Source organism: Acanthopagrus latus, chromosome 4, assembly GCF_904848185.1.
Source record: "Acanthopagrus latus isolate v.2019 chromosome 4, fAcaLat1.1, whole genome shotgun sequence".
NCBI lineage: Eukaryota > Metazoa > Chordata > Actinopteri > Spariformes > Sparidae > Acanthopagrus > Acanthopagrus latus.
Window position 1 is genome coordinate 25,479,294 of NC_051042.1, and position 124,387 is coordinate 25,603,680.

Below are 124,387 nucleotides of genomic sequence, written 5' to 3' on the forward strand. Positions count from 1 at the left end.
AGGGTAGCTAGCTGATATGTCCTGCGCTACCCTACCATATCCTGTCCTATACTGTCCACTGATACACATATTCATAGAATTAGTCCAGCAAAACAACAAACACAGTTTTATAAATTATAAGACCACCTGGACAGACAAGCTTGGTGGAGGAACAGCTGAGGGAGACGAACAACCGGCAAATGAGTTCAATCTGTTTTTCAACAGGTTTGACTCCAGCTCCCCCACCGCTAGCAGCCTCCCTGCTGCTCCTCTACGCAACAACTTAAGGATTTTTATTTTGTAAACAAAACAATAATAACTTAAATTCAGCAACAACTTGTCTCAGCGTCAGTTATGCACAGCGTCAGTTATGCACGGCGTGAGTAAACTATTTACCCGTCTGGGTGGACATACCTTCCCGGCCAAAAGGTTGTTTCCTACTTAGAACATTTGTGCCAATTACAACAGCGACACTTGATAACATAAATGACATTGTGAACAATATTATGGCTCCTACAGATTTTGTTTTGTGTAATTGAACATCAAGTACAGACTTATAGAGACATGTACATGTTGGCAAGAGAAGACAGATGGACTGAAGGAGGAGTAAAGGAATGCATCTATGTCAAACTGGAATGACTGTCTTTGAGGAAGCGATCTAAAACATTGCTTATCACCTGCCTACCTGCTGCAAGGACACGTCCACACAGAGTCTGAAGCCTGAAACTCCGCTCCAGATTTAGATGGGAGGGGCCCATTTGGATAGGAAGTGAAACATCATCAAGATAGCGGCAAACAAGTCCAGTTGCCTGTGATAAAGCACGCTGGATGTGCAGTAGAGTTTTAGTTACAGATACGGTTTCAGCATTAGCCTGTAAATGATCAAAACAGTTAGTATGCTGCGCTCCATCTCAAGGATCCACATTTTTGTCTTTTTTGCCTTTCTTCTTGTCCTTTTGGGGTAAGCCTTTTCACTTGTACTTCACCACTGCATCTCATTTTTAAGGAGGGGAAAGATAAAAACTATTAAACTATTTTTTAAACAAAATTTGAATTTCAGTAGTTCTAAAAGACTTTTTAAAATGACTTTACAACTAGGCAGGGCAAAGTTTATTTGTACATCACAATTCAGACACAAGGCAACTCACAGTGCTTCACAGGGGCATAAAGATTACATTAAAAGAATAGAAAATGTACAATACATTAAATACAAGTAGGACAAGAAGTATCTTCAAGATGACACATTTTTTGATTTAAACATATAGTTGAAATATTGTGCTTCATTTTCCATCCATCCATCCATCATCTGTACACATTATATGTACGCCGCTTAATCCTCTGCAGGGTCGCGGGGTGCTTCATTTTCATGACTTATATTTTGGTCTGCTTTTTTCTCCTTATTTACTGAGTTACAATTTCAGCTGCACTGAACCAAAAAGTAAGTTCTCTTGTGAGAACAGTAAATAACAGCCAGGCCATGTAAAAGTAGTGTGAGCTGTTGACATGGTGTATGAGGACACACAGATTTGTTAAAGTGAACTCTCTCAGCTTCAGGTTGACAATGTCTATCCATCTTTTATTGGGTCTGCGCTCACATTCGCTTTTAGCTTCTGGTATCAATAAAATGTAAAATGTAAAACCTTTAACAGCAGCGTAGACCAAACCATTCATGCTTAGTGTCCTTGTTGGATTTATGTGATCAAGTCTTTCAATAGAAAACCTCAGATTAAATGACTAAAATAAACTTTAGGAAGGCACTGATAGATTTACACATCTCACCAACAAATATGAAAACTGACCTCTACACAGACATCATTCTACACAATGGGGCTCAAACATTCAGCTTTAGGAACAAGAAGAACCGGATAGGTGTGGTAACTAAAGTCACATGTCAGGTATTTTCCGTCTACATCAGCTTTTGGCTGTGCAGGATGAGCGAGGCGGATCAATTTAGCTCTCTCCATCCTGGGTGTTCGTTGGTTTTGCTTTGTGTAATTGAACAACAAGCATTTGATACGTGGTAACAGTGTTACCACACCATTTTTCTGCCCCTCAGGGTAGATGTAGATAAAAATCATGCAATCATATCACACTGCAATATTCATATCAACAACTACATGTCTTCCTCTGCTCCTCTCTTATGTGGGGTTCCTTAAAGGGTCAATACTGGGTCCAATCTTGTCATTGTTATGCAACTTTTCGAACGATCAGCCTGTGACATTTCTTACTAGTTGTACTTCTTGTTTTAACCTCATAACAATCTTACTAATAGGATGTCTCAAGATTTCCGCCATCTAAATTCTGATAAAGCTCAGGTCATTGTGATCAGTCCTAATTGTTATAGTCAGGAGGACATAACAGCCTTCCATTTTGATGGAAAAGTGTCTTGTAATAGAGTGAATGGTATCTCTGTCTCAGCCACTCCACCCCCATCACTTGTTTCTGCACTACGTCACTTCAGTGAGAGGGCAGGATCACAGCATTACACACGTTTACTTTAAGTTTTCCACACATGAATGTTCTTATGACATGATGAGTTTTGTTTGTAGTTAGCACCTAATCATGTCTGACAAATTGTAACAGACCTGGGATTTGTATATACGACAGTGGTGTTGCACCAATTCCAAATTCTACATAATTCAAACAACATGGCAAAAAGTAACACCTAACTCATCACAATTCAAGCTAAAGGAAAAGCATTGTGAGACAAAATAAAACATGATAACGCTAATCTGATTTTGGACAAAAACTTCCACAGAGAGAACCCTCAGGAGCTTTAATCATTGTATGTCATGTCCCACCAGGGAAAACAAAACAAACAGACAGACAATAGACATAGAAGCCACATGCCAATGTTAAACAATGTTGAAGCTGTTGACACGGTGTATGAGGACACCAAGCAGGTGTCTCATTTGTTTAAGTGAACTCTCTAAGCTTCAGGTTGACAATACCATCTTTTAATGACTCTGCAGTCACATTCGCTTTTAGCTTCAGGTATCAGTCTCTCAAAGGACAAACACAAAAATGTCCTCAATGAGGTCTTGCACATATTTTTTGCTAAGTTTGTGTTTGTACCATGCGTTCTGTATTTGTTGAGTTCTAAACATTTCATGTGGCAGGTTATGCTACGTACTTGTTACTAAACAAATTTACATTAAATAAATAAATTAGTAAAGGTGGTTAACGTATCGGTCTTTAATTTTTTTAAACACATTTACGTATTTTTATCATGTATTTATGTTTTCTGGATGGTAATTTACGCTGTATGCACTTTTACTGGCTGTTCTCTGGTTAACTTGTACCTGTATGTCTTCACAGGGGGGTCTATATTTACTTAGGGTATGACGTCTCCACTCTCAGGTAAGTCTGCTGTAAGACTTAAAGTACATATCAATTCAAATACACGCAACAGAGCATGAAACTCACTTGTCACACATTGACACAGCTGCTGACTTTAGTCAGTATTAAGCTACTTTTCTAATTAAATGCATTCTCTGAAGTTACTCATTAATCCTGTCACTCATGTCACTAATCCCGTGTCAAACTACATGTTAAAATAATTTTGAGATAATTTAGAACTGGGGGAAGGAGATCAGAATCAGCTCAAGGTTCAAACAAGGTTTTAATCTTGTACAAGAGGAGCATTCACAGAGCAACACGCAGGTCTGTTACAAAGTAAAGACTCAGTATGTGAAGACAAAAGCATGGTATTTATCCCTCTCTGTGGGTGTGTTTTTCACTACAATAGTTCCTAATTTATGACCTGCACTTAAAGGGATACTTCAGAGAGAAGGAAGTGATAAGCTCCAGTGGTTACTCAATACCAGACATAATTAATAAAACGGACTAAAACAAGGTCACAAGTTACAGGTCATGTTAAACAGCTACATTGAACATTCCTGTGTAAGACCTCAGTTCACATCTTTGTTTGAAATACAAAATTTCCATCACACTACACACCTTTATTTATTTTCCATTTTAACATGTGAATCTTGTCATGTTATTAACGAATGTTGTGTTTCCTTTTTAAGCTTGTGCCAGCCATGTAAGGAAGGCTCAGAGCCAGATGTGAAGGACATAATGACAAAGGTTATGGATGACATAGTGGGGCCACCAGATTGCGAGGAGAAGGGCAGCTGGAAGATCGGAGACCTCACAATGCAAAATGGGTGAGAGTGCTAACAGAGAGAAACAGCTGGGCCAAATACACCTCCAGTTTACATTTGCAGTGACTCAGGTTCACATCTTTGCCCTGTAAAGGGATCATCTACAGGGTCATAAAAGTAAAAGATCACAAATACAGTATGAAGTGGAGAAAGCATTTGTTTTGGGAGCCTTACTTGTTTCCTGTGTCACAAGTGACACCCATAGTGCTTCTAATATAATCCTCCCTTCTTTAGAACAGTACATTTCATCTGATGAGAAACAAAAAAAACAAGTAGCTCTATATAGAAGAGAACTGGGCATAAACAAGCAATATTTATTGAATAATTAATAAGTAACTAGTGGAATAGAAAGGTGCAATTATTAGTCCTAATACATTTAGCATTTTCGCACTTATGGTTCCCTTGTCTCAAAGAGTTTGGGTTTTTTCAATGTGTCTTTGGTTAAATGTATGAAATGAGGTCTGTAGTTACCACAGGCTTGAGATATTAACATGTTTTGTTCTACAACATAAAATACACAATTTGACATTCAACAATTCAAATATAGGGCGCTTATGTGTCTTGGAAAGAGGCATTTGGTAACAAGTGGCTAAATGAGACGACAGAAGCTGTCAGAGACATCAAACACTGAACAGGGAGACTCATCTTCTCACTGGTCCATCTTTACAGGCTGACTTTAGTTGCAAGCTATTCTAATTCTAACAATCATTTTATTCTAATCAGTCTGGAAAAAATGTGTATGTATTTGTGTAGTAAGATGCTTAGTGGTGGTGGTATTTAAATCATAAGATGTTGTCTGTTTATTGCCTTACATCAGCTTTTGTACTGCTAACAATTTAATTTAAAATCACAAAAGTGGTCTTCATCTGTGAAGATTATCTTGCTGTGTGAGTATCATACACTTGTGTTTGTCACAGAGATTATTTTCAACCAAAATAATAGAAAGTCCAATTAAAAAATTCCAATACACTGATAGTCAAAGGAACAAGGGCAATGCTGTATTATGGTTCATTCTATCACTGGTTGTTCAAATTTTGACACAAAGAGTTCCATTTTTCCTGCAAATGAATATCATTTAGTCAGTCTCCTTAATTTCTAATAATGGGTATTGGCCCTTTAATAGCCATATTGGTTGACCCAAAATTTTCACAGTGTGGTTTTGGTACTTTGGTACCAATGTTTTGGTACAGATGTGAATAATTTTTCCAAACCCGATTGAACCTTTACTGAGAGACAAAAAAAAAAGAAAAGAACACAGAGAGCATGTCACAGAACGAAGAAGCTATGCACTGCCTGTCCCAGTTATCGTTAGCAAGACAGACAGATTACAGAAAGATTCACCAGCACTGCAAGCTAGCACACATGAATGTCCATCCATTCATTGTCTGTAACCACTTTATCCCTTTTCATGGGGTCGCAGGGTTTTTTTTGTTTTTTTTTTGCTGGAGCCAATCCCAGCTGTCTCTGGGCGAGGGCAGGGTACTCCCTGGACAAGTCGCCAGCTCATCGCAGGGCCAGCCAGCAACTTCCGATCGCTAGCCGACCTGTTCTACCCGCTGAGCTACAGCCACCCACACATGAATGTAATAGTTTCTAAATAGTTAAGTTTACCTGACTGCTGTTCATGCAATTCACTCTCAGATTCTCAAGTTATGCTCAATTTTCTTATCTTTGAGTTGTATACATTGACACGAGGGGGAGGGAGGCCCTTAACTCAGGTGGACCCTACCCAACTTCTGTAGTGTGCGTACCGTACAGGGCTGAGTGGCCGGTAGTTCAGGAACACAGCACACAGCAGGTCTGACATGACACGGCTCCATGAGATGACGATGCTTTCCTCCACCGTCTGGTCGTCTGGTTTCATATTATGGGTCATCTATGTTAAGTGTTTTACTTCAGCCCATTAATTTTCGGTATCTCTTGTACTTTACACTGTGTATTTCCTTTTTCACTGAACTAAGTTAAATTTGATTAGATCTTTTCTCTTTTTTCCAGGGTGAAATATGCTCAGCCAAGCACACAGCAAGGGTAAGTTATTAAAAACCATATACTGAATTATTCTGCTGGGAATAATCATGTGTTTTAAAGAAACAATAATGTTCAAATCATCTTCTGTAATAAGTTTGTGTCTGTGTACAACTGTGACGTCACTTTTGGTGAAACCTTTATAGCTTTTATAGACATTTTTGCATAAATTTTAGTGACCCTAAAGCCCAGGTGCAAATATTGTGTGTGTATTAAAATGGATGTCTGAAATGGACAATACATTTTATGGGAATATAAATGTTCATGTAATATCTGTCACATTATAATAGCTACCATAAGGCCACGATAACTTTCTGATTGATCGGGTAAAGACAATTTTGTTGTTTGACAGACAAATCACTCCACTTACACCGTCTGCAACCTAAAGACTGTAATCTTTGACGTTAACTACATAATGGCGACCTGCCTTATCATATATGACAATAATTACATGTAGGTTGTGAGCACAAATAAGCAAATCTGGCCCTCTGTTTCAGTGAACTGTGGCTAGGTGCCACAGCTAACTGAATGTTGCACATATGGAGCCAAACTAGAGGAAAGAAAAGATTTAATCACATAAAATGTTTTAATCCACAATTTCTTTGTACTCCACAGACGCACTGACGTGAACTCAGTGACAAACTGGAACGTTCCTCTGGTTTGGGAGGGAACCTTTGATCCAGTGGTTATCGATGCAATCTATAAGAAAATGGACCCAAGAATTGCTGTGGTGGTGTTTGCTGTTGGCAAGTAGGTGCACAGGATTTTTTACACATGATACTGTGGGAAGTGAGGTTCAACTTGACCCACTGCTCCAAGCTGAAATCTTCATCCTACAGCCGTAAATCTACTTCACATGAATGCATCTTATCTTCTTGCATTGTATTTTTCTCCTGTTTTGTCTTTTCTTGGCCTAAATTAATTTCTTATCCTTCTGGTTTGCTTTTTCCTACCCGAACAGATACACACGCTTCCTGGAGGCCTTCCTGCAGACAGGGGAGAAGTACTTTATGGTTGGCTTCAGAGTCACTTACTACATCTTCACAGACCATAAAGAAGAAGTCCCTAAAGTGAGTTATACTTTCCCTGTGTAAATTATTGTCCTTGAAATGATTGTCCTTGAACATACACCATCTAACAATACATGCCACAATATAATTTTACTTCATAATACTTTATAATAACAAAACACTTCACAGAAGACATCTGGCTTGGCAGGAAAATAATAGATGTAACTGATGACATTAATGTCTCAGTCACAGTAGCTTTGTCAGTAAGCCAAGGTGTGTAAATAAAAGGCCAGACAGGAAATGGCACACCTCACGCAGCATTACTAAAGTTGTGTCGTGTGCAATATATGAGATTTGAGATAGGAGGAAACACATTATGAAGTTGAGGGAGAGATTAAATGAGACTTCAAAACCCAATGATTTTATGCGGGCAGAGAAGACGGGAGGGGATGGTGTGCCATGATTTTGTCTTTATTTAAATGTAAATGTACTTCACTCTTTCGATAAAACAGTTACAGTGTGTGTTTGGCTTCCTTCATCTCAGTAGTGAAGGGCTCTGTGGAGCAGCATCTCAGGAAACATTTGAGGAGGCTAGGAGGGAAGGAAGTGTTTCAGACAAAATTTTGACCATTTAAACGCAGTATTTTGTTGGGTTTTGTTGTTGATCATCAAATTAACAATGGTTGAAGATTTCACTTGTAATTAATCCATTAAAGTTTTTATATGACCTGTCAGATTGATCTTGCTGAGGGGCGGAAGATCTCATTAGTCGATATCCCCAGTGCCACCCGCTGGCAGGACGTAGTACTGGGCAGGATGAAATGGGCAACCATCACCATTGACAAGCAGGTAAGAAGTGAAAGGTGCAGATGCTTTAGGATCATCACTGCTTGGTCTTTACTAGCTTTTCTTTACATAGAAAAAACAGATGACAAAAATGAGTCAACAGCTCTGTCATCTTATTTCTTGTTAATATCGTGTAATCACAAATGTCATCTGTGATATTTGCAGATCCGTAGCGAAGCAGACTATCTATTTATGATGGACGTCGACAGTGTCTTCTACAACCGATTCGGAGCCGAGTCTCTCAGTCAACTGACAGGTGTTCTCCACCGTATTTTCTACAAGGTTTCACTCTCTTCCATACAGTATATTCATTTCAAGTTAATAAAACATGATGTAATGACGTGATTTTAACTTCTTTCACCTTATTTTATGCTGCTTGATGATTGATTGTCGACTGATTCCTCTATTAAGCCATGTGTTGTGCATTTTTTTGTTTAGTCTCAATCTGATCAGTCACTACATCTGTAAGTCTGTATTTTGATTCATTTCCCACCATTTTTTTCCTCAGAATTATGATAGGGATCAGTTTACGTATGAGCGCCGAAACCTGTCCAGGGCCTACATCCCTTTCGGTGAAGGAGACTATTATTACACTGCTGCTGTGTGGGGCGGATACCTGGAGGACATGTACAAGCTGGTCAAGTAAGAGCAGCCAATAAGAGGACCAATATTCAGTTGAATGAGATTGTGAGATGCTCTTTGACTTTAATTACATCACACATAACAACTGTGTCTCATCTCAGAGTTTCTCCCTCTTTTATTTTACAAGATACTGTTACATGCAGTCGGAGGAGGACGCCAAGAACAACATTGAAGCTGTGTGGCAGGAAGAGAGTCACCTTAACAAGTACAGTGTGACATTTCATTCCCTTGTTTTTTTAGGATGTTCAAGATGTGTTATAGAGTATAAATATCTTATCTGCCCCCCCGGCTCTCTCTCTCTGTCATAAAGGTACTTTTTGTACAACAAGCCAACCAAGGTGCTGTCTCCAGAGTACTTGTGGTCAGACTATGATCAGGTACAACCGGACATTAAAGTCGTCAGGATCTCCCAGTTGGTCAAGGACTATGCAGAAGTGCGGCCCAACGGTGGACAGTAATGTCAAGATGATCATATTCTGGCCATGAAAACTACATAAACTAAAAAAACTGGGATAGCTGGTGTCCATAAAAGGTTATTTACACTTTGTGTCATCTGTGTATTTTTCTTCTGTAAGGTGCAGAACACAGAACAAGGATTTGTATCATGAACTCTGTAGATTTATTTTCCTGCTTTTCAAAGGTGTATAGATTCTCATGTTGCCCCCCAGTGATATTGTAGTGCACCTGCATCATCTGGATTCCCTAGGATTTATGGCTGTCTCCAATTTCATTGCCTGGTTCTCTTCTCCGTATTTTTTAAGCCTTGTGTATACTGTATTATCTGTTAATGACCAGAAATGTAATCCCACTGTACACTGATTTTAACTTAACTGAATTTAACTTCTTGTTTTTATAAAGAAACTGTATTAAAAAAGAAAAAAGTTGTTGAATAATAAAGTTTACTCTAACCTTAATCATGACTAATTACTTGACTGCACGTGCAAGTATGCAATTTAAGAATATCACTATAATATTATGTGAAGATGGGTGTTTGTTTGTTAAATATACATATAATTTAGCCTTAGGAGTAAATTATTCAGCCAAAGTGATTAAAACATTGACCGACATCTCAACACAAACTTTTTATTCAAGAACCTGAAATACGTTTGAACAGTTTATACAAGTTCAAAATTCGAGGCTGGTAGATTTTAATCATATATATGATTTCAAATCTGACACTTGAAAAGTGTGACATGCGGGCAACCTTTAATTCACTAAAATTTAATTTAGTGAATGCATTTAGTGAATGTAATATTAAATCAAAATAATAATATACCAAAATAGTAATTAAATGAATTATAAAGTTTTCATCTGGGGAGAAGTTGGATTTGGTAAAGATGAGTATAATATCAACCCTTGTTTTTTCAAGTATTTCTGAATGACATTTCTGTGAATAGAACCAAAAGGCAGTAGAACGGAAACAATCTGTGAAAACATGTTCAATAATTTCTCCCTCACAATCACAAAAAGCACATCTGTTGTTTGTGTCAGGGAAAAAACAACAAATGCTGTCAAGACATGACTTGTTCTTACCTTTTTTTTCCAGCCCAAACGGCCACCTAACGTTGCGCTGCGTGATTACAACTGTGTCGTAAAGTGCCAATGTTAAGGTTGGAAATTTGACCAGTCGTCCTCTGAGCTAACAGTATGACCCTGTCTACACAAGGGTGTTATGTTCAACAATTTTAGGTGTCTGTCTGTAATATACACAGTGTATTATAGTTATATAATTATAACAGCCAAGGTTGAGGTTTAATAGGAAAAACAATAACACACAGCAAACAGTGTGCATTAAAACAAATAAGAAGACATCAAAAACCGAAACAATGCAACAACTAGAAAACAGAAAAATAAGCTAAAATAGAATAGGTTCAAAGAAAACAGGACAATAGTTACAGAACAAGATATTGTTCAAAGCCTTAAAACGTCCTTCAAAGAAAGGTAGCTGTCAAACACAAAGGTCTTCAGCCTTGATTTCAAAGAGGAGAGAGTTGGAGCGGACCTGCGGTTTTCTGGGAGTTTGCTCCAGACATGTGCTGCATGATAACTGAACTCTGCAAATAATGAATACTGTTGTTCCTCATGCGAATAATTATTGTAAAAATCAGACTGATGAGCAGTAAGGAATGTGTGTCAGAGATACTGAGAGCTCAACTGAACATGGTTAAAAAAGTTTTATCTACTCAGCTGATAAGCTCATGGAATCACAGCAGAACTCACACTGACTCTTTAATAAGAAGATTGCAGTGAACATCAAAACAGTAATGACTGTAACTGCCCAGTAGATGGCGCACTCTTTCTTTACACTTGAAATATGCTTTCAGTTTGCATATAGGAGGCCTTCTGATGATGTATTCCACTCAGTAGATCCACTGGGCTGGTAAGTCTGTTAGTCTTTACACTCCAAGTCCAACTTTAATTAATGTTTAGGATGCATATTTGCAAACTGCTCACATTTTATGCATTCCTCAAATAAGAAAACTGCCAATGTAAATTGACCTTAGTGGGCAATTTAACTTGTTTTTACAAACCTTTTTAACCTTATCGTTTTCAGGGCTGTAGACAGGATTGTTGAAATACCGAGGTGATGTGTCGTAGTCCTGCTAGGCTCCCCACAAGAATAATTTACAGCATGAGCATGAATCTATGCAGTTTATTGTATTTTCAGAGTCCATCATTCCATCATTTAATTAAATTATAACTTGTAAATAGATGAACTGGCACAATTTACAGTCCGTTATTCAAATGTCTGCTGGAAGAGAATAGAGCCTCCATCTCAGTCTCACAAGACAACATGGTTAGAATATCTGTGTCAACTAGAGACACTGTCACTGTATCCTGAGATAATGCCTTTTGGGGTATATTTAGATGAATTACCATGACAAATTCACCTAAAAATGTAAAATCTCTGTAAGTATTCTGTGAACAAAAATCCCTCATGTTACAGTACAGTCCAAAATTACAGAAACATACAAATGCAACAAAAAAGGATGAGATGATACACAATAAACATGGCACACACTAAGTCAAGACATTTCAGAACATTCAAGGCGATAACATACTTATTGAACTCATTTTCACGTTCAACAGCAAGACATCTTGAAGGCCTTTGGCATTGCTTGGCACAACTGTGGACTGTAACTGAATTTTGCCATCTCCTGCTACAGTCTAATTGTCAGCCATGTGCCATATATTCATAAAACAAATATGGCTTCGAGTCCAGGAGGTTATATTTTGAGTAAACAACATGAACGTTGCTGCACTGCCTCATCACAGTAAAGTATGGACAGATAAGCTTGAGTAATGTCATCCACGTTGTCCGGTGACATAACTTTACAAGCCTATTTTTACATTTTTTCTAAACTAACAAAACAATGTTACAGTGCACAGAGCAACAGAGACATAGTTCATCTAGGAATTGAAGTGATTGAATATTGTCCAAACACAATTTGAACATCCTAATAGACTGAGACATGGACACAACTGCACCGCTGTGGGAACATGAGAGGGAGATCAAATACATCCCCAGGTGGTGGCCCAACACTACACTGCTGAAACTTGATCGGGGAAAGTGGGAGGTTTGGAAAAAGGAACACAATGCAGGTTTAATTGCATCAAGTCAAATCTTCAGATTTATTCATAGACTTATTTTAAAGTAGATTTGTATAGCATGCATGATATAGTACTAATGGACATGGGGACTTCAGCCAGGCCATGGTGTTCATCCAGTTGTCTGCTCTCTGCTCTGCCTTACAGACAAATACACACAAAGTGAGAAACATTCACTCCCACACAGAGATCTGGGTCCTGTGTTTCGTGGTTATCAGCCCTTTCATGGCAAACTGAAGCTGTCATAAAATATTAACTGACTGATGGAGGGTGAGGCTCATGTAAATCGAGTATCTTCCCTTATATGCATACACGCCATTCAAGCACATTTAAACAGGTGCACAGGAAGAGCTAGAGACCAAATTGCCCCATTATAAGACTCATTTGCCTTCAAATGTTTTGTTCAAAGTTTGTTATTTGTATGAACACTTCCTGTTCTTTGCAGCTCTCATCCCACCTTTAGATGGAGAATATTTCTAGCCTTACTGCATCAGTTTGCAATATTAAATCAGCCTGGTTCCTTTTTTAATCAAGAAGGGGTCCTGGCAGAACGTACCTGCTTGCTGGATGTGTGGAGAATGAGGCAGGGAGGCGTCAAAGCTTGAGTAGCATTGACAATACATTTGTTATGTAACCAGTACATTTTGGCTTGTGGCTTTCTCAGTAACACAGAACATTTAAATAGGGTGGCGCACCTCTCTCCCATGCATCATCCGGGATTGTTGTTTGCTTTACTTGTATACATAATGGCAACATATTTTCACCATACAAAACAACAGGAGGTATATGGGGCGCCAGTTGTATAGTTGCACATGTTAAAACAAACAGCAAATCTAAATGTTAAATATTAAATCTAAATGTTAAATCTAAATGTAAATATAACATGTTAAATGTTACATTTAAATATAAATGGCAATGCTCAATGCTAAATGCTCAATGTTAAATCTAAATGTCGCAGGTGAAACTAAATACTTATAGTAATATGCAAATCTAGACTGCCTGTCACTTGAAGTACCAGAATAAGCAGGGAGGCTGCTAGAAGTGGGGGAGCTGGAGTTAAACCTGTTGAAAAACAGGTTCAACTCATTTGCCAGTTGTTCATTTCTCTCAGCTGTTCCTCCACTTTTCCAAGAAGCTGGTAATCTCTCTCATCCCACTCCCTACGTCCCTGCTGTCGTTGTTCTCCAGTTTGTACTCCAGTTTCCTCCTGTAGTTGTCCTTACTCTCCCTTGTGTTGTTCAGAACAAGCTTTTCTGTCCAAGTGGCCTCATAATTAATAACATTTTGTTTGTTTTGCTGGGCTCATTCTATGAATATGTGTGTCAATGGACAGGATAGGACAGGATATGGTAGGGTAGCATAGGACACATCAGCTAGCCACCCTTCCATAATCACAGGGGCCAACAATATATGACTGTACTCAGGGTGTTATTGAGATTGAACTCACCTTGGTTCAGTGACTGCCACATTTTAAATACAGTTTAAAACCAAGAGATTCAAGATTCAAAGTGTTTGTTGTCAAATGCACAGTAAAGAAACATGTTCTCAATAATGCAATGAAATTCTTCCTTTGTTTACCACAGAATGCCAGCTGTGGCTCTTTTTTCCCAGAATATATGTACATGCAGACGTTTTGCAATTCACAAGCTGCCAGACACAAGATGTGTCCAACTTCACTTTAAGGTCCATTCTAAGCGCATGTGTCCATCATACATGTGCATGTTGAATACTGGACCTGAAGTGGCAACTCAAATTGCTTTACAGGGGCATAACGATTAGATTAAAAAAAGAACGATACATTAAAAACAAGTAGGGCAAGAACTACATTCAAGATGATAAAGTTTTTGATTTAAGCACAAATTATTATTATTATTACTATTGTGCTTCATTTTCAGGATTTATATTTTGCTCTGCTTTGCTTGTCATCTTCTCCTTATTTACTGGGTTACAATGTCAGCTGCACTGAACCAGAAAGGGACTTAAATGTAAAACCTTTAACAGCAGCGTAGACCAAACCATTCATTCTTAAAGCATCCTTGTTGTATTTATGTAATCGAGTTTTTCAATAGTTCTTTCAATAGTCTTTTGAAACTTTGATTAAATTACCAAAATTAGCTTTGGGAAGGCACTGACATCTGCAGTCATATGACTCATGGAGGGTCCGATTCATAGACTGTGTGCCTCTTAATGGGTTCAGTGGTAAATTATTATGTCCTCCACCCAGTCAGTTGCTGGTTATCCCATGGCTTCAAAAGTACCTGCAATGTCTCAAATCATGTTGGTAGACCCTGCCTCTTGAAATGAGATTTTCAGTGAGCACAGTGAGGATTTACACATCTCACCAACAAATATGAAAACTGACCTCTACACAGACATCATTCTACACAAAGGGGCTCAAACTTTAGACTGCAGGAACAAGAACCTGACAGGTGTGGTTAAGAATGTCACACGTCTGGTATTTTTTACTGAATCCGGCTGGGCAGGATAAGCGATTTGGATCACTTCATCACTCTTCGTTGTGGATGTTTGTTGGTTTTGTTCACTGTTGCCAACTCCTCCTCCTAAAATTCGCTATGAGTCGTTTAATGACGAAGACCGCAGCGTGGGTCCTATCTCCTAATGCTCTGTTGCGTCACGTCTGTAGGTCTCTCTGTGTGTCTGGCTGTGAGTGTGTAACTGTCTCCTCCTTTTTCCTAGCTGTTTGTTTTACTGCATTCTATCCCTGACCACTGTCCTGTGAGGATGTATCTCGCTCTCTGATTTCCCTTTCAGATTTCTACGAGGGCAGCTACCTCAATGCACAAATGATCATTTCCATGCTTGTTCCTTTCCCTAGCTTCCTCATCCTCTACCTCCCTTTTGTTTAACACTTCTGGACAAAGGGTTGGTATGTGTGATCGAGTTATGTATTCTGGGAGAGGTACTTCAGTCGCTAAGAACATTGCACAGAAGTTATTTGGGGACGCATTACTTCTGTTGGTCCTTGGATGACACGAGCCATATTAAATAGAGTTTATGCAACATTAAAAGGGAGATTCAGGTTACATTTGGCTATCAATAATAATTCATTGTTATCAGGGATAATTATTAATTATGATGAATAATATGATCCAGTTTACATTAGATCACCTCGGGACACTGCCCTTGAAGAAGGGAAAACATAGCAAATTTACCAAATCAGTCTCATAAAAAGGCACTAAACTGTTTAGTGAGTGTTAGTGACTGTTTACTGGGTTCTTGACAGTGTAGAAGTCAGCAGCATTCACTATTGAACAATATTAAATGGTCAGCAAGAAAGTTCAAAAGTCTTTATTCAACACAAAGATGAAAGCACACAATCTATACAGGTCTGTGGTGTGTGTGTGTGTGTGTGTGTGTGTGTGTGTGTGTGTGTGTGTGTGTGTGTGTGTGTGTGTGTGTGTGTGTGTGTGTGTGTGCGTGCGTGTGTGCATGGCAAAACAAATGTGGTTGAGATATGCTCCAGGCTCAAGGAATGTGTGTGTGTGACGTGATGCCATGTTACAGAAGATAGTTAGTTGCATGCAGAGATTCTTGGTCTGTGTGAAGCATGATTCAACTAACGTCCAATTAGACGTCTAGGAAAGCAAACTACTAATGACTTTTTTTTGGGGGGGGGGGTTAATTGTTATTCTGAATATGCAAATAGAACACCCTGATTGCTATTTAACAAATTATTTGCACAACATCATATGAAAGTCACAATAATACCTAAACAGTGAACAAACACATAAGTTGAACCAGAGTTTGAAGTCCTGTGCTTAGCCGTGCTATGCTATGCTATCTAAGCCCAGTTCAGCGTTAACAGTCTTTGAAGAAAAAGTGCTGGTGGTTGCAAGAGAAGGTTGGGATTCCAGTGCTGAACAATGCTGTTCTTGCTGTGCAAGGTCTGATGAAATTCAGCAGAGTAGGAAACAGTTCAGAAACACCCAGTCAGTTGCTGGTTATCCCATGGCTTCAGAAGTACCTGCAATGTCTCAAATCATGTTCGTAGGCCCTAGTGCCTCAATGAGCACTAGGGCTGCCCAACAAATTGAATTTTCATCATCATCGCGATATCAACATGTGCAATAAACACATCGCAAAAGACTGCCTGACACGCGATGAATACGAAAAATAATTTTGTTTACATGCGCCATGCATTCTTGCAGCCAGCGACACCACGGAGCAATATGCATTGTGTGTGTGTGCATTTGCGCTCCCCACAATTAGTGATGGAGCTGCTATATGGACTTATTTTTGATTCAGGAGAGACAACATGTTGCAAACACAGGTAGCACCTGCAATACAAAGACCTATATCAATATATAAAGACCTACAGGGACAATTCAAAACTAACGTTAGCCTGTATAGTAGGGATGCTCCAATCAGGGTTTTTTGCCCCCGATCCGAGTCCGAGTCCTTTGACATTTGAGTATCTGCCGATACCGAGTCCCGATCCGATACTCTTATAATACATTTAAAAAAAAAGAAAAAGATCGAAGAAAACTATCCAAGGTGTCCCTTATTTATTATTATATTTTAATAAGTAACATACACAACACATCACACACAATTTTGCATGCAAGCAGTGCTTGAACATTCTCCGGTCAAAACAGAAAAAATACTCTTCACATTAGAACATAGTGCAACTCATCAAAGGTGCTTGCCAGGCTGCTGCTTCCTTCACGACGTGGGGACTTGCTCACTGGCTCTGCTGCCTCTGGCTCTTTGCTGGTGGTGGCCCTCCTCTCCTCCATCTTCTTTGCTACCTCCTCGATGAGGTGGTCTTTGGCATGCGCCAGGTGGGCTGACTTGGTGAAGAAACTAAAAATAGATAAATAGATAAATTACACACAATTCAAAACAACCTAAGAAAGACACACCACATAGCACAGCATAGGCAATTAAATTACAGATGGACTCAAATATATAAGTAAAAATCTAACAGTAAAACTCTACATTGAAAGGGAAATAAAGTATTGGCTTAATTCTAGTGTGTGGTGATGAATTTATAGTGATCACATGTTGCACAAAAGGTCCATTTTAATTTAACTGTACTTGCCCATCTTTGTATCTGGGGTCGAGTAGAGTTGCCATGTAGAAGAGTGGCTCTGTTTCCACATTTGCAAAGCGTTTCTCCACTGCCTCAAGGAGAGCCCTCTTCATTGTCCTGATTCCCTGGTCTTGCTCTTCCTCTCTCGAGAGAACACGTCTGAATGAATGAAGGGATGATGGTTTGTTTCAACTAACAAAAATGTTACAATTCAAAATGATAAATAAAAAATTACCTGTAATGGCAGGCAACACGTCAGCTGCAGATGCAGTCTCTCTGCTCACATCCCTGGTCAGCTCTTCAAAGGGAACAAGCACCTCTGCTGTCTTCGCCATCAGCTCCCACTGGTGAGCAGTCAGTGTCGCTGGTAGAGTGCGTTCAGCAGCATACACACTGAGAGCCCGTTTTTGTTCTAACAGACTCTGCAGCATGTAGAGGCTGCTATTCCATCTTGTCTGCACATAATAAATATAAGATATCATTAATCATGTGCTTTCATTCACTTTATTTTTGTGCAGAGAACTATTATGGCTGTGCAGTGGATATACTCTAGCTTGGCTATGGGGTTATTATTTATTAGTATTCAGCATTTTGGTCAACTGATGTAGTTTTTAAATGTGCCTTATAAATAAAGTTGACCATGACTATAACAAAGAAACAGTGTTGGCAAGACAGGTGCAGAGGTATTTATTTATTACTAAAAGTGCATGGAAATAAATAATAGAGGATTAAAAATAAATATACAAATGGAAAGAGGAATCTCACCTGCACATCTTGCTGCAGACGCTTGACACCCATGTTCAAGTCCACCTGGATATCTTCCAGACGGGAGTAGGCCAGAGGGGAGTGCTTGAAATGGCCGACTATCTTTCTTGCGTTTGCCAGTGTGTCTGTGACGCTGCGCTGGGATAGCAGTCCCTCGTGCACGACAAGTTGTAATGTGTGCGCCACACAGCCCAGACTCTGTACTCCCATGTCCAGCATGGCTCTCTTCATATTTGCGGCGTTATCACGCAAAATGACATGAACTCGTTTTTTTTCTATTCCCCAGTTGTTCAGCATCTTCTCAATCTCCTGCTGGATGCGCTCAGCTGTGTGGGAGCCTCGAAATTCATGCGCGTGCAAAGTCGCACGGCATAACACAAAGCTGGAGTTTATCCATTGAGCAGTGAGGCTTAGAAGGGACATGGGGCACACAGACGAGCTCCAGATATCTGTGGTGAATGCGACGTCAGGCACATCTTTCAGTAGGACAATTAACTTGTCGATAATTTTTTTCTGGAGCGCTGGTAGGGCCTTTTCCGTCATGTGGCGTCGAGACGGCATTTCGTACCTTGGCTCCATGTACTCCATAAGCATTCTAAAACCCGGGTCGTCTACCAGGGAGAGTGGCTGGTCACTCATTGCTATCATTTCAGCAATTTTTTGGGTTAACTTTCTCGACTTTTCGCTGTCATGGGGCAGTTTCTCCTTCCTCTTAAAAGCCTCTACCACTGTGAGCTGGTGGCTAGTTTTCGGCTTGATTGTTTGCATAAACTCCGCATGTTCGGCCGGGTGTTTGTTTTTTAAGTGCCGAATTAAGTTTGTGGTATTAAACGACGCTTTGTCCTTACCACCCCTCGATATTCCAACTTTGCAAATTTGACAGTTTGCGACTGCATCGTTCTCCTCACATACTTTAAAATACTTCCACACAGCAGACATGGTGCGCCACAACTCGCCACTCCGCTTCAAAACAAACTAGCATGCTGGTCTTCTGCACATGCGCATGCCGTAAACGGTGGTAGTAAATACTCATTTTATTTTTTATTTTTTTGAATCACCAATAGCCCATATATCAACAATCTAATACAAATAATGACTAAATAAATATATATAAAACCGATCTCTGATCGGGTCGTAACGTCCGAGTCCCGATCGAGTCTTCAGTTGCGTGATCGGCCCCGATTTCCGAGTCACGTGATCGGATCGGTACAACCCTACTGTATAGTAACTGTATAGTTAATAATATGCATACTAAGTATTTGTTTATTTATCGCAAGTTATATCGTCATCATAATATTGAACAGTGTTATCACACATCGCAGATTTTCCTCATATCGTGCAGGCCTAATGGTATAATGGTATATAATATCAGCAGCTGAAGCAGAAAGAAACTCACCAAGGTGTTCACCAGAATGTAGCTCAATGTGGTCTCTGGAGGGATTAAAGACTCCAACTGTAGTTGTGCCATTTTTAACTTCACTGAGTGAATGTGCCACAACGATGTCACACAGACAGATGTTTATTCACTAGTGTCAGTAGCTGACACCCATTTAATTTGCAATATAAATCGTTCCAATCTGTAGCTCTGATAAGAGATTCAGCTGTGAGAATACATATCAGTCCAGATGTTCCTAAATGCTTTCTGTTTAAGAACCATTGGATTATGGTATATTTATATAACTTGAATGGAACAGAGCCATTGTTAATGTTATTTATAACACCAGTTTCCAAATTTGATGAAATATCTGCTTTAAATAGACCTAGATTAATAACTGGTGGTCAGGGTGTCCCACAGCATCTTGGAGTGACATGAGAATCAATTAAAGTGTCAGGGATTAAGACCAGATGTGTGATATCACATAGCAAAGGTCATGCAGGACGTTATGGAAGGGTAGCTAGCTGATATGTCCTGCGCTACCCTACCATATCCTGTCCTATACTGTCCACTGATACACATATTCATAGAATTAGTCCAGCAAAACAACAAACACAGTTTTATAAATTATAAGACCACCTGGACAGACAAGCTTGGTGGAGGAACAGCTGAGGGAGACGAACAACCGGCAAATGAGTTCAATCTGTTTTTCAACAGGTTTGACTCCAGCTCCCCCACCGCTAGCAGCCTCCCTGCTGCTCCTCTACGCAACAACTTAAGGATTTTTATTTTGTAAACAAAACAATAATAACTTAAATTCAGCAACAACTTGTCTCAGCGTCAGTTATGCACAGCGTCAGTTATGCACGGCGTGAGTAAACTATTTACCCGTCTGGGTGGACATACCTTCCCGGCCAAAAGGTTGTTTCCTACTTAGAACATTTGTGCCAATTACAACAGCGACACTTGATAACATAAATGACATTGTGAACAATATTATGGCTCCTACAGATTTTGTTTTGTGTAATTGAACATCAAGTACAGACTTATAGAGACATGTACATGTTGGCAAGAGAAGACAGATGGACTGAAGGAGGAGTAAAGGAATGCATCTATGTCAAACTGGAATGACTGTCTTTGAGGAAGCGATCTAAAACATTGCTTATCACCTGCCTACCTGCTGCAAGGACACGTCCACACAGAGTCTGAAGCCTGAAACTCCGCTCCAGATTTAGATGGGAGGGGCCCATTTGGATAGGAAGTGAAACATCATCAAGATAGCGGCAAACAAGTCCAGTTGCCTGTGATAAAGTACGCTGGATGTGCAGTAGAGTTTTAGTTACAGATACGGTTTCAGCATTAGCCTGTAAATGATCAAAACAGTTAGTATGCTGCGCTCCATCTCAAGGATCCACATTTTTGTCTTTTTTGCCTTTCTTCTTGTCCTTTTGGGGTAAGCCTTTTCACTTGTACTTCACCACTGCATCTCATTTTTAAGGAGGGGAAAGATAAAAACTATTAAACTATTTTTTAAACAAAATTTGAATTTCAGTAGTTCTAAAAGACTTTTTAAAATGACTTTACAACTAGGCAGGGCAAAGTTTATTTGTACATCACAATTCAGACACAAGGCAACTCACAGTGCTTCACAGGGGCATAAAGATTACATTAAAAGAATAGAAAATGTACAATACATTAAATACAAGTAGGACAAGAAGTATCTTCAAGATGACACATTTTTTGATTTAAACATATAGTTGAAATATTGTGCTTCATTTTCCATCCATCCATCCATCATCTGTACACATTATATGTACGCCGCTTAATCCTCTGCAGGGTCGCGGGGTGCTTCATTTTCATGACTTATATTTTGGTCTGCTTTTTTCTCCTTATTTACTGAGTTACAATTTCAGCTGCACTGAACCAAAAAGTAAGTTCTCTTGTGAGAACAGTAAATAACAGCCAGGCCATGTAAAAGTAGTGTGAGCTGTTGACATGGTGTATGAGGACACACAGATTTGTTTAAGTGAACTCTCTCAGCTTCAGGTTGACAATGTCTATCCATCTTTTATTGGGTCTGCGCTCACATTCGCTTTTAGCTTCTGGTATCAATAAAATGTAAAATGTAAAACCTTTAACAGCAGCGTAGACCAAACCATTCATGCTTAGTGTCCTTGTTGGATTTATGTGATCAAGTCTTTCAATAGAAAACCTCAGATTAAATGACTAAAATAAACTTTAGGAAGGCACTGATAGATTTACACATCTCACCAACAAATATGAAAACTGACCTCTACACAGACATCATTCTACACAATGGGGCTCAAACATTCAGCTTTAGGAACAAGAAGAACCGGATAGGTGTGGTAACTAAAGTCACATGTCAGGTATTTTCCGTCTACATCAGCTTTTGGCTGTGCAGGATGAGCGAGGCGGATCAATTTAGCTCTCTCCATCCTGGGTGTTCGTTGGTTTTGCTTTGTGTAATTGAACAACAAGCATTTGATACGTGGTAACAGTGTTACCACACCATTTTTCTGCCCCTCAGGGTAGATGTAGATAAAAATCATGCAATCATATCACACTGCAATATTCATATCAACAACTACATGTCTTCCTCTGCTCCTCTCTTATGTGGGGTTCCTTAAAGGGTCAATACTGGGTCCAATCTTGTCATTGTTATGCAACTTTTCGAACGATCAGCCTGTGACATTTCTTACTAGTTGTACTTCTTGTTTTAACCTCATAACAATCTTACTAATAGGATGTCTCAAGATTTCCGCCATCTAAATTCTGATAAAGCTCAGGTCATTGTGATCAGTCCTAATTGTTATAGTCAGGAGGACATAACAGCCTTCCATTTTGATGGAAAAGTGTCTTGTAATAGAGTGAATGGTATCTCTGTCTCAGCCACTCCACCCCCATCACTTGTTTCTGCACTACGTCACTTCAGTGAGAGGGCAGGATCACAGCATTACACACGTTTACTTTAAGTTTTCCACACATAAATGTTCTTATGACATGATGAGTTTTGTTTGTAGTTAGCACCTAATCATGTCTGACAAATTGTAACAGACCTGGGATTTGTATATACGACAGTGGTGTTGCACCAATTCCAAATTCTACATAATTCAAACAACATGGCAAAAAGTAACACCTAACTCATCACAATTCAAGCTAAAGGAAAAGCATTGTGAGACAAAATAAAACATGATAACGCTAATCTGATTTTGGACAAAAACTTCCACAGAGAGAACCCTCAGAAAAATGTCCTCAATGAGGTCTTGCACATATTTTTTGCTAAGTTTGTGTTTGTACCATGCGTTCTGTATTTGTTGAGTTCTAAACATTTCATGTGGCAGGTTATGTTACGTACTTGTTACTAAACAAATTTACATTAAATAAATAAATTAGTAAAGGTGGTTAACGTATCGGTCTTTAATTTTTTTAAACACATTTACGTATTTTTATCATGTATTTATGTTTTCTGGATGGTAATTTACGCTGTATGCACTTTTACTGGCTGTTCTCTGGTTAACTTGTACCTGTATGTCTTCACAGGGGGGTCTATATTTACTTAGGGTATGACGTCTCCACTCTCAGGTAAGTCTGCTGTAAGACTTAAAGTACATATCAATTCAAATACACGCAACAGAGCATGAAACTCACTTGTCACACATTGACACAGCTGCTGACTTTAGTCAGTATTAAGCTACTTTTCTAATTAAATGCATTCTCTGAAGTTACTCATTAATCCTGTCACTCATGTCACTAATCCCGTGTCAAACTACATGTTAAAATAATTTTGAGATCATTTAGAACTGGGGGAAGGAGATCAGAATCAGCTCAAGGTTCAAACAAGGTTTTAATCTTGTACAAGAGGAGCATTCACAGAGCAACACGCAGGTCTGTTACAAAGTAAAGACTCAGTATGTGAAGACAAAAGCATGGTATTTATCCCTCTCTGTGGGTGTGTTTTTCACTACAATAGTTCCTAATTTATGACCTGCACTTAAAGGGATACTTCAGAGAGAAGGAAGTGATAAGCTCCAGTGGTTACTCAATACCAGACATAATTAATAAAACGGACTAAAACAAGGTCACAAGTTACAGGTCATGTTAAACAGCTACATTGAACATTCCTGTGTAAGACCTCAGTTCACATCTTTGTTTGAAATACAAAATTTCCATCACACTACACACCTTTATTTATTTTCCATTTTAACATGTGAATCTTGTCATGTTATTAACGAATGTTGTGTTTCCTTTTTAAGCTTGTGCCAGCCATGTAAGGAAGGCTCAGAGCCAGATGTGAAGGACATAATGACAAAGGTTATGGATGACATAGTGGGGCCACCAGATTGCGAGGAGAAGGGCAGCTGGAAGATCGGAGACCTCACAATGCAAAATGGGTGAGAGTGCTAACAGAGAGAAACAGCTGGGCCAAATACACCTCCAGTTTACATTTGCAGTGACTCAGGTTTACATCTTTGCCCTGTAAAGGGATCATCTACAGGGTCATAAAAGTAAAAGATCACAAATACAGTATGAAGTGGAGAAAGCATTTGTTTTGGGAGCCTTACTTGTTTCCTGTGTCACAAGTGACACCCATAGTGCTTCTAATATAATCCTCCCTTCTTTAGAACAGTACATTTCATCTGATGAGAAACAAAAAAAACAAGCAGCTCTATATAGAAGAGAACTGGGCATAAACAAGCAATATTTATTGAATAATTAATAAGTAACTAGTGGAATAGAAAGGTGCAATTATTAGTCCTAATACATTTAGCATTTTCGCACTTATGGTTCCCTTGTCTCAAAGAGTTTGGGTTTTTTCAATGTGTCTTTGGTTAAATGTATGAAATGAGGTCTGTAGTTACCACAGGCTTGAGATATTAACATGTTTTGTTCTACAACATAAAATACACAATTTGACATCCAACAATTCAAATATAGGGCGCTTATGTGTCTTGGAAAGAGGCATTTGGTAACAAGTGGCTAAATGAGACGACAGAAGCTGTCAGAGACATCAAACACTGAACAGGGAGACTCATCTTCTCACTGGTCCATCTTCACAGGCTGACTTTAGTTGCAAGCTATTCTAATTCTAACAATCATTTTATTCTAATCAGTCTGGAAAAAATGTGTATGTATTTGTGTAGTAAGATGCTTAGTGGTGGTGGTATTTAAATCATAAGATGTTGTCTGTTTATTGCCTTACATCAGCTTTTGTACTGCTAACAATTTAATTTAAAATCACAAAAGTGGTCTTCATCTGTGAAGATTATCTTGCTGTGTGAGTATCATACACTTGTGTTTGTCACAGAGATTATTTTCAACCAAAATAATAGAAAGTCCAATTAAAAAATTCCAATACACTGATAGTCAAAGGAACAAGGGCAATGCTGTATTATGGTTCATTCTATCACTGGTTGTTCAAATTTTGACACAAAGAGTTCCATTTTTCCTGCAAATGAATATCATTTAGTCAGTCTCCTTAATTTCTAATAATGGGTATTGGCCCTTTAATAGCCATATTGGTTGACCCAAAATTTTCACAGTGTGGTTTTGGTACTTTGGTACCAATGTTTTGGTACAGATGTGAATAATTTTTCCAAACCCGACTGAACCTTTACTGAGAGACAAAAAAAAAAGAAAAGAACACAGAGAGCATGTCACAGAACGAAGAAGCTATGCACTGCCTGTCCCAGTTATCGTTAGCAAGACAGACAGATTACAGAAAGATTCACCAGCACTGCAAGCTAGCACACATGAATGTCCATCCATTCATTGTCTGTAACCACTTTATCCCTTTTCATGGGGTCGCAGGGTTTTTTTTGGTTTTTTTTGCTGGAGCCAATCCCAGCTGTCTCTGGGCGAGGGCAGGGTACTCCCTGGACAAGTCGCCAGCTCATCGCAGGGCCAGCCAGCAACTTCCGATCGCTAGCCGACCTGTTCTACCCGCTGAGCTACAGCCACCCACACATGAATGTAATAGTTTCTAAATAGTTAAGTTTACCTGACTGCTGTTCATGCAATTCACTCTCAGATTCTCAAGTTATGCTCAATTTTCTTATCTTTGAGTTGTATACATTGACACGAGGGGGAGGGAGGCCCTTAACTCAGGTGGACCCTACCCAACTTCTGTAGTGTGCGTACCGTACAGGGCTGAGTGGCCGGTAGTTCAGGAACACAGCACACAGCAGGTCTGACATGACACGGCTCCATGAGATGACGATGCTTTCCTCCACCGTCTGGTCGTCTGGTTTCATATTATGGGTCATCTATGTTAAGTGTTTTACTTCAGCCCATTAATTTTCGGTATCTCTTGTACTTTACACTGTGTATTTCCTTTTTCACTGAACTAAGTTAAATTTGATTAGATCTTTTCTCTTTTTTCCAGGGTGAAATATGCTCAGCCAAGCACACAGCAAGGGTAAGTTATTAAAAACCATATACTGAATTATTCTGCTGGGAATAATCATGTGTTTTAAAGAAACAATAATGTTCAAATCATCTTCTGTAATAAGTTTGTGTCTGTGTACAACTGTGACGTCACTTTTGGTGAAACCTTTATAGCTTTTATAGACATTTTTGCATAAATTTTAGTGACCCTAAAGCCCAGGTGCAAATATTGTGTGTGTATTAAAATGGATGTCTGAAATGGACAATACATTTTATGGGAATATAAATGTTCATGTAATATCTGTCACATTATAATAGCTACCATAAGGCCACGATAACTTTCTGATTGATCGGGTAAAGACAATTTTGTTGTTTGACAGACAAATCACTCCACTTACACCGTCTGCAACCTAAAGACTGTAATCTTTGACGTTGACTACATAATGGCGACCTGCCTTATCATATATGACAATAATTACATGTAGGTTGTGAGCACAAATAAGCAAATCTGGCCCTCTGTTTCAGTGAACTGTGGCTAGGTGCCACAGCTAACTGAATGTTGCACATATGGAGCCAAACTAGAGGAAAGAAAAGATTTAATCACATAAAATGTTTTAATCCACAATTTCTTTGTACTCCACAGACGCACTGACGTGAACTCAGTGACAAACTGGAACGTTCCTCTGGTTTGGGAGGGAACCTTTGATCCAGTGGTTATCGATGCAATCTATAAGAAAATGGACCCAAGAATTGCTGTGGTGGTGTTTGCTGTTGGCAAGTAGGTGCACAGGATTTTTCACACATGATACTGTGGGAAGTGAGGTTCAACTTGACCCACTGCTCCAAGCTGAAATCTTCATCCTACAGCCGTAAATCTACTTCACATGAATGCATCTTATCTTCTTGCATTGTATTTTTCTCCTGTTTTGTCTTTTCTTGGCCTAAATTAATTTCTTATCCTTCTGGTTTGCTTTTTCCTACCCGAACAGATACACACGCTTCCTGGAGGCCTTCCTGCAGACAGGTGAGAAGTACTTTATGGTTGGCTTCAGAGTCACTTACTACATCTTCACAGACCATAAAGAAGAAGTCCCTAAAGTGAGTTATACTTTCCCTGTGTAAATTATTGTCCTTGAAATGATTGTCCTTGAACATACACCATCTAACAATACATGCCACAATATAATTTTACTTCATAATACTTTATAATAACAAAACACTTCACAGAAGACATCTGGCTTGGCAGGAAAATAATAGATGTAACTGATGACATTAATGTCTCAGTCACAGTAGCTTTGTCAGTAAGCCAAGGTGTGTAAATAAAAGGCCAGACAGGAAATGGCACACCTCACGCAGCATTACTAAAGTTGTGTCGTGTGCAATATATGAGATTTGAGATAGGAGGAAACACATTATGAAGTTGAGGGAGAGATTAAATGAGACTTCAAAACCCAATGATTTTATGCGGGCAGAGAAGACGGGAGGGGATGGTGTGCCATGATTTTGTCTTTATTTAAATGTAAATGTACTTCACTCTTTCGATAAAACAGTTACAGTGTGTGTTTGGCTTCCTTCATCTCAGTAGTGAAGGGCTCTGTGGAGCAGCATCTCAGGAAACATTTGAGGAGGCTAGGAGGGAAGGAAGTGTTTCAGACAAAATTTTGACCATTTAAACGCAGTATTTTGTTGGGTTTTGTTGTTGATCATCAAATTAACAATGGTTGAAGATTTCACTTGTAATTAATCCATTAAAGTTTTTATATGACCTGTCAGATTGATCTTGCTGAGGGGCGGAAGATCTCATTAGTCGATATCCCCAGTGCCACCCGCTGGCAGGACGTAGTACTGGGCAGGATGAAATGGGCAACCATCACCATTGACAAGCAGGTAAGAAGTGAAAGGTGCAGATGCTTTAGGATCATCACTGCTTGGTCTTTACTAGCTTTTCTTTACATAGAAAAAACAGATGACAAAAATGAGTCAACAGCTCTGTCATCTTATTTCTTGTTAATATCGTGTAATCACAAATGTCATCTGTGATATTTGCAGATCCGTAGCGAAGCAGACTATCTATTTATGATGGACGTCGACAGTGTCTTCTACAACCGATTCGGAGCCGAGTCTCTCAGTCAACTGACAGGTGTTCTCCACCGTATTTTCTACAAGGTTTCACTCTCTTCCATACAGTATATTCATTTCAAGTTAATAAAACATGATGTAATGACGTGATTTTAACTTCTTTCACCTTATTTTATGCTGCTTGATGATTGATTGTCGACTGATTCCTCTATAAAGCCATGTGTTGTGCATTTTTTTGTTTAGTCTCAATCTGATCAGTCACTACATCTGTAAGTCTGTATTTTGATTCATTTCCCACCATTTTTTTCCTCAGAATTATGATAGGGATCAGTTTACGTATGAGCGCCGAAACCTGTCCAGGGCCTACATCCCTTTCGGTGAAGGAGACTATTATTACACTGCTGCTGTGTGGGGCGGATACCTGGAGGACATGTACAAGCTGGTCAAGTAATCAAAACCAAATGACCTTTTCAGTTGTTTCTGTGCTATTTCTAGTATTAAGAGGACCAATATTCAGTTGAAAGAGATAATAAGATGCTCTGTGACTTTGGTTACATCACGCATAACAACTGTGTCTCATCTCAGAGTTTCTCCCTCTTTTATTTTACAAGATACTGTTACATGCAGTCGGAGGAGGACGCCAAGAACAACATTGAAGCTGTGTGGCAGGAAGAGAGTCACCTTAACAAGTACAGTGTGACATTTCATTCCCTTGTTTTTTTAGGATGTTCAAGATGTGTTATAGAGTATAAATATCTTATCTGCCCCCCCGGCTCTCTCTCTCTGTCATAAAGGTACTTTTTGTACAACAAGCCAACCAAGGTGCTGTCTCCAGAGTACTTGTGGTCAGACTATGATCAGGTACAACCGGACATTAAAGTCGTCAGGATCTCCCAGTTGGTCAAGGACTATGCAGAAGTGCGGCCCAACGGTGGACAGTGATGTCAAGATGATCATATTCTGGCCATGAAAACTACATAAACTAAAAAAACTGGGATAGCTGGTGTCCATAAAAGGTTATTTACACTTTGTATCATCTGTGTATTTTTCTTCTGTAAGGTGCAGAACACAGAACAAGGATTTGTATCATGAACTCTGTAGATTTATTTTCCTGCTTTTCAAAGGTGTATAGATTCTCATGTTGCCCCCCAGTGATATTGTAGTGCACCTGCATCATCTGGATTCCCTAGGATTTATGGCTGTCTCCAATTTCATTGCCTGGTTCTGACCAGAAATGTAATCCCACTGTACACTGATTTTAACTTAACTGAATTTAACTTCGTGTTTTTATAAAGAAACTGTATTAAAAAAGAAAAAAGTTGTTGAATAATAAAGTTTACTCTAACCTTAATCATGACTAATTACTTGACTGCATGTGCAAGTATGCATTTATCTGTGTGTGCCTTTAGTTTTATGGGGACTGTTCAGTGGATGTTTCTTGAAGATCAACATTATCAGCAGTATTAATGTGTCTAACTTAAAAACAAATGTTGAAAAATCTCATTTACTTACTGTAAGACACTAATAAACATTTCTAATAACATTTCCATAATGAACAACAGGCACTGTTTAACAGATACGAAACAATACAACACGGAGACAATATAATTTGGTATTAGAAAGAAGAGATTAAGATGGCATAATAGAATGATATCATTTTCTGGCTTTGGCACATTTGGATTTCATCAGTTTAAGAATATCACTATAATATTGTGTGAGGATGGGTGTTTGTTCGTTAAATATACATATAATTTAGCCTGAGGAGTAAAGAATTTAGTGATTAAAACATTGACCAATATGTGAACACATTCCACTCTCCCCTCAGCACAAGCAAACATCAACAAACAAAACAAAACACAATTTAGAACATGGAGGTCTGCTAATTAAAAGGAACACACTTCCTGCTTCTTTTTTTTCTTTTTTTTCAGATTTAAATTTTATATATGATTTCAAATCTGTAACTTGAAACGTGTGACATCAGGGCAGTCTTTCAAGCCGTTAGATTTTGTGAATGTAATATTAAATAACAATAATGAAATACTATAACCATAATTAAATCAGTGGTATACTTTTCATCTGGGGAGAAGCTGGATTTAGTAAAGACTGTAAAATATCAATCTGTGTTAGAGTGACATCTTTTTTCAAGTATTTCTGAATGACATTTCTGTGAATAGAACCAAAAGGCAGTAAAACAGAAACAATTCGTGAAAACATGTTCAATAGTTTCTCCCTCGTAGTCACAAAAAGAGCATCTGTTGTTTGCATCAGGGAAAAAACCACAAATACTGTCAAGATGTGACTTCTTACCTTTTCTTCCAGCCCAGACAGCCGTCAAACGTTGCGTTGCGTGATTACGACAGTGTCGTAAAGCGCCAATGTTATGGTTGGAAATTTGACCAGTCGTCCTCTAAGCTAACCTGTCAGTCGCCCTTCAACACAACGAGAGACGCTCTTCTCAGCCAAACCAGACACCAATCTAGCGTTAAACCATGGCGGGGACAGTTGCACGGAAAGCCATTGACCACCTGAAGAGCAAAGAATTCAGGGAATATTTGATGAGGTATGTATAGGAAGCTGCTAGCCATATTATCTATTGGCACGCATGCTAATGTAGCTAGCTGGCGGTTGAGTCCTTCGGTTACAACCAGGTAACGCTAGCTAATGTTTCACGACCAGCTGAATTCACCCTCCTGATATATCCAGCTAACGTTTTATAGAAAGTACACGACACGTTGTTAACATGTTGTGTGTTACTCTCTAAAGCATTTGCATCGTTTTCCCGCTGACATTTTTCAAGGACAGAGCTTTTTGTCAGCAGCGTTCGGTCAACTTGTTTGTCCAGTTTGTGAGGTATGCTGAATAGGGAGAAAAGGACTGGATGAACGCGTTTTTTAAAAAAAACATTATCTTACTAAACTAATATACTTGTGAGATATAAGTTGTCCATTGCTCTAGAAACAGTCAAAACACGATCAGCAAGCTTTAAAAGTAGGTCGTAACCTGTGAGAGGCTCTGATAGGATAGGATAGGGTCGCAGGAAAACACCCATAATACAACAACATCACACTGAAGGTGTTTCAGCTGCTTTGCCTCTGACAACAGCACTGGACTCAGTTGTACTTTTGAGGATGTGACCAGTGTTAAAATATGGCTGTGTGGGCAAAGACAAACACATGTATTTACTTCCTATGTTGTCAAGACGGAAGTTAATGTGTACACGATGCTCTGATGGTATGTGGACTTACCACAGACCAGCAGCCGCCTTGAAATTTAGAGCAAAGGTTAAATTATGACACATTGACGTCAGAGGCCACCTGTGTTTACAGGTGTCACGGATAAAAGATGGAGATCTGTCTGTTATGTCTTGAAATCCCCGTTGCAAGTTAAACCAATGATGTCTTGCACAGTATTTGGCACCCTCTCTATTGTTTCTTTGGCTTTCTGATTGGTCTTGTGTTCTGTCATTGTGCAATAATTACAGTCATAAAAAAGTTTATTGTAGTCAAATATTACCACCCAGGTACTACGATCTGATTTAGAAATGTGGAGGCAAAGCAGATGATTTTACTCCCTGTAGGATCTTGGGGCCCTAAAATTGAAAGTAGTTCTCCTATCATTTGTGAATTGGCTGAAACAGACTCATGATGACCTATTTTGGGTGTTTAGTAGCTCTTGTGTGACTTGGCACATATCAGCATGATTTATCTGTATTTCTGTTCTTTTCTCTTCTATGTGGCCCTGAAAATAAATAAACATTCGACAGCACGGTAAGCAGTCATCCTGTACATCTATCTGCCTGTCTGCTGTCTGTTTTCTATCTGCGTCTCTCCATGTTTGTGACTGCCTGCTGGTTTATCTGTCTGCATGTCCACTGAGTGTGTATGGGTGTATGGCTCTCCGGCTTTTCATAATTGGATTCACAGTACAGATTTTACTATTAAGTATGCACATGGTGAACACTGATATAGTTTTGTTCCACTGTACAACCTGTTTCAGTTAAATATCCAAACCATATAAAGTCAATGGTCCAAATAATAATTTGTGCCTCCACAGCATTTCTGGGGTCCAGTAGCAAACTGGGGTCTTCCTATCGCCGCCTTCACAGATATGAAGAAGAGCCCTGAGATTATCAGTGGCAGGATGACCTTCGGTAAGACACACAGACACATGTACTGATAAACCCTGATGTACAGATGCAGGGTGTACACACACACACACACACACACACACACACACACACACATTGTTTTTTAGTTAACTTTGTAAGGTTAGGGTTGTACATTCTACTTTATCTCAAGCTTACTTAGAAAAAAGAGCTTCTTTAAAGTAAACCACAGCTGCAATTCTTGTTAGTCACTCATTTCCCTTTTTTCCATTCTGAATGAGAGGGCTTGTACATTGGCCTCAAAAGGGGACTAGAAGAAACAAGAAAGCCTGAGAGAAGAGTAAGACTTCTGCTGTTGTAAACAATTGTCTGTTTGTTTTCTCCTTTCTCTCAGCCCTGTGCTGCTATTCACTGCTCTTCATGAGGTTCGCCTACAAGGTGCAGCCTCGCAATTGGCTGTTGTTTGCTTGCCATTTGACCAACGAGGCAGCGCAGCTAGTCCAGGGAGGTCGTCTCATCAAATACAAGTAACCAATATTTGTTTGTCTGTTTGTTTTAGTGTCATTATGAACATTTTTATCATGAAACACTGTAGAGCCTTTGCACGGCAGACTTTTAACTAGTCAAAGCAGGAAAAGTACAGGTGAAATGGCTAGCATTAATGACTGCATTATTCCATTTAGGTGAGCTCGTTCCATGCCTTCACTTGTGTGTTTTTTTATGTAATGTCATCGTTTGTGTTCTTGCATGTTATTTGTTAGGACAATAATGACCAAAATATTAGTGTATGTCCAGTTACGTTCTGCCTAGTTTTTAATTTTTAATTTTTTGAAGAGTTCCGTTTGAAACTAGACTGACATACACTATATTACCAAAAGTATTCGCTCACCTGCCTTTACTCATTCTATGAACTGAAGTGCCATCCCATTCCTAACTCATAGAATTCAATATGATGTCGGTCCACCTTTTGCAGCTATTACAGCTTCAACTCTTCTGGGAAGACTGTCCACAAGGTTGAGGAGAGTGTTTATAGGAATTTTTGACCATTCTTCCAAAAGCGCATTGGTGAGGTCACACACTGATGTTGGTCGAGAAGGCCTGGCTCTCAGTCTCCGCTCTAATTCATCCCAAAGGTGTTCTATCGGGTTCAGGTCAGGACTCTGTGCAGGCCAGTCAAGTTCATCCACACCAGACTCTGTCATCCACGTCTTTATGGACCTTGCTTTGTGCACTGGTGCACAGTCATGTTGGAAGAGGAAGGGGCCCGCTCCAAACTGTTCCCACAAGGTTGGGAGCATGGAATTGTCCAAAATGTTTTGGTATCCTGAAGCATTCAATGTTCCTTTCACTGGAACTAAGGGGCCAAGCCCAGCTCCTGAAAAACAACCCCATACCATAATTCCTCCTCCACCAAATTTCACAGTTGGCACAATGCAATCTGAAATGTACCGTTCTCCTGGCAACCTCCAAACCCAGACTCGTCCATCAGATTGCCAGATGGAAAAGCGTGATTCATCACTCCAGAGAACGCGTCTCCACTGCTCTAGAGGCCAGTGACGGCGTGCTTTACACCATTGCATCCGACGCCTTGCATTGCACTTGGTGATGTGTGGCTTGGCTGCAGCTGCTCGGCCATGGAAACCCATTCCATGAAGCTCTCTGCGTACTGTACTTGGGCTAATCTGAAGGTCACATGAAGTTTGTAGCTCTCTAGCAATTGACTGTGCAGAAAGTCGGCGACCTCTTTGCACTATGCGCTTCAGCATCCGCTGACCCCTCTCCGTCACTTTACGTGGCCTACCACTTCGTGGCTGAGTTGCTGTTGTTCCCAAACGCTTCCATTTTGTTATAATAGAGCTGACAGTTGACTGTGGAATATTTAGGAGCGAGGAAATTTCACGACTGGATTTGTTGCACAAGTGGCATCCTATGACAGTTCCACGCTGGAATTCACTGAGCTCCTGAGAGCGGCCCATTCTTTCACAAATGTCTTGTTTCACAGTCTGCATGCCTGAGTGCTTGAATTTATACACCTGGGGCCAGGCCAAGTGATTAGAACACCTGATTCTGATCATTTGAATGGGTGAGCGAATACTTTTGGTAATATAGTGTATCTTTAGCACTTAATACAATAGTGAGACATCTTTGAGATTCAGGCCATGAAATTGTTTATGCACCCTGACTGTTTGCGTGTTTTTTCAGATTGGAGAAGAAGACAGGATCTTAGCGGCCAAGTGAAGCCGATGCAGACATTTACTGCAGAATGGCACCATGGTGCTCCAACAGACATCTAAACCTGGACATCAAAGCCCATCCACCTAAACATTTTCTTTAGTCATTGATACTGTGGCACTTACACAATTTTTAACCTGACCGATCATCCTCAAGAAGTTTTAGTCACTTTTTACTACACAGACAGAAAAAAGCAGACACTTTTCTTTAAGAAATTAGGTCAACTGCTGTGATTTATTTTTAGATTTATGCAATATTCATCATTACACACAAAAATATAATGTGGGTGAATGTCTACCAGCCTGACAGTTAGATGCTTTACACGCTGGATCCACTGGCTGTTGCAGACTAGGCTGACACAATCACCAATCATCTCATTTCATATCAGTGATATTTCATAGAGAACCTAGGCTGTTGTCAGTTTGTGCAAATAGCACCCTTAATAGCCCTTTGTCCACACCACGGCAGGTTATGGCTGGCTAAGTATATAGATTCTCATTCATTAACCTTTGCTTGAACACAGAGGACACGAGCTAAGCTTTGTTTGTTATGCCCTGAAGCCAGAAATAATGCTGTACAACAAAAACATTGTGTTTGAAGATCTAATTTGGCATCTTATTATTAAAGTATAATAAATAATGATTGTTAATGTATGTGATGCAGCTGCCCACACTGTAAAGCTGTACATAGACTGTCCAGGTTATGAACCTACATGACTGGGCAAGATAAGCTGCTTCTGTCAGTGCTGACCAAACATGTACTGAGTGTTGTTGTCATACGTCATTCACATTAATTTATTGTCTGTGTATAATTCACATTATTTTTCCCTGATTAATAATTTGATTCTCTGGGTTTGTTATAATAAACAGGCTGTATCCAACTTGAACACAATTCAGTAAGTGAGTGATCTTTGTGCCATGGTTATTTGTCAGGAAGTTAATATTTGTAATGCTGGGATTTGTTTGATTTTTGTTTGTCTCAGAGTCCTGTTCATGTGACCTTTACAATGTCACATATTTCAACAAGGTAAAGTCACAAAGGCCACTGCTCCTTGTTTACACTCAACACTTGGCAACCTAATGCCCATTTTAAATAATCAGTAAAATCTTTTCAGCAAATTCACGAGGTGAAAATGAAATTAACTGAAAATAAGCAAGTCATTACTTTTATTATTACTTTGGTGTTTCAACGTATACACTCAAACTCAAATTTATTTATTTAACCTTGAAAAAATATTGAGGATGTTGACAATGCTGTTCAGACAGAAAACAGTTAAACAACAAGACAAAATAAAGGATAGAGGCTAAGTATGATCAGAAGTACAAACGGGGTAAAAACAATAAAGCAGATTAAAAATAAATGAATATAAGACTGAAAAACTGGTACATTTACAGCAGCAGCAATAATGAGAAGCATTTACAAGCAAATAAAACAGGATCAGAGATGAGGACTCCAAATAGCCTTAGTGGCAGTGAAAAGTTTAAGGTAAAGGGCCTTTGCAGATTATTCTATGTATACAGTGCACTGTAAGGAAATTACATTTTGACCTAATTCTGTTCTGTCTAATGAAATTTGGAGAAACAACCCAAGTACCACGATTATGTGAGTTCAAAGTTAAAAGGGATGTGATATAAAGTGTGAGCAACTGTAATGAAGATTTGTAAACCGTTAGACATTTGGTAATTTCAGCACTGCTTTATGCACAGTTACGAATAAATAATACGGAGCGATTCAACATCATCGGAACCATCGTGGTGCATTTATGATTCAGATCCTCAACTTGGTAAAAGTAGTAAAATTGCATAATAAAAAAATGATCAAAACATTAAATAAAAGTCCTGCAACTGCAGAAATACTATGAGTAAATGCAGTTTAAGAGTCAATTATGCAAATGGACCATTGAAATGCATGAACACAAGTCTGCAACTCAAGTCAAGAGCAAGTACTATACAACTTTTATTATTCTTGTTGTTGTTTCCGGGGGAGCAGCAGAGGTAACCAGGAGGTGGCAGTAATGTATTGTAATGGAGCCAGTTTCAGTTGAAGAAGAAGACCAACATGGCGTCCCTCGGCAGTGATGAGTGGAGAGCTGTCTGCGACAAATTCACCAACGCCCAAAACCTCACTGATGTTGAATCACGAAAAGACCCAGACAACGACCCCTTCCGCTCCAAATACAAGGCCAGAGAGCTTCTCCGGGAGATTTACTGCTCACTGAAGAATTTCGAGGCCGGGGACGGCGAGGACGACAGCGGCGGTGAGAGCGGCGACCAGCGGCCGACAGAGCCGCCTGTGGACGGGCAGAGGGAGGATGTGTTCGAGCAGGGCTTCAGCGGCGACTCGCCAGCCGGGCTGCGGGCCGCCAAACTCGGGGCTGTGGAGTACTATCTGGGCGTCAACCATGTCGACACAGAGGAGCTGTCAGCCGGCCAGGAGCATCTGATGAACTGCATGAAGCTGCTGGAGAGATGCAGAGTGTCGTCCGAGAATGTGTCTCTGTTCATCCATGTCAGGGTAATGTTGATGTTTGCTAGCTGTCAGCTTCAATAATGACATAAAGCTAACTGTCAGTCAGCTAGCTTCTTCTAGTCCCCCACATAAACTTCAGGTCAAATGGGTGAAGCTAGCGTAAGGTTCAACCAAATTCAATGATTCCAACTGAGAGGCCCATGTTAAGCTAATTGAATGTAATGTTGTTACACCCTCACAAAATTGGCAATGACATCATCAATAATGCCATTTCTGGCAACAGAGTGAGTTTTGTAGGCCTATCAGTGCAGCATACATAATATATATTTCTTACTTATCAGACTGCCATAATTATTAACATAAATTTATCAGATTCATCAGGTTGATTATAAAACCTAACGTGCATAGCTACTGTAATATTAGATTATAATGCTGATCAGCTGCTTGTGTGTGTGTTCAGAACCAGCTGGGCATCCTTTGGGCAGGCCGGGATGAGACGGAGACGGCTCGGGGATTTCTCGAAACAGCAGAATCCATCTACCAGCGTTACATGAAGGAGGTGAGGTTGCTTTCCTGTGTGACTGTTGAAGCTGCTGTTGTATTGATTGATTGATTGATTGATTGATGACAGAACAGGAAAAGTTGCAGCAGATGAAAACTATCACTGATGCCTGCTGCGAGCAGGGCTACAGACAAAGTATGTGTCAGCAGGGTTACTGCAATGATGATAAACTGTACTACTGCACACTGTGATGAGTGGTAAATTGATATTTTTGCCAATTGTCAATTTCCCTCAGCATCAGCAGGTGGAGTTGTCCCATAACTATAATGTACCTGTCTATCAAGAAGAGCCAGGACAGCATTGCAATGTTGTCATCTCTTTTTTGAGGGTGCTACATCATGCTTGAAATGTACCTTGAGTGTCACATTCATATAAAATGTGAATACAGCGCACTGTGTAGCAGATTTGTAAGTATAGGACACCAGCATTCAAAATATGTAGTGTATTGGTTTCTAGCAGCAGCAGTAGAGCACGATTGCAGAGGCAACATGGATAAGATAGGAAATTACGATGGTCAACTTCACTTTACCATCAGCCATGTGAGTTAAGTTTCCCTTTTCTTTCAGGATGGAAGTCCTCCCACTGATATGACAGAGTACTTTACCACTGAGGAGAAGCTGCTGACTCATCAGGAAAGGACCAAGAGGTACTGTGTCCCCACACACGTGTACATTTACATATTTCCTCTCTGTTCATGTTAACAATCTTGTTCCGATGTCTGCATGATGGTGCTTATTCATGTAACAAATGCTGCTGGAGCTGGTATTGCTTCTGATTAATTTGTAGTACTTTGCACAAGGAACCCCTCAAATCTGGTGTATTATTACAGATATGAATGTTTACATTAGGAATTGAATTAAATTGTCTCAGAGATGTGTGATTACAATCTGCCTGCAGAAAAGTGAATAGGATGTTATTATTTTCACATTTAATTATTCAAATGCGAGAGCAAAGAAAACTTTAATGGCAGAAATAGGCCTGTCTATTTCCGCAAAGAAAAATAGAAACTTTCAAGGTACAAGGTGATTTTATTGTCATTTTTAAAACAAGGGTCCAAAGAAATAAATAAAAAGCGACCTCTGTGGTCATCCAGTTATACATTCTTGAGTTTACGAGTTGAATTCCTGCCCTCCTCATATACCCATTGTCTTTTTCATGCTTTCTCCAACTTCCTCTCTTAGGTTTGAGTTGGCGTACACCCACACTATGTACTATCTTGCTCAAGTCTACAAAAACCTTGGTGAGTCCAATCTTTTGTTCAGAAAAAGAGCTGAACAATAAGTGGATTATTAGTTCTTCAGAATCCATTGACAGTCATTTTAATCTGATCAGGAGTCTTCTGAAGTTACATGCATTGATTCATATTCATCCCCATGAATGTAACAAAGCAGAGTCTTTATATGTTAATGTATTTATTGGTTTGATGATAGTTATAATAACAGTGTTTTGTCTCCCAGGTGAAACTGAGCGTGCTGCCACCTACTGCCACAGCACCCTGCAGAGACAGTTACAGTTGAATCAGTTCAGTCCAATGGAGTGGGCTCTGAATGCTGCTACACTGTCACAGTATTACATCACTAAGGTGGGGCTTATAGATGGATTTAAATAGACTGAAAGCAGTTGATTTAAATCAAAAAGATGATTTAGCATGCTTGAAAGTTTACTCACGAGTACATATTTCAGACTTGGCAAATAGTCTGATTGTTCTGCTTACATGGGAAGAATAGTGATCATAGTAATCATGTATGTTTTGTAAGATCTGTTATAGAGGTTCACTAGGGCTTTAGTAGTATGTTTGTTTTTGGTAATGAGAGGTGTGTGTCTGTGTTTGTGGTTTCCAGGGTCGATACATGGAAGGCAGACACTGCCTGGCAGCAGCTACTGTCATATCAGGTTTGGCAGGAGAGGTTCCCTCTGAGGCCGCAGCACAGGAGAGTAAGTATCTGGCCATTTATTTTTGATTAGTGTAAATATTTAAAAAACACACCAATTGGCTTGTTCTCTTTGCACTCTGTAGCCTCAATTAATTACAATGGCAGGAAAGAACTGTCTAGCAAAGACTTGCTAGAGTTGTGCAACAAATCCTACCTCCCTTCCTCAGTATTTCCATCTATTCTCTTTCTGACTCCTTACCCTTCACTCCCTTTCCCTTAATCCAGATATATCGACCACTTATTCTGTCTCCTGGCATATTTTGTCATCTTCTTCTCCTCCCGTCTGACCCAGGCGAGACAGAGTGTGAACGCAGGGAACAGCTCAGACAGAAGAGAGCAGAGATCGCAAGATGTTGGATCAAATACAGTCTCAACCTCCTGCAGGATGCTAAGAAGTTGCTAGAGGTACTGCATGGTTGTATGTGTCTCGGCTTGTTTGTGTGGCTTTTCAGTGTTTATAATCTTTATACTCATGTACAAATAATGCCACTAAGTCCCAAGTGTGGAGGATCAAGTCCACAGCTCTCAGAGCTGAAGGAAACAGTGCCACCCACAAAAAAAAGTTGGCACCAAAAGTATAGTACCAAAGATGCTGCTTAAATACAAGAACTTTAAGGAATACCCCTTTACACTCTTCTTATGGCCAAACCTTGATGAGCATGTTCGTTCATGAAGAGTGTCTGTACATCTGTGTGTTTACGTAACTAAGTCACTGTTAACCTATCTGTGTGCTTGTGCGTATCTCAGTCTAGATAATTGTTTGTCTTTTTTATTAAATTTGCTTACATGTGTGTTTGTCACCAGGACAACATTGGGGAGCTGGATAGTGATCGGCAAGAGGAGTTGAAGAGAGCGAGGAGACGCGAGGAGGAGGAGGAAGAGAAGGGCAGGAAGAGTGCTCTGCTGTTTGGCTCTGAAGACACGTTTGACTCCATTGCTAGCCTTGAAGAGAAGGTCTGCGTGCTGTGTCTTAATTCCGTGCTTGTGCCACTAGTAATGTTTTTTTTTTTTTTCAATTTGATTATTTGTGTCACAGATCATGTTGGACTGCTACTTGTTATCAAAAATTGCGTCAGTAGTAGCAGAGATTCTTCTTCATTTTAAGAGTAGCTGTTTTCATTATGTTTTAGCAATACAAGATGTGACAGTATTACCACTTGTATCAAAAACAAAACTCAATGTAGGACAAATAAACACATATCAACAGAGGGCGCCATTCTCATAGATGCCATCCGACATCTGCTTTCTGATTTCCAGGTGCCCTGTTTGTTGCCGCTGGACTTCACTGAGGCCAGAGCTGTATTTCTAGTGGGACAGAATTATGTCACACAGGTACACAGACACACACACACACACAACGCTCATTGAAACTAGTTACACTCTTAAACAGTTAAACAGACAAACAACAGTTTGATGATCCTGTGTAGCTGAGTTTGAAGTCACCATTTCGGCTGATAAGTAAACATTAAAATCAATTTAATAAGAAAAACAAATGTTCATTAAAAAACAGGCTATACCATCATAGAAATACTTAAAGCATTGGTATTTATGTTCTCTTCTCCCATGGTGATAACGTGTGTGTACAAACAAACATGACTGGAGTTGACACATTGATCATTAATCTAAGCAGATGGCTCAGGATGTTTTCAGCTACACTGGTTCCACTCAAGAATCAAATGTACACTGGGACGTCAGGGTATGATGTTATCTGAAATATGGTGTTTAGCTGGTATTAATGGCAGAGTTAATAATTTTGTTTGGAGAAATTGTGATAAGAGTACAAAAACAGGTTTTCTTAGCAGTGGATGACGGAGAGGAGTCCGTCATTCTCTTCTCCACCCAGGCGGGTATACATATGGAAAAAAATTCCCCAAGTCTTGAACCCACAATATATAGTTTCAACTCCATAACTCAGGAATCTTTCTCTCCTCCCTATCCTTTCCCTTACTCTTGCAGGCCAAAGAGTACTTTCAGATGGACGGTTATGTCACAGACCACATAGAGATTTTGCAGGATCACAGCTCTATGTTCCGGGGCCTGGCTTTCTTTGAAGAGGATCTGGAGCGGCGCTGCAAAATGCACAAAAGAAGAGTTGACATGCTGGAGCCAATCTGCAACGGTACTGCTCTAACTTTTACCTCTTTTTCTTTATTTTGTCTCTGAATATTTTCAGATGAGGGGAAAAAAGGTAACTGTCAGTGGTCAACCTGAATGTCCACATAAGGTGACATAAACGTTCAACCTTCCCTCTCTCTGTTTCTATAAAGACTTGAACTCCCAGTACTACCTAATGATCCGCAGACAGATGATGTTTGAGTTGGCTGAGACCTACAACGAAATGATGGACCTGAAACTGACACTGGCCAACAGACAAGCAGACACAGAGTCTCTGGATAACCACACCATTAAGAAATTCAACACTCTCTGCTCCGCCTCTGCCAAGTGAGTGTGTATGCATGTGTGGACGACCCGTGTGTCCCTGCGCATCAACATTTATACAATCTAAATCCTTTGCTGTCCCCTGCAGATACTTCCAGATGTTCCTCGACTCTCTGTGCTCTCCAGAGGGGAAGTCTCCAGAGCACCTGGAGGAGGAGGTGCTCAGACCAGCTCTGGTGGCCCGCTTCAGAGTGGCCCGACTCCACAGCCAGCTGATTTCCTCTATACCCACTGTGCAGCTCGACAATCTCAACCGATCTCTGGAAAACTACAAGTATAAGATACATTTGTTCATTTACTGTGATGCATCCGAATACTTCCTGTGTGTGTGCTGACCGTCGCTTTCTTCCTCCACCTGTTGTCTAGATATGTGGTGGAGTACTGTGATGCCCACCCCGAAGCAGTGGCCGCTGTGGAGACGGAGCTGGAGTTGAGCAGGGAGATGGCCGGCCTGCTCCCTCTCAAAATCAACCGCCTCAAAGCACGAATGGCTGCTAACAACTGAAGACAAAATCTAGCAACTTACAGTCGATGGACACTCCCACCAGTTGGACAAACTGTATTATGAACTGTCTTGCACATCTGCATTTGTTATGGCCTTTTTTTTTTGTGAAGTGGGCCTGCTGCTTTCACAAGACCTTTTAACAGATCACTTGCTGTAAATATGTGCTCTCGGCTGTGTGTACTTGTGTGGTCAATTTACACTTTAGTTCAGGTGGTACATCAAATATACACTTATCGAAATTAATATGAAAATGTTTAATCTGATTCCTACTTTTTTTTATTGTTAACCATATTGGTTTTTGTTTAATGTGGTTTTGCTTCATCACACTAAAAAATTGGTGTCTTCAGCTACTTTTATATCGCTGGTGATAAACAATAGGCCGCCAGAGCCACAGACAGTACCCGTGTGAACTGTCAGAAACATCCGTTATTAAGTGGACTTGATAATCTGCATGATGCCAACTAAATCTAGTAGAATCTGTGTACTTTCTTCCTGTCTAAGGAATCGCAGTGTCATCTTGTTTCGTCTCCTGTAGATATTGTATGAACGGATAATAAACTAAAGAAGTAAGACACATTTTAGTTGATACCAATGTGTGTTCTTTTTTTTTTTTACTTGCATTAAGAAGCTGGGTGTAAAATGTTTCCTGTCCTTCTCATGTTTATCTCCATGTAACAGGAGTGCAGAGTTGATTTAATGGCTGTCAAGTAAAAGACTAAAATCATCTGTTTGTGGGCCAAGAGTAGGTTTTTTTTCCAGGCTAATAAATTGCGCGATGCAGAGAAATGTCTGAAACGATGTCAGTTAAAACCAAATTACCCTTTAAACTGACTGTGTGTGTGTTCAGATGTTCAGTAAAGCTTACAGTACATCTGAGTGTACATCTTTTTTGTCAGTTATGTGTCTCTCCAACAGTTTTACCCTCCATTGCATACAGTGTTGTGTAAGTTAACCACAGTGTGTAGTTGAGTAAAAACAACAGATAAAGGAACATTTCTGAAGAAAGATCATGAGCAAGAAGCTCAGTACCTTTCCATGTTAGGTCCCTGATTTTTAAACTCTTGGATTTTAGTTTATTGTTTATGATTTGTTTTTTTATTTGTGTTTTTTTTTCTTTTTTTAATGTGGAGACGGATTTGCAACAGAGGTCAGATGACCGATTTTCAGACTAACCATGAGTTCATGCAACTTTGCCCGACTGCTGCTTCCTCTCTGAGGGCATTATTGCGTTGTGGTTAAGCTGTACATCTGCAGGCCAAGTCTGGTGACAGCACTGACAGGATTAATCAACATCATAGCTGCCCAAGTGTCCTCAAAGGTGCACGATGTACGAGCAAATCAAACTCAGAAAATTCAGTATTGAGTGAATAAAACTGAAGAAGAACACATTTTTAAAAAGTGTCCTCGAGGGCAATAAACAAAAGCAAATGTTTTGCGGGGGGGTTTTTATAGTCATGAAAATGAAGCAATGAAGATTTTTCTCTTCTTTTAGAATGTTTTGCCCCAAACTACACGGTGCAACTTAAATCAAAATAAATAATTCATCATGTAATGCCTACAGACAGAAGTCAAAGGATCCTGAAACATAAAAAAAACAATTCAGAGTCCTCTGTACACACTCCTAGTTTTTTAAATTTATCTTCATCTCCACCCCTGTGAGTGTTAATTAGTCCAAAACCTCAAATAGGTCATATTCTCTCTTCATCTCATAAAGGCTTCATTACGGTAGTTTTTTCCAATAAGAAATGTGTAAAAGGTTCAATAATTAACACCAACAACCCCCCCCCCAACACACACACACACACACACACACACACACACACACACACACACACACACACACACAGGCATTCCAGCCAAAATACTGATTGTGACGTTAATTGCTGTTATAAAACTTTTATGGCTTTTTCGTGTTATGGAAACAATTTCAGAGCATCAAAACCTGCAGTGCCTGCTTTCTTTTCAGCTCCCACAAACTCTCTGATGCTTGTCAAAACGTGTACCTGCTCTGCACCAGACACTTGAAACCAGCATGCTGCGAGCTGCGCTAGCAGCGTTTAGTGCAAATCCCACGCTTACACTGAATACACATACAGACGCACTGAGTTCGGGATTACATTCGTGTTCATATATGAGTATCTAGGCGGAAAGTCAACAAAAAACTTCCCGAAGATTTATTTAGATTGAGTGCCAAGAATAAGTCAGGTGACCGTTTCTAGTTACAATTCACATCAGCAGGTTATGTAAAAGCATTTAAAGCATGGAAATGGAGTGAGTTTAAATCTTGTCCCTACTCCTATATAATCTTTTAATACTGGACCTTTTGAGATGGTCTCTGATGCTGTGTGTATAACTGTATGTCTTATCTCTGCACATATTTCTTCTGCTGTAAAAACCTCCAACAAAGTCACTGGGACTTGATGTCAATGAGATTACCTTATTAAACATTCACGGCACTCAATAGAGCACATACCTCTACCTAGGCCCAACAGTTTAATCAAATCCAATCCGATGTCAAGCTCGATAGCCCTGTGTCAGTGTAAATTTTGAACCAACCATAACTGCTTGACCATAATTTAAGATCATCAGATTAAGGACCCGCACTAAGTTGTACTACTATTAATACGAGAACCTCATAATGGTAAAGATAACGATAATAATATTCAGGTGGATGAAAATGCATATTCTGTTCATAGTTCCACATTTCGCAACACTTGAATCAGATGGTGGAGGTATGTTGAAACTGTTACATCCTGATTCTGAGGTACAGCTAAAGCCACAATATAGTTGCTCAAATGGGTCTGGTCTTACGCATTATTCTAGAGAAGAGCTGTCAAAAGAACAGAAACATCAGCTTATTATGGTTATAAGTCACTGCTCCACTTCCCCTCACAGCAGTCTCGTGTGCAGTTTGTTGCGATGATCCTGTTGTGTTTGTGTGTGAGAAGAGTGCTGCCTCCACCGCCATAAACTCTGGTTACCCAGACAATAGACTTGAATGTGACAGGGCGGGGATGGAAACCAAGCTGACTATAAAAGCCAACTTTTTATAGATGCAGTAGCACCCTGGTGAGAGAAACACAAATACTTATCACACATGATGTGTCAGATATAAGGGATTATATCGGCACTGTAGTTTTTGAAATCGCTTGAGTGTCGAGCGCTGGAGGGGAGGGAGGGAGAGTGTTTACTGGAGACTCGTATGTGTAAGTGGGTAAATGTGCCTCATAAATGTGTCACTCACATAGTGTGTGTGTTTGTGTGGAGGCGAGGCTGGTCAGGCTAGTGTGTCATTTCCTGCAGGAAAATGATAGCAACTGATGCTACCACTTCCCGCACAACGATACCAATGTGTCAGCTGAAACTAAGAGTCCTCTCTCTCTCTGCGGTTCTTCTACTCTTCTCATCTGTTTAATGCACAGAAGACACAGGCATGAGCACACAGAGACCAGGGGTGGAAATAACTAATTACAGCTACTCACATTACTGTAGTTAAGTCATTCTTTTGGGCTACTTGTACTTTTATGAGTATTTTTTCAAATCAGTAATTTTACACGTAGTTAAGTACGCATCACACCATCTAATCTGCTTAGTTGCTTTTAAAATCATGACTGAGTACTGAGTACAATTTCATTTAATATCTGAACCTTTCCTCTGCATTTTTGTAGCCACAAAGACTATCCGATCTCAAACAGGCCGGTGAAAAACCCAAACTGGGCAAAAAACCCTTTGACTGAATGCTGAATTGTAATACTTTGTGCTCTTACTTAAGTATCATTGTAATTCCAGTTGTTTAATTTGCATTTGAGTGAGATTTCAGTAATGTAACTGTGCTCTTACAGATTTTCAGTACTCCACCACTGACAGAGACACAGTGGAAGAACAAGATGACGGAGAAGATAGCAACAGTCAAAGCGAAGAATTTAGCGGTCTGTCGTACAAGAACTCAACAAATATTTGTCAGTAAAGGAACACAGTGACACACACACACACACACACACACACACAGACAGATCATCGGGTCAGACAGAACCAGAAAAAGGTGAGCCACACGTCATAAAACCACAGTTATACTCAGCGTATTGTGTATGGTGTGTGTGTGTGTGTGTGTGCGTGTGTGCGTGTGTGAGAGTACGTCTGCGTACGTAAGCAGACCGCACAAGGAAGGAGATGAAATGTGGAAGAGCATTATGCAAGATAGGAAAATAAAGAAATGATGGAGAAAATCCCAAATTCACTGACGATGAGAATCTGGTTTGCTCATGTTTAACGCTTCTCTTTCTAAAAAAAAGAAGAAGAAAAAAAAAACAGCACTATCTGATTGTCAGTTTTGCTTGTGCACCCTAAAGAACATGCTGTGCAGCATCTGATAAGCATTCAGGGTGGAGTGAGATGCCGTGATGTGATATATTAACCTGTGCGACACCAAACCACAGAATGTATCAGCACACTTCTTACCCTGGAGCTCGAGAACTGACGATATCAGCGCTCATTAGCAGCTCAGGAGTTGAGCCTGCAGACCCTTCAGCAGGTAGACGTTGTGCAGACGAAATGCTGAAACAGAACTTTGTTTGACAATCAAATCGAATTTGGACAACATTTTTTCAATTTGCTGTCCGTAAATACAGGAATCTGAGGATGACATCACGTTCAGCAAATTCAATTTTGACCAACTGTTAGGGTCCATCTACAAAATTGGGTTTGATAATTTCATTTATTATAGAAGGGAGGTTTTTCAGTGAAGGGTTTAAAGAAGCAGATGCAGAATATTCATAGTTATCCATCACCGTATGCAGGCAGAGAGGACCTGTTTTCTAACATAGGCACTAAAGAAATGTTGAGATTCAAGCTTCCATTTACTACTTTTGAATCAACACTTCCTTTTTTGTTTTCCTGCATGTGTCCATTTTCACCTCCTCATGAAGTGAAATACCGCCGCTTATTTAGAATAACCTGTTTTTTTAAAAAAAGACTTAAAGATAAACACCTTGCTACAGATGTTATTTGGTGCTCACTTGGTTTGCTTGAATAAAAGAAAAGAAAAAAAGGCAACACCTGCATTTTTAATATGAGATGTTTTTATGTTTCAGAGGGACAGCTGCTTCTAATCCTAAAGGTTGATATCTGAGTCTCCTGACCAAGGAGGGAAACTGTGACAAAACACTGACTTCCTCTTATTCTACTCGATTATCCCCCTGTGACAGAAATCATTAAACCGTCCTAAATATCACATGCACATTGCACCGTGTTGTTTTCAACATGAGCTACAGCTCTGTATTTATGTTATCATGTCCTTTTTTCAAGCTCCTGAAAGCCCAGGTGCTTCTTGAGTCATATCTGAGTCATCATCAAGTGAGTTAATCTTGTGAATACAATCATATGCCTGAGGCAGCGGAACATACCACATGATGACACCTGAAAAGTCTCAACTTGTGTTTACTGGGACAGTCTGACATCACAGGAAGAAAAACAGACAGTGAGATGAACCTATTTCTATATAAAAGCCGTCAGATCGTATACATGTAATTATTTCCTTTAATCAGTCTTGTCGTATACTGTAAATGTGCCACATAACCCTACTTTAAAAAAATATGTATTTTAAAGCTTCACCGAGAAAACTCTGTCTGCTTGAGCTGACAGGACCGTCGCTTTAAGGATTTCTCTGTCCTGATTGGATAAAATGGGCAGGGATACCAGAAAAATGAGACTCTTTTACAGCATGAGCAGAGAGAGGAAAGACCCGGGTGGCCAACCACTCTATAACATTGATTACTGTTTGAATACGGAGCAATTTAACACATATCTTATTAAGAAAATATTACTTACCACAGCTTTAACTGTTCGATTTTGTATTATTATCAAGTGAGTCAAGGAAGTGCTTCAATCAATCAATCTTCTGCTTAAGTAAAAGCAGTGATACCACAGTGTAAATCCTGCACTGGACAGTTTACCTGAGGAAGAAGAAGTATTAACAGCAGTGATGGAATGTAACTAAATATATTTAATTAAGTACTGTACCTAAGTACAGTTTTTAAGGTATTTGAGCTTTACTTGATTATTTCCACCTTCTGCTACTTTATACTTCCACTGCAATACATTCTGGAGAAAAATATTGTCATTTTCACTCCACTACATCTATTTCTAGTATTAACTTTAGTTACTGGTTACTTTGCAGACCGCATCTTGCATCAAAGCCAATAGAATGGATACAATAATAAAAAAATACTGAATATCAGATCCAATATTGATATCACACTCTCACTTTTACCCAGTTCATATTTCAACATCATGCCTTTACTTTTAATCATATATGACATTTGAGTACGTTTTACAACACTGATTAGCAGCAACACACACTTAAAGTATCATAATCAAATGACTCACTCTGATTCAGAGTGTGATATTCATCATTTTATAGTATTGGAATATTTATCTGTTCAATCAGAAGAGTCTTTACATTTGCAAGGGAGCCTGTTTGAACTACTTTACATACTGCTTTGGTAATTTCATCTATCGAGTACATAATTAACATAAAATACAGCACTTTTTTTCATTAAGTTCTTTTTTTTTTGGCAAAGTGACTGATACTGAAGGCAAATAAATGACTAATTGTGGAATAACTGCTCACTGGGAAGTAACAAAAACAGTAAAATAAGTACCGAACTCGAGTAAATGTACTTGATTACATTCACCCGTGGGCAAAGAGGAGCACGCATGCATGCATTCAGAAATCTGCAAGACATGTGGAGACACATACAAGGCACGAATACACACAATGAAAAACAAGATGATAGCTACACCCTGGCACACACCCATCCAAACATTTACACACACTGTGAGGAGAGGAGGCTTCAGTGGAGCTGTGCTGTAGGTATCTCAGGAGATGAGGCTGTTGCTGTGGAGTTAGGGCTGAAAGTATTTTAACAATATAAAGGCTCCTAGTCCTGCAGGTGCTTTCCCACACATTAACATAGTTTTTCTGTGTGTGTGTGTATGTGTGTGTGTGTGTGTGTTACCATCTGAATCTGATGTTGTTAATTGCTGCTAAATGCTTGTTTTTCTCTGTCTCTGCTTGCTTTTCTTTTCTTTTCTTTTTTTCTTTTCTTTTCTTTTCTTTTCTTTTCTTTTTTTTTTTTTTTTTTGTTGTCTGCTCTACCAGAGAGAGAAAAACAAATCAAGAATAAGGAGGTGATACACAACCAACGACAAGACAGCTTAGTAGAGCAAACTCAATTGAATTCAAGTGAAAGCAGATGCTCTCACGGATATATCGTCCCCTTATCGCGATACAAAAGGAGCCCGCTGCCAATTAAGACCAATTGTCGCTTCCTCTGGGTCGTTTATCAGAGAGCTCATGTTGAATCTCCGGCTGCAATCTTCTGGTATTTCCTCAGTCCGAGTGCGCAGTTACGCAAAAGCTGATATCTGATATTTGAGGGCTTGCAAATGCAAAAGTTTCCACTGAGGATGTTAAGTCACTTTCGTATAGCAGAAAAAAAAAACCTTCAGGAAACCATGACGCAGTCGGAGGGCTGAGCTCCTCTCAGAAAGAAGGGAGTTTGCGTTTTTCTGACGGGGTTATTTCTTCAAGACGCAACAGCAGCGAGAGTCTGGAGAGCGGTGACTTTTACATTGTGCTCGTGTTCTGCTAAAGAAAAATATAAAAACAAACCAAAAAAAAAAAGACAAAGATGAGAGTGATCCTGTTCCTCGTTATCTGCTGCCTCGCCTTACATAACGGGAAGGGTAAGTCGACTGCTTTGCTGTGTTATCAGATACTTTAGGTCTCCTTGTGTAGGAGATGGATGACGCCGTAGATTTAATGTGGAGGTCAAAAACACAGGTTGTCGTAGAGACCAGTGAGATCATTGACTGGGACATCCAGGTCTGAGTGGCCCAAACTGTGGTCTGAGGGCCCATCAGGTGTCGTTTGACTGTCAGGAAGGTGACTATGAGCTGATCCACTTCACCTCTCTGGTGAGCGCAGTGTGATTCCCGTCAGTGGCAGTGAGTCACTTCTGTTTCTGCTCTCTCCTACATGTACAGCTGGAAATCACACATCTGTAAGCTTGTTTTTAGACACTCTGAGGGGGTGAATATGTGAGAGTCCCTGTCTGGTTATGGTTAGTTCATATTAAATCGGAAAGGGTAAAAGGCGTCTCAGTTTCCGAGTGAGGTTTCATGTGGCTTGTTGGGCACCGTGAACACTTCAGGGGGCTTTTTGTGCGCTCGAGTCGGTTCATCGATAAAGAGAAAGCAAACTACACGAGGGAACTCCAGCGAATGGGGAAAACACACAACAGTCTTTGTAAATGTTACTAGCTGAAGATAGGCTGCTCAATAATTCAAAATAAAATGGCAATGTGATGGATTCTATATAAAGATTTTTATTAACCATCAATATCTAAAGTGTTACCAATAAATAACGTATACAAAAATACAATATAAAGTATAATAGTGTTATAGACTCCACTTAAAAGACTCAACGTTTTACTAACAGGCTTAATGATAAATAAAACATTTTAAATGACTAACATCTATTCTTTGATATGTTTTTTTTTTATTATTATTATTTCTGTACTCAGTGATGGAATGTTACTAATCTTAAGTTAATGTGTTTTAGTTGGAGCATTTCCATGTTCTGCTACATAAGAACAGCGCTCAAGTACACTTTGGAGGCAGATGTTGTACTTTTTACCCACTTCAGTCACTAGTTGCTTCTTAGATTACATACTGCATTTAAATATATTCATTTATATCCAGCCGCGTTAAAAAATCTAAACAAACACAAAACACAGAACGCTGAATATCTGATCAGATAGTCATCAAGTCGGGAAATTGTTTTTTACTAAATTATATCTACATACATCAAAATATATGTCTGGTTTACTTTTACATGTACTTTGATACTTCAGTACATCAAAAGTATCTATCAAAAGTGATTTTAATATACTTTAATACATTTAGTATCAGGTTAAGACTCAATCACGCACCAGTGACTTAGTAGGGCTGACTTTCATTTTAACCAAAGTGTAACTATGACCTTTGGGTACTCAACTCAACTCAACTAAGTTGACTTAACGTGAAAACAGAAGCTCTCACAAACATGTCGCCTTCTTGTCGCAATACAAACGGCAAAAAGCACCTAAGACGGTTGGGATGTGCTTACAACACTGCTGCTTCTACAGGATCTTACATCAAATAGGTCTGGTAGTATTACACACTCTACTTAAAGGTAGCCTACCCATCAGTATCTAAACTCCATCACTCCAGTGGTGATAATACTTTAAAAGCACTAAAAAGACTTTGCCATCATTAACTTCCCAATGAATACATTGATGTCAACCCCACCTGTTGTTGCCATGATTCAATTTTGCAGATAATCATAAGAAGAGCAGCTAAATCAGGAGTTTGATCAGTAGGACTGACGATTAAACACGAAAGAGTAAAATTTCACCTTATTTTATTGTAGGAGTCACATAAAATGCCCAATATAAGATGTATTTGACAGAAACCAATTAGGCCTTCTGCCTTCATGGCGCAGCTCTTTCTGTGTCACCTGAAGCCACCCATCATAAAACACCTAAATTATATTGATACAACTGAACGGTCTGTATGCTAGATGGTGGCAGATTACCATCAGTGTGATGCAGAAATATCACACCAACTTTCCAGAAAAAAACATTGCCTATGCTTCATTTGTGGTTAGTGTTTTCCAAGAGCCATAAAACCTTTTAAATGTTTGAACAATGCCCCCAGCTCAACACTGTAGTCAAAACAGGAAGTAGGGAATTTTTTAGGGAATGTTTTTTTTGTTTGTATTTTGTCGTTGCAGCATTCATTATATCCATAACAGAATCCTAACATCTATCACTCTAACCCCACGTTCAGGTGATAATTGTTATGTAGAGGGTGTAATCTTTGCTGATTTTTCTTTCTGTAAATGCGTTTTAGCATCAGATAAGCTTGGGACCAGCTTTCTGCGATGTGAGAAGAAAGGGCCGTGATGGTGTTACTTCCAGATCTGACACATTATGGACGAGAACAAACCGCTCTGCAGCACGTTAGGCCAACCGTCACTTTACCCTGTTGCAGAATACTGTTGTAATCTGCTGTAGCGTTCCAATTAAGGAACTAGTAAACCCTAATTGTCGCACTGATCTGATCCAGATGAGCAACCAGCTGTTGCCCAAGTAAAGACTTGACAGAAGAAGTGTTGAATAAAATGCTGCGTGAGAAGCAAACAATGAAATGACTTTGCTTTCTGTCTCCAGGAACGCCTAAAACTGCTGTGTATAAGTTTGTGAGATGTAACCCTGAGGGCAACCAGGCCAACTGTGTGACTCTACAAAGTCCACAAATGGAGTGGAGTCCAGAACTACCGGCCAAACTGCCTGCCTCAACGGCACAGTATCTGTAAGTACACATGTGTGTCTCTGAGAGTGCGCAAGCTTTAAAGGTGGCGGTTTACTTTGCTCAGAAGAAGGTGAGAGCGGAGTCAGTCGGAGTGAGTTCACGCCACTGTCACAACAGCCGTCTCTGTGATAACACAGTGAACCTCTGTCAGATAAATGCAGACGTTGAATATAGAAATGCTGATGCTGCATTGGATGTGTTACCTTGGTTAACACAGCTCAGCAGCACAACCTCTGTATGTGTGTACTCACTTGTTGTTTGTGTGTGTGAGTGTGCGCGTCCTCGGGAGTAAGTGTGAGGTTGGTGGCCAAGAAAAGCCAAAATGGAAGACAACGTGGAGGGATAAAGAAAGACAGAGTGAGGTCAGGGAGGTTAGCGCTGCGATCAGTAAGCACCTTGTGGTGTACTTTGTTTTGCCACAGAGTGCTAAAGGAGTTTGCACAATGTAGAGCCGTTGATTGAGTCATTATGTTTCGCTGCACTGAAGGGTTATTTCACCTTAACGTGAACATGATTTTAGGGCAGGTTCAGAGTACAGTGGGAAAGATGGGGTGATTGGATGTGGCATATTGTATCAAATGAGCTGTAAAGAGCAGAGCAGTGGTAACTTATGATAGATATTGTCACAATATAGGCCCACATGTTAATCTAATTCTGGTTTTTGTGTGTGTGTGTGTGTGTGTGTGTGTGTGTGTGTGTGTGTGTGTGTGTGTGTGTGTGTGTCATGAAGAGACCGCTCAGCTTAAAGTGCTCACAGGAAGCATTCGTCAGACTCCCATACCGAGGGAGTGCAGTCAGCCCATGGCGTCTTGTTGACACTGTGGGTGCAGATCCACTAATTGCATGAGTTTGCTTCACTCCACTCCATGTTGTGAATGTGCAGCATGTGTGCAGCTGTACTTGAGAGGATTATCTCCTAGGTGGCTGAGCAGTGCATCGAATGGTGGCATCTGTGGTTTCTCTTTCGGTGCCGTATGTCGCCATGTCATCTTTGCTGCCAACGTATTTAAAGAATGTGAAACAAAAACCAGAAGCCATACTATTTTAGATTCCTGTCCGAGCTTTCTGTCTTGTTATTGTTCTACCTCAGCTCTACGCAGTGAGGCTAGACCTCTCTGTGCCATTAAGCACAAATAATAGAGTGAATTAACTGCAGATTTTACATGTATCCCAAAGGGAAACTGACTTCTAGTGTGAAAAGTCGATCGTTTTCATTTTGCTGTGACTTATTCTCAGTTTCAGTTAAAGTTTCAGAGTTGTGAATGAATTCTATTTTTAATAATTTGGTCATCGAGGGAATTCAAACCATCCTTTTTATTTAGACTCTCTGCACGTATTGATCCATTTAGTTTAACTTGAACTTAAGAGGTTTGGCTGCCTGGAATCAATAAACAACAAATTGATCACGCATGTGTGTGTGATCGTGTGTGATCGTGTGACTTGGTTTTAGCCGTCGGTTTCCTCTTTAAGAGTTCCTCTTGACTGCAATTGATGGTATCATCTCAAATCTTTTTTGAAAAGGGAACTTTTCAGAAATCAAGACCACAAATCATGTATTAACCAGATGCAGTCCTCCTGAAATATTCTAGAAATCACACAGTGTATTTTGAATGGGTCTAATCAGCTGTAGCTACATTTGAAACTCTCTAGATGACGTTAAGTGGAAAAACCCACTGACACAAATACATGAGAGAAAAATCTGAAATGTAATGTCCCAAAACGATTCAAATCATATCTTATTTGTATATTTTTGAGTGTACAAAGAGACAGAGAAAAAGCTGGATGGTAGTTGTTTTAGCATCAGTAGACTGAATGCTACTCCACTGAGTCAGTTCCATCGCTTTTATTTATGGTCTGATCAATAGAACCGGTTACAAGTCCATGTGAGAATCCGATGACTCGATTGTGACGCTTCTATCAACAATTCTATAAATGATCTGGTGTCACAGAGCAGCCACAATGAGGAAAAGGGAGACACGGCGTCTAGACGACAGAAGTCAAGTGGAAATGATGGTAGGAGACAGAACGAAAATGAAGATTATTGTCATGGAAGGTGTTAGTCGGAGCCTTATCTGGCCTCCTACATCATTTCAGCTTGCTTTCAGAATGCAGCAGCCTTCTGTTTTCACAGCTCGGCTCGAACAGGAAGCCAGTGGGAAGTGTTGAGAGGAAGTGGGCTGTGACGTTTGGTGGGCTGCTGCTTCTATTCTATTGTTTTGTATGTGCATATGTGCCATACTAGTCTGATAGTCCTCTTTGTACAAGATAACGTGAAAAAGGATACAATAACTTAGTAACTCAGTTGAAGGGGTCTGATTTCTTTCTTTTACCAATCTAATTGCAACAACCCTTGAGAGACAGTCCGTCTACGAAGTAGGATATTATGAACAAACACACTAAAATCAAACGAGTATGAGTTCATGCTGTCCACAGGTCTCATCAGCAGTAACAGGTTAGGAGGATGAGAGTGTCGGGTTGGCTGTCTGAAGTTCCAACAGGTGTTTTTTATACACTCAGGCTAATTCGACCTCCGCCTGTTGGAGGCTGGAGGACACAAATTTCATGAACCAATAAAAAAAATGATAAAGCTGTTATGCAAGACAGTCCGTACTGTTCTCAGCCAGGTGGAGCAAAATAACTGACATCACTTGCATGTTAGCCTGTGACATCATCTGCTCAACTGATGCACACCTGGTGCAGATTAGCTGCTCCACCTGCTCCTGATAATAGCTTTAAAAATAAGAATAAAAATCTAAAAGTCGGACTGCTTTTAGAGAAATAGCTTCATCATAAACAAAGCAGACCCATATCCTGACCCCCTTAAACTCAGCAGAGTGAAACACGTATCTGTAGTACCGTGGCAACTAGTGATTAGTTATTATTATTCCATTAACCTATTTAATTTTTTTTTTTGGTATGCTAAAAATCAGAGAATATTGAAAAAATGCCTGTTGTAGTTTAACACAGCCCAAGGAGATGTATTCAGATGTCTTGTACAAATCGCGTACATCGACCAGAAGCATTAAAGACTCACAACTGAGAGGCTGGAATCAGTGAAATGATAATGAAATCAGACAAATTATCAAAACAGTCAATTGATAGTTGCTTCCTTGACCTTTTCTAGACTAAAATAAAAAAACTTTATAAATCCATCTGGTGTAGGGGATTTGCGAGTGTAAGGCGCGTTCACATGAGGAACTTACACGATCTGATGGGGAAACTTGAAACCTCCATCTCACATTAACTGAGAATTGACAGCACAGGGAAGCAGACGACATCTTGCACCTGTAAGTTAAACTTCTGAAATGAAAAACATTTGCATGCTAATAGATTCTGTGTTTAAAATTAGGGCAAAGGAGTGAATGATTGTCAGTAGTTCATTGAACGTTTTGCGGCAAACACACAGATGAATTGTTATTTAAAGTATTTTTAAATGTCTAGACACATGTCTTATGAGGGCGGATGGAGTGTCTAATGTGTAGTTGGTGCAGTTTGTTGTTGTTGCTGTGCAGTGGCAGCCACCCATGATGAGGTAACATGGACCAAAGTATTTATTACAGAAGTGAAAAAGTTGGACCGCCTTCTCAAAGAGACAGCTACAACCCACCGGACTCCATTAATAATTTTCAATATTTGACTCTCCTTCTGTTCCCAGAGAGGCAGAGCCTGTGGAGGAGGAACTTCCAGAGGGGGAGGAGGGAGAGGAGGAAGAACCGATGATGGGTCAAGAGGGAGAGTTGCCAGAGTACGACTACGGTTCTGGACAGTATGAGGGCTCCGGAGCTGAAGGTTGGCCCATGGCAGACATGGGCATTACTGCTGCTGAAAGTGAGACAGGCTCAGGCGAGACCTGGACAGAGGAAAACGTGAAGCTGAACAAAGGTGACTATTTTGGGGAAAAAACCTTGATTTGCATGGATTTAACGGTCTTCTAGCCTCTCTTTTTTTCTGCTTCATATAGTCTGATCTTTTCATATTTTTTTCTGCTTGCAGATGGAAACATGATGAGGCGGTTGTTCCCGAGCAGGTCTCTGGTTGGTGTGGCAAAACCAGCAGAGCATGAGCTGAGAGAAGACAACCTTCTGCAGCTGTAGACTGCACAGCAACCCACTAACACACACGCACACACACACACATGAACACACTCACACGCAGACACACACATGCACACACGCACACACAGTTGGAACCAAGGCTAGCATCTATTTTGTTTTCATCCTGTCTCTTCATATAGTAAAACAAACATTGCATCGCCACCTGGTGGTTGCTCTGAGATCGACAAGGGCCAAACACAGTATACTGTATATTTGTATTTGCAGTGCTATTGATGGGAATTATTCTCTTCAGGTTTAAAAAGGGAGAGTGCAAACAATGCAAAAGTAACTGCCAAAGTAAAAGAATGGTCTGCATACATGAGACGTAAACACACTTTAATTAAGTTTAAGTTGGCTGTGACTCGTACTTGTGCTTTCTTGTGGAGAGGACGTGTAAGTTGGGCAATGCAAAAATGCAAAAAATCTAAATATGCCGAAACCTGCCTTCAAAATTGTTGTAATACCAGTGCAATAAGATGATGCCACGCAGTGCTCACTCTGTGCAGCTGTGGTTCCAAAGCTTTTTTTGTTTATGGAGCCACGAGGCCTGTGTTCCTTTAAGACACGCCAAAGACTTATTTATATTATTCAATCCCTTTTTCTGTAAAGTGTTGTGACACTTCACACTTTTCCGCAGGAGGGTTATGGAACCTATTTTGGGAACTTTTGTTCTGCTCACGTTTAAAAAAAGAGCATCTTGCAAACCCAAATCCCTCAGGAATGGATTTATGCAATCCTAACCACTGTGAGCTGGAATATATTCAAAATATGGAATGTGCACATGGATGCACTTCACCGTGCTCTGCATTGTCTAATTTGCATTTGAAATACTTCTATCAATAAAGGATTTATAACAAGAGTGCCCTGTTTTTTTTCCATTCTATTTTATGAAAGCTGTTCTGTTAACTTTTCCATTTTCTTAGTCAGTCGGGTGCTGCTGCCTCACTGTTATACTTGCTGGGGGTGTAAGAGGTTATCATGTGATGCTTTATAGAAAGAAATGTGTTTTTTTGCACAGAATTTTAAACCAAATTGACTTCATAAACCTAGTTTTCTGACACAAAGAGAATGTGTGTGTGATCACGTACTTATCAAAAGTTGTTAGCAGTGGTATGTTCATTGTAAATGTTGTTACTTAGATTACTATGACATAGGACATTAATGTTTTAGGGCTACAGCAGCAGAAAGTCAATACAACAAGCACTGTCTGAGCTCCTGAGTTCAAACTGTCTCTCACATCAGGAAATACAGTCAGTGCACCAAACAGATGGAGGCTGAGCATTGAACAAATGGGGAGAGGCAGTGTTGTCACTAGTTAGTCCACCAGAGAGCGCTGACAAGCTTAATTTAAATTTAATATACCCCACTCACAACATCTATTTGGTCACAGTTTTTGGTCACCCACCATGTCATTTTTCCAGGCAAGATGCTGTCTATATTAAATTAGAATGTTAACAAGAACAGCAGGGAAATAAAGATCACACGTTTTTTGATCACAAATTGCAGGATTCCCTTTAAAGACATATATTATACATTTATGTTTACACAGACATACTGTGATCATTTTTGAGGTTCACAATTTCATTTTGGATGACTAGAATAGGTTTACATGTCTGGATGCTCAAAAAACACATCACTTATGTCATACTGATGTGTATGACATCAGTATGACTTTTGTTCGCTCTTGTTTTAGCTCCTGTCTCCTTGAGACCGCCCACCTGAATACCCAGTCAGCCTCTGATTGGTCAGCTCACACACGCCCGAGCCAGCACTGCTTACCGTGTCTCCGGTTGGCTCTTTCATGTTCTCAGCTTCCAGTTAGCTTCACTTCTAGCGTGAATGTAGGCAGATGTTGTGCAAAGGTGTGACATGTTGAAGTAGTGTGACATCATGAAGTCAGGGAATTAAAGGTGGGGCTACTGACGAGGTGTTTCAGGGGCAGTGTTTTTAGTGGGAAAGAGGAGCTCCCATTGGGCTTTTTTAACTATCCATACCTTTCAAATGCACAAGAACATTTATGCTTTAACATACTGAAGGAAAGGGAACAAAATGAAAAACCACAATAGGTAACCTTTAAAAAGAAAAAAAAATTGACCAATCTATATTCTCAGATTTTTAACATAAGTCAGGCTGTAATAAAAGTAGCCACTGTCATAAACTTTCTCTATGTCTCACTAAAATTATCCTGGATTTTTTAAGGAGAAATTAAGGGGGGGGAATGCCAAGCAGCGTCCCATGTCAGCCTGCTGCCTCCGCCCACAGACACACACATGACCCGGGTCACATGACGGAGATCCTTGATACTACCTCCTGGTTCACACCAACAGACTGGCTACACGGAGCGAGGCTAGCTGTTAGCTTCAACTGTCTAGACGGCCGAGATGGTGAGTGCAAAAACAAGCATCATCTCTTCGGGCTACACTGAAACGAACCGGGATACTTACTGATAAAACGGCAGCAATAACACCGACCAGATGTTTAACTTACAGCTGCTGTTTAACAGTTAAACCCCGACAGGAGAGCTAGCTGGGCTGGTCGAGTTAGCATGAGTACGAGGCCGCCTGTGCTCTCTCTCACTGATGTTTTGGCTAGCCAGCGGCCCAGCAGCAGCTCCTGTTAATGAAGACAGGAGCTAAAAGTGTTTATCAGTAATTGAATTAATTTTAGCTGTTTGTGTTTTGGGTGACTGGAGCTGCCAGAGTGCCGAGGGAAGCGTCAAAGTTAGCTAACGTTGCTGGTTAGCACGATGTCATGTGAAGTTGCATCCTGCCAGTCACATACATGTCTTCACATTCCGTTTACATTTCTGTGTTTAAAGAACATTCTGCTCAGAAAAGCTTTGATCACTTCTTGAATAAATGAGTTAGGACACAGTAGCATCGATTGCATGTTGAATCCCACTGACTGTGATGCACTGTTGCTGTTTTTTCCATGTTATTTGCTCCAGTGTGGCACATTGTATTGATTAATAGGAGTTTCCTATATTAATCACGCAACCATTTACGGGATCATATGACTGAAAGCATCCCACTCGCTTTCAGACAGTGATCATTGGTCTCTCCTGACATCTTGGTGGTTGGGCTGATCCCTCCAGATTTGCTGCTCCTGCATGCTGAAGCATGTGTTTGTGACTTTGTGCCAGCTCAGAGAAAAATAATGTGGGTGGACAGCCGTTGTTAAGTGACTGAAATAACATAGGGACTAGCTGCATGGATTTACCTTTAAACATCTGGCAGTCCCATTTGTTTTCACACACTTGTTCTCACGTACAGATGTTAAACATGTTATTGCAGAGTTAGATCCCGTTATCCGTCACAAGTCCATACAGATGTTGTGTGAACAAATATACAAATCCAAATAGTTGTAGTTTTAAAGTGCCTGTAAGATAGATAACAGCAACAGTGCTGTTACAGTTTAACAGCCTGAAAACTGTGGCTGTTCACGCCCCTGAGATTAAGATAGCCACATCGCAGGCTGATAGGAGATTTTCCACTTTCTTACTTTGCCTGATATCTCAGTTTGTTTTGTTGTGTCCGGTTTTACAGTTGTGCTTGATCTTGAGTTGTCACCTACATGAATTACAGAAAGGTTCAACTTTGTGAACCTGAAAGGACCCGTATCTAGTTTTGAGAAATGAATTAAAACCCAGAACGATAATATAAACTATATTTAGAAGGTAACTCAGGGATATGTATCTGATGAATTGATGTGAAACTGTATGAAATTGTGTTTTACTTTGAAGACGGATTATTTATTCAGTTTATGAAGTAATGAAAATTCATCAATGATGATTCATCTTTTCAGGTTAAAAGTTCTTCCACAAAACTGCGTCTTTTAAGTAATAAAGAAATAAAGAGGTGACGGCTGTCATCTGCTTGAAGAGTGTGCAGGTCGTCAGGATTAATACAGCAAAGCGCTTTTTTCTTCTGTCTGGAATTCTGTCCTATTGTACTGTCAATAAAGGTTTAATCAGTGTATTATTCAGACATCTTTGCAAGACTGACTCATGAAAATTCTTCTTCCTGTGTGTAATGCCGTGTTTTCTGTGGTGTGCGTTGTGTCCTTCAGAGTTTCCTAGGAGGTTTGTTTGGGCCGGTATGTGAGATAGACGTGCTGCTGAACGATGCAGAGAACAGAAAGACAGCTGAGCTGAAGACAGAAGAGGGGAAGGTGGAGAAGCACTACCTGTTCTACGACGGAGAGTCTGTGTCTGGCAAGGTAAACTGACTTTACATTATTGATAACGTGGGATGCAGCCGGAGCTCCTCAAGGGAGCCCTACACACCTGAAGCCTTGATTAAAAAATTGCTGTCATTTCATTTTAGTAGTTAGCAGTGTTCAGTAAGCAGGTAATGGACTTCTCGGCCATACCTCAGTCTATTTTGGGACGCTCTCTTTAACTGAGCCCAGTGGGAAATTAAAGTTCTTCTGATGTGTGCGCAAGATTTGCTCTGGGAAGAAGTGAAGCATCTATGTTTAGGGTCTATGAATGTATCAGCTGATATATCTGCTTTATTAAGTCATAAAGGAGTCTTCCCAATATTTGATTCTCTTAACAAAATGTTTACATAACTTCAGACAGCAACAGCAGCTTTGTAATAACAAGACATGGCTTCTGTCTGGGATATTTTCTGTGTTCTATGAAGAGAAGGTAGTATCGGTAGTATCAGCTGTGACAACATGATTTTTGCCTCATATGATACTTGATCTCATCGCCTGTCCCCCTCAAGGTGAATCTAAATGTGAAGCAGGGAGGAAAGCGACTGGAGCATCAGGGCATCCGCATCGAGTTTGTTGGACAGATAGGTGAGCATTCATCAGTCACCACTCTGTGTGTCTGTCTCTTGCAAGACGTATAGATCGATGAGAGCTAATTGTTATTTATAATGAAATTGTACAATGAACTCTTCCTTTGCACAGTTGATGGTATAACGGTGCTGATGAATATATATATATATATATATATATATATTAGCTATTAAAACCTCTAACTTGCCTTATGCCTAAGATATTCACACTGTCAGTTGAGTGCATTGGGCTTTATAGCTGGAGAACTACTTGTCCACAGTCGGCTGCTGGCTTTCTCATGTGGTTAAAGGGTTTAACGGAGCATGTGGTCCTCATGTGCAGCCTGCCATAGTGGAGCTAAACCCTTGTTCAACTGTATGTGCAGTAGGAGGAGGGTAGCGGGGGCAGTGTGTTGAAAGAGCATGGGATCCTGATATAAAATGTTTTCTAGTCTTATTTAACTTGCACTCTTAATCTTTATTTCAGAACTGTTCTCTGATAAGAGCAACACCCATGAGTTTGTGGACCTGGTGAAAGAGTTGGCTCTGCCAGGAGAACTCACCCAGAACAGGAGCTACGACTTTGAGTTCATGCAGGTGGAGAAGCCCTATGAGTCCTATACTGGAGCCAATGTCAGGCTAAGGTATATTCAATACACAGCTTAACAATAGGCTGTAAGTTCTACTGTCATATCAGTTGCATTGGTCTCATTTGAAGTTTCTGATGATCTGTGTGCTCGACATCAAGTGTCCACATTAAATCTTAAGATACAGTTCCCCCTACTGGAGGGGGACAGTGAGAGATATACACAGAGACCAATAAGATATTGCAGACATTAAGTGTGTTTTTTTATTTTATTTTTTATTACTTGATGTTTATTTGCAGGGAATAATTTGAATCGATCATTATTTTTTTTTTATCAAGTACATTTTGCTGGCTGATGGTTTACTATTGTAAATCTTTTTCGGATGATCTTTTTTTTCTTTTTTTTTTTTTTTGAGTGTTTGTCTAATAACATCTCCCATTTTGACTTTGTGGCGATATTGTGTCAAAAACGATCAATCAGTTAAGAAAATTTTACCTTATTATTGGTTAATTAAAGTACTTTCAAGGAGCAGCCATATGTTATTGATAATATATCTTAGAATCATCACCGTACTGACTAAATCTGAATGAAAATGATGTGAAAATTTCACGTACTAGTCAAAATGTGATTTAAAAACACATTTTAGGTTGTTTGAGTTCAGTATGTTCACACCTGATGGAGAAAACAAAGATTTTCTGTGGTTGTCGCAGTGGGACATTTTGGATGGCAGCGTGTTCAACACTGTTTTCAGACTCTTTCTCTGTCTTGCAGGTATTTCCTCAGGGTGACAATAGTTCGTCGGCTTTCTGACTTAGTGAAGGAATACGAGCTGATTGTCCACCAGTTAGCCACCTACCCAGATGTCAACAACTCAATCAAGATGGAGGTTGGCATAGAAGACTGTCTGCACATCGAGTTTGAATACAATAAATCCAAGTAAGATCAATTTCGGTATATCTTTTCTGTTGAGGTCTTTATTTTTTTCTGCAGCCACTTTGAGCTGCTTGTCCTGATGTGTCTCTTTGTTAGATACCACCTCAAGGACGTGATTGTTGGGAAGATCTACTTCCTGCTGGTCAGGATCAAGATCCAACACATGGAGCTACAGCTCATCAAGAAGGAGATAACAGGCATAGGTGAGAATCTAGGACAGCCATGTTTACAATGTATGTCACTTAGATCCGACACATATACTGCAAGCAGCATGACTCAGCGCTGACTTTATAGTTCATCATCTTTGAGGTTTCTCCAGCTGTAAAATGCAATCGCTGGTTTACTTTTCTGTGAAGTGATGAGGTCCCAAAAGATTTTAAAAACTTCTGTGAGCTCTGCTCCACTTTACTGTTGTTTATCCTACTCATTTAATGTAATCGATGTCCTCCTTTTTCAGGTCCCAGTACCACCACGGAGACAGAGACGGTTGCAAAGTATGAGATCATGGATGGAGCCCCAGTTAAAGGAGAATCAATCCCCATCAGACTCTTTCTGGCAGGTAAGTTCACCCTCTCCTCTCCTCTCCTCTCCTCTCCTCTCCTCTCCTCTCCTCTCCTCTCCTCTCCTCTCCTCTAATAATCGACACAATGTAATGGAAAATATCTATATAAAAAATGTTATTAAATAAACGTGTATACGTATATTTTACTTAAAGTATGAGATGCAGCTTATCACATCTCCTGTTTCCTCACAGGATATGACTTGACAGCCACCATGAGGGATGTCAACAAGAAGTTCTCTGTACGCTACTTCCTTAATCTGGTGCTGGTGGACGAAGAGGACAGAAGATACTTTAAACAACAGGTAACAAACACACTGAGCAGTGATGGTATTAGACGTTAGTGAGCTTATATCTGTAACTGGACCTGATATAAATGAGTATGTAACTTTTATGTGTATAAGTAAACTCCACAGGGCTTTAAGTTTAAACACCAGTCCATCTCAAGAGCCTCTCATTGCCTGTAGAAAGTTTACAAATTGTCTTGCAGTGAAAAAGATCTGTAACCTATTGTGTTTTCTTTGTTGTCCAAATGTCTGTCAACCTGAAAGCGACTGTTTTAATTGAAAATATAAAAATGCTGACTAAAGTTAGCCAGTAGCTACTTAACACCTGTAGACACTTGCATAAAATGTATTCAGATGCAGGTGCTGTTTGGGTCCTAATTGACTTCCTGTTGTTGGTGCAACAGGAGTGTTGTTGTTGTTGTTGTTGTTGTTGTTGTTGTTGTTGTTGTTGTTGTTGTTGTTGTTTAACAGTGAGAAAAATATGGAGAGTGTCACTTTCTGAACTGTTGTTGAAGCGGCTTGTCACTAAAATGAGACACTGCTCCACCTTAATGGTCAGTCCATCTTAGCTAAACCACCAAAACTGTACACACTCTGCACTGCTACAGTCACCTCTGTGACAGCACTGTCAACCTCATACTCACCATCACACACACTTTTGCTCTCTCTCTGTCGTGACTACATAGTTGCCATTGTTTTGCAAACAACCTCCCCACTGAAATATACCTTAAAGGACTTTGCAACTCAAATTAATACATTTTAGTTTTTAAAGAAACGTTGTATTACAAGGCTGCCAGTCTTTTTGTATGCATCAAATCATATGTCTACCTCTGTATTTTTAATTGGGATTGCTGTTTTTCAAGTTTTCATGTATTCCCTCCTGTACCTCCCTGTTTAGGAGATTGTTTTGTGGAGAAAAGCGCCAGAGAAGCTGAGGAAAAGAAACTTCCACCAGCGCTACGAGTCGCCCGAGCCCCGAACCCAGCCAGTTAGCGCAGAGCAGCCAGAGATGTGAGGACGCCGCTATGAACTGAAAAATACACACAGACACACCCCAACTCTTCACTGCTGAACAGCCAGAGTTGTGAGGGCTGCCCCACTATCTGCCTGGACTGAGAAATGTCTGTATAAATGAATACACATAACATACCCTCTGACATCCTCCCCCCTCCGCACCATTTCACAGCCTCCCATGTGAGCTGTCCAACCACAATCCCCCCCCCCCCCCCCCGGACTGAAACATACTACCATACAGACGCACGACTGTACAACCCAAGTAGGCTGAATGCTAAATGTTGCGGCAAGTCAAATGCAGTTCAAAGCCACCCAAGTAAGGAGCAGTGAGGCAGTCTGTTTGATATCGGCGTCTCAGACTGAAAACACACACACAAGTGAAGCCATACAGCCTGAATGCATAACAAAACAGGAGCAATGACGGAGGAAAAAAACGACAGCTGCAGACGACCACCACCACACTTATCCATTTCCTCTGCAGCAGGAGCTTCTTTTCTTTGCGTCTTTGGACAGCGCTCACCGTGGACTTTCTCTGGCATCCTCCCTCCCACAACCCCTTCAGAATGACGCTATCTGGAGTCTCGCCAGTGACTGAAAGTATTCAAGACATGTGGGGATCAGCCTGAACGAAGGACGCAAGAGGCTAAGCTATGAGTCAACGCACACGCGCTCTGTCTGATCAAAACACTTGAGTTAGAGCTGTCATGATGTCACTGTGCTCTTGTTCATCCATCTCAAAAGTATGATACAAAAAGTCCACAAACTGCTCTTCATATGCAAAGTCTGCTTAATTAATAAATTAAGAGTTTAGTGCAACAAATGTCCATCTTAACAAAAATCTAGTCTTATAATTTATCCTCTTATATAGCTGTTCTGTTGACATGAAAACTGTTACATGACTAGCTTGAGCACATCTCATTTCATGTAAGAATATTTTTGATTCGAGATGGACATTATCATTTCAATATCATGTATTTCATACAACTGTCGAACTAAAGATCTTTTAGAGCTGCAACTAGTCGTTATTTTCATTAGTATTTCATCTGCAGATTCTCAATTAATTGATTCATCATTTAGATATGAGATTACAATTAATTCATCACAATTTTCTATCTACAAAGTTGTTTTTTTTTGCCAGACCAGCAGTCTTAATTCCCTGAATATTAAATGTACATTTGCATAGTGAAAGTAAATGGTCACACTGGAGCGGCTAGATTCTTTTTGGAAATGACTGAAATAAGAAACCCACTTTCTAAATAGTTGACAATTAGTTTTGTAGTCAGTTGACTAATCGATAAACGGCTGATGGTTGCAGCTCTAAAGGCATCACACGATGAAATCTTCTGCTTGTTAAAGACTCAGAGGTTTCAGCCTCTCGTTAGGATGAATATTTGATAATGTTTTCACTGGTGAGGTCTGTGTGAGTGCTACAGCATCGCTTCCACATTTATCTTAAGGCTTCCCTCTGTTTATGTTTCTCTGGCATGCGAGATTTAGTTTAATCTGTAAAGTGCCATTTATTTATGACTCATCTTTGAGAAAAAAGAAAAGATTTTTGTTGTTCGTCTTTTCAGATATTTAAGAGTCGGTTCGCCCACAAAAGAATCTACTCCAAGCCAGACATGTGGATAATCAAGATTAACAGAGAATTACATTTCGCTGCTTTGAGCACCACAAATGGAATTCCATTGACCTCCATTTTATCTGGGTGGAGGAAGAAATGTCCAAGAGGGACATCTCAAAACTAGGACGCATTAAATCAATAATTCGCTTTCCTTTTGTCAGGTGCAGTGTTTTTTGAGCCTGTCCGTTCGACATCAGTAAAATGCGTATGTTAATATATGGCTCATGTATGCTATTGTAAGCACTGGAAAGGATGCAGTATCAATACACTGTAAAAGTCCAACAATGTTCCACTGTGATGCTCAGACCTGCAGTTAAGGTCCTGCTTTAAAGAACCAGACATACAGTTTGGCGATGTTACAGCTCTTGTGTGTAAGCTGAAAATTGTCCTTAAGCTCTGATCTGTGGCCAGTTTTGCACTTCCCCTCCAATACTTAACTTTGCTTTAAAAAAAAAAAAAAAAGAAAAGCGAGGGGGGGCGGGGCATGGAAGCTGAAGCTAAACATCACTCAAGGACGACTTCACCTCAGAGATCTCCTGCGTCTCTAATGCAAATGATACTGTTGTTTATATATCACTACTTGTTTTAATTGGACTTAAGTACAATACAATATTTTACTGCTTTATGTCTCTTTCGTGTGCAAGTCACGCTGTTACACATTTCATTTCATGAACCTCTGAACAGACATCTATGGTTCTACATGTTTGTTCCTCAACACTAGTTTTGGCTTTGCAAATCAGCACTTCTTTTGTTTGGAAACTGTAATTTATTTGCAAGTGACAGTTTCTTTCTTTCTAAACACTGTACAGGTAAGGTGTGTTTGGCATACTTAAAATACCTTCAGAGGTAATGAAGAGACACGTAATGCCAAAACTCTCTGCCCCTGTCTTATCTACTGCATGTTAATCTTTACACTATGTCTTATCATGCCATCAAAGTGTGTGTGCGTGTGTGTGTGTATGATATGTGTATATACACCAAACCCAAATATATAGCAAAAATGAATCGTGAATAAAGCAAATTTATACTGAATATCTTTTGAATAGCACTGTTTCTTTAAAAAATAATTACAAAACATGAAGTTAGAAGAGTTCAGTTCAGGTTTTTTGTTAATGGGTCAATATAATATTTGGTATAAGAATTCATTATTTATCCAACTTGTCATCAGCATGTAAAATGCCAGGTCATTTCAGTTCTTTCAAGAGGTAATTTACATTTGTCTGCATCCAGATTTTACCCTTCAGTGGAAAGTGTATTGGAGGAACTTTCAGAGAAAACTTCAGTTGCCTTCCTCTCTGACTGCAAATATTTCAACAAATATAGTGGATTGAACAGATGCATATAGTGTTGTCAGGACTCAAACTTTAAAAAGAAAGCCAGTTCTTTGTCAAGCTCTCTTCAGACACTCTTGTATTGGTATCCAGAGAAAGCAACAGAACAGCTTTAACACTGCCATACAATACATAAGATTAAATGAGAAATGGATGAAAAAAACAAACAAACACAATTTTATAAATTGATAAAAACATTAAGGTACGTTCATTAAAAAGGTACATTTAAATTGTATTTTTTGTGACTAGTCAAACATTTATGTGAGATCAGAATCCGGTTCAGTTTTATAGCCAAGTATGCAAGAATTGACTGACTGTATTTACGCACTTGCTATACAAATGTAACACAGAAAAATAAATCAAAAACACTGATAAATAACAAAGACAGATGGGAATAACATTTGAAATAAAATTTAGAGTATATTTACAGACAGTAAATTGGGTTGGTGGGGATGTAGTGAACTTGGGGTTATGATGTCAATATTTGTATAAATATGAATGTATTCATTAAAATACCTCAACATCTATCTTTTATTTAATTGTAATAGAGTGAAATATATTGACAGGTTGACACTTACTTCCATCAGCGCTGAATTTACATGAAAAAAAAAAAGGTCTACAAATCTTTGTTCTGTGCATTTGTTTTTGGAGTAGAAAGTCATTTCTCATGATGAATCTACAGCAGACGGCACTAGAGTCTGAGTTATGTCACCTGTTCCATATACGATCTTCGGCTTCAGTTGTGGAGGTGTCCTTCGCTTTGCCTGTTTATATATTTTGCACTCTTTGCGACATAATATTCTGAAGACAATACATTGAAGGTCACATTCCATTGTCTAAGAAAAATTAGCTCGTTTACACTTATAAATATCATTATTTTGTGAATATTAGTCATTTTATGCTTTAATACAAACAGGCACTTTTGTGGGCGGCTATATCGCGACCGATCCTGTCCCACGTTGTGTCAGCAGGAAGAGAACAGTGTTGACCGTCCTCTGGTGATGTGAATGGTGTGTAATCTACACATCCACACCTACTGAACAACATGGAGCGATAGTAGCGTTAGTTTTTTTTCTTACCCCGTCGAAGGAGCCAATACCCGGCGTATAAACGAGTCGCAGTGATGTCGCTAAACCGGTGCATGTATTTGTTTTCTCGGCTTCAACGCCACATTAGCCCTCATACTGCCAGGATCACCGCTGGTAGCTGTCATGTGCCTTCTGGTGTTTTACATAAACAGCACCAGGCCGGCTCTGGTGTCTGTAGCAGACATGTGTCGTCAAACAGCTCTTCTCCAAAAGCCCCGGACACCTCTCTGTTTGTCCCCGTCCCTCTGAAGACCGACCCCGCGGTGGACGGGAGTGTGGGAGCAGAGCTGACCCAGCCGCTCGATAAGAGTGAGTCCGACCACCTGAGCTGGTCTCAATGATCAGTGACGCTGAGCAGAATAGAGATGAGAACTGATTAAAGCCAAGGCGATCTGAGATGTCAAATGTTCAGTAGTTTGAGTTTGTCATTTTATGTGTTTTCTCATTTCTGTCTTTACATTTCTGTCTGTAATTCAGATCAGCTGCTGAAAATGCTGAACAAGTTTTATAAGAGGAGAGAGATGCAGAAGCTGGCAGCAGACCATGGCCTGGATGGTGAGAAATGAATTGGCATCATTTTACAGCTGTTCACACATTGCTTTTGTTGTTGTCTTGTATTTAACGATTTAAAACCCAGATTTAATGCCAATGTGAAAAACATAAATTCCCATACATTTCAGTATAATAAATGGATAATAATCTGTCCAATATAAAGCCTGCATCCATTCGCATGATATATATTGGGAAGATTGATTATTGGCCCAATAATGAAACATTTACATTATCAGTTATCAGCAGATATTGAAATTATAGTTGATAATACAAAGTGAAATTATTTTTGTTGACTTAACAACTTCAGCATCTACACACAGCAGGTGGTGGTGACGGTGTGCACTTTAAAGTTGTTTTGTGAGCAGCCAGTCAACACAGTGAAGGAGAACAACAAACAAACGTTTGTTGCGCTTATAGCGCAGAACAGCTGCAGGTTTTTTATGAGAAGAAAGCAACACAAGGGGAGAAGTCTCCAGGTTTAACCGTAAAGTCTTATCATAGCTGTGGAATATCAAATAAACCATATTTGCTGACCTTGTCTTAGCCTTTCTTGCTCTCAGGTGTGCTTGAAAAAGCATAAAAATGTTGGTTTCTACAATCGGTTATTTTATCAGTATCAAGGTACAGTTGTGTCATCATGCCATCCAAGTGTAATAAGTCAGGGCTTAACATCAGTTTTTTATCATCGACGGGAGAACTTTTATTCTGTTGACCGAATTATCTTTCCTCTCACAGTTAAACAGTGAAACAAAACCATTTCAATGAAAGAGAAAGTGAAGGGAAGGCTCTGAGATCATTGTGCACGGAGGTCCTGCTGTGAAATTGTTGATGCTGCAGTCAGATTAACATCAGGTTCATAACATCACACTTTCTGTGGTGAGCTTCATTGTAACCTTGTCTTTTATGTGTGTGTGTGTGTGTGTATGTGTGTGTATGCGCAGCTCGTCTGTTCCACCAGGCCTTCATTAGCTTCAGGAAGTATGTCCTGGAAATGACAGCACTCCCCGCTGACCTGCACATCATCCTCAGTGACATCTGCTTTGGAGCCGGTTTGTCAGTTTTTAATTACCCCTCAAAAGATGGTGTCGTGTCAAAAGATAAAATGATTCAATCAAGGTAAAATTTGAATTAAGCTGAATATCTGTCTTCCAGGTCATGTAGATGACATCTACCCGTACTTCATGCGTCACGCCAAGCAGATCTTTCCTATGCTGGACTGTATGGATGACCTGAGACAGATCTCCGACCTCAGACATCCTGCTAACTGGTATGTATTATATAATAGAGGATAACCCAGGAGTGTCAGGCATGAGTACATGAGTAATATCTGATATCAAAGTGGGATCCACCTTTACTTTTACTGTAATGTTGTAGGTTTTCCTCTGTATACATGTGTAAATATTTGTGTGTATGTGGTCATCAGGTATCCCGAGGCTCGTGTCATCCAGAGGAAGGTGATTTTCCATGCTGGTCCCACTAACAGTGGTAAAACCTACCACGCCATCCAGCGCTTCCTGGCTGCCAAGTCTGGAGTCTACTGCGGCCCTCTGAAGCTGCTGGCCCACGAGATCTTTGAGAAGACCAATGCGGCCGTACGTGTCTGTCTTTGTGATAAATTGATGAATTAGTGGAGAACTTTGTCTTCATATTCTAGTTTCTTTATTGTAGTAATGCCTTTATCCCACACTGTCCATCCTGTCTTTTTTGTTTCCCACCTCAGTGGTCTTTTTAAAGACGTCATCTTCTATCTCCCACTCGCCATACTGCAGTGTTGACTGATGTCCCGTGTGTATATGTGTGTGCGTATTCACAGGGTGTGAGATGTGACTTGGTTACCGGAGAGGAAAGGACATTCACGGACCCCGAGGGTCGAGCATCTGGTCATGTAGCCTGTACCATTGAGATGTGCAGCGTCAACACACCTTGTAAGTTAACATAACGCATACAAACATTTCTGCTGAGTAGCATCAATGTAACAATATCACTGTGTTTGACATGAAATTGCATCAGTTGAACCAAAGAAGAATGGTCGACTGCTGTCTCGTTTCAATCCCAAGAAAGCAGAAATGGAGGCACTGGTGGAAATTTTGTTTGTGTGTATTCATTAACGAGGCGATGGCGGGTCTGTGTGTTTTTAGATGAAGTGGCTGTGATCGATGAAATTCAGATGATCAGAGATCTGTCCAGAGGCTGGGCCTGGACCAGAGCACTGCTGGGTTGGTAACACACACTGAAACACAGACAGTCACCACACACAGACATGCACAAGGTCTCTGTTCATTCATTCCATTAATTTGACCTCAGGCTAGACGATCAGCTCTCTGTAGTACCATTCATGGGAATCAAGTGATGATAATGTACATTTTCTGAATGTCTTATTGTGTTTTAAGGCACCTCTCTAATAAGCACACATTTTGGCATGTTTTTCTTTGTCCTTGTGATTGTGTCATTTATTTCAAACTTCAACACTTGTCATTTGTTGTAGGTCTGTGTGCGGAGGAGATCCATGTGTGTGGGGAACCTGCAGCCATCAACTTCATCAGAGAGTTGATGTTCACCACCGGAGAGGAGGTGGAGGTGAGGCTGTAATAGCATGTGTCGGACCGCAGTTGTTATGATGTAGTTTTTTTTAAATAACCACTCTCTCCATCTCTCTCTCTGAAGGTCCACAACTATGAGCGTTTAACTCCTTTCACAATCCTGGATCAGGCTGTGGAGTCATTAGACAACCTGAGACCAGGAGACTGCATCGTCTGCTTCAGCAAAAACGACATCTACTCCATCAGCAGGCAGATTGAGGCCAGAGGACTAGAATGTGCCGTCATTTACGGCAGCTTACCTCCAGGTGAGTTTGTGTGTATGGGAAAGTCCCAGTATGTCAACTTTGGTCCTTCGACTAATGGCAAATGTAAAGAAAAATACTCTCCTGCCTCTCTATGAATTTTTGTTACCAGAGTTTGTATTGAAGTAAGAAGTTGTCACATTGAAGTAAAATCTTCCAAATCAACAAGATCGTAGTGGGCTCCATTTGTAAAAATGTTCTTTTGCTCAAGCTTAAACTTCACTTGTGTCCAAAAAACATTACAAAGATCATACAAAAGTCACATTTCAGTTGTTCATATTTTACCAACCGTCATTTCAGATGTTTGTCTGATTCCAGGCTTGATTGTGTGATTTACAGGCACCAAGTTGTCACAAGCCAAGAAGTTTAATGACCCCGATGACGCCTGCAAGATACTGGTGGCTACAGATGCTATCGGGATGGGCCTGAACCTGTAAATACCGTCTTACTGTGTGCTGTCTTTAATTCATTGATTCCACCGAGTTCATTACATGCCCTCACTGAAGTATGTATTGTTGGGGTCTTGTCAAGTAAAACCTACATTGTGTTTTTCCCTTTTCTACTGAGTTGTTATATCAACCACCATATTATCCCTCATCATGTTTATCTCAAAATTTGATTTGATAACTTTACAGTTAATTTTTATGGTGTTTAATACCTTTTTGCTGGCATGTTCAACACACACCACTAGGGGTCGCAAACAATCTGAGATTCTTACCTGTTGGGGCTTTTACAAGACTCTAATCTTTCAGCTGTAGCTTCAGAGAAAATGGTCACGTTGTTATAAAGATGTAATCATTTCAGCCCAGATCTCTCCACTTACCTGCCTTTCTCCCCCTCTCTCCCTTTCCAGGAGTATAAAACGTATCATCTTCAACAGTCTGATAAAGCCCAACATTAATGAGAAGGGGGAGAAGCAGATGGACGCCATCAGCACATCACAAGCCCTGCAGATAGCCGGCCGCGCAGGGAGGTCAGCCTCATTTGTACTTCTGTTAGCCCCATTCATGAGCCGTTAAAGGTATAAGCAAGTCATTTTCTCCTCCGTCACCCCTCCCAGGTTCTCCTCCAAGTTTAAAGAGGGAGAGGTTACCACCATGCACAGAGAAGATCTTCCTGTTCTGAAGGAAATACTCAGCCAATCCGTGGACCCGATAGAGGTGATCATTTAGACACAGGCACACACTCAAACACACACTCGTAGGTTAACCCTGAAAGGCCTCCCAGCAGGGTCACCGTATGTTTATCACTCCTCTTTTTCTTCAGACTGCAGGTCTGCATCCTACAGCAGAGCAGATCGAGATGTTTGCTTATCACCTGCCCGATGCTTCACTGTCAAACCTTGTTGTGAGTATAGAGATCTATTCATTCATCCCCCTGCCTCTGTTCAACCTGTAAGCAACAGTGTGTGAAATGTTATCACACTGAAAGGTGGGACAAAGAACTGTACCAATGCATGCACTCATCAGTTTGATTTATCACACTCACGCCATAACCTCATCCTCTGACACACTTTGCGACTTACCTCTATCTCTCTCTCTCTCTCTCAGGACATATTCGTCAGCCTCTCTCAGGTGGACGGTGTGTATTTTGTCTGCAACATTGACGACTTCAAGTTCCTGGCTGACATGATTCAGCACATCCCGCTGAACCTGAGGTCGCGTTACGTCTTCTGCACCGCTCCCATCAACAAGAAACAGCCGTTTGTCTGCACGTCGTTCCTCAAGGTTAGTATGAGTGAAGCTGGGAGACGAATGAGGTAAACAGAGGGAGACAGTTACAACGCTGAGGAGGGAAGTGTAAATAATGGGTTAATGGTAACAGTAGTGGCCGGGGTCATTGGGATCAGACAGGTGTGACAACAGCAAAGACCAGAAAAAACATTTGAGCTGTAATTATTATCACACACTTTCTCAGTTTATCAGCTGGATCTCTCTGACACTAACGTTTTTTTCTGTTTGTCAGGAACTGATTCATCGACTCAGTCTTGTAAAAATATAAAAAACACAGCATGAATATTTTTATTGGTGTCATAGTTTTTGTTCTCTCATTTTATGGTCATGTCATACTCATAAACCAAGGATGAAATGATTGTCAAGTAACCTTTGAGACACAGGCTCAAGTTGTGTCTCATAGGATTGGTGTCTTGCTTTCTGTCTTGTGGGGTTGTCAGAAAGCATACATGTTTCACAAGTTTAATACAGTCATAATATAGTTATCATGGAAATAACATTAATACTATGATGCTGCTCAACACACTCTCTTCCATTTGCTTCCTGCTAATCTTTGCATACTGTTCTGTACTGGCAGCTTTTATTAGCGCTGTTTTGAATCTTGTTTCTCTTCCAGTTTGCCCGTCAGTTCAGTCGAGACGAGCCTCTGACATTTGACTGGATCTGTCGCCATATCAACTGGCCTCTGGCTCTACCCAAAAACATAAAAGACCTGGTTCACTTGGAAGCTGTCCACGATGTGTTAGATCTTTATCTTTGGTTAAGGTAACGTGATGTTTCCTCCTCTTGTACCTGACATTTCGAGCAGTTGTTACGCAATGTAATCGTCTTTTGTTTGTATGGGTATAACGTTACATTCCAAATAGTGGCTCTGCTCGTCATTGCCTGCCTGCTAACGTTGCTGTCGATCTCTCTGTCCGTCTGTGCAGCTACCGTTTCATGGACATGTTTCCAGACACGGCCATGATTCGGAAAATCCAGCAGGAACTTGATCACACCATCCAAGAAGGTGTGCTGAATATCACCCGTCTCATCAGAGCCTCTAACTCAACCATCACTGACCCCCTGCAGACACAGGGCAGCATGCACGGTAATGTTGGAACATCCAGCAGTAATAATGTGACCGGCCGCACAGGTCAAAGGAGACAAGGGGGCTCAGGAGTGATGATTGACAGCTCTCTGGCCAGTCGCCTGGTGAGAGAAGGGCTCCTGACGACCGATATGCTCCTGCAACTGCAGAGGGAGTGGTCTGAAGAAACAGACGATAAAAATAATGACAACACAGGGAAAAGAAAAAATAAGAAGAAATGAAGAGGGGCATCATTATGTGTTGGTTGTTATGACAAAATTGTTCCCATGGAGATCGACAAGTGATTCAAACCTTGAATAACATCTGGTGGTTTAAAATTGGAAAAAGGGGGATCTATGCACAGTTCAAGCACTAAAGCTAAAATATAAACATCAAAATGGGTCTGCTAAAATCTCACAGTGTGTCACATCTTTCTCTTCCAAACTGTTAGAAGTGCTATAAAATGATTCCAGTTAATGTACGTAAATGTCCCTCCTGTAAACCACTGGCTGCTCTGTTGCCCAGCTGACAGATCCTGGGTATGTTAGGACACATTATCCTATTTTCAGTGTGAGCATAAAATGACTTCCAGTTACAATCATGGCGGAGAGTGAAAACTGGTTGGCTGGTTATTTCATGTGAAGCTGCCCAGCAACAAAACTTGCCCGATCTGCAGCTGGTCTTCAGTTCTCACAAACTGACGATGTGCTCAGTGTTTCGGTGAAGAGTCTCACTGTTGTAAATGCTGTTTTAGAAGCATTATAGATCATGAAACACTGTGAAATGCGCAGTACATGTGTGTTTTGCAGGTCTGGAATCATTGTGCTTTTATTGTGCAACGTATAGTTGAAAGCGAAAGAATAACATATTTATACTTCGGCAGTTAAACTACTCTGAAATGAATTTCAATTTTATTTTCGAACATTTTGAATAGATTGAAGCCCTGTTAGTGTCTATACACAGATATGCCGTATTTTTTCTTATTTGTATATTTACTGTGATGACATGAGTCAAATTAAAATCTGCTATGTTTGAACTGTCTTGATTTCATGTTTATGTATTGTATCATGCAGCTCACAGTTAAGAGTAACTACATCATGCAAACACTTGATGAAACTAAAGACACATAATGGTGGGTCACATTGTTAAATTTTCAATTTGCATAATTTAATCAAATCAGGAACACAGCAAGTTTCATTGAGCCATTAAGTAGATTAACCCTCCTGTTTGACCCGACAGTTAAAATCACAGTCACACAGTCAGTTACAGACTACAGACAATACACACACACACACACACACACACAGTGCTGATTGATCTCAGACAGAACTATAACTCTCTCGTGCAGGTGCACCATCACCTTTCCACCTTTCAAATGGCTGCACCATTTAATCAGATGGAACTCTTCTAGATGTGTGTATTCATGTTTATATTCCCACAAAATTCATCCTCAGTTAATAAAATTAGGTTTTCTGCAGAATTTCAGTAAAGGTTCAGTGTAATACATCAGAGAGAATTAATGACAAATAAATAAACCTTTAACCTTTAAAAGTTGATAGGGTTGGGCAGTAAGATGGAGAGATTGGAGGAAATGATGGGAGAAAGGGGTTTGGCTTGTTGTTAATCATTGAGTGAGGGTGGAGGTTTGTCCCTGCTCAGTGGACTCAGCGAGGACGGCGGGGAAGAACCAGAAGTTCTACGTCTTAACATGTGTTCACTCTGAATGTGTCTCTCATCCACATTTAATTGGAGACTGTGCTCTTGTATGGTGCGCTGACAGAGAAAGTTATTATCAAACCCACTGGATCTTTTGATGTTGGCGTGTGTTGCGCATCAAGATGTTTGCCGTTCATCTCGTTTCATTCTTCTTCTCCAAACTCCAGGAGGACCCCACCAAGAAGGTAAGAGCTGCTCCGCGGTGCTGAGTGTGACTTTAACAAAAGGTTACTTTAACTTAACCTTTGTTCTAGATCCTTTTACTCACAAAAATAAAAATTATGCCAAAAAATGAGGCCATGAATACACTTGTTGATTAAAATAGTTTTTGGGGCATTATGATTTTGATAGATCTTCCACAGGCATTAATGTGATGTCATATTGCAAATTACAGGTTTATTAATATTTACTGATTATATAATATAAACAACAACATTTAATGGATCCAGTGCAATTTATACTTGCAAAAGAAAACAAACAGTAACAAATACATGAATTGATAGTGTGTTCCAAATATTGCTTGGATCAAAAAAAGTATTTTAAACAAGACAAATCCTGATTTGACCTTCCGAGGTTTTGCCGACACCACTGTCTTTATCCAGGAGATAACGCAGGAGCCAGCGCTGTACTTGGACAGTCGAGGTGCCGTGATCATAAGTTACTGTGTCACCATTTGTCTGAGCAATGATTAACAACACTCCTCCTCCTTTGTCCTGATGGGATCAACACACCATCCCAGGGCACAAATTGTTGACACTCCCATAAGAAGACACACACTATATGCACTCACACTCTAACACAAATACAGGCTGACACCCAGCCAGCCAGAGGGACCTTGTCCCCTGATCATGTCACCACAGGGATGATTCAATACGCAGGGTGGAAAAGCTTTCTGATACGTTCTCACCCTGTTACTAATTCATAGAGAGGATCGGCAGGCTTCCTCTGCTGTTAAGTTTCTTGTTTGCATCTCTTTCCTTCAAACCGCACAGTTAGAGTCTTAGAATTAAACTACCCTCCCATGATTGAGGTACTGTTGCTTTCTATATAGTCAGAGTTAAATGTGAGTTCAGGACATGTTGCAGCAACTTTTGTGACAATTTAAATGTTTGACACACGTAAAACTTCAGTAAAATACCATTAGCGTTATGTAATCTGTGATCAAATATGATAACTGATGATAGAATTATATAATGTAGAGTTTATACAGGAAATCCCCCAAACTGAGTGGATGGAGGTGTTTGTGACCTGGTACAGAAATGTTCTATACCATTATTTCTTTGTCCGTGGAAGACAGTCCTTTGGATGTAGAGGATGGAGGGAAGGGTCTTGATGAAAAATAAGACGAGGAGACAAAGAGATGTATAACTTCTCTTCTGTACACACTGCCTGTCTCTCTCTCTTATCACTGTCTGCCTCTCTCTGCCTCTATCCTCTCATTAAAGTCCATCAGTGGGAAGATAAATCCATACGGCTCATCAATCTTTGCCTCTGTGTTTGCTTTCCATTTTCTGTCTACTTCTTTCGATTTATCTTTTTATTTTTTTAGGTGGACAGGTTTCTGTACGCCATGCGTCTCCATGACGACCAGCTGAAAGACATCTCGGCCCGTTTCCAGGCTGAGATGAAGAAGGGCCTCTCAGCAGAGAGCAACGCTGCAGCAGCCGTGAAGATGCTGCCCACGCATGTCCGCTCCACTCCTGATGGAACAGGTCACTCACACCGATGGTTTTCTAACTTTTTTGGGATGCTTCTCCAGAAATATGTGACACGCATATATATTTATAGATACAGTGCAAAACAGATGATATATTTGTGTCTCTCGCTCTCCTTCGCAGAGAAAGGACAGTTCCTGGCGTTGGATCTTGGAGGCTCCAAGTTTAAGGTGCTCCAAGTTAAAGTGAGAGAGGGCATGGGGATACGGAGGGGAGGAGTTGAGATGGAGGAGAAGATCTACCCGATACCAAAGGAGCTACTCAGTGGGAGAGGAACAGAGGTGAGGATGAGAGGCAGAGAGAGGGGGTGGGGCGGAGGCACAGGAGACATGGACAGGGACATCAGCGGAGGAGGTGGAATAGAGGAGGGTTACCATCTGTTTCTTCATCGTCTCTCTGCAGCTATTTGACCATGTGTCAGAGTCTCTGAAGGACTTCATGCATGAGAAGAACATCAGCCTGGAGAAGAAACATCCTCTGGCCTTCACTTTCTCTTTTCCCTGCGAACAGTCCAAACTGGATCAGGTAATGACGCTCTCCACACTCTGCATGACCTGCACCTGCAGTACATTTGTCACTCTGTGCATCTACTTGTTCTTTTCTCTCTTCCTCTTCAGGGATTATTGGTAAACTGGAGTAAAAACTACCGGGTTCGAGGCCTTCAGGGTAAAGATGTGGTCAAAACCCTTAGAGAAGCTATTGACAGGACTGGGGTAAAACTCTGGAATTTACTTCATTATAAGCTGATTTGACTTGCTGCCTACACATTTAGTACACAAACTGTTCTGTATTAGAAGTTACCTTAACCTCACAACCTCACTATGTAACTCTGCAGGGTATGAGCGTGGAGGTGTTAGCCATGGTCAACGACACTGTAGCCACCATGATGACCTGCGGGTTTGATGACCAGTACTGCGACGTGGGACTCATCATTGGTGAGTGCATCATCATTCAGTGAAACTCCTGCTCCCTCTAGTGATGCGGCGTCTTAATGCATGCCTGTCAGGAGGCCTTTGTGTGTAGTGTGGTCTCTTTAAGGCCCTCCTCCCAAATAGCCCAGTCTGCTGTGATTGGTCAGCTCTCCCAGGCCTGAGCAGGCATCGGCCACTGTGCTTCCTCATCTGCCGCTGTTTTCATGTCAGCAGCTGTGCTTGGGGGGCGTGGCTCAGGGTGATGACCTCAAAGTTGTGACATCACATTTTCTGATGCGTTGTGTAGGTACCGGCACCAATGCGTGCTACATGGAGGGCCTGCGTAACGTTGACCTGGTGGAGGGAGACGAGGGCAGGATGTGCATAAACACTGAGTGGGGGGGCTTTGGAGACGACGGGGCTCTGAACGATTACATCACTGAGTTTGACAGAGAAGTGGACGCAGCCTCCAACAACCCCGGAAAGCAAATGTGAGGAAAGCAGCTTTTTTTCTCAAGATTCGACATACGTGGCACAACATGTCAACTTTAACTCCATCTGTGTCTGTGTTTCCCCATGTGCTTCCTACTTGCAGCTTTGAGAAGATGGTCAGTGGGATGTATCTGGGAGAGTTAGTGAGGCTGGTTGTGTTAAAGATGGCTAAACGTGGAAAGCTGTTTGATGGGCAGGTGTCTGATGCCCTGAGGACTACAGGGAAGATTACCACTGCGCATGTTGCAGCCATGGAGCAGTGAGTTGTCTGTCTGTCCGTCTGTCTGTGTCACACTCCCTCTCTGTAACAACAAGTGATCCTTTAGATGTCTGTTGCTTTCAGGTACAAAACGGGTCTCAAGAACACCAGAGACATCCTCACAGAGCTCGACTTGAACCCGTCACCCGACGACTGCGTTGCCGTTCAGCACATCAGCACCATAGTGTCCTTCAGGTCCTCAAACCTGGTGGCTGCAGGACTGGCAGCCATCTTGAGTCGAATTAAGCAGAACCGTAACTTGAGGACGCTGAGGATCACGGTGGGCGTGGATGGAACTGTGTACAAGACGCACCCACAGTAGGTTGTCATGGAAATATGCACCAAATCATGATATTGATATACCAACTGTGCATTTCTTCTTCGCGGCAGACATTATGACATGTCGCAGTAGAAAAAGCACAGATGTGAATAATTAATGGTGGCTGAATTCCATTTAGCTGCTTCAGTTTCAGGGTCCTGATATTGTGTATGATGTCACAGCTTAATGCAAAATACAGAAACATATTTGGAGATAAAGTGTCACATTGTGATGACAAGTTTAATTGTCTTGTTGTTTGTGTATGTGCTGTTGTTTGTATTGGTATGCGTATTTATTGGACTACGAGTCAAAAAAAAGTTGATTGATTGATTAAAGACATGTAAAGGTATATAGACTGAAATATAATTATGGATTCTTATCATTGTAAAAACACCACTGTGCTGGACTTCTTGAAGTTACATCTTACACTCCTTGTGTTTCAGGTATCCTAAACGTCTCCATAAAGTCGTGCGCCGGTTGCTTCCTGAGTGCCATGTCAGGTTTGTCCTGTCAGACAGTGGCAGCAGCAAAGGAGCTGCTTTGGTGTCAGCAGTCGCCCAACGACTGGCATCACTAAGACGACAGGTTAGGATGCTCTGTGTGTGTGTGTTTCTCTGCTTTATATGATATGTGTCATCACCACATGTTTTTCCTCATCGGTGCTGCCAAATCTGACATTATCTCACTCGTATTCCAGGTGGATGAGACGCTGTGTCCCTTCAAACTGAGTCAGGAGCAGCTGCAGCTGGTCAAGGCCAGGATGAGGGCGGGGCTGGAGGCTGGGCTGAAGACTAAAGGCTCCTCTGCCATCAAGATGCTGCCGTCTTTTGTGTACCGTACACCTGATGGCACAGGTCAGAAGCCAAAATGAAACACATAATGGACAAATTAATTGTCTGAAACTCTAACAGCTACAAACTTTTTTATTATCCTCTTTATCTGTGTCTCTTTTTCGTGTGTTTTTCCAGAGCATGGAAAGTACCTTGCTTTGGATCTGGGAGGAACAAACTTCAGAGCGATGATGGTGAACTTTAAAAGACAGAACGCTCGACTTTACCATAAGATCTACACAATACCTCTGGAGATAATGCAGGGAACTGGAGAAGAGGTAGGACATTTTGTCAGATTATTAATGCTAAGTGGAAAGCAGATTAATGAAACTGGGACTTTTTTTTATGGAAAGTATTTAAATTACTGGGCAAGGAATCACAGTAGGTCTAATGTTGTCATCAACAAAAAAATGTATTTCAGGCTTTTTTTTTCTCCGTCTTTCTGTCTGTCCCCAGTTGTTTGATCATATAGCACAGTGTGTTAGTGACTTCCTGGACTACATGGGGATGAAGAACGCTCGTCTTCCTGCAGGCTTCACCTTCTCTTTCCCCTGCGAGCAGACCGCTATTGACACGGTGAGTGTGGACATCAAAGTCCTGTAGGGTTGGAGCTGGACAGACAACCAACGATCAGTCGCTGAACATATTCATAACCTTTAAAAGAGATTTGTCGGTTTTGTTGACCAATTCAACCTTTACTGTTCTGTAGGGCACATTGGTGAGCTGGACCAAAGGCTACAAGGCCACAGACTGTGAGGGACATGATGTTGTTAGCATGCTGAGGGAGGCCATCAAGAGACGCAACGTGAGTCAAAAGTTTCATGACAATTTCTTTAGATGAGGTGAAGAATAATGCTGCAGTTCTCCCTATTTGTAATCAAAAAAACTGTGTGTTCATACCTGTAGGAGTTTGACTTGGACATAGTAGCAGTCGTCAATGACACAGTTGGGACCATGATGAGCTGTGCCTATGAGGACCCTCAGTGTGAAATTGGACTGATTGCTGGTATGTGACCTTCAGAGAGTTAACACAATGTTTTGACTTGTTGCTACATCGTGTGCTTTGTTTTGTTCTTCCTTGCATTATCAAGGCTGGATCACGAATCAGGGTTCTCACAAGTGCTTTTTTATGTATGTTGTGGCCGTCACTGCTCAACACAAACTTGTTGCCAGGCACACTGGATTTTGTCTCTGTACACAAGACTCTGAGTTTGACCACCGGTACATATTTCAGGCGCCTTGTGCTTGTCATGTTTTATGTCACACACTGAAGTCGACCTTGTGACTCTGCTTCACAGGAACTGGCACTAATGTTTGTTACATGGAGGATGTGAAGAACATTGAGAAGACTAAAGAAATCATTGGAAAGCCTGAAAAAGAAGAACGAGAGGAAGATAAGGTAGAAGAAGTCTCACAGAATGCTCCTAGTGTTTACTTTTGTCAGCAGGTTGTGAGTTGTGAGTTGTGTTTTCACAGTAACTCATATTCTTACATTTTTTTTCTGCTGGTAGCAGGATGATACGACTGAAAGAAAGAAAAAGGAGGTCGATGCTGAGCTTTCAAAGATGTGTATAAACACAGAGTGGGGAGGTCTGGGTGATGACGGCTCTCTGGATGACATCATCACACCATATGACATGGAGGTGAACCAAAACTCGATCAATCCCGGAAGACAAAGGTTAGAGACACACACATATATGTGCTGTCATACCTGCACATGCCTTTAAAAAAATGTGTGTCAACCATGTAGTTGTGCTCCCGTGTATGCTACATATTAAGTTGTACGCTTTTATACAAATGTACGGGACTGCTCACACACTGTTAGAGGATTTCAGGAACGATATGTGTCTTTGTGCAGGTTTGAAAAGCTGACCAGTGGGATGTACTTAGGAGAAATTGTCCGTCAGGTGTTGTTGGACTTGACCCGAGGAGGTTTGCTGTTCAGAGGCCACGTCACTGAAACGTTAAAAACACCTGGAATATTCGAAACCAAATACCTGTCACAAATAGAGAGGTGGGAGAAACTGTGTGTGTCTGTACGTGAGGCTGTGTGTCTCCTTTAGATAAACGATTCCTCTGCTGTGTTTGTCAGGAAATGTGTGGCTGTATTTTCCTGTAATGTGAGTGACTGTGTTGTCTCCCTCTAGTGACCGGCTGGCTCTACTGCAGGTCAGAGCTATTCTCCAACAGCTGGGGCTGGAAGGCACCTGCGATGACAGCATCATTGTCAAAGAGGTAGAGGACCTGACACTATTGCGGTGTCTCAATTCAGGGTCTGCATCCTTCGGAGGTCACAATGCCGCACAAAGGATCCAGTTCGAAGGCTCCTCCAAATGCGGCCTCCTTTTACCTCTTTTTGGAGGATGCATGGCTACTATCCTTCATGGCCTCACATATCCCAAAATAGAAAAAATAAGAAAAAAATGGCGACATCGTGTCACCTTTGCTGGCCTGGGTGGCAGAAGTCGTGTTGTAAGGGTTAAACATCTGGTGACGCACCCAGGAAACACTCCAAAGACTAGACCGTCCCATTTAACAACGGTTGACGCGGTTAACAAGGTCTCTCCGAAGGACTCGCCTTTGAAGACCGCAAAGGCCGGGTCCTTGGAAGGATGCAGACCCTGAATTGAGACACAGCAACCGTCATGCAGTCTAAGCCTTCGTCTACATCCAGTCAACATGACAGCGGTCGGTTACACAGCACCTGATGACTGTGTGGGACAAACAGACATATACTGACATTTTAAGCATTTATATCAATAATTGTAATTCATACACTGATGGTGGTTCACTGCCTTGCAAGGTGCCAACCAGCACATCAGGAGCAGTTCGGGGTTCAGTATCTTGCCCGAGGACACTTCCACATGCAGACCAGGGGAATAGAACCAGCAACCTTTCAATAACAAGATGCTGGCTCTACCCCTGAGCCACAGCCGCCCCCTAAGCAATTTTTTTATATGTTGTATCTATATATTTTGTAGTCTTTTTCAAAGCAAATATTTAGCCAGGAAAACCACAGGTGCAACTGATTTCATTAGTCCTCATGCATGTTTCCTCATTAATCCATACTAATGAGCCAAGCGCTCTGCATACCACACCTGAATGCAATGTTATTAATTACACCCATGCTGTTCTTGTGCCATTATCAAGCTGAATTAGTCAGTAACAGTAGTATTTAGATGGTAATGTGAATCAAACTCAAAATTTTTTAACCTCAAATAATACTGCAACACTTTTTCTAGTCTCAAATTCTTCTTCAAAAAAAGAAAAAAAAATGCCGGGGAGAGGTTAAGAGTTTAGATTTTGAAATGCTACAATGCCCAGAAGATCTTTTGGCTCTCTGTGGCAACCTCACTTTGGGATTCAGTAAGAGTTTTTTTTGTGTATTCGTTGAGGGGTGATATGATATTTTGTGGCTCAGCAAACTGTGGCACCAACAGTTTGTTAAGTGTTGCAATCATGATAATGGATTTCATTGTAATGCAGGTATGTGGGGCAGTGTCACGTCGTGCAGCTCAGCTGTGTGGGGCAGGAATGGCGGCCGTGGTCGATAAGATCAGAGAGAACCGAGGACTGGACCATCTGAACATCACTGTAGGGGTGGACGGGGCTCTCTACAAACTGCATCCACAGTGAGTCATTATTGAGTTTAGTCATAGTGAAACAACTTTAAAAGGATTCAGCTCAGTTAAATGTTTTGTTGTTGGTGGCTGGATTCAGAAGTTACTTTTACCAAAAAGTCCTTTAATTCCCCTTTATAAAAACTCATTTGTTTCTTCTTCTTTTGCTGCTTCTGTCTAGTTTCTCTCGAGTGCTCAAAGACACTGCCAGAGCTTTGGCTCCTCAGTGTAACGTGACCTTCCTGCCATCAGAGGAAGGCAGTGGGAAGGGTGCTGCCCTCATCTCAGCTGTAGCCAGACAGATGCATGGCTGAAAAAAGAGGATTTACCATTGTTCATTTTCACTTTCCTCATGGTTTGGAATTGCAAGTGTCGTCTTTTGGTCCCAGAAGAGCTGCAGACCACCATGCGTCACCTCAGAGACAAATGGAGTCACCAAAAGCTCCTTCACCTGACAACATGGAGCTTCACCTAACTGGAATTCCAAATACAAATTTACAGTTTACATCGTTTTTACTGCATGATTCCCAGCAGGCTTCACAACCATAAACACAGCCATTTGTGTGACTGCTACCAAGGGATTCATTTCTGGTTTCCAGTAACATTGTAGAGCTGGATTCCAATTAATCGAACTACTCTGTTTGTCCTGTGAAAAGCCTTTCTTTTATTATTGGCTCTGTGTTGGAGACGACTTTCAAAATCTATAAATAAATGTCAAGCAAAAATATTTTTGTTCTTGACCCAGTTGTGATTCTCGTGGGTCTTTCAAAAATCAAAGCCTTTTCAATAATTACTGACTCTGTTGTAGGAAAAAGTGTTATACCCACAGCTGCACCAGTGTTAGCCGTGCACTGATTACACTATCTGCTCTTGATATCCGTGCTGAGCTGCTGGTTCTGGGAAAAAAGGGAGGGAAAAAAAAGAACACTGCAAACTGCACAAGGTCAGAACTTCATGTGAAACCGAACAAGAAGGCTATTCTAACTGTTCAATCCAGTTTAGATGTCAGACAGTGATTATACTGTACATGATGCTGTGCATGATGATGATGATGATGATGATAAGAACAGGACAGTCCCTTACACTCAAACATGGCCTCCTCTGTGATCCCATTTGCTGACTGTTTGTCTTAATTATGTTTCATCCTTTCTTTTGTTTTTACAATGTTTACTAAAGGGTCCAAATGGATGTAAATATCTAGGTAGTGTAATTATTAAAGATAAAAGTTGCACATTTGTACATTTTTATCATTCTTTGCTCTTCAGTTCTTTGAATACGCGATAACAATTACTTTACAAAAAAAGAGAAGAGTGTTGAGAGTGTGTGTGTGTGTGTGTGTGTGTGTGTGTGTGTGTGTGTGTGTGTGTGTGTGTGTGTGTGTTTATGTTAGTCAGCAGTATCTCAGTATTGATGAAGGGCAGGAGGAGGACTGGAATGCCGCTGACCACATTTCCCGACAATAACAACAACCGCCGCTCTGTTTGGTCATTCTGGACTGACTCTGTCCTCGTGATGGTCCGTCTGTCTCTCTGTCTGTCTGTCTGTCTGTCTGTCTGTCTGTACATCTGTGCCATTTTGGTCATCCTGTCTGTCAACTTTATCTGTCTTGCTGGATCCTTGCCCGTTCTCCTGTGTGTGTTTTTCTGTCTGTTTGCACAGAACGTACTGAAATGACACAACACAGGCAGAAACATGGACCAAAAAGTTTGATATTAACATTTCATCCAACAAGAACATGTGTTTTAGTATTGAATGTCTTTTTAACCCTCATGCTAGAATATTTATATTTCCTTTTAGGCAAAAAATTACAATTAATGTGTGTTTGCAAGTTGCGTTACAATCCCCAACTATGTGCTGCACTGGGAAAGAGCAATGCAATGGTCAGTGTGCTTATGATAATCAGGTCGTGACAGATTAGGCGATGTGTTGATGAAGATGAAGGCAGGCTGCGCAGGGAATACAGAAAATAAATAAACCAAGGCCTTGGGGTGGAAAGAGTGACAGAAGGAAACACATTAGAAACAGGATTAAAGAAAGGAAGAAAGGAAATATAAAGAGGGAGACAGAGATGGTGTGCTAACAGGACTGAAACAGTAGCTAATCTGTCAGGGATTAACATGTTAGAATGCTACCAGCTGAGGGCTACGTCACACACACACACACACACACACATACAGACACACACACACAGAGCATGGTAATTCCACACTGTCCTAGTAGTGACTTAGTAGTAGTTAAATCACACACACACACACAGCTGGGCTGCTGAGTCTGCAGCACAGTCAAGTGACTGATACAGAGGCAGGCGTGCTTTCTTTCCCCTCTCACGTTCTGTCACTCCATTTCCATTATCTTTCTGTCTCCCTTCTTCCAATGTCTGCTACTTCCCCTCTGTTCTGCGCTTCAAACACTTTTACCACACATCCCCTTTTTTCTAGATTTCCAGTTCTTAATCTAGATCGTATAACCTCAAATGATCTTTCACAGTCTTCCTGAATGGACATTCCTCAGGGAGCAAGGTGTGTGAGTCTTATTATACACTCCCTTTCTTTTTTGTGTGTGTGTGTGCGCGCGCGCGTGTGTGTGTGTGTGTGTGTGTGTGTGTGTGTGTGTGAGTGAGTCTTTGTCTCCCCTGTAAACCAACAATAAGAGCTTTGACACACACATGCACACACAAACACATAAATGGTCACCAGTAGATGGGCAGAGTTGAGACGCTGGTTCTTTAGGACCTGCAAGGGCTCGAGCTCCGGCCCTTTTCTGGTAGGATTGTGTAGGATAGTTTTCACAAGAGCACAAGCTTTCACATTTATTCATTTCTTTTTACAATGAATAGACATTTGAAGCCTGGGTGTGAACTTCTTTATGGAGTGGACAGTGGAAAAATGAGACCTCGCAGTGTCTCAAAACATCACTGTGAAGACAACTGTAGGATGCCGGCTCCACTTGATCATGGGAAAACTCTGTCAATGAAGGTAATTTAATTAGCAGGATTGAATAATAATCTGGAGGAGCTAACACTGGGATTATCTGTAATAGTGCAACTGCTGGTTCAGTGGTGAAGATGTGGCATAAGCTAGTTGTGATGCTGATACAGAGCGCAAGCGAGTTTCTAAATGTCATGCTGTTGAGATCCATTGTACTTGTTGGCAGCTAGTTTTGTTTAGCCTTCTCTGTTGGCTAGTCGTTATGTTAGCCTGCAGCAGGAGAAAGGTGGCTAATGATAGCTTGCATATATTGATTTGTGGTATCAATTTAGCTGCCAGACAGCGCAGCTAACAATGTGGTTACTTTCCAGTGAGCTTTCAGAAATGCTAACAGGTGGCTAATTGGTATAGCTCTATAATTTAGACAGACTAAATAGCTGCTGGTCAGGTCAGAATGACATGACCTGTGCTGGATATTGTTATCTTGATGACACAGTAACGCAGTTCACATATGTTCCTTGGAAAGTGGACATCTTGGACTCCAGTGACCTAAATTCATCCTCTCAAAGGCGTCAGGTGTTTTCAAGGCATCTACAGACTGATGTTAGCAGGCTAACCAGCTAACCATGGCCTGTCCTGTCTCTTAATACCACTTTGTACCTCAATTGGCCTGGGTCCCTTTGCTGCGTGTCACTCCCCCTCTCTTACCCTGTTTCCTGTCACACTCTTCAGCTATACTGTCAATAAAGCCAGAAATTCAAAAGACTTTATTTGTCCCCAGTGGCCAATTAACGGCCTGTGGAGTATTCAGGAGGTCAAAGTCCCTTGTAGTTTAAAATGGGAGTATACAAGCCACCGCTCGATCAATATGTTTCACAAGCTCTTAGCATTTAGAGCACAACATGTCAAGATGGTAAATATTCTTACATCAATTTTCTTTGTCAAACAGAAAAACAACTGTACACCTCTTTCTTGTTCACTTAGCTGCACGGCTAACTGAGCTAAGTAGTTACTTGTTGCAAAAAACCACAGGTGGGTGATGAACTGAGAGGTGGTGGTTTTCTAATTGTGATTGTGATCTAATTGTTTCTAACTGTGGATACATGAGCGACTGTAGATGTCTTTTTTATTTGTTTACTTCTAGTTCAGATACAATTTCATAAAGCAAACTCTGTTAATGCTGTTAAACACCAGCCTCCACAGACCCACTGTCAATGCACACAGACAAGTTTGTGTTTTGTTGTGTGGCAGAACAATCTCACTGCTGCTCGCTGCACACGTGATCACAACATGTCCGGGCAGGGTGGCAGGGACGATGTCGAACTGCACCCTCAAGAAGGAAGAAATCACAAGCTGAACGGGCAGATGGGTGCAATGATCCTGTTAAAGATAAAGTGAAACACCACAGATGGTGCAGAGTAAAAATTGTCTGAGCATATTAACAGTACAGAATGAGGGATCTGTGCTGTGTTCTGTAACAAAACAAAGAATCTCTGCCTTATTGAGCAATCAGACATTATACATCTGGATGTGACGTTGTGTTTAACTTTGTACATTGTAAACTGTGACATATTTAAGTAAGGCACTGCTCTAATTGTTGACAAAACATATATTTTAAGCCTGAATATAGCTTTCTTAAACAAACCAAACTAATACCCCCTTAAGGGTTCCATCTGAATGGATTATTTTCTTATCCATAATGAATTCAGTAAAAAAAAAATCAGAGTCAGTCATGGAACAAAATCTGATTAAAACATCTTGGAGGACATTTGGAGGGTTTGCTTTTGCTTCTGCAACTCACTTTGTTGCACTTCTGCCTTTTTAGATAAGGTATTAAGGTGGAATTAACCTCCCAGGCCGCATATTGAGTGTATGAAGGATTACAGCCTCTCTGTGGCTGTGGTTGTTCTCTGAAGAGGCCAGACAACACACAGCTGCCGTTGTTGTGATGATGATGTCACTGTCTGACTGAGAGGACAGTGGAGAGAGAGAGAGATCGTGCCCGTCTGATGGACTGACTCTCGGGGGGCTGGAGAAAGTGACTGAGTGACTGAGTGGTTTTCTTTCCACCTGAACAACATAAAGGCAGGTGGGGTGGAAGAGGTAAAAAGATGAATGAAATGCAGTCGGAGCATCTGCACACTCATCTCTGTTGCAAACATCTACGCTTTTCAGTCACCCAAACCAACACAGAGTCTCGCCCGCGGGTCATATATTTTTAATTAGCACACCTGGCGTCCTAAAAGACAGAAGCCTCTTGAGGGTCCAACACACTCTGAAATACGACAAAACATTATGAGTACTATTCATGTATTATTTCCATGATTATTGATGTTTTCCTGTCAAAACACAAGAGTGCACACACAGAGACATAAACGTGTAAACATAAATAAGTTCCATAGAGGAAATCAGGTACAAAAATGTGATAAATAACTGAATCATCCATTGCCAACCAACATGGGTACTATAAAACTAAATATGTTTGATTATTTTCATTATTCAATAACCTGCAAAATATAATTCTTGAACATTTTTTGAAAATGTGAAAAATGTATCCATATTTCTTGGAAATATGTCCAACAGTCCAAAATCCAGATATACTGAACTGGTGGACCCTTCCAGGTGAGTCACCTAAAACCTTATACAAGTGAAACATATGCAACAACAAATGTCATGTATCAAAACAGTCTGACTATTGTTTAGACTGCCACCTACCAATTCATTTAACACAAGATGAACTAAGAAAATATGTACATGTCTAACCACAACAAAAAAAATGTCCCCTGGAGGAACTTGAACTTGATATGAACTCAGACCCATACTTTTACATCTCATTCATCACATGTCTACATCTCTGCCCCGATGTTAACCGTGGCACTGATGCTCCCTGACCTCCTGTTCCTGAACATTCTCCAGGCTCTGAAGCAAAAGACGTGATAGCCTGCTGCTTTCCCTCCCCTTTCCCCTCTTCTAAGCTAAAACACTATTCAACGGAAGCAAAAGAGTGCCTTAACTATTACGACTGTGTGAGTCATCTTCTTACTCACGACTGGTGTGTAACTTTACAGCTTCCTTGAAACAGTAAAGCCCAAATTCCCCTCCTCTCCTTATGTCCCTCTTTCTCTACCCCCTTCCTCCTACCTCATCCCCTGTAATTGGGCGGGCCCCCCTCTTTTCCTCTTTTTACCTCCTCCATCACTGAGTTTGCCTCCAAGGCGTCAGCAGACCAGCCAATGGCAGGAAAGAGCATGTGGCATTCACACCCCCCTCCCTCCCTCAATGGCCACTCACATCCTGTAACCAATCAGCAGAGAGAGTGGGCAGGGCTCATGCTCTGCCTCCTGCAGCTAAACTTGCTGTCTCACTCATGCTTCCTGGCTTCACTCACATGCTCAGAGAGGGAAGAGCCATAGAGTCTTAGAAGCAGCTCTGTCTATTTTAAACCTCACCAGATTGGATTCAGGATATTCTTATATCTCTTGCGGCGAGTGACAGATCGCATGTACATAGTAGAGTCAGAGCAGAGGTTGATATCTTTTCTTTCTTTCTTTTTTTTACTGTTTTACTGTGGATTTTTGTCCATCTGTAGGTGAGCGTGCGTGACACAGAGACAGAGAGAGAGTGTGTGTGCGCGTGTGTGAGAGTCTGCATGTGTGTGTGAAGGAGAAAGAGGACCAGGATGATTGCGGCCCAGCTACTAGCATATTACTTCACTGAGCTCAAGGATGACCAGGTTAAAAAGGTGAGTCGTTTCTGTTTTCTTCTGCCCCCCCACCACCATTTTTTAAAAGATTTTGTTAGCACCAGTGAGACAGAGACTGATGTGAAGACAAAGCAGAGGTTGAGAAGAGAGAAGGTGACAGCGGAGGAGAGCATGTGTTGCTGTAGAGGTCACTGAGTTTACTCATTCTATCATCATCATAACTATGCTGCGAGACAGAAGTTTTCCTGTACAGCACATGTTATCTGGCACATCTCTTTTCAGGAAGTAGACAGAGCGCATGTTTTAGGAGCGAAGTGTTAGAAACGTGTTCATTTCCTGGTCGCACAAATGTTTTTATGGGAAGTTTTAATTTGAGGTGGCTCAGTGAGACGTGACAAACGGCACAGGGGTGTGTTGACGTAGTAAGATGGCTGAGGAGAGATGACACACGGGTGTGTGTGGTTGATGCCATGATGCAAGTTTTTAGAGGTGTGGCAAAGAGGAGGATAGAGGAAGTGAGAGGCAATAATGAAAGGACAAACGAACAGAGGGCAGAGGAGCCAGCACTTGACATGAGAGCGCAGAGTTTATTTAGGGGTCACTGACTTTCTTTTACGTCCTGTTTAAAATGATACTCGCACTTACATTTCTCTCACACAATAACACACTAAAGACAGGAAGAAGAGCAGAGAGGCCTTTAAAAAGATCAGCTGTTTTGAGCCTTGTATCATTTTGCAACAGATCCTAACAGCTGCCAGAAGAAAATGTTGGCAATGCATGTTTCTGCAATTCCAGAGATATGTTAGAACTTTACCTTAGACATGTTGAAACTTGAATCTCTTCATGCTGCAAGCTTGTATCTCGTATCTCTGTATGTATGCTGTGCTCATGGTCTGCTAAGGTTTAGGTGCAATAAAGTCTTGGTTATCAAAAGATCATGTTTTGATCTACTTGATTCTGTTGCCACAAATGCAAAAATGTCACGACATCTTGTTAAAAATACCCAATGGTTTCATCCTTAGAAATGTTGAAACACAGTCTCGAACAGTGGTGTCTGGCTTGGCAGTTGTTTCATAACCATCCCCTCCTTCTCCTGACATGAAATCAGCTAATATACATATAATCCCAATGTGATATGAAACTTATCATTGAAATGTTTGTATGATTACATATAGAACATACAAATTAACATAACCATGGTTCCAACATTTCAGTCAGGTGTTTTGTCCAGCACATCCTTTGACACCTTGATAACCCTAGGAATTGTTGTCTTAATTTTTCCCCCAAAAAGGGAACAATCAACAATGAAAATTGGCAACGTACATGGTGTTTCCCCCTCTTCTCTATATCTGCCCCAATCCATATGAGTTGTGTCTTATTAAATGTCTGTCCTCTGTAGCATTAGCGTGTGTTTCAGCTGAAAGAATGAGGAAGTAATTGATATGAGTGCAATTGAGGGAAAAGAACAACAACCAGGAAGCTGCTACTTTAGCGTCTTTAAGTGAGTTTTAAACCATGATGGAAGATCAAGATGTTTTGCTGAAAGAAGAGAGGAGTGACTGGAGGAGAACACTATGAATGCGTGTCTTTCAGAATTTCTCAACCATGCAGCCCCGCTGCATAAATCTCACTGGACCGGTCTGTGTAGCCCTTTGGGCAGCGCGTGTGTGTGTGTGTGTGTGTGTGTGTGTGTGTGTGTGTGTGTGTGTGTGTGTGTGTGTGTGTGTGTGTGTGTGTGTGTGTGTGTGTGTGTGTGTGTGTGTGTGTGTGTGTGTGTGTGTGTTTTGAAGGATCTTTTCCAGTCAGTGCAGTCAGACCCCAACAGTTCCCAGTACTTCCTTGCGTGGGTGTGCCTTAAAATAATGTTGCCAGGCAACAAACACCATCCTGTAAACTAACCTTTTTTTTTTTTCCATGTATTTTATGATTCACATGTGGCTCAGGGTCGCTCCCTGATGATGTCACACGTCATTTCTGCAGACTCTGCATTAAAATGCTGGTATTTTTCCTGTTTAAATGGAAAAAAAGTTCATAGCTATCACACTTCCTCTTCCTCTATTCTCCCCTCTCGCTTTCTCAGCCCAGTTCAATTGAGAAGTCTATTATTCACGAGACACAAAGCTGTCCTCCCCAGGTGTGCCTGTGTCTGTAAAGGTAAAAGACATTTCTCAGCGGGCAGGATCGGATGTAACACCTCCCTCCCTCTCTCTTTACTCCTGCTCTCTTCCTCTCCCTGCCTCCCTAAAATAGGCCAGCTTTGAGCCATGTGACCACAGGTGACAGGAGGAGAAGGCTTACACACAGCTACACCCACACACACGCATACTGTGTACACTATGCCAGGTGTGTACCTGTTGTGTAGCTTTTCAAAGAGCAGTGTTCGTCCTGGCCCTCCGCACAGCTTCTCTTGTAGTGAAATGGTGCAACCTACAGCACGGGATTACGCAACCAGAAGTGAAAGTATCCAAATAATCTCATCACTTGTGTGTGTTTAGATGAGCTTTGTGTCCTCGCAGCAGAGAGCTTCAATCAGCCGAGTGCGTCTCCTCTTCACTCAATCCACTGCAGTGTCCTTGACTGTACTCTTTGATACACTGAGGGCTGTTAGCGGGCATCCAGAGCAGCATTTCACTGTGTGTGTGTGTGTGGAAGAAGGGAAGGTGCGGGAGAGGGCAGCGCAGAGGACAGTATTTTTCCACATGGCGGGTGCGCACGACATCGTGCACATGTCCATGCACAATGGAGTCAGGTTTCAGTGCTTCCCTTGAATCACCTCGCTGTGACAAGGAGAACAAGGCATTGTTGAGAGGAGGAATGCAAACAGCCTGGAGAGGGAGAAGGAGAAAGGGGGAAGAAAAGTTAGGGAAGGAGAGGCAGTGTGTGTGTGAGTGTGTGTGTGTGTGAGTGTGAGTGTGAGTGTGAGATCTCTTCCTGTAACTTAAACCCAGCTCCGGGTGGTGTCAGAGAAAGTTGTGTGTCGGAGGTGTGTTGAGGGGAAAACATGGCCTTTTACAGACTCTTGTCACTTCCACAGGGAGAGCTCGTTGCTCAACATCAGTGGAAAAATTCTAGAGACTCCGTGTTTGGTCATAAAAATTGGCTTCTTAACTGAGAATTATGACGATGAATGCACTGCGCCCACAGTAGATATATTTACCTTTGCTGTGTGAGATCAGATGATGCCCTGATACTGTATTTAAAAAAAAAAAAAAAAAAAGTGCTTAGGCATGGTTTCTCGCTGCAGAGTGCTGAGTCATAGCACAGTGATGCTAATGTCTTTCCTGCGGCAGGAGCTGATTCAGTTCTTGGTTGAGAGGGATTCTCTCGGTTTGAGGCAAAGAAATGTGGACAATACCTTTTAATCCCTCTCTTTTGTCACCCAGGATCGGGCTGGTCAGCTGGGTCACATTGTTATTTAAGCAGACAATGCAATTAACTGATTAGGAACACATTCTTATTGCAACCAGGTCATTTGAAAAACAATCCAAGTTGGTTAACCCAACCGAGCACATTTGTACAGCGTATATATGCTGGTGACTGGTCACTTAGAACAGCCTAACAGTTATGTCTGAACTGTTTTATAGTCCTGTTGTAATCGGCTGTACTGATTGGTGATTTGAGGGAATGTAAACATTTAGAGCAAGCAAGCAGGGAGCAGCAGCGCTGGCAGGTTAGGTAGCAGCGGTGTGTAGCTGTTGGCACGAGCAGAATGGATGAGCAGCTTAAACAGATCATCGCGTTGGATCTGTTTACATCAGCTGACAGCTTGAGCAGTGCACGTGGCTGGCATTGTCTTCATTCACAGGGATAAGAACTATGAGTCTAAAGAAGCGTGACACAAAGTAGATTCAAAAAGATGTGATATGATAGGTGATGTTAACGTTTGTGAGCCTGACAAGATGTATTGGTAGTCTGATGTCATCAGCTTATACTGGTTGTCAGTATCAGTGGATATGTTGTCCGGTATGAAAACTTCAATTTTTGTTTTTACAGAACATGATACAGAAGGTTAGTTTAGATTTATTAATCCCCAATGAAGTTTACTGTTTCAGTGCACTCATGTTATGTTGTACAATTAATTTTATTGTTAAGCTGTAAAATATTCTGTCTCCAATACATACTTAGCTCAAGTGTTTGATAATCACATCACTGATTTACTGATATTGGAACTGATTTAGTCTGTACTATCTGTATCAGCACTGGCCCTATAAACATGTTAGCACATACTTGGCTACTGTTACTTAAGAGTACACCACTAAACTAGTAATTCACTGTGTGAGTGCATGAGTTGCTAAAATGATTAACTCTGTTGCAATCTCAGATCCAGGTGCTAATAGCAGCTAATTTTAGCTCACTTCTGTCATAACGCCATACCCTCTGATTTGTTTCAATATGCAGTTTGTTTCAATCAGAAGGGAAGAATCTTCTTTGACTTTTTTATGTCTAAACAAACTATCTTTGTTTTCATGACTGAATAAAGAAACTTTTAAAGGACAACGAACTTTCATACTGTTTTACTTTGTCCATATGTGGCGGACCCTGCCACCTTTTTAGCTTCTAGTTGCCTTATTTTCTCTGAGAACAGCTTGTTTATTTAGTTATGCAAAAGAAAATATAATATTTTTGAGTTCGTATAATTAAATCATTGATATTGTAAATGTTGAAATTCTTCTTCTCCAAAAACGACATAATGCCCCTTTAACATCATCTTGAATGGAATGGTAGATTTTAAGGTTAATATTTGCATTTACACATTGGCAATTGTACAATTCATCAATAAAAAGTGCAATTTACTCTTTTAATGATTATTCACATACTGTAATGTTGAGATTTGATGTGTTGTTTGACAGGCATGATACTGTTGAGCCTCTCAGGCAGACTTTGCGGCCTCACAGAGCCGCTGGTTGCAGACCGGAGTATTGATTCTCAATGGAATCCCCAGCTCTCGCATCTGTTTCACATTACAGGAATCATTTGTTCCACTGTATCACAAATATCGATGATTGGATCTTTAGGTGTGATTTAAATTGACAGGCAGATGTGTCAGTACAGCACTGTGCCAAGCTTGGAGAAGCCTGGGATTTATACTCCTTAAGCAGCCATCAAATCTAATTTTACACTAGACACAAGATGAAACTGCACGTAATTGTTACCCAACAGCTCTGGCTCAACCCGCCTCTCATTTCCTCAAGTTGGCAGCTGACTTGGCTCAAACAGACCACATGCAAAAATCACCAACTGATGCAAAGGGGCCACCTCTCTCTGTGCATTTCCAAGTCAGGACTCAGTCAGGACAAATCACAAAGATGTAATTGCCAAGGTGCCTTTCAAACACTCAGTAGGCAAGTCACATCAAAGTTGTTCTAGCCCAATATCACAAAGTACAGATCAAAGACATTCATTACTGACTCATTACTGGTGTCCACGGGTGGTTGTGACAGATAGAAGGTGCAGAATCTCTGTGTCGAGCCGCTGGGCTTCTTTGTGTGTTTATGGTGGAGCCTAACCTAAATAACAGAAGCTGCTGAGGTCAAATTGGAGTGTCCTCAGGGCCGGGCGCTGTCAAAACACCACCAAATGTCACTGCAGTTAAAACATCTCTTGCCGGGGACCTGTTTGTGCTGCGGTCCGGCAGGTTCCCAGTGTGAATGTGTTTTCCTGAGGGCTCCTGTGTGACAAGAGCAAGTGCTAATGAGCTTTCATCCTGGAGACGGACTCCACATTTTTAGACAGTATATACGGAATGTAACACCTACAAGTAGTTAACAGTTGCTGCTCGCATGTATGTGACTCACAACTTGATTAAACATACACTACTGAATGGTTAAACAGCAGATCGCTAATGTTTGCAGAGATTCAGAAGCCGAACTGAGCATAAAAGTCTCATTACGCTCTTTACTCACACACAGCACATGGTTTTAACTTCAAGACCTGTGTGTATAACCTTAAGGTATAAGTGAGGTGATTGTGAACTTTATGTGAAACCACTGCATTAGTCATGTAAATGTCGCTTCTTCAGTATAAACTCCATTCCTCTGGCTGGCAGATGTAAATTGATTCCTGTAAATCCCCTCACACCCAAGCTGCAATGTTCCTGAACAAGTTACCAAAGACCCCGAGCCATTAAGGAAATACAGTTTATGTGTGACTCCTGAAACAGGAAGTTAGAATTACAATGAGTAAACTATCACAATTCTCGGTACGTAAAAGCATTGTTTGTGAGCGAATACTGAATCATGTTGCCATGTTTGTGTGAACTGGGCTGATCCTGTTAGTATTTTATATATTCATCTTGTGTATTTTGGTGGTCTTTGTTATGAAACAGACTGATGATAATCCTGTTATGGGTTCTTCTGACAACTCAGAGTTAATCCCACTCCATGTTACTGTCGTAACGGAGCAAGTCATAACGAACAGTGGAGGAGGATGTACTCAGATCCCTTGCTAAAGTATCAATACCACACAACAGAAATACCCTGTTACAAGTACAAGACAAGTCCTGCATTGAAATGGTTACTATGTATATTCAAGAAAATGTTGTTGAAATATTAAATGTAAAAGTAAATGGTTTGAACGACTAGCGCATGAGTTGCATGTTTTTTGTTAATTGGCTACTTTATTATTTAGCTAATGTTGCAGGTGTACTTGTACGTTTTTTTTAAACAATTTCATTTCTAACAAAATTTTTATTTGTTATTTGCATGTTTATGTATGAAAAAAAGTAAAGTAACCATCAATTGAAGCTGTAGTGATGGTTAAAGAACAATATCGCCTTTAAATGTTGCTGGAGTAGAAGTACCTTGAATTTATACTTGACAACATGCATAACTTGTGTAGATGGTTACACACCCCTGCTGAATGATGACCTTGACATTTAACCAGAGTCACGATGATCTGTGTAGTGGTCTTGCGAGGTCTCACAGTGTGCAATGCAACAATGGATTTCACCAGGATTGTTTAACTTCCTGTTCCTGATAGGGCAGACAGCTCAGGCTTTTGTGTGCTTCATCTGCAACAGTTTACACAACGGGCAGTTTCAACCAGTCAGTATGTCCAGACAGGTTGATTATAGCTTGAAGGCACACCTAGCTGTGCTTTATAAGTGGATCTGGTAACACTGTTACCTTTATGGTGACCTGACAGTTAATTTGTCAGAGACTCTCCTACTTACAGTAGCCTCATCACTGTGATGCCCATCATAAAGTCAGAGGTAACACCCATCTGTGCACTATTACCTTCATAACCGCGCTGAGTGTCTGCCCTGTACTTTCCTTCTCACATTGTGTGTCACACTGATGATGCTTTTGATTAGATTTTGACTGTGTAGTATGACCACAGTAGGATGTGGTGAGATATTTTGCAATAGTAAACAAAGTTATTTTGTTTTTATCTGTGAGTCATATTCTTTTCTGGGTCAGGCAGTGCAGGAAGTAGATTCATCAGTGGGGAGTTATCTTATTTACCACATCACCATGCCTATGTAAAATAAAGGTTGTGTCATCAAGAAATCCAGTAAAAATCTAACATTCATCTGAAAAGTTCATCAGCGGCATCTCTTTTCAGAGATCTTGATCCCGCTCGTCAAGACAATGCACAGACCTTGTTGTGAGCAGTTTTTATGTAGAAACTTCTTTGTGTATCGCTGCGTAGAAGGAAGTGTGCATCTGTTCTTGGCATGGCTGTCTGCGACAAGCAACAGTGATTGGGTCTGATGTCAAGATAAGAGGAAAGCTGACTAAGATAGCTAAGCTAATGTTATGGCTCGAGCCGAGGAGGAGGCCATTAATGTTTTCATCTTGCGCCGTCATGAGCATGAACCCCTCGTCCATGAGTAGATGCACGTTTCCTTCCGTGCTGTCATAAGATGGCATGTAGCCTGGTCAAAAGGAAATGGTTCCTACATCAAATTGCTCACAACAAGGCCTCTAGATTATCTTAAGTAACTGGGTCATATGTTATGGAAAGAGCATGTTGCTGTTGAGGTATTTTTGGGGTGTTTTGAGTTGCTCATGGGTGTTCTGTGTCACCTAGTTCCATTATATCCAGTTAGGCCTGATTTAACCTTTAGGGCTGATATCTCCAAAATGAGGCAACTCACACCAAAACAGTATTGATGGATAAAAAGCAATAAGGATAACTGGAAAGAAAATGTATGGTTGATTTTAAGTCTAAAATTTAAAGGCCTTTTTGTGGTTACAGATTGCTAATGAAGAGTCAAGATTAAGAAGATTAACCCTCAACTCTGGTTTGTTTTCAGATCGATAAGTACCTGTACTCCATGCGTTTCTCTGATGAGACGTTACTGGACATCATGCAGCAGTTTCGGAGGGAGCTGGCCAAAGGATTGGGTCGGGACACGAACCCCACCGCTGCACTGAAGATGTTGCCAACATTTGTGCGGTCAATCCCTGATGGCTCAGGTTAGTGCCTCTAAAACTTGTTGTTTCTGTGGTTGGACTATCTGAACCCCATCGTGGGTCAAGCAAAAAATCGTGTCAACAAAGGTCAGATGCTCTCTCGTCATGGCATGCAGACTACATCTGCTTTATCCAAATAATAACCGTACAGACACAACAGAGACAGGAACAGAAGACAAATACCACTCAAGGCTGTGTATAGTTGCATTCAAAATCTTTAACAATACACTTAATTAAAACTGAGTTATGCAGTCACCAGGACAGTGTATTGTAATGAAGAACTAGAAAAGGTAAGTTTATGTATTTTTCATGGTCCCAGCTTACAGAGGACAGTGCAACATCTGCAGCAGGAAGTGTTATGGGGAGTCTGCATGTCTTTGGCATGTGGGAGGAAACAAGATATGACAGTCACACAGAGCAAAGACCTTTACAGACAGTTCTGGTGCTGGAAGTATGTGCTAAATACGTTCAGCTAAGAGTAGCTTCAGAACCACGTGTGACGGCTGCTGATGATAAAGATGTAAGTTTTTAATCTGTCTTGAGAACAATACAATTAAGACTGACCAAACCTTGCTGAGGATGATTGTATAATGAAGATGAATGTTTATCTTGTCAGAGATGATTTACAAAAAGTAGCATACTGTGTGTTTATAGTTATTATCTGGGACCGCCCCTATTGCCCACCCTTGGTCACATTTATCTGAAATTAAAATACTGACACACTTTGCACCTAAATACTGCCGTCCCCTCTCTCCCCCTGTCATTATGTCACTGCCGGCTGCATGCTCTCTAATCCTGATTTATTGCAGTCGTTCAGCCCTTGTAACTCACATGAATGTGAGTCAGAATCTGTTCACATTGTGTACGTGCTGTACTTTTGGGAGGACCGTGTCTGTCCACTTCAAATGAAGCACATATTTTATTACCTTTAGTCAGCTGAATATTTATTGGAAGCAAATCTCTCTCTTTCATTCTCTCTCCCTCACGTACATGCAAACACAGATCGGAGCAAAATGAATCTTAAATCTACTTTAGTGTACAATGTGAGAGCTGCACCTCCAGAGACACACACACACATATCAGAGGTCAGCACTAATCCTGTTGCCACTGACAGATGAATGAAAGGCTAAATCTAAAGTTAGAAATAATTGAACACAGTACAGTAGTCTGAATTACAGGATTATTAATCTGTATGGTTAGAGAGGGCAGGACTTCTTTCATTATGTGCTACACTGTCAGGTGTGCAACAATAACTCTGAACAACCATGGAAATATCAATTATAGTCTCATTGTATGGCCCTCGTCTTTGTTCCCACTGACCAACAGCAACTTTGGTTGCATTAAAAGTTACACTGCCAATTTCTTTTTTTTTTTAGAACTCGCAGATCTCCAAGAAAAAGCTAGGTAGATGGAAAAAGACTGTACGTGGGAAGAGTTGCGGTGACGGGGGGTCTTGCTGGGTTTGTCATCTTATCAGTACACTCATAAAGTCCTAGTACTAATGAAGTAAGATAAGCAGAGGCCAATTATGTTTTAAATTCAGACAGAAAGAATAAACTACAGTCATTGTGATCGTGAACCTAATGTATACCAGAATTTGGATTTAACAGGGAAAACACTTGCAGTCCAGTACTCTTAAACACACAGCATGCTTTCTCCACACACTCATATTATCAAGCGTGTGTTTATTCTTAGAGGTCAGGTTTGGGGTTAAGATCAAGAATAAAATGTTGAAGGTTCCTATTCATTTTAACCCTCAAGCATCCATTCATGAACATCCCTTTACCAGACAAAACAACTGCTTGAAAAACTGTGTAAGTCAGAACAAAATGAAACGGTGGTGTCGCTGCAACTTTTCAGGTTTGCTGCTCTCTTCTTAGACGTAACACGACAGTTTCATACACCCACATAAAACCATTGCTGATAAGCCTTTGACCAGGTGATATGGCTACCATAATGTCTCTGGTGTCAATCATTAACAAATAACTGTACAGGAAATTCATCTGGCAGAACAGATTTAGCATGCACTTAAATGAAGACGCTCATAATCCATACATTAAAAATTGTATTTAGATGAGTTACAAGCGATCTGAAATACACCATCTTTTCCCCATGTTGCTTTGAGTCCACACACTGTGTGACATAAGAGTAATTATGAGAGCTGTACTTGTTTGCTAAGAGCTAATAGAAACAAACCACACTGATACTGCATGTCTTCCTGTTTGGTACTGTAATGTCCCAATCCAGTCCTGCAGTCAGATGTGTGTTCTTCAGTAATGTCAACAAGACTTTTATTGTGAAGAAAACTAACCGTATTCCATCTAATGAAAGAAATCCATCTGTTATGAATAATAACGTTGAGGTATCTAACTGAAAATTGACATTTCTACCCCTCTCCCTTCGTTCCTCCCCCCGTCCTGCCACCCTTTCTGTCTCGACAGAGAAGGGAGACTTCATTGCGCTGGATCTGGGAGGCAGTAACTTCAGGATCCTCCGCGTCAAAGTGAGCCATGAGAAGAAACAGACCGTTCAGATGGAGAGTCAAATCTACGACACGCCAGAAGACATCATTCATGGCAGTGGAACAAGAGTAGGTTTATACTGAAACACACACACACACACACACACACACACACACACACTCCTCAGCTCACCCTCTCCTTCCTTCCATCTCTGCTCCAGCTGTTCGACCATGTGGCAGAGTGTCTTGGTGACTTCATGGAAAAACAGAACATCAAAGACAAGAAACTCCCGGTGGGATTCACCTTCTCCTTCCCCTGTCAGCAGACCAAACTGGATGAGGTAAAAGAAACTTCAAGCTTCTAAACAAGGTTCTCGAGCATTAAAGGTATGAGGTCGACTTTCTTTGTGACACTTTTCCATTTACTGTCTCGTCTGTTTGCGTGCAGGGCTATCTGATAACATGGACGAAGCGTTTCAAGGCCGGTGGAGTGGAGGGAATGGACGTCGTCAAGCTGCTGAACAAAGCTATAAAGAAACGAGGAGTGAGTCTTTTTCTTCTGTCTCGTTTGATTCCGCACGTCGGCTCCTTCTTCTTCATCCTAATGCATCTGGTTTGGTTCAAACTTGGATGCAGAATGGCCCAGGTGCGAGATAGCTGTCAACAACACTTTATTTACATGTGCCTGCTTTCATTTATTTCAGGACTATGATGCAGACATCATGGCAGTCGTGAATGACACCGTGGGAACGATGATGACCTGTGGTTTTGATGACCAGCGCTGTGAAGTCGGCATCATCATCGGTACTATAACACTGGGACGGTTAAGAGAATAAATACATTCAAGAGTGGATTTGGTTTTGTCACAGCCAAATTCATCTCACACAGAAAATATACACTTTATAAAGGGAGAGGAATGACTTTAGTTGTCAGTTGAATGGATAAATCTGCTAAGTCGAGGAGAAAAGAGGTTAAACTTAAACAAAGGACGTGTGTTTCTCCGCGTTCAGGTACGGGCACCAACGCGTGCTACATGGAGGAGCTGCGTAACATCGACCTGGTGGAGGGAGACGAGGGCAGGATGTGTGTGAACACTGAGTGGGGAGCCTTCGGAGACGACGGCAGGCTGGAGGACATCAGGACAGAGTTTGACAGAGAGATAGACCGAGGCTCCATCAACCCCGGCAAACAGCTGTACGTCAGACTCAAACCCATCACCATCCCCCTCTTTCAACCCTCACATGATTTGTTTGAGGCACTTTTTAGGTTGTGAAGGATGTTAATGATGATGATGATGATTTATATTAACACACAACACAATTAATATATACTGGAAACTGTTCTTCCAACCCTACGGTTTTATGATGCTGTGCTTTCAGATGAGTTATCCTCCATGTTTATACACGTGATCACAACATACCCACTCTCTGTTAATAAGACTAAATATCACAATACCATACTTAATATCTGTGTTTGGTTTTTCCACCTCGTCATGTGGTAGATTTGAGAAGATGGTGAGTGGTATGTACATGGGGGAGCTGGTGCGTCTCATCCTGGTGAAGATGGCCCGAGAAGGCCTGGTGTTCGAGGGCAGGATCACCCCTGAGCTGCTCACCAAGGGAAAATTTGAGACCAAACACATCTCAGCCATAGAGAAGTAAGTCACAGTGTGTTTAATTACCAATGTGGTTTTTTTTTTCTTTTTTTAAAAACCAAATTGAATCTAGATCACACAACTTGAAATTCTTTATTTTTCTAGTCTATCATAGTTTCTCTGTCTCTGCCTCTCCTGTTCAGGAGTAAGGAGGGGCTGTCCAAGGCCCGAGAGATTTTAACCAGACTTGGTGTTGAACCCTCAACTGACGACTGCATCGCTGTGCAGCATGTAAGTTTTTACATTGTACTTTCAAAAAGTAGATTCAAGTATTCAATGTGATACTGTAAGTATTTTTATCCTATATTGGAGGTTTTTCTATACTTTAAATTGAATAAAAAGAACTTTGTTTGTCTTCCTTCAGCTCACGAAGTTTCTCTCGTCCTTCAGGTTTGCACCATTGTGTCTTTCCGCTCTGCCAACCTGATAGCTGCCGCTCTAGCAGGCATCCTGATGAGGCTAAAGGAGAACAAAGGCGTGGCACGACTCCGAACCACTGTGGGCATCGATGGATCGCTATACAAGATGCACCCACAGTGAGTGACGGTCGGATTAAAGTCTCCCCTCCAGTCAAATATGTGTTTTTCTCTTCTTGCTCATACAGCTGAATGTTTGAACTTTCCTGTGTAGAATGATGTATGTACAGAGTTTGACACCTGAAGCTGTTTCTCAGATTCTGAAAGTGTGAGGTTTTCACAGAAATTTGAACTTCTGGTACCATTTTACTGTTTCTATCTTGGCTGGATGGAATCTCTAACGATAAGATGAAAAATAAAATGCATGAAAATTGAAACTCTCTTCTATCTATTTCAGGTATGCCCGTCGTCTTCACAAGGCCGTGCGCCGTCTGGTGCCGGACACTGACGTTCGGTTCCTCCTATCAGAGAGCGGCAGTGGAAAGGGAGCAGCCATGGTGACGGCCGTGGCCTACAGACTCGCCGAGCACTCACGACAAATTTCCCAAACTCTGTCTGAATTCCGCCTGACGACTGAACAGCTGCTTGAGGTGAGGAAATTCAGTCAGTGGTGTGTGTGTTTGTGTGGGTCTGTGCGTGTGTGTGTGTGTGTGTCTTTCCGTGTGTGTTATGTCACTACTTAACACCATCTTAATGTCTCCAGGTAAAGAAGCGAATGAGGACAGAGATCCAAAATGGCCTTTCAAAGAGCACTCAGGACTCTGCTACTGTCAAAATGCTGCCAACCTTCGTACAAAGCACTCCTGATGGATCAGGTGAGACAGACACACACACACAAGCTATTGTTCTGGAGCACTGAACATCCTGCGTATCTGAGGGCTATATGTGTGACATGGTTACCATTTTCTATTTATCCGTCTCTTTATCTGTTCTTCTGCCTGTTTTTGTCTCCAGAGAACGGTGACTTCCTGGCCTTGGATTTAGGAGGAACCAACTTCAGAGTTCTGTTGGTCAAGATCCGTTCTGGCAAGCGGAGAACAGTAGAGATGCACAACAAGATCTACGCCATTCCTCTAGAAGTGATGCAGGGCACAGGAGAGGAGGTGAGACCCAGCAGTTATTTGAGCCGTTCATCCTGAGACGGTGTGTTTGAGTAAAAGTCATTGTGTTGGATGAGAAACTTTTGAACTTCACCTCCTGTCACCTCAGTGGTTCTGTGAAGATTATGATAGTTGGGGAGGTCGGGATGTGGAGAGGTTAGCCTCAGACGAAGAGGAGGTGGCGTGGCTGAGATGAGCGTTGATTTGACAGTCTTAAAACAAAGATTTAAATTTAACTCTAATCTCGTTCAAGCTAATCCCGCCTGTCTGTCACCCCTTGGCCTTTTCATCCTGTCAATCTTCAATAGAAATGTCACCATTTTATTTTGACTCTACCCACTCTCCACTGGCACATCTTGCACTTTTTTATTTTTCTTTACTTGATATGTGTGGTTGGTGATATTGCATATCTTCCACCACTGTATTACATGGGAGTAAGAAATGTGTTGTTATACATCAGTTTAAAGTCAAACATGTTATTTTAGGATCTAAACATGTATCACAAAAGCACCTGTCTGACATCTAATTAATCTAATTTTAACACATTTTCATTGCATTTTTATAACATAGTATTGCGCTACTAATTTTTTTCCGGTGTATATGATAACTTTTTAAGATAATTGATTTGTTCCATTTCTGTCTTTCTTATTTATTATTTTTATAATAATGTTATGTTCTTCTTCAGATCTCCTTTTTGAATACATTTGCACTAGAAACACTTTCTCTATTTATACTCAAACTTTATGATTTTTTTTTATGTTAAGTCTTAAAATGCCTGATAAAAAGAGTTGTTAAACATGTAAAGACACGTTTATCCTCTGTCCAAACCTCAGTCAGTTATCTTCTAACATACATTTTCATCTGTGCAGCACAAAATATCAGCTGTGACGCAACTGATGAGGCTGGGATCTGAAGTACAATATGCTCTAAAGGGTCAATCCACTCTGACCAGCTTATCTTCGCTTTTTCTGCCCATGTGATTCAGCCATGATTTAACCTTTTATTGGTCAACATGAAAGGACCGTTGTGTCTGTTAGAACAACTCCTCCTGCAGACCATTGCTGGAAATGAGAATTAGTTTGCCTGGTTTAGTAAGTGACGCACATGAATGTCAGATTGATACAAATTCCACCTCACTCCGTCACCAAATGATATAACAGTTCTGTTTAATCAAGGCTCTAAAACATGTAAATGACAAAGCTGCACCCACAGTGATGTAACGCTTGATTAATGTGTTCCATAAAATCCGGTGTGAGTCCATCAGGGATTACTTTTTTGCCTCTCTGTGTTAGCATTATGTTTGCTAATACTGACGGACAGAATATTGATCTGACAAGGCTCAAAAATGTACCGCGCCGCTTGGCTGTAGTCTCACATGTTGCCCTATGTTCCTTCTTCCAGTTGTTTGATCACATCGTGCAGTGCATCAGTGACTTCCTGGACTACATGGGGATGAAGAACACTCGCCTTCCCCTGGGCTTCACCTTCTCCTTCCCCTGCCGACAGACCAGTCTGGACGCTGTGAGTGTGCAACCCGTCCTGTACCATCTCTCACTTTTATGTGAATCTTAACTCTGCTGCGTCTCAGAATGAAACCAGGAGAGTTTGAAAATGGGTCTGCTGATGACAAACACTTCTAACCAGTTGCAAGAGAAAACCCCAACTACTTCTTTTAGGAGCAAGACCAGACAATGAAATTCTCACATCCTCTTCAAATCGTGACCGTTTTCTATTGTGTCTGTATATGTGTAGGGCATCCTGGTGACATGGACCAAAGGCTTCAAGGCGACAGACTGCGAGGGAGAGGATGTGGTGGGACTGCTGAGGGAGGCCATTAAGAGGAGAGAGGTACGATATGAGGAGCTCGTCGCTCAGTTTTAACACGACACTGCTTTGTGCTGCAGACTGTGATGTTGCATCATGTTATGTGTCTTAAGGAGTTTGACCTGGATGTAGTGGCCATAGTGAACGATACAGTGGGAACCATGATGACCTGTGCCTATGAAGAACCCACCTGCGAGATTGGACTCATCGCCGGTTAGTTTCCTGTACACTGACTGTTTTTTTTAACCAGTTTTCTGCTCTCTTTCCATCTAACATGTTTGTGTGATTGTAGGCACCGGCAGTAACGCATGTTACATGGAGGAGATGAGGAACATCGAGATGATCGAGGGAGACGAGGGACAGATGTGTGTCAACATGGAGTGGGGGGCTTTCGGGGACAACGGGTGCCTTGATGACATTAGGACAGAGTACGACCGCGCTGTGGACGACTTCTCCCTCAATCCAGGCAAACAAAGGTGAAAATCCTGCACACTCACACCCTTTATATCCAGGACTCATATCCTCATAAATGATTTCTAGAATGTGTGGAGACATGTTTATGTCTGTTTGTGTATTTTGTGCCTGCATGTGTTTTTACAGATATGAGAAAATGTGCAGTGGCATGTATCTTGGCGAAATTGTGCGGAACATCCTGATAGACATGACCAAGAGAGGATTCCTGTTCAGGGGACAGATTTCAGAAACACTGAAGACTAGAGGCATCTTTGAAACAAAGTTCCTTTCACAGATAGAGAGGTAAGGGGGGAAAAAAATGTTTAATATGCTCAAGGAGGTGAGAAATGATCTCTGCTTATTTCACTGTTAGGCTGTTGATGTGCTTAACCTTTGAAATTGCATCAAAGCGTTTATTTTTCCTCTTCTAACGCATCAGTCTGTCGGTCTTTTGTCTTGCTCCAGTGACAGATTGGCGTTGCTGCAGGTGAGATCCATCCTGCAGCACTTAGGCCTGGATAGCACCTGCGATGACAGTATCATAGTCAAAGAGGTAAGCTACAGAGAGATACATGAGATGTGTTTTTCAAATTTTGTACCCCATCAAAACATGAACACATGAACATTTAGCAGCTAATCCAGGCTCACGCTCAAAATCCTAGATGACACATCCGAGTCCCTTTTTACAGCCCAGATGGTGTTTGTGGAGAAAAAAAACATTCATTTGCCAGTTTAGTTAATTAGATCCATCTCATTTAAACAATTGCAGTCTGAACAGTCAAGCAAAACAACCATCTTTAATGAAGGGTGTAATGTTCAGTTTTGTTGAAATTGTTCTGCTGATTGGACTGTAAAGCCTTACACAGACAGAGGTTTCTACTATTTTGTCCAGTCCATTTACATCAACGTGTGCAGGCTAAATAGCAGTAAGATATCTGTGTATGATGCAATGTCAGTGGACACCGTGATAGAATCTGAGCCTCACAATACATTATCACACTTGTCTTGTGAAACAGGCAGCCGTATGTGACTGAACAAAAGTCATGTTAAGTCAGATTTGTTCTCAGTGATTGTGTAGTGATACAATGTTTTTTCTGGCTCAACTGTGGCACCAACAGTTTGTTAAGTGTTGCAACAATGATAATGGTTTTTATTGTCACGCAGGTGTGTGGGGCAGTGTCACATCGTGCAGCTCAGCTGTGTGGGGCCGGAATGGCGGCCGTGGTCGATAAGATCAGAGAGAACCGAGGACTGGACCATCTGAACATCACCGTAGGGGTGGACGGGACTCTCTACAAACTGCATCCACAGTGAGTGAACGTATCAGTGACTGACTGTATGACAGCAGTTCACCGTCCACTGGAGCGCCTGATGAACAGAAATGAGATGACAAAGCTATTCTGTCATGCAGGTGGTTGCCTAGTCGTGCCACTTAAAAGACCTGAGCAGGACTTGTTTTGTGTTCTAGTCCAGCTAATGAGCCTCATCCTGTTTAAGCTCAACAAACAAGCAGCGCTGTTAGCTATGTTTTAACATATTCATGACAATTTTATTTATCAACCATCTCATGATTGATTAACAATGTGTGTTGATGCCGAGCATCATTTTTTATAGTCTGAGACTGTGGGATCCCGTTACGCAAAGGCTTCCCCTCGGCCTCGCCTTAGTTTACTTGCTTAGATTCGCTAAATCCTGGGATTTCTACAGTATCATTATTATGTTATCTGATCGTATAGACATTCATTATTGTTTGACCTAACTTTAGAGGGCACCAAGTAAAAATGTCACAGACTCTCTGAGAAAGTATGACAACCAGTAAAATTCCCCCAAATCTCTGAACTATCTCTTTAACTGATCACACACATTTAGGTGTGTGCGTGTGTGCGTGTGTGTGTGTGTGTGTGTGTCTGAGAGAGAGAAAGGAAGAGAGCTGTTTTTTCTTACATGATCAGTGATATATTCCCAAGTCCAAACAGTAACACTTTTCTCAATAAGAAAAACAGTCACTTGACTTTTACCATCATTCTTGCATGCAGAACATGCTGAGTGATGTTTCATAAGAGCCAACTGTGTACTGAGTGTGTTAATACGAGAGAGGTACTTGAGTATAAAGTAAATCTCTCACTCTACTCATCATGTTTGTTTTACCACTCCTCATAGCTAAATTGTCCGATTCTCTCCTTTCACCTAACTGACAATATTGCTCATGCGGAGCTGACATAACCAGAAGAGCCTGTGCAGTATTCAAACAGCTCCTACTGGCTTTGTGGTACCAACAAACACAAATTGTGGTTTAACTTGTTTAACCTGTAACTACCAATATCACTCATTGTGGTTTTAGAGACAAATCCCCTCTGTTTTACTATTTGGCCCGATCCTTCCCACTTCTCTCGTTAACATGACGTCAAATGTTTTTGTCTCTGTCCAGTTTCTCCAGGATCATGCACCAGACAGTAAATGAACTGGCTCCTAAGTGTGACGTCAACTTCCTGCTGTCAGAGGACGGCAGTGGGAAAGGAGCGGCACTCATCACAGCGGTGGGCTGCCGGCTGAGGCAGGAGCTGAACAACAAATAGAAAGTGTCTCTCCACCACCTCTCTAGGTTCCCCTCCCCTCTGTTCTCCCCCCTTGTCTCCATTTCTCCCAAATCAGACCAATCCAGTCGACGTATCACGCTCTAGTAGCTGCTTTAGTCTGTCTCCATGGCAGAGAGAGGGGATAGCTTTTCTCTGCTGTAGCATTGAGTCAGGCACTGTGTTGTAGTTAGATCATGTTTGATTAACAAATGTAACAACGCCCAGACTCTTAAGGGTTTTGTGATTTCTGAGGTTAAACTTGTCGTAGAGATAAAACGTGCAGATTCGCCTCCTGTAAGTATGTGCAGGGCAGAAACAGAGTCCACACACTCATGTTAATGCTCCCATGAGCTGAACATCATCGCCACCTGGAGGATCCCTCTGATTACTGCAGTGTGTTACAGCATAACGGGTGCAACAGCTGCTCTGCAGAGAAAAAAAAAACTTGGCAAGATGTTCAGTTGATGGAAGGATATATATATAAAAAAACACTGTTTTAAAACCAAAGTCACAAAAGTGTGTCTGCTGTCTGCTTGTAGGTTACTGACTGTCTGTGCAACAAGACTTAAAAGGGATACGAGGTGATGTACAAATGTGTGATGACATGAAAGGGAAATATTTTTTTCTTCGTCAAAGGTTTTTAATATCTTACCCAGATATAATACAATATGTTATACATACATTGTTGCTATTTATTATATTTTTATATTGGGAGATGGTGAAAAAAAATTGTTACGGCTGCAATGACGAGGCACAAAAGAGGAAGCCATCGATGAAGAAGTCCCCTCAGACGGTTGTCTATCCCGTTGGGACGCAGGGTTCAGTGAACTGTGTCGGGGCAGACGCGTGACAAGAGAGGGACTTCTACTGTGCTTGATCTGCAGGGAAAGCCATGCCACATGCTTACTGAATGTGCTCTAATTTATGACAACAATCCTATTCTACTCCAATGTACTCTACTGTAAAATATGTCCAAAGAGCACTTGTATTTTACTAAGTAGAAATCCTTGTTGTTGGTACTGATCACGGTTGTTTTTTGTCTTAAGAAGTGCTGGCTATCCTCATCATCGTAATGAGACTCACCAGTGACTTACACAACAGGAATGTGGTGCTAACATGGATGCCAGTGGAACAACAATGGCCAAACTGTGTTTTAAGGAGAAGGTGACTGTAGCTGAAGCTTTAAGGTTTTTTCTCGGTTACTCACTCACTGTGGAGGAGTGGTGTTTTAAGTGAACTACTGTTTGGCTTGTTCAAGTAACACGAATCATGCATCATGATTTCGATTAATGATACTCACCCAAAGACTGATGGATGTGTTCACTGGCATTTTTATCATTACAGAGGCTGGCCTTTGTTTTGTTTTTTTTTGTAGACCCTAGATCATAAAGAGACAAAGGTTTTTAAAGTCACTGGCAGTTGGCGTTTGTTGTCCAAGGATGGATTACTGAGATTATAAAGTACATTTGACTGCCATCTTTGTTAACTGCAATTTAATTTGTGGGGACAGATTAGCACAACCTGAAGCTAAACTGCCAGGAGCACAAGGGCCAGCCTCTTCCGCAGGTCCAAAGACGACCTGATTTTTAGATTGTCAACAACGTAGTGATTCTGAATGCCAGCCTCACATCACACACACACACACTTTAATCTCTTTGTTTTCTGATCACCAAACCCAGACTGTACCTGTCCAACACTGTCAATCAATCAGTCACTAAATAAAGACAAACCTGTCGAGCTCAAGTTGCAGTTTTTTGACGTATAGATTCTGTTCGTCTGTGTTGTCAGCGACCAATAAGCTGAAGCCTTCGTGCCCGTCTTCATCCAGCCATCTGAAGTGCCCTGCAGCAATAGTGTCTGTCTGACATGCCCAGGGGGGAAACTAAATAAAAAGGGGCACCAGCACGCAAGGAAACAGTGATTTAAATTAACTTATTTATGTGAGTCAGATTAAAAGAATTACTACACCTCTGTCATAAAAAAGGAACTATTGCAAGGTACAAGGTTCATTTATGTATCGTTCCTCAACACTGGTTTTGTTCGATGCTACTTACAAATGAAAATTATATATATGGATGAAGTAGAAAAATTAAACTACTTATTTACAGTTAAATTACTTTAAGAGCTTATAGTATATGGTACAGCAGCAGATACTTATGTATGTCTTGCCAGATGCTACAACTGAATGAGCACAACACACATTATGTTCTGTCACATTTATTAAACACATTATTTTTTATTTAGGCCACAAACAACCAACCTGCCGTTTTGCGTCGACAACAAATAGAGATATTTCACCGTGTTTTTAAATGTTAGCACGGGGAATGAAAAACATTCTGAAATGTGAACGAGCTACAGTATTTACACCATCACGACCCGACTGTAAGTGAGCAACAAACCCCACGTTGACATTCCCACTAACATCAATATTCTCAGTAGATGGCAGCGTTTACATTTCACATCAGATTCTTCTAGCAGCACCTTGATTTATTTATTTTTTTCATCTGGACTTTACAATATACCGACCATACAAAAGTTACAGTCATATAAAGCAGTGAAATCACAATATATGAGCAACATACCATATAAATGCACATGTGCTGTACAGTAACGGATACATGCTAACTTGATAGCTAATGATGGAGATCCAGCAAAATACTGTGAATTCAGATCAATTCAAGACTGATTTTCCTTTTAAAAGATAATAATAACAACAACAATAAACAGTTAACATCAGAGTTGATGGCAGCCTCCTCACTGCCTCTTAAAATGTATTGATCGCTGGTGAATATAGAATGTTTTAAGAAAATGTTGATGATATCTTTACTCCAGTTGGTCCATATTAGCCTTACTGCTCCACATACACAGTCATCAGTGTGTAACTTCCCGTGTTACAGTATAAATAGCCAAGTCTTTCTGCTAACTTCATGTGTGCAGCAAGTTGGACAGCAGTCGAAGGTAGATCGCTTTTAACTGTGGTGACAGTTAAACAAGAAAATCTCTTAAATGCCGAGTTTATTCTACAGAGCTTCTCAGACATAAGTGCATTAACTTATCTATTTCACTGCAGACATGACACCTTGGGAAAAGGCTTTTATTATATTTTCAATCCCCCACACACTACTGGAGCTAACCTGCACTTCTGTGCTCATTTGGAATGCCGGTGACTTTGAAAATACACACACAAGTTACCAGTGAAACACTTTATCACTTTGTGCAGGAGAAAAAGAAAGAAATGAGCATAATTTCCCTTTTACAAAAAAACCCCTGACGATGAAGAAGTCCAGTGTTCAGGCAGTAAGAAGAGGAAAACCCACATACAAACAACAATATTAAGGCTTGGTGCTGATGCCAGTGGACTGATCATCTGTTATATGCTCTGAAAAATCCAGCAACCACAGCTACAACTTGTTACACACTTACACAAAACATATCTACAGGTCACAGCCTTACTCCAAAGGAGAAGAGGAAAAAGCGATAACAAATGTCAGCGATGGAGGAAGGAATGTAGAAGGTGGAAGATAAAAGAAATAACTGATTCCCACACACAGCGAGCACTAACAGTGCATGAATAAGCCTCCCTTGTTGTCCAGTCCACAGGCGAAGTTCCATTTATAAATATGTTTTCACAGGCTTATATTTGGCATCAGTTTGATAGTCACATTCATTTATAAACTGCACATCCTCAACAGAAAGGGTTAATGGTCCAAAGTCCAATGAACAATTCTTCAAGGTTTCTGTGTGTGTGTGTGTGTGTGTGTGTGTGTGTGTGTGTGTGTGTGTGTGTGAACATTGCCACATTGCCATTGGCTCTCTTGTGTCTTTATTGTCTTCTTATCATCAGCTGCTCTGTTGCTGCTGCAGACAAACCGCTGCTGCCCTCCTCATGTCGATTTGCTTCAGCAGTCAGTGGCCGTGCTGCATGAGTTTGGCAGCTGAGGATTTTGTATCGTCCGGCCTGTTCACAGCGTGTGTGTTGTGCCCGCCGTGTGTTTTTGGCGTCCCTTTTCTCTTCGTGCTCAGCTCCATGCTTTCAGCCACATTCGCGTCGATCGTCGTGTGGTTTGTTTTGATGGAGGTGTGGGCGTACGAGCTGTCCTTGCGGTGGCTGCGTGTCATGGTGACTCTGAAGGTGTGCGTGTGCTGCAGTTCCATCTTGTCCTCCTCAGACACTTTGATGAAGGGACACCAGGCGAACGCATGACGGAAGCCAGCGCGAAACCTGCAGGTAGAGAAGAGACCTGTTAGGTTTCTTGGCTTCGAGTTTTGGGATTGTGAAACGTTCTGGTTGTGAATGCTGCCTCTTACCTTTGGTTTAGGCAGCAGTAAATAATTGGGTTGTACATGGTTGAACTCATCGCTAACCAGAATATGGCCAGGTATACCTAAGAAGGAAAGAAAAAACATGATGCCCGATAAACGAAGAAATTAGACTGAAAATAACTAATAACAGGCAGAAAGGCAGCTGCCAACCTGTTGAATGTAATGCTGTTTATAAATGTCCCTGTTAAATGATCCCAGTATGAAGTAGATGTGATAGGGCAACCAGCAGAGGGCGAAGGTCACCACCACGACAACCATCATCTTCACCACCTATGATCAATCACAGAGAGAGAGCTCACAGTTCAGCTAAGTTGATATCTGAACATGTCGATCAAAGAGTGCAACACATAAGAAAATAAATTAAGGGGGAAAAAAGCCCAGCTACCTTTCTCTTGGCCGTAATCTGGCTGTGGTAATGTTCCGTCGCCTCCCCAGGGATGTGTCCACCCCACAGCGTCCGGCCAACTAAGCTGTAGGTCACCAGCATCACCAGCAGGGGGAGCAAGTAGATCAGCAGTATCACTGCAAACTGGTAACTGCAGGTAGAGAATGGGAGAGTACAGAACTGGCCACTCCAGTAAAAATGTTTGAATATATGGCATACTGGGAGGGGATTTACTAACATGAACGATTGATAAATTGATTCTATAATGGTTTCAGATATTGAGCTGGTTGATATAGTTCATCTTCTGCCAACATGGATTAGGTTACTTTTGAACCAACCTCATTTACTGACATTAAAACGTAAAGACAAGATCATAGACCTTTGTTAACAACATCAAGCCTGTAATTACAAGTGTCAGTACGTCATCCGTACATATTGATAGAGGTTTCCTGTACAAAAGGTGTCAAACAGTCCTTGAAAAGAACTGACAACCTGTTGATTGATATAATTGATCATCTGTGTTGTAACTCTCACAGTCTGTCATTCGATTTCAGGTTTTTTTAAAATGATTTTGTCATTTCACGTCAGCCAGTGATGGAATGTGACTGAGTATATTTACTTAAGTATTGTGCTTAAGTGCAATTTTGAGGTTTTTGTACTTTACTTACTTTGCTTGAGTATTTCTATTTTACTATATACTTCCTCTTTAGAAGCAAAATTTGTACTTTTTACTCTTATGATACGTTTATTTGATCACTTTAGTTGCTTGTTCCTTTGCAGACTGCATCAAAGCCAATAGAGCAAATATTTTCAATCAATTCAATCAAACAGCAGTCAGATCATTCATATATATATATATATATATATATATATATATATATATATATATATATATATATATATATATAAACTCTGACTCTAATCCATCAACATTTCATTTATTTGCAGAAAATTACTTTTTATACTTAAGTACATTTTATGTCAGATACTTTTACCATATCAATATTTCGACTTCAAGAATATTTTCGGAGTACTTTTCACAACACTGACCTTAGCTGATGTTTTCCTCCATAGTCGTCAGGCCAGTCGACCATGCACACGGTCCTCGGGTAGTAAAATCTGGTCACACTGTAGTAGCACTGAGGGAAAGCCAGGCAGACGGCCACTATCCAAATCAGTGCGATCACAACCTTTGTAGAGGTGGAGGAGAGGCGGGGCTTCAGGGGGTGGATGATGGCCATGTACCTGAAAGAGGACAAAAACATTTTGTTCATTCATACCTATCTGATGTTTATCTCACAGGAACATACAGAAACCTGGGTAACTCGATAAAAGCTCTCCCCTGCGTGGGCGTCTGTGCTCTTTTATCATGAAAAAATAAACACATTGCATTTGTACCGCTCTGTGTGACAGAAAATTCAAAGTGTTTTCAGAGTATAATGATTGCAGACATGCGTCAAAAATATCTTACATACATTTGGTGAATTAACTTTCAGAAATGACTGAATCATAAAAGAGATCCATTAACTGCGTTGAATATGTGTGTGAACGTATACCTTATAAATAATCATTGATAACCTTTATTCATGACCAATAGATGTAAAGTGTGTCATACTATGAACTACATAAGAAACAGTTCCCCCTTGGTGAGTCACTCAGTTGATGGCAGCCGTGACTGACATAAATAAATTGTGTACAACTAAGGTTAAATAATATTAACAATATCAGTAATCATGGTGACCATGGCAATCTGTCGAAACTCTTATGCATCAACGTATACTCATTCGCTTTACAACATCACTGAAATTACATCAGTATAATCAAATGATTCAACCCAGAGTCTGAATGATTCATTTGAATTATTCAGGGCCAACAGCGAGAATGTACTCCGTTTCATCGACAATGTGTGTGTGTGTGTGTGTGTGTGTGTGTGTGTGTGTGTGTGTGTGTGTGTGTGATCTCGCAGGGAATGATTTATGTTACAGAAGAATTAATTTCTAATATTTTTTGCATTTGTTGTGTTGTATTCTAGCCTCGAATTAAGGTTAGTGGAACAAGAAAGGGGATATTCTGAATGAATGAAAAATGTAAGTAAGGTAAGATGTTGTATCAGTAATTCTGGTTCTGTCGTATAAAGCAAACTATTTTCTTTCTTGCTTAACTCTCAGTTCTCATCCTAATCTTCTTTAACCTATTGGAACATGTCACACCTGGCCCACCTCTCAAAGGTAGATAGCACTTTTAGGCTTGTTTCCACACTAAAAAAAAATAATAATCATACATTGTGTGTCATTTTATGAATGCAGATCATGTTCTTCAATTTATCCGTGTAATTAATTGATTGTCCTGCTTGCTGCAGCGGGTGATGACACCAAAGAAAGCCACACAAACTGATGATTCCACAAATTGGAGACTAATGAGGAGGAATTATTGAGCTATAAGCAGATTTACACCTGGTCATATCTCAGCATCTGGCTTATTCATCACTACATCTGTCTTGAGCCACACAGTTACATGATATATGTCATACACACACATGACAGCGTAATGAAACGCTCCGCTGACTCTCCCCTCAGGAACAGCTGCATTGCAGTGTACATACAGTTTGAGTTTACTGGGTGCGCCTCTGTCATCAAATCCAGCAGTGCATCCTATCTTTATGAAATGTATAATGTTCAGTTTGTGCTTCTTGAGACTATAATTAGTGATGCTGTAGTGGAATGAGTTCTGTTAACATTTTGCCCACCTCATGTATGTAAATGGAGGTAGATAAAACCTTTCAGCCATCTGTGTATCTAATGCAGCTCAATACAACCTCTAACCACAGCCTCAAAAATGGAGATTCATTAATAGCAGCGGTGAAATCTACTTTCTACAGTAGTATAGTGAGAAGTTGCACTTTGTTACTTCCCACCTCTGGTACAAGCATCAAAATATTCTCTTATAAGTATAAGTAAAAAGCACTAAAAGTTCTAATTTCAGGGTCATAGTAAAGGAGCTAGTTTGTTTGTGATACCTACCACCCAATAGATGATATGATTTCACCAAAGGGTCAATAAAGTTTTATCCTTTTTAATAATAATACCAAATAATTCATTTGTTGCACAATATCTCCCTCTGAAATGTAGTTAAGTAGAAGTAGAAATACTTATAAAAACTCAAAATATTCAGGTACAAGTACCTAAAATTGTATGTAGTGCTGTTGTACTTTACTGCAGTACACTGTAACTCTGCACATATCTCATACTGTGTGTTGAGTACAGTTTGAGACTTGGAGCAGCCTGGCCACTCGTGCTCCGGTGAGCATTAATGATGACATCTGTATCTCTGCTGCCTGTTGACTCACATCTCCTTCATGCAGCATGTTCCCTCTGTACTGACTTGAACAGTGGCTGAAGCTGACATCAAGTGATTGACCTCAATGAGCGGTAATTTCACCGAGAGTCACTGTTCAGCTTCAAACAACAGCAAACCCCTGACTGACGGAGAGGCTCTGAGTCTGATCAGCGACGAATTGTGATGAAGAACATTGTGTTAGACCAGCTGTTATCGGAAGTGACAAGATATGTTAACCATATTTATACATTAAAATCACACAGAAATATACATTAATATAGCACATATGGTGGAGTGAGTAGCAGTTAAGAGGTTTATTTGCTAATACAAGGTGGTCTCCATGCTGCTGAGTTGACAGACTCAGTAAGTGGTGGTCCATCCTGTTTTGAGTGCATAATGCAGCTCCTAAATGGGTGTTGCAGGAGACGAGGAGCAGTCATCCCATTAGTGTTTAATTGCTGCTATACAACAGTTTCACACATGCATTTTGGATGAGAGCCACAGCCTTACTGTATTGTGAATCCACTTTAAAGAAACATTCAATTAAACTTCAAGAATAATGGTCTGTGAGAGAGCTTTCTCACCTGTCCACCGCGATGGCAGCCATCGAGTATATCGACGAGAACATGGCCGTGATGGGGAAGAAGTTCTGGAATCGGCAGTAGCCCAGGCCGAAGTACCAGTCATTGTGAAGTGCGTACACAAAGTTAAAGAGAGTGTTGAAGGACGCCATGGAGACGTCAGAGAAGGCGAGGTTAACGATGAAGTAGTTCGTTACAGTCCTCATGCGTCTGTGAGCGAGAATAATCCAGATCACCGTGACGTTCCCAGTGATGGACACCAGGATGATGAGGGAGTAGGCTATAGCCCACAGAGCCACCTGAGAGAGGAGGAGGAGGAGGAGGAAGAGAGGAGAGGAAGATGAAGAGGAGAGGAGAGGGAAACACCATAAGTGCCAGGTTTTGTTTTTTTCTACAAGACTACAAGAGATTCAGGAGCTACATGACAGAGGACATCTCCAAACCCCAAATAGAAACAAACTGTTCTGGAGTTTGAGACCATTTTATTTTATGTGGACTCAGTTTTCAGACGTGCTGCCGCCAAACATCTGAACATGAGTTTAGAATCTGCACATCCAGTCCCCTTCAATCTTTTTCTATTAGTGAGCCATATGCTCACCGCAGCTGGTCATATTAAATGTTAGCTTGGCAGATATTCTTATGCTTATGCAGAGAATCTGGGACCAGAATCTTAAAAGCCCAAATCCTTTAAAAATGAGGAGAAAGGAAAGGATTGCATATCTATCCATACAGTACATACGAGTGGGCAGCAGAACAATCAAACTAGAGCACAAATAAGTGAAAGATTATTCTGGTAATACGATATCATGTTTCCATAAGACTTTTATGACATTCATGGACTGCGTTTAGTTTGGTTTAAACATTGTGTGGTTGAAAAAAACATTGCATTCGTTCAAAGAGAGGAGATGTCTAAGATTTAACTAGCAGACACAAATACTAATGCAATGCAAACTGGAGTAGAAAAGGTTCAGATAGATCACGGGCAGATTTATTTCTTAATTGTTACATTTTCCAACAATTTAAAGACCATCTCTACTTCCAGAGGACAACATTTAGCTGTTTAAAAAACATAAATGTGCTGTTGTTTTATTTAGTTGCAGTGGTTTAATTTAAAGTAATTTAAACACTGTGGTTCTTTCTTTCTTTCTTTCTTTCTTTCTTTCTTTCTTTCTTTCTTTCTTTCTTTCTTTCCCATGTCGCCCCCTCCAGTCGTAGTGAACTGGCTCTGGCTCGGGACCAGTCTAATTTCTGGTCCTGGTTCTGGCTGTACTCTCTCACCTGCCAGTCGGGCTGCTGGAACTGATTCACGGTCGTCTCGTTGTCGTCCTCCAGCCAGTCGCCGGTCACTGACGGGGGGAACGAGGTGGCCTCCTCCATGTCTCGTTCAATGTGTTGAACCAGACTCTCTGCGTCCATATTTGTCCTCTCCCTGCTCACCTGGTGACGGAAACTTTGTGACTGAACGCGTCATGCGGCACAATTACGCCTCATTAATTAAGGTTTCAAACTGGCGGTGCACAAGTATGATGTGAAAATGACCCCTAATGATCTTCCATCCAAATTGAGGTGTTCAGGCATTTGGCGCCTGAGTTAATAATCTTAACTTCATATCACTGTTATGGCAAGTCCCACAGTCTGCTGATAGTCTAATCTGAGCAGCGCCTGTTGGGTTTATTAAACATTTCCTTGCGCGTAAAATAAACCCAACTCTGCCTGGTTTTTAGTCTGACTGAAAAGACGCTTTAACATCAGCTCCTAACAAGGCATCACATTCCTCATCCAACACGCATCACAGGCGCACAAACTCACAACGAGATGTGTTTTGGCTGCAGTAAGCGCAACAGCCTCCAGCACAAGTGATACAAATGCAGAGACATGATGCACACCAGAGGAAGGCGCGCTTAACAGAAATAAAACAAAATCTCTGTCCGTTTACTCCCAACGTCTGGCTTACCTGAAGAAGTTTTCAGTTTGTTTTTTTTTTTGTTGTTGTTGTTGTTTTTAGTTTTTCATTTCATTTCATCCATTGCTGATTATGTCCCATCCAACCCAAAAACAAAAAAGAAAAAATTAAACTCCTTCTGCGTGATGAAGAAGCAGGTCCATCCAATAATCCGTCAAGACATGTCTACGCTGTCTCTCACTCTCACATACACACACACCCACACATTTAGCCTGTACACCCACACACCCGCTCTCTCCCTCCCGGAATGCGTAACTGTGGCTGATTAAGGTAGGAGCTGCTGAGAGTGACGGAGGCGCACGGACAGGCACACATGGGACTGTGCGCGTGGAGCTGCGCCAACTCCAAGTGCGCGCGCGCACACACACACACACACACACACACACACACACAGAGAGAGAGAGAGAGAGAGAGAGAGAGAGAGATGAATGAAAATCAGAGAAATAAGCAGCTCTGGTCCGCGCTCTGATGTTCTGGATGGGAATGGCTCTTAATGTGTTTACAGAGAATGACTGCACACGTTGCAAGACAACATCTAACACAAGAGAGAGAAATGAGCAGAGTATGTGTGTGAAATAAAGACCAAATCAAGGAGAGACTTGGAGGATAAAGCCACTGATTGCCTGGATGAGGACTGTGAAAACAAAAATAAATGGACCTCCTGGCATCCACTGCTTTACCTGCCGATAAAGTATTCATCACCTACAGTCAGTTTCTGCTCCACACAGCATGTATCAAAGGACACACACAGGAAGGGGAGGAAGGCAACATTTTCATGGTTGGACAGAGGGAGAGCTCTCTGGAGCTCCTCTGTAGATTCACCTGCAAAACTCCACTTCCTCAGTTACATCCTTCTTCATTGAGTTGACATAAACAGCCATGAATACTGCAGGTAATATCTTTGTTCTTTCCACCAAAACTCTGAGGGTTCATTCTTGTGGTAGTTAAATTCAGCCTGCATGCCTTCAAGTACACTTGGTTCTGAAACCAAACAATTATTATCTGCAATCACCCAGGGAGACTGTCCACCTGAGGCGTTCCCTGTGGGTTATGATACGGTTGATGAGGTGAAACTTCATTGCAGAGTGGGAATGGATTTTTTTTTTTTTTTTGGTGCTGCTGCTGAGAGGTGAATGTTCTGCGATGAGTCTCTCCATTCTTTTGCTGCTGCTCGTCTTTTCAGCTCATTTAAGACCTCGGCCTCTCTGTTTTGTTCTGGTGTCAGTCTGATTTGTGCTGTTCTTCTCCTTCACAGTTTGCATCAATACAATATTCGTTACCATTTCTCCGCCATCCCACACTCATTTAACAATCCCTGCTATAACTGAAATAGCAGAATTGCTCAAGTCGAATTATATTTTTTTGATGACCTCATCACCCAAAAATGGAAATTAGGTGATGGAAAGCGAGGTGGAGTTTGTCGTCTATAAAACATTTCTGGTGCTCCATAGCAAATCAGTGTTGTAGCATTCTGGCTCCATACAGCTCAATAGATGTTATTCCAATGTGTGGTGGAGCTTGTGCGCCCAAGTCAGACAGGCTGAGTGCTAAAATTTAGTTTTCAGCTTAAAATGGCCATTAGTAACATCTTCTAAATACACTTTGGGAACTCTGGGCTTCCTGGAGAATTGGAACGTTTTCCAATTTTGGTTGTTTTTTCACGTTTTGTAACGAGTCAAAACCTACTTCATCATTTAAGACAATGCTGCGACACCGTTTTACTGTGAAGCTCCAGAAATGTTTCAACCTTCAACCAACTGTCCATCAGTGTGAGGATGAATACAAAGTGACTTTCTGAGTCCTTTAAAAAGTACAGCTCAGTGTTTGCTGCTACCGGCTGTCACACATTTTGAAAAACTGCAGCTGTCCACTTTTAGAGCGAGTAACAAAACACTTCATCGGCCCCCCAAGAGAAAGTGTGAGTCAGTGTTTATGTGTTTTGAAATGTGACCATAAATAAAAGTGTTAACATGTTTGCGTGTGTTAAAGGGCACAAAAACAGGGTACATGGTTAATGTCTTTGTGTTGAGGTGCCACTGAGGATACGTACCTCTGCTGTACCTTAACAATGTTTACACTCTAGAGGGTTCGGATGTCTGGCTGTCGCAGTAATCTCTTTCCTTCTGGAATCGATGAAACAAATACCTCTACAGCAAACATTCAACAGCTCATGTGTAATGACCTCTAACTCCTTATTTCTTACTGTTATATATTTTCCTCATGCTTTATGTTGCTTTTATATCCACCTGACTGGCTCGCCGCTCTCTCAGGGGAAATCTACTTGTGTTTGCACAGAAAAGAACGGATAGAGGCAGAGCCTGCTGACTTCAGCTGTACTCATTTCGTCTCTCCTCTGTTGTGTGTGTACAGTATGCAGTGCATATGTGTGCTTTCACATGCTCGGAAATCCTTATTTGCCAGCAGGGCCCTGCGAAGGGCACGTTGAAGGGCACAGCCAGGGGAATGAAAAGTTTCTAACAAGCTGGTCTAACTGCGCTTTACAAGTGTGTTCTACCAGGTGGATCCGACCCTGAGGCACTGGAGAGGGACAAAAAACAGTCATGATTACCCAGGGCCGGAAAATGATGAGGAGGGGATTGAGAGAAGTCAAAGATAGCTCCCACTGCCTCATATAAATGCTGCACCTGATGGCATCTCAAAGACTACATATGACCGCTGACAATTACCCGTTAACATTTTGTGTACAGCAGCAAGTTATGAGTCTGCATTCAAGGTCAAAAAACATCACTCAAAGAGAAACAAAAGCAACAAGTATCACCCCAAAATTAATGTAATGAAGTGTCCGGAATACAAAATGAGCACGTCTGATAAACCCTGAAACTTCTCAGGTTCGCTTTTTCTTTACTTTGCATTGTTGTTGTTGGTCCAAGGCTCTTTAGCTTGTGGGAGAAGATAAGAGAGGACGGAGGTGATAAACAAAGAAAAAAACAAACTACCTGAGGTGAAACTGCCGAACAACTGACTGAGCTGTTGAGCAGCTGTTGATAAGGGTCAACCAGAGCTCGTGCAGCTGGACACACTGCGTACGCTGAGGATGATGGCCGACCACAGACAGCGCAGAGGTGGCTGCTTGTCCTCTATAGTGGTCCACAGCTGTACCTTTATTCATGAGTGGTTCATAACTCAGGCTCTAGTTATGGAAATGAGCCAGATGAAGGGCTAAAACCTTCACATCTTCTGGGCGAAAGTTAGGATGCATTTATGTTTTCGTTTTAATTTATTTTCTATGTGATTTTGAAGTATTTTATCGACTTATTTAAATTATCTAT

At 40.9% G+C, this 124,387-nt stretch overlaps 11 protein-coding genes across 12 annotated transcripts; 9 read left to right on the plus strand and 2 right to left on the minus strand.

Annotated features, from left to right (window-relative positions):
* Window positions 1-806: 806 nt before the first annotated feature.
* Window positions 807-9,582, plus strand: LOC119017794 (globoside alpha-1,3-N-acetylgalactosaminyltransferase 1-like). Its single transcript, XM_037094828.1, has 11 exons — window positions 807-940; window positions 3,298-3,339; window positions 4,011-4,148; window positions 6,141-6,173; window positions 6,786-6,920; window positions 7,132-7,240; window positions 7,916-8,029; window positions 8,192-8,308; window positions 8,535-8,668; window positions 8,796-8,873; window positions 8,979-9,582. The coding sequence occupies exons 1-11, from the start codon at window positions 858-860 to the stop codon at window positions 9,124-9,126; spliced, it is 1,131 nt and encodes a 376-aa protein (XP_036950723.1). The 5' UTR covers window positions 807-857; the 3' UTR covers window positions 9,127-9,582.
* A 7,206-nt stretch (window positions 9,583-16,788) lies between these two features.
* LOC119017790 (zinc finger BED domain-containing protein 4-like) lies at window positions 16,789-19,254 on the minus strand. Its single transcript, XM_037094824.1, has 4 exons — window positions 18,096-19,254; window positions 17,566-17,785; window positions 17,340-17,489; window positions 16,789-17,101 (listed from the first exon to the last, which is right to left on the minus strand). The coding sequence occupies exons 1-3, from the start codon at window positions 19,032-19,034 to the stop codon at window positions 17,440-17,442; spliced, it is 1,209 nt and encodes a 402-aa protein (XP_036950719.1). The 5' UTR covers window positions 19,035-19,254; the 3' UTR covers window positions 16,789-17,101; window positions 17,340-17,439.
* Window positions 19,255-20,814: 1,560 nt separating this feature from the next.
* LOC119017792 (globoside alpha-1,3-N-acetylgalactosaminyltransferase 1-like) lies at window positions 20,815-29,244 on the plus strand. Its single transcript, XM_037094826.1, has 11 exons — window positions 20,815-20,923; window positions 23,032-23,073; window positions 23,745-23,882; window positions 25,874-25,906; window positions 26,519-26,653; window positions 26,865-26,973; window positions 27,649-27,762; window positions 27,925-28,041; window positions 28,268-28,401; window positions 28,566-28,643; window positions 28,749-29,244. The coding sequence occupies exons 1-11, from the start codon at window positions 20,841-20,843 to the stop codon at window positions 28,894-28,896; spliced, it is 1,131 nt and encodes a 376-aa protein (XP_036950721.1). The 5' UTR covers window positions 20,815-20,840; the 3' UTR covers window positions 28,897-29,244.
* Window positions 29,245-30,318: 1,074 nt separating this feature from the next.
* mpc1 (mitochondrial pyruvate carrier 1) lies at window positions 30,319-35,182 on the plus strand. Its single transcript, XM_037094830.1, has 5 exons — window positions 30,319-30,514; window positions 31,718-31,721; window positions 32,008-32,104; window positions 32,454-32,586; window positions 34,262-35,182. The coding sequence occupies exons 1-5, from the start codon at window positions 30,444-30,446 to the stop codon at window positions 34,284-34,286; spliced, it is 330 nt and encodes a 109-aa protein (XP_036950725.1). The 5' UTR covers window positions 30,319-30,443; the 3' UTR covers window positions 34,287-35,182.
* Window positions 35,183-36,349: 1,167 nt separating this feature from the next.
* Window positions 36,350-42,926, plus strand: LOC119017789 (kinesin family binding protein). The gene is made up of 13 exons (XM_037094823.1): window positions 36,350-36,805; window positions 37,221-37,319; window positions 37,889-37,968; window positions 38,504-38,562; window positions 38,780-38,904; window positions 39,164-39,257; window positions 39,549-39,661; window positions 40,061-40,210; window positions 40,514-40,588; window positions 41,213-41,375; window positions 41,524-41,698; window positions 41,784-41,969; window positions 42,062-42,926. Exons 1-13 carry the CDS (start codon window positions 36,350-36,352, stop codon window positions 42,198-42,200), a joined length of 1,914 nt encoding a protein of 637 aa, XP_036950718.1. The 3' UTR covers window positions 42,201-42,926.
* Window positions 42,927-49,601: 6,675 nt separating this feature from the next.
* Window positions 49,602-57,569, plus strand: srgn (serglycin). The gene is made up of 4 exons (XM_037095054.1): window positions 49,602-49,946; window positions 52,475-52,616; window positions 56,272-56,498; window positions 56,610-57,569. The coding sequence occupies exons 1-4, from the start codon at window positions 49,892-49,894 to the stop codon at window positions 56,708-56,710; spliced, it is 525 nt and encodes a 174-aa protein (XP_036950949.1). The 5' UTR covers window positions 49,602-49,891; the 3' UTR covers window positions 56,711-57,569.
* A 1,376-nt stretch (window positions 57,570-58,945) lies between these two features.
* vps26a (VPS26, retromer complex component A) lies at window positions 58,946-67,533 on the plus strand. The gene is made up of 9 exons (XM_037095053.1): window positions 58,946-59,094; window positions 60,779-60,928; window positions 61,441-61,516; window positions 61,985-62,141; window positions 62,856-63,020; window positions 63,114-63,220; window positions 63,475-63,576; window positions 63,772-63,881; window positions 64,762-67,533. Exons 1-9 carry the CDS (start codon window positions 59,092-59,094, stop codon window positions 64,876-64,878), a joined length of 987 nt encoding a protein of 328 aa, XP_036950948.1. The 5' UTR covers window positions 58,946-59,091; the 3' UTR covers window positions 64,879-67,533.
* A 1,254-nt stretch (window positions 67,534-68,787) lies between these two features.
* On the plus strand, window positions 68,788-76,156 carry supv3l1 (SUV3-like helicase). Its single transcript, XM_037096777.1, has 16 exons — window positions 68,788-69,229; window positions 69,398-69,475; window positions 70,414-70,521; window positions 70,625-70,739; window positions 70,896-71,064; window positions 71,286-71,397; window positions 71,611-71,688; window positions 71,958-72,049; window positions 72,137-72,317; window positions 72,654-72,747; window positions 73,168-73,287; window positions 73,375-73,474; window positions 73,581-73,661; window positions 73,865-74,041; window positions 74,664-74,812; window positions 74,977-76,156. The coding sequence occupies exons 1-16, from the start codon at window positions 68,956-68,958 to the stop codon at window positions 75,356-75,358; spliced, it is 2,310 nt and encodes a 769-aa protein (XP_036952672.1). The 5' UTR covers window positions 68,788-68,955; the 3' UTR covers window positions 75,359-76,156.
* A 619-nt stretch (window positions 76,157-76,775) lies between these two features.
* Window positions 76,776-86,217, plus strand: hkdc1 (hexokinase domain containing 1). Of its 2 annotated transcripts, none has more exons than XM_037096774.1 (21): window positions 76,776-77,017; window positions 78,382-78,544; window positions 78,671-78,828; window positions 78,950-79,072; window positions 79,165-79,260; window positions 79,383-79,482; window positions 79,766-79,949; window positions 80,054-80,209; window positions 80,294-80,527; window positions 80,972-81,113; window positions 81,226-81,382; window positions 81,497-81,636; window positions 81,815-81,934; window positions 82,068-82,163; window positions 82,265-82,364; window positions 82,657-82,757; window positions 82,870-83,036; window positions 83,217-83,372; window positions 83,506-83,593; window positions 84,845-84,990; window positions 85,160-86,217. In XM_037096774.1, exons 1-21 carry the CDS (start codon window positions 76,955-76,957, stop codon window positions 85,290-85,292), a joined length of 2,823 nt encoding a protein of 940 aa, XP_036952669.1. In that variant the 5' UTR covers window positions 76,776-76,954; the 3' UTR covers window positions 85,293-86,217. The 2 variants fall into 2 exon arrangements, with proteins under 2 accessions (XP_036952669.1, XP_036952670.1); XM_037096775.1 differs by having other exon boundaries at window positions 76,955-77,017; window positions 82,873-83,036.
* Window positions 86,218-91,271: 5,054 nt separating this feature from the next.
* On the plus strand, window positions 91,272-112,252 carry LOC119018799 (hexokinase-1). Its single transcript, XM_037096776.1, has 21 exons — window positions 91,272-91,647; window positions 99,866-100,028; window positions 102,467-102,615; window positions 102,708-102,827; window positions 102,935-103,030; window positions 103,191-103,290; window positions 103,497-103,680; window positions 103,988-104,143; window positions 104,284-104,371; window positions 104,531-104,676; window positions 104,954-105,146; window positions 105,260-105,371; window positions 105,511-105,659; window positions 107,058-107,177; window positions 107,409-107,504; window positions 107,594-107,693; window positions 107,773-107,956; window positions 108,081-108,236; window positions 108,399-108,486; window positions 109,098-109,243; window positions 110,362-112,252. Exons 1-21 carry the CDS (start codon window positions 91,585-91,587, stop codon window positions 110,507-110,509), a joined length of 2,757 nt encoding a protein of 918 aa, XP_036952671.1. The 5' UTR covers window positions 91,272-91,584; the 3' UTR covers window positions 110,510-112,252.
* Window positions 112,253-112,729: 477 nt separating this feature from the next.
* Window positions 112,730-121,309, minus strand: tacr2 (tachykinin receptor 2). The gene is made up of 8 exons (XM_037096778.1): window positions 121,089-121,309; window positions 120,413-120,571; window positions 119,138-119,433; window positions 116,268-116,462; window positions 115,218-115,368; window positions 114,983-115,102; window positions 114,818-114,894; window positions 112,730-114,731 (listed from the first exon to the last, which is right to left on the minus strand). The coding sequence occupies exons 2-8, from the start codon at window positions 120,548-120,550 to the stop codon at window positions 114,416-114,418; spliced, it is 1,293 nt and encodes a 430-aa protein (XP_036952673.1). The 5' UTR covers window positions 120,551-120,571; window positions 121,089-121,309; the 3' UTR covers window positions 112,730-114,415.
* Between the last annotated feature and the right edge of the window lie 3,078 nt (window positions 121,310-124,387).

Bases quoted from the DNA above. Each gene is read 5' to 3' on its own strand.
- LOC119017794 (XM_037094828.1), top strand. From the start codon at position 858: ATGATCAAAACAGTTAGTATGCTGCGCTCCATCTCAAGGATCCACATT. The intron at 6,921-7,131 runs GTAGGTGCACAG...CTACCCGAACAG, and splicing joins GTGGTGTTTGCTGTTGGCAA to ATACACACGCTTCCTGGAGG. The intron at 8,669-8,795 runs GTAAGAGCAGCC...TTATTTTACAAG, and splicing joins GACATGTACAAGCTGGTCAA to ATACTGTTACATGCAGTCGG.
- LOC119017790 (XM_037094824.1), bottom strand. From the start codon at position 19,034: ATGTCTGCTGTGTGGAAGTATTTTAAAGTATGTGAGGAGAACGATGCA. The intron at 17,786-18,095 runs GTGAGATTCCTC...TATTATGTGCAG, and splicing joins GTCTGCAGCAAGATGTGCAG to ACAAGATGGAATAGCAGCCT. The intron at 17,490-17,565 runs GTAATTTTTTAT...TCATTCATTCAG, and splicing joins CGTGTTGCCTGCCATTACAG to ACGTGTTCTCTCGAGAGAGG.
- LOC119017792 (XM_037094826.1), top strand. From the start codon at position 20,841: ATGATCAAAACAGTTAGTATGCTGCGCTCCATCTCAAGGATCCACATT. The intron at 27,763-27,924 runs GTAAGAAGTGAA...TGATATTTGCAG, and splicing joins CCATCACCATTGACAAGCAG to ATCCGTAGCGAAGCAGACTA. The intron at 28,042-28,267 runs GTTTCACTCTCT...TTTTTTCCTCAG, and splicing joins TCCACCGTATTTTCTACAAG to AATTATGATAGGGATCAGTT.
- mpc1 (XM_037094830.1), top strand. From the start codon at position 30,444: ATGGCGGGGACAGTTGCACGGAAAGCCATTGACCACCTGAAGAGCAAA. The intron at 32,105-32,453 runs GTAAGACACACA...CCTTTCTCTCAG, and splicing joins CAGTGGCAGGATGACCTTCG to CCCTGTGCTGCTATTCACTG. The intron at 32,587-34,261 runs GTAACCAATATT...GTGTTTTTTCAG, and splicing joins GGTCGTCTCATCAAATACAA to ATTGGAGAAGAAGACAGGAT.
- LOC119017789 (XM_037094823.1), top strand. From the start codon at position 36,350: ATGGCGTCCCTCGGCAGTGATGAGTGGAGAGCTGTCTGCGACAAATTC. The intron at 40,211-40,513 runs GTCTGCGTGCTG...TCTGATTTCCAG, and splicing joins TTGCTAGCCTTGAAGAGAAG to GTGCCCTGTTTGTTGCCGCT. The intron at 41,699-41,783 runs GTGAGTGTGTAT...TGTCCCCTGCAG, and splicing joins CTCTGCTCCGCCTCTGCCAA to ATACTTCCAGATGTTCCTCG.
- srgn (XM_037095054.1), top strand. From the start codon at position 49,892: ATGAGAGTGATCCTGTTCCTCGTTATCTGCTGCCTCGCCTTACATAAC. The intron at 49,947-52,474 runs GTAAGTCGACTG...TTCTGTCTCCAG, and splicing joins CGCCTTACATAACGGGAAGG to GAACGCCTAAAACTGCTGTG. The intron at 52,617-56,271 runs GTAAGTACACAT...TTCTGTTCCCAG, and splicing joins GCCTCAACGGCACAGTATCT to AGAGGCAGAGCCTGTGGAGG.
- vps26a (XM_037095053.1), top strand. The intron at 61,517-61,984 runs GTGAGCATTCAT...TCTTTATTTCAG, and splicing joins CGAGTTTGTTGGACAGATAG to AACTGTTCTCTGATAAGAGC. The intron at 63,021-63,113 runs GTAAGATCAATT...TCTCTTTGTTAG, and splicing joins TTTGAATACAATAAATCCAA to ATACCACCTCAAGGACGTGA.
- supv3l1 (XM_037096777.1), top strand. From the start codon at position 68,956: ATGTCGCTAAACCGGTGCATGTATTTGTTTTCTCGGCTTCAACGCCAC. The intron at 71,398-71,610 runs GTAAGTTAACAT...GTGTGTTTTTAG, and splicing joins GTGCAGCGTCAACACACCTT to ATGAAGTGGCTGTGATCGAT. The intron at 72,318-72,653 runs GTGAGTTTGTGT...TGTGATTTACAG, and splicing joins TTACGGCAGCTTACCTCCAG to GCACCAAGTTGTCACAAGCC.
- hkdc1 (XM_037096774.1), top strand. From the start codon at position 76,955: ATGTTTGCCGTTCATCTCGTTTCATTCTTCTTCTCCAAACTCCAGGAG. The intron at 79,261-79,382 runs GTAAAACTCTGG...GTAACTCTGCAG, and splicing joins AAGCTATTGACAGGACTGGG to GGTATGAGCGTGGAGGTGTT. The intron at 81,383-81,496 runs GTCAGAAGCCAA...GTGTTTTTCCAG, and splicing joins CCGTACACCTGATGGCACAG to AGCATGGAAAGTACCTTGCT.
- LOC119018799 (XM_037096776.1), top strand. From the start codon at position 91,585: ATGATTGCGGCCCAGCTACTAGCATATTACTTCACTGAGCTCAAGGAT. The intron at 104,677-104,953 runs GTGAGTGACGGT...TATCTATTTCAG, and splicing joins CTATACAAGATGCACCCACA to GTATGCCCGTCGTCTTCACA. The intron at 105,147-105,259 runs GTGAGGAAATTC...TAATGTCTCCAG, and splicing joins CGACTGAACAGCTGCTTGAG to GTAAAGAAGCGAATGAGGAC.
- tacr2 (XM_037096778.1), bottom strand. From the start codon at position 120,550: ATGGACGCAGAGAGTCTGGTTCAACACATTGAACGAGACATGGAGGAG. The intron at 116,463-119,137 runs GTGAGAAAGCTC...GTCCTCTTTCAG, and splicing joins GCTGCCATCGCGGTGGACAG to GTACATGGCCATCATCCACC. The intron at 114,895-114,982 runs GTTGGCAGCTGC...TTTCCTTCTTAG, and splicing joins AACAGCATTACATTCAACAG to GTATACCTGGCCATATTCTG.